This window comes from Pseudophryne corroboree, chromosome 2, assembly GCF_028390025.1.
Source record: "Pseudophryne corroboree isolate aPseCor3 chromosome 2, aPseCor3.hap2, whole genome shotgun sequence".
NCBI lineage: Eukaryota > Metazoa > Chordata > Amphibia > Anura > Myobatrachidae > Pseudophryne > Pseudophryne corroboree.
The window spans coordinates 502,436,261-502,580,439 of NC_086445.1; the positions used below are offsets into that span (position 1 = coordinate 502,436,261).

The following is a 144,179-nucleotide window of genomic DNA, read 5'->3' on the forward strand; positions in this document are numbered from 1 at the left end:
TCAGGAAGCTGTTACTCCCGGCAGCAGTAGCGTCAAGCTGCAATTCAGCCAGCGGCACGATGATCCGGGAGACAGTGGCAGCACAGGGAAGCAGTACCCCCTCCAATCGCAGCACCAACCAGGAGACTGAGGCAGCAACCTACCCCCAGCAGCAGCACCACCCTGATGATAGGTAAGATGCATTTTGGTGTCACAAGAAGGTGGCCGGAGTAGTGGCTGGCTGTGGTCACACCCCGGGGAAAAGTGATAGTGATTTCAGTGTTCCCTTGAGCAGTGATTGGATGTGTAGCTGTATGGAGGCTATGTATGTATAGATGTGAGCGGCAGTGTGCGGATGTATGGGGGCGGCAGTGTGCGGTTGTAAGAGTGCGGCAGTGTGCGGTTGTAAGAGTGCGGTAGTGTGCGGTTGTAAGAGTGCGGCAGTGTGCGGTTGTAAGAGTGCGGCAGTGTGCGGATGGATGTAAGAGTGCGGCAGTGTGCGGATGGATGTATGAGAGCGGCAGTGTACGGCTGTATAACTGCGTCGGTATGCGGCTGTATAACCGCGTCGGTGTGCGGCTGTATGAGAGCAGCAGTGTGCGGATGTATGAGAGCGGGGTTGTACGGCTGTATGAGAGCGGCAGTGTGCGGATGTATGAGAGCGGCAGTGTGCGGATGTATGAGAGCGGCAGTGTGCGGATGTATGAGAGCGGCAGTGTGCGGATGTATGAGAGCGGCAGTGTGCGGATGTATGAGAGCGGCAGTGTGCGGATGTATGAGAGCGGCAGTGTGCGGATGTATGAGAGCGGCAGTGTGCGGCTGTATAACTGCGTTGGTGTGTGGATGTATGAGTGCGGTGGTGTGTGGATGTATGAGAGCGGCAGTGTGCGGATGTGTGAGAGCGGCAGTGTGCGGATGTGTGAGAGCGGCAGTGTGCGGATGTGTGAGAGCGGCAGTGTGCGGATGTGTGAGAGCGGCAGTGTGCGGATGTATGAGAGCGGCAGTGTGCGGACATATGAGAGCGGGGTTGTTCGGATGTATGAGAGCGGCAGTGTATGGATGTATGAGAGCGGCAGTGTACAGTTGTGTGAGAGCGGCAGTGTGCGGATGTATGAGAGCTGGGTTGTACGGATGTATGAGAGCGGCAGTGTGCGGATATATGAGAGCGGCAGTTTACAGCTGTATGAGAGCGGCGGTGTGCGGCTGTATGAGAGCGGCAGTGTGCGGATGTATGAGAGCGGCGGTGTGCGGATGTATGAGAGCGGCGGTGTGCGGATGTATGAGAGCGGCGGTGTGCGGATGTATGAGAGCGGCGGTGTGCGGATGTATGAGAGCGGCGGTGTGTGGATGTATGAGAGCGGCAGTGTATGGATGGCAGCGTCATAGGGAGGGATGTCAGAATGCTGTTATAGGATTCCTAATACAAAATGGAATCCCTATAGTGGGCGGGGCTGACACCATGGCACCACGTTGGGCTTGATGGGCAGGTAGTGCAGCAAGCACACCCAAATTGGCGTCTGACGTCGCCTGCAGTCCACACTGTTGTGAGGAGTCCGAGTTAATTTTGACTGTGTAGTGCACTCACAGAGGACCTACCGCCCGTCCCCTCCTCGCATCTGAGCAGCAGGTCAGGCTCTTATTTTCTTTTTAATCAGGAGAGGCCGAGTGAACTGTGAGCAGGGGGGCAGAGCTACATGGGACCCAGAGGGGCTGCTGTGCTGTCAGAGAGGGAGAGGAAGAGAGAGATGAAGCTACTGCAGATCCCCAGCTGATTGTGAGGTGCCGGGTTGAAGGGTGATGTGATCACCCTTCTCCCTCGCTGCCGCTGGGGACCGCATCTAGGCTTCCTCCATCGAGGGCACGCGGCGCAGCAGTGGGCAGCATGTAATGAGTTTGTCTGACTCATACTGCTGCCTGTTGTGGACACCTCCGTCCGTACGGACTGGTGTACATGCCCAGCACAGAGGTGACAGTGTTGGTGGAAGTGCTGCCCGGCTCTGACCCTGCAGGCCTCCCTGATCTGGCTGCAGCCGCTGCTGCTGCGGCCTGAAACCCCTGCCGGTCCCCTCCATAGACTTCTGCCTGGCCAGCACTGAGGTACTAGGGGTAGCCCAGCTGCGGGAAGGGTATGTCTCTGGCTTTCTCTCCGGCAGGGGAAGGTGACAGCGGGGGAGGAAGCGTTGCCCACCTCAGACACTACAGGCCTCCCCGATCCAGCTGCGGCCACAGCTAATGCTGACAGAACCCCCTGCTGCTATCCTTTGTTGACTGCCGCATGGCCAGTGCTGAAGTACTGGGGGTAAGCCAGCTACGGGAAGAGTGTCTCTGCCTCGGGCTCTCTCTCTGGCTGGGGAAGGAAGGGCTGATTCTCTGGCACAACAGGGAGGGCTGGGCTGCAGGAACACAGCACTGGAAGAAACAGGAGGCCGAACTCATGACCAAAAAGTGAGCAGTGCCGTGATCAGCCCCCTGGTCTTTCCCTCTCTCTGGGTGCAGAGCTGTATTCTATAGAGAGAGCTGGGATGGGAAGAAGGGGAACGGCACCTGACACACACATACACGCGCAACACCTGACACACACACATATACACGTGCGGCACCTGACACACACACACACACACACACGTAGCATCAGACACAATAAAATAAACATGCAGCACCTGACACACACATACACACGCAGCACCTGACACACACACATATACACGCAGCACCTGACACACACACACATATACACATAGCACCTGACACATACATATACACGCAGCACCTGACACATACACGCACACCATTAGACACACTAATATACACACGCAGCACCTGACACACACATACACATGCAGCACCTTACTCACACACACATGTACACGCGCAGCACCTGACGCACACACATGTACACGCGCAGCACCTGACGCACACACATGTACACGCGCAGCACCTGACGCACACTCGTGTACACGCGCAGCACCTGACGCACACTCGTGTACATGCTCAGCACCTGTTGCACACTCGTGTACACGCTCAGCACCTGTTGCACACTCGTGTGCACGCGCAGCACCTGACGCACACTCGTGTACACGCGCAGCACCTGACGCACACACATATACACGTGCGGCACCTGACACACACACACGTAGCATCAGACACAATAAAATAAACATGCAGCACCTGACATATACATATACACATGCGGCACCTGACACACACACACATACACGTAGCACCTGACATACATATACACGCACACCATCAGACACACTAATATACACACGCAGCACCTGACACACACATACACACGCAGCACCTTACTCACACACACATGTACACGCGCAGCACCTGACGCGCACACATGTACACGCGCAGCACCTGATGCACACACATGTACACGCGCAGCACCTGACGCACACACATGTACACGCGCAGCACCTGACGCACACACATGTACACGCGCAGCACCTGACGCACACACATGTACACGCGCAGCACCTGACGCACACACGTGTACACGCGCAGCACCTGACGCACACACGTGTACACGCGCAGCACCTGACGCACACACGTGTACACGCGCAGCACCTGACGCACACTCGTGTACACGCGCAGCACCTGACGCACACTCGTGTACACGCGCAGCACCTGACGCACACTCGTGTACACGCGCAGCACCTGACGCACACTCGTGTGCACGCGCAGCACCTGACGCACACACATATACACGTGCGGCACCTGACACACACACATAGCATCAGACACAATAAAATAAACATGCAGCACCTGACACACACATACACGTGCGGCACCTGACACACACACACGTAGCATCAGACACAATAAGATAAACATGCAGCACCTGACACACATACACACGCAGCACCTGACACACACACATATACACATGCGGCACCTGACACACACACATATACACGCAGCACCTGACACATACATATACACGCACACCATCAGACACACTAATATACACACGCAGCACCTGACACGCATACACACGCAGCACCTGACACACACATACACACGCAGCACCTTACTCACACACACATGTACACGCGCAGCACCTGACGCACACACGTGTACACGCGCAGCACCTGACGCACACTCGTGTACACGCGCAGCACCTGACGCACACTCGTGTACACGCGCAGCACCAGACGCACACTCGTGTACACGCGCAGCACCTGACGCACACTCGTGTACACGCGCAGCACCTGACGCACACTCGTGTACACGCGCAGCACCTGACGCACACTCGTGTACACGCGCAGCACCTGACGCACACTCGTGTACACGCGCAGCACCTGACGCACACTCGTGTACACGCGCAGCACCTGACGCACACTCGTGTACACGCGCAGCACTTGACACACACACATATACACGTGCGGCACCTGACACACACACGTAGCATCAGACACAATAAAATAAACATGCAGCACCTGACACACACATACACGTGCGGCACCTGACACACACACACGTAGCATCAGACACAATAAGATAAACATGCAGCACCTGACACACATATACACACGCAGCACCTGACACACACACATATACACGCAGCACCTGACACATACATATACACGCACACCATCAGACACACTAATATACACACGCAGCACCTGACACACACATACACACGCAGCACCTTACTCACACACACATGTACACGCGCAGCACCTGAAGCAACACACATGTACACGCGCAGCACCTGACGCACACATGTACACGCGCAGCACCTGACGCACACTCATGTACACGCGCAGCACCTGACGCACACTCATGTACACGCGCAGCACCTGACGCACACTCGTGTACACGCGCAGCACCTGACGCACACTCGTGTACACGCTCAGCACCTGACGCACACTCGTGTGCACGCGCAGCACCTGACACACTCGTGTACACGCGCAGCACCTGACGCACACTCGTGTACACGCGCAGCACCTGACACACACTCGTGTACACGCGCAGCACCTGACACACACTCGTGTACACGCGCAGCACCTGACGCACACTCGTGTGCACGCGCAGCACCTGACACACTCGTGTACACGCGCAGCACCTGACGCACACTCGTGTACACGCGCAGCACCTGACGCACTCTCGTGTACACGCGCAGCACCTGACGCACACTCGTGTACACGCGCAGCACCTGACGCACACTCGTGTACACGCGCAGCACCTGACGCACACTCGTGTACACGTGCAGCACCTGACGCACACTCGTGTACACGCGCAGCACCTGACGCACACTCGTGTACACGCGCAGCACCTGACGCACACTCGTGTACACGCGCAGCACCTGACGCACACTCGTGTACACGCGCAGCACCTGACGCACACTCGTGTACACGCGCAGCACCTGACGCACACTCATGTACACGCGCAGCACCTGACGCACACTCATGTACACGCGCAGCACCTGACGCACACTCATGTACACGCGCAGCACCTGACGCACGCAGCACCTGACACAGACATACGTATTCATGCACAGCACCAGACATACACTTGTACACACGCGGAGCACCTGATACACACACATATACACCCGCAACACCTGACACGCACACACACACACACACAGGACCTGACACACACATACACAGGCAGCACCTGACACCACGCACTCACACGTACAAGCAATGCATTTCACGCCTACCTCCAGCCTCAGTCACAGGCTGCTGCCGCCTACCCCCCTCCCTGCATCAGCTGCAAAGGCAGCAAAATATTTTGACCAAAGTCTAAAGGCCCATACACATTAAACAATGTCGATCTGTGAGCGACATCGTCTAATGTTTCCCCCTCCCGGGCCGGCGGCCGACTGTACACACTGAGCGATATGACCGCTCATATCGCTCAGTGACGTCACGCCCCCGCCAGCCCTGCACGAAGGTCGTGGACGACAGTCCACATCCTTCATGCATGCCCTACCGACAGCGACGATCGTTGCCGACCCGCGGGGCCGCGCATTCGTTCGTCGCTGGCAGCATACACACTTAACGATAAAACGAGCAATGTCGCTCAAGGAGGGGGAAAATGAGCGACGTCGCTCATTAAATCGTTAAGTGTGTACGGACTTTAAACAATTCGGTTTGGTAAATAAAATAATTTTGCACAGAATAGTGATGTTATACGAACATTTTCATTAAACATTTAAAAAATCAAATGTTTATTCTTACAGTGAAATTTTACATTTCTGAATAAAAAAAATAAATTTAAAAAAAGCGATGAAATTCCATAGACAAAAAACCTTACGGTTTCACATGTCCCATTAAGGCTTCTTAGACATGATCGAAATTTCAGAAACCTGTTGTAACTCTTCCACTCAAACTCCAAAAAGCAATGAAATTCCGATCATTAAGGCTGACACCTTAATGGACGTGTTCCTTGCGCAATACAGATATGGTATGCCATCACAGCCTGTGGGTAAGTGCAGATTCAGCACTCTCACAGAGTGACATTGCTGTCACTCACACAATGGTGGAGCTGCTAATTCACAGATTTGTGTGCTCATTGGAATACACACATGCAGTCTATGCAACTGAAGGTCTGAGCGGAAGACAAAGCTGCTCGGATGAGGTAAGAGTGTTGTTGGTTGGAGGGAGGAGACAGCATTGTGGATGGGGGAACAAAAGTGTGTGGCTAGAGGGAAGACTAAGCAGCACTAATGGGGGGGACAAAGAAACACGGGATAATTCAGACTGCAGCGATCGCAGTCTGAATTAGTTTGTGGGGTGCGAATGCACAATGGCTGCACTGTGCGTGCGTACCCGGGAGCGCAGCGGGGGGAGGGGAGGGCCTGACATGCTGGGCGGACTAGCCCTGTGCTGGGCGTCACATTGCATGTCAGAGTAAATGATTGTAGATGTGCTAAATTTGGCACATCTACAATCAACTGAGCAGCACTGAGCAGCACAGGGAGAAGGAAACGGTGGTACAGACAAGGCACAGGTGGGGAAAGGCAGATGGTACAGATAAATTAGTACAGACTAGCACAGATGGGAGAACACAGCAGTAGGGATTGGGGAAGACAGAGCAGCATGGGGGTGTAGGGGAAGTAAGTGTAGATGCATAGACCGTAGATGTGGTATTATAGTTTTAGCAATTAACCAAGATGTTTGAGGGAGCTAAATGTGTATTCTAAATGAGATGGATGTATGGAGTTAGAAGGATGTTGTAACAAGGTGGGATTGTTGTGACTGAATGGGATGGTTGTGAGGACTGTGTGGGATGGGAGCACCACATAACTGCTCAGACCTTCAGTTGCATAGACTGCATGTGTGTATTCCAATGAGCACACAAATCTGTGAATTAGCAGCTCCACCATTGTGTGAGTGACAGCAATGTCACTCTGTGAGAGTGCTGAATCTGCACTTACCCACAGGCTGTGATGGCATACCATATCTGTATTGCGCAAGGAACACGTCCATTAAGGTGTCAGCCTTAATGATCGGAATTTCATTGCTTTTTGGAGTTTGAGTGGAAGAGTTACAACAGGTTTCTGAAATTTCGATCATGTCTAAGAAGCCTTAATGGGACATGTGAAACCGTAAGGTTTTTTGTCTATGGAATATATATATATATATATATACCCATAACATTAACTTACATTTTAATAACAACAAAAAGGTAATGCAGCCTGTCTTACTTTTACACTGCTGTTCTGATGGGAGACAGGCTGTGATGAGTGACAGACACACAGAGAATAGGAGGAGACCATGTTCCTCTCTCCTCCGCCAGTTATTACAATAACCTCCAGTCCACATTAGCGGGTCCACTCGCGCGAGGCTCTGCATGTTCGGGATCCCGCCTCCTTCCTCCCCTGCAGCCTGCGCTCCAACCAGTCACGGAGCCGCAGGCTGCAGATTCACTTATCATTGGACAGCAGTGCCGTCATTCGGCTCGGCTGCCCACTAAAAGTCTGCAGCACTGGCGGCGCCGGCGGCTGCTTGATGGGGTGAGCAGGGAGCGCAAGCCGCAAATCGGATCGGTAATAGAGAGCCGATCTGCGGTGGGTGGCGGGGGGCCCTCTTACAGCGTGGGGCCCAGGGGTACTTATCCCCAGAGCCCCCCCCTTAATCCGGCTCTGATTCTCCCTCGTTGGGGTCCACGACCCCCCTGGAGGGAGAATAAAATATTGTGGCGCGCATGGCGCGCCACCGTGCCCATAGCGTGGCGAGCGCAGCGAGCCCGCAAGGGGCTCATTTGCGTTCGCCACACTGTCGGTAAGCCGGCGGTCGGGCTCCCGGCGCCGGTATGCTGGTCGCCGGGAGCCCGACCGCCGGCATATCGTAGTGAACCCCACTTGCAGTGCTGAGAACACACTTGCAATGCTGGAGATGGAGCACACTTGCAGTGCTGAGAGCTCACTTGTAATGCTGAGATGGAGCACACTTGCCATGCTGAGAGCACACTTGTAATGCTGAGACGGAGCACACTTGCAATGCTGAGGACATACAATGCTGAGACGGAGTGCACTTGCAGTGCTGAGAGCACACTTTTAATGCTGAGACGGAGCACACTTGCAGTGCTGAGAGCACACTTGTAATGCTGAGAACACACTTGCGATGCTGGAGATGGAGCACACTTGCAATGCTGAGATGGAGCACACTTGCCATGCTGAGAGCACACTTGTAATGCTGAGACGGAGCACACTTGCAATGCTGAGGACATACAATACTGAGACGGAGTGCACTTGCAGTGCTGAGAGCACACTTTTAATGCTGAGACGGAGCACACTTGCAGTGCTGAGAGCACACTTGTAATGCTGAGAACACACTTGCGATGCTGGAGATGAAGCACACTTGCAATGCTGAGAACACACTTGCGATGCTGGAGATGGAGCACACCCAGGACACTCAGCAAGCCCGGAGGAGTAAGCGCGGCGGCTGCCGCACAGGATTAGTGACACTGTTCTTGCAGGCTATTGCCTCTGCAAGACGGGTGTCGGACTTAGGCGCTTTGTCCTGTCGTCCATCCTTTCTGTTTTTTCACTGTGACCGTGCAGTTCTACAAACTCGTCCTAGTTATTTGCCTAAGGTGGTGTCATCATTTCACCTTAACCAAGAGATTGTGTTCCGGCCTTTATCTCTTCGGACTTGTCAACCAAAGAACGTTCTTTGGATGTGGTAAGGGTTCTCCGTGTCTATGTGGATAGGACTGCCTCTATTAGGCGGTTGGATGCCCTCTTTATCCGGTTTGATTTCCACAAACGTGGCTGGCCTGCAAACAAGCAAACCTTGACCAGATGGATTAGAATGGTGATTGCACATGTTTATGCGCAGGCTGGACTCCCAGCTCCTGCTGCGATTAAGGCCCATTCTACTCGGTCTGTTAGACCTTCTTGGGCGGCCCCCCGTGGCACGTCCACAGAACAATTATGCAAGGCGGCTAAGTGGTCCTCAGTGAACACATGTCTTAGGTTCTATGCCTTTGATACCTTTGCCTCCCAGGATGCTTCCTTTGGGCGCCGGATTCTCACATCTGCTAAGGCGCATCCCCTCTCTTGAGGAACTGCTTTAGGACATCCCCAATGTTTCCCTGTGGAAACCTGTGTACCTGCTGCAGAAAAGTAGAGTTATGGTAGACTTACCTTTGTTAACTCTCTTTCTGTGAAGTACACAGGTTTAACAGGGCACCCACCCTGACGCACCTAGCTTCTTTGGGTTTGTATGGCATTAGCCAATGGTACCTTTTCCTGTCGTGAGAATGTGTTCTTAACTTCTTATGTGACTAACATCTGCCTTCTCTCTTGCCTGCTCCTGCATTGGACTGGTTATCAAAACTGAGCTCTCAGTGCCTGGAGGCGGGGTTATGGAGGAGGCCCCAATGCATCCTAGGACAGCTAAAGCTTTACCTGTCGGTGCCTCTGGATCAAGATCTACTCTGAACCCCGATGTTTTCCTGTGGAACCCTGTGTACTTTGCATAAAGAGAGTTAACAATGGTAAGTCTACCATAACTCTCCTTATTACACAGGCGTTGGGGGGAATGAGTTCCACCACCTCTCTAGGACCACTTAAAGCACAGGATAAGCTAGTCTGAAGAGGTGAGTTATCAGGGAACACTTGAAGGTTTGGATACTAGGGAACAGTCTTATTGTGCATGGTAGGGCATTCCACAGAGTGGGTGCAACCCAAAGAAAGTCCTGCAATCGTGCGTAGGAGCGAGTAATGAGTGTGGATGAGAGACGTACATCCTGTGAAGAGTGGAGAGGTCGGGTAGGGAGATATTTTGAGATAAGCGAAGAGATGTACATTGGTGTAGTTTGGTTAATGGCCTTGTGTGTGAGTAAAAGTATTTTATATTGAATACGGCAGAATACAGGTAATCAACCTACCGCACATGCGTACCACTGAATGTACACAGAGATTGCTATTGTGTATGGTGGTGCTTGCAGTATAGACAGCAGTGCACAACCATGGGCAGGAGCGGATTGGGAACTTTAAGTGGCCCTGGAAAAGATTTTCAAAGTGGCCTCAATCATTTGCAGATGGGGACAACACAAATGTAAGTAGGGTAAAGCTAGCTATTGTCGATAACAACATGTAATGGTGGGCGACTGCCCAATAACATAATATCCTAATAAACCTGTTTTCAAATTAAGTAAGGTGTGCGCATGTGATTTGTAGCTCTGCATGCCCACTACTTTCTACTTTTCTTCTAATTTGTATAAAGAATTGTAATAAGGCACTAATGGGATGGAGCAAATGCAGTTAAATGCCTGTAATTTACACAATATAAAAATAAAGTCCACAGCAATACACACTGGGCCTAATTCCTGTTTGTACGCAATCACTGATGTTCACGCAAGTGAGCAATTATCTGCAGACTGCACATGTGCAGTGATCACACTATGGGGGTCATTCAGAGTTGATCGCTCGCTGCCGATTTTCACAGCGCAGTGATCAGGTAAAAAAAATGGCAAAACTGCGCATGCGTTTGCAACGCAATATACATGTACGAACAGCATCGTTGCTGTGCAATGCTTCTAGCGATTAATCCATTCGCACAGTATTTTAGCTGTGCAAGTGTGTGATCGCATGTGCAGCCGAGCGGTACAAAAAGATTTTGTGCACTTTCTGAGCAGCCCAGGACTTTCTCAGCCGCTGCGATCACTTCAACCTATCCGGGACCGGAATTGACGTCAGACACCTGCCCTGCAAATACTTGGGAACGCCTGCGTTTTTCCAACCACTCCCAGAAAATGGTCAGTTGACACACATAAATGCCTTCTACCAGTCAATCACCTTGCGTTCAACCGTGCGAATGGATTCTTTGCAAAAACCCATCGCAGAGCAACAAACCGCTTTGTACCTGTGCGACGCCCCTGCACATTGCGGTGCATGAACAGTTCTGACCTGATTGCAGCGCTGCAAAAAACGTTAGCGAGCGATCAGGTCTGAATTACCCCCTAAGTTACCAACTGGTGCTGGACTCTTTTTCGTTAAAAAGAAAAGTAGAGGTCTTAGACCCTGTATTGATTACAAGGGTCTGAACGCCATCACAATAAGAGATTGATACCCTTTACTCAGAGCTCTTTGATAGGATAAAAGGAGCAAAGGTCTTTACCAAACTTGACCTTCGCGGAACCTATAACTTACTCAGAATCAGAGCCAGTGACGAATAGAAAACGGCTTTTAACATGCGTGATCGACCTTACTAGTATTTAGTTATGTCTTTCGGTTTAAGTTATGCGCCAGCTGCTTTCCAGAAATACATGAATAACATCTTCTGGGATCTTCTTTACAAATATGACCTGGTCCATCTGAATGATATGGTGATATTTTCCAAGGATATAGCAAATCACTGTGAGATTGTATGCGAGGTCTTCTCCCAAGTACGAGTAAAACAGCGATATTATAAGTTGGAGAAGTGCACATTTGAGCAGCATTTGAGATTGCATTCCTGGGGGTATATTTACAAAGATTCGTGTTTTGACCGTTTTGAAGGGTGTTTGAACTCGCATGGTATCGGGTGCATTTTACTGCAACTTTTTGAATCCTGATACGATCATTCACTAAGCTGCCGAGTTTTGCACAATCGTTTTTTTCCGATGTGATTCGTAATATCAGGCAGTGTTTTACGGGAGTGATGAGTAAAACACTGCCTGACAAAACACAAGGAATCCCGGAATACCTATGTGGACCCCCTACGCTTTTTGTCCCCCGTATTTTTGGAACCAGGACCAGGCGCAGAGCCCAGTGCTGGTTGATGAAATATGGGGGAACCCCTGTAATTTTTTTCCACATATTTTTTCAACCAGGACCGGCTCAAAGAGCCCGAGGCTGGTTATGCTTAGGAGGGGGGACCCCACGCAATTTTTTTTTTCAGTTTTTACACTAAACAGACCCTTTCCCATAGATAACCATGCACAGAACTCACTGATCCGTGCATGGTTATCCAAACTCGCCTGGAAAAAGCAGGTCTATTTTTTGGCTGCTTTTTTTAACGAATCGAAAAAAAACAGACCCGCACTTGAGCACTCAGAGACTAACACCCAAATACGAATGAATAGTGAATGCCCGTATTATATGAAATAACAGCTTACAATCTATAGGGGATGCTGTAGATCTTCTGCCCGGCTGTTCTCTCTGCTTCCCTTGGCTGCAGAGGTTCAGTCCCAGCAATTGACCCGGCCAACATGGCTCCCATAGGGATGCACGCACCACCCTGTCTTAGATTTAAAGATGAATACATGGCAAACAGGATGTCACGTAGGGCACCAAATTTGAAATCATCTCTCTATAAAAGTGTGTCTTTGAGCACTGCTAAGTGCCAGAGTATAGACTACAATACCATACTCCATCGTCCAAGCCTTTGTGCTTTCCAGTGCGTTTTCTCAGACAGATTACATGTTCTGATCCCTGGCTCTCTGTGTTTCATGCCCTGCCTGTTCCCTCTGCCTGTGTTTTGCTTTCCCACCCTGTCCTGTGCCAGTCTGACAACTGAGTTACTACACTCCTCACGGCAAACATTCAGTTCTTGCTCCAGTGAAAATTAACTCCATACGTAGGAACCAAGACACAGGGCCATGACCAGCAATGAGCACAAATTCCTTTGTGGGGGATCCCTGGGTAAAATCCCCAGCATGTTAGACTCCACACATCTGTTCTGGGTATCTGCTTATCCTAAAGTTTGGGTCAGCATGTAGGATTTCCAACCGGGAGTTGCGACAAGTATGATGCGTCTGAATTTTCTAATCTATAACAGGGCCATAATAACTACACGCAAATAATATCAGTTTTCTTTATATATCTCCCTATTCTTGCCCTTATCGGAAAACCTTCATATCAGGACTATATAGGCTATTTCACAAACTCCGGTTTTCACCGGATAGCAAAAAAATGTACAAACTTTGTCTGGCTTTGTGCCATCCGGCAGTGCCTTTCACACACAACAGCTTTGTGCTGTGTGTAATGCTGTGCGCATGTGCATGCGCAGCAACACGGAACAAAAAACCTGTTGTGTGTGAAAGCGCACATTCACACACTCAGCTCACTGCCTTCAAGGATGGCACGGCCCTGACACGGCAGCCGGACTTTTCAGTGGATATTTCCAGCTGCAACCCGGCAACTGTGCCATGACCGTGCTGTCTGAAAGCCCCCATGTGTAGCAATCAGGGGTTAAAGTGGGCCGGAATGGGGTGGAACTGCGTTCAATCAGTTGTATTGGGAGGCAGAACGAGTTCCACCACCTCCAGCCCAACTATTACCTGGCCACATGACTTTGTGCAGAGCCAGGCAGTGCCGCCTATTTGATTAGGCTGAGCATCGTCCCCGCTATCAATGTGCTGTGCCGCGCCTCCCACGTTAATAGAGCTGATGGGCGGGTGGAAGCGCACAGTGTCTCCTTTATTTCGCCTCCACCTGTTCCCCTCGCATTGGCAGCAGGAATGAGTCACGGAAGGCTGTCCCCGCACTTCTGTCTCTCCTGCCGCGTAAAGGGTAGGAGCTGCCGGCGCAATGTACAAGACAAGGACCCATGCAGACCGTGTTAGAGGTTGTCAATAACAAGTGGCGAAATAGGTTGGAAAGACCTGCAAGGGTGAGCCACATAGGGAGAGACAATGTGTGTGGGGTTACATGTGATGGGTGGAGCTGTGTGTGGGATTACATTTGCTGGGGGGGAGCTGTGTGTGAGGGTACATGTGCTGAGGGGAGCTGTGTGAGGGATTAAATGTGCTGGGGTGGGGAGCTGTGTGAGGGATTAAATGTGCTGGGGTGGGGAGCTGTGTGAGAGTTAAAATGTGCTGGGGTGGGGAGCTGTGTGAGGGATTATGTGTGCTGGGATGGGGGAGCTGTGTGAGGGATTAAATGTGCTGGGGTGGGGAGCTGTATGAGGGATTAAATGTGCTGGAGTGGGGAGCTGTGTGAGGGTTAAAATGTGCTGGGGTGGGGAGCTGTGTGAGGGATTATGTGTGCTGGGATGGGGAGCTGTGTGAGGGATTAAATGTGCTGGGGTGGGGAGCTGTGTGAGGGTTAAACTGTGCTGGGGTGGGGAGCTGTGTGAGGGATAAACTGTGCTGGGGTGGGGAGCTGTGTGAGAAATTAAATGTGCTGGGGGTGGGGGAGCTGTGTGAGGAATTAAGTGTGCTGGGATGAGGGAGCTGTGTGAGGGATTAAATGTGCTGGGGTTGGGGCTGCTGTGTGTGGGATTTTGTATAAAATGATCCAAAGCAAAGGAAGCCGTGACAAACGTTCAACAGAAATTCCTGTAATAAGGATTAGTGAGTCAAAAGAACAGTTAGGCACTTTAGTAGCCTAAGCATTTACTCTGGCAACTTTACAGTTTAAATACCCCATGTCACGATCCTGACTGTAGTTCTCGTATTTGGTGACTTACCCCTGCCATCTGTCCTGGATCCTGTGCCGTTTTGCTCACTGAGATAAACAGCTTGTCAGTGACTGTTCACCTGACCCAGAGCTGTCCAATCCTGTGCCAGCTCTGAATCACCTGACACTGCTCACCAATCACCAAGGACTAGGAAGTATAAGTCTGAAGGCTGGAGTTGGAAACGCTGCCAGTTCCTTGTGTCACACACAGCTCTGTGTGAGCTTTGAAGCTGAGCTCCCTAAAGGTAACCCTTGTACTTCAGTTCCTGTAAAAACTCTGTTCCTTTGTTTCCCAGGTTGGATTACATTTGTGTTACCATTGATATCCAGTATTTCCACAAGTCTCAACTTAAAGGCACAGTTGCAGTGTTTCATCTTAAAGGCACAGTACAATATTCCACAGTCTCAACTTAAAGGCACAGTTGCAGTGTTTCATCTTAAAGGCACAGTACAGTATTCCACAGTCTCAACTTAAAGGCACAGTTGCAGTGTTTCATCTTAAAGGCACAGTCGCAGTATTCCACAGTCTCCACTGAAAACCACAGCTGCAGTATTCTACCGTCACAGCCGCAGGGTTCTTCAGTCTCGTACTAGAGTTATAGCCACAGTCATCGTTCTACTTTCAGTTGTGTTTCCAGTTATATCCGGTACCAGCCCGCATTACAGTTGCATCCCAGTCTCACCGGTAACCAGCCCAGTTATCAGTCTCACCAGTAACCAGTCCGTCTTACTATCTTGCCAGTAACCTTGAGTACATAAGCACCTACTCCTGTGACACTATATCCAGTACAGTCTCACCTATACATTCATCATCCTGCTATCAACACCAAGTCCCTGGTGATCCAGTGGTCAGGATACGGCTTCCTCTGCCGAGGCCCGGGTTCGATCCCCGGTCAGGGATTGCTCCTTCTTCTCACTGATTCCTACAGACCAGCCTAATATTCACATAGTCCTCCAGTTGCCCGCACAGACTTCACTAACACCGGGTTCACAAAACCACAGTCATGACAGTAGGAACTGGCCCCATGGACCCGTCCGAAAGTGTTTGTCTGACGCAGGACCTCCTAAGCAATATTGCAGGACGCTTGGAGGGTTTGGAGTCGACTCAGCATCAATTGGCACAGTGTCTGCAGTGGAATTTGTTCTCCAGAAATTCTCTGACTTTCTGCACTAAGACTCCTGACCAACTGCAGATTTTCTACCAGATGTTATTACAGTTACAAGAACTTTTGTCTAGTATTCTTTCTGTGATGCCTGATCTCTTCAGGAATACTACCAACGTTGTTGATCCTGTTTTGTCCCATCCAGTTAATAGAGTCTCTTCCTCTGTGCAAGGAAAAGTTTTTCATCAGAGCTATCCACGGCCCAAGCTCTCTGAAGCTGAACGTCAGCGGCGTAGGGAGCTACATCTCTGTCTTTAATGTGGAAATTTCGGTCATTTTGTTAAAAACTGCATTCTTCGCAAGCCAGGGAATGGTGACAAATCTCGGTATCATAGTGATCATGTCTACAAGTCATCCACAGTAGCCGATCCTGCTACTGCTGACGGGGGTAACAAGAAGGCTACTCTGAAAGAGACTCAAATTTATGACTGGGTTCCAGTGATTAAAAGACCTTATCCCAAGTTGGGTGTCCAGAGAAGAATGTTCAAGCCATTTAGAGTCACAGAGGAGTCCGTGTCTACAGCCCAAGGAGGGGCGTCCGTGTCTACAGCCCAAGGAGGGGCGTCCGTGTCTTCAGCCCAAGGAGGGGCATCCGTGTCTTCAGCCCAAGGAGGGGCGTCCATGTCTTCAGCCCAAGGAGGGGCGTCCGTGTCTTCAGCCCAAGGGGGGGGCGTCCGTGTCTTCAGCCCCAGGAGGGGGTTCAGAGCCTGCAGCCCTAGGAGGGGGTTCAGAGCATGCAGCCCCAGGAAGGGGTTCAGAGCGTGCAGCCCCAGGAGGGGGTTCCGAGTGTGCAGCCCAAGGAGGGTTATCCAGTGTTCAGGCTCTAGTAGGGGCATATGAGTCTTCTACTCAGGAAGGAGTGTCTGATCTGTCAACCCCAGGAGGGGTGCTGGAGATAGCAACCCTGAGAGAGGTGTCTGATTCGTCAACCCCAGGAGGGGTCACCACAGTTTCAGCCCCAAGGGAAGTATCCAGAGTCAAGTTTCCAGATGGGAATCTTTGTGCTACAGATGCAGTTATGAACTCCTGTTTGCCGTCTTCTGAGAGCACCACCATGTTGGCATCCAGCATGGTTCAGGTCCAGGATGGACCATCTGAACACTTGAATTCTACTCACTCCGGTTCCAGCCGGAATCCGTCTCCTCCGGTTTCAGCCGGTCCAGCAATACTCCAGGCCCAGCCTGGTCAGTTCATCCCGGTTCCAGCCGGTCCAGCAATACTCCAGGCCCTGCCTTGTCAGTCCGTCCCGGTTCCAGCCGGTCCAGCAATACCCCAGGCCCAGCCTGGTCAGTCCGTCCCGGTTCCAGCCGGTTCAGCAATACTCCAGGTTCAGCCTGGTCAGTCCGTCCCGGTTCCAGCCGGGTCAGCAATACCCCAGGCCCAGCCTGGTCAGTCCGTCCCGGTTCCAGCCGGTCCAGCAATACTCCAAGCCCAGCCTAGTCAGTCCATCCCGGTTCCAGCCGGTTCAGCAATACTCCAGGCCCAGCCTGGTCAGTCCATCCCGGTTCCAGACGGTTTAGCAATACTCCAGGCCCTGCCTGGTCAGTCCGTCCCAGTTCCAGCCGGTCCAGCAATACTCCAGGCCCTGCCTGGTCAACCCGTCCCGGTTCCAGACGGTCCAGCAATACTCCAGGACCAGCCTGGTCAGTCCGTCCCGGTTCCAGCCGGTCCAGCAATACTCCAGGACCAGCCTGGTCGGTCTCCTTTGGCTCCAGCCAATTCAAGTATCCTCGGATCCAATCCAGTCCTACTCGTCCAGCCAAAGATTTCTCCAGTTTCAGTCTGTTCAAGCTCATCTGGACTCAAACCGATTCCAAGCATTAGTCTGAGTAAAGAACTTTTGTCAGTTGGTCCCAGTAAAGGACTTCCACGATCTAGTTCTAAAATTAGACTTCAATCTGTCTCTGATTCTGTTTCCTTGTCTTCCAGCACTGAGTCCACAGCTTCTGCGGAGAATTCTAATACCTCTTCTCTTCATTGTCAGGATAAATTGGCTGTAACCGCTAAAGTTAAGAAAAATCCCAAGGCTATTAACTTAAAGTCAGAATGTGCTACTGAACTGGATGCAAACCTGAGTACAGCTTACTCAGCTTTGTCCCTAAGCTTTTCTGAGCAACCTAATGTTCCATCTGCTGATTTGGATACAGGACTTCAGGCTAATTTCGCTGAGAAGGATATCGAAGTTTCTTCCTCAATCCAGTCACCAGATTCATTTGCCTCAGTTGCAGACGCGAGTGTCGCAGCTTCAGGGAAAATTACTAGCATCTCCAACCAGAATGAGATTTCAAGTGACTTCCCAGTCTCATTTGAGGATTCCAGCGAGGCAACTTCAGAAAGGATATTTTCTCATCGATGTCGGGATAATTCCGTTGTAGCATCTCAAGTCAAGAAAAATACCAAGGCTATTTGTGTACCTCAGTCTAATGTTGTTTCAGTGGCATCTGTTTTCTTGAGTCCAATTTCATTCTCCACTCAGTCTTCAGAAAATTCAGCCAATACTCCGTTTTCTGACCCATCGCTTTCTGAGCAAGATAATGTCTTGATGAACCAATACATTAGGAATTTCAGGAATGCCAAGAATTGGAAAACAGTACAAAGACAACAGCCTGTTGATTTAAGAGTTGGTTATGTGTCCATTGATTCCACTCCAAGTTCCTTGTGTTGTTCTGAACTTGTTAATGCAGCTTACAAAACGGATGTAGTTACTCCCAAAGAAGACTGGTATCTTCCAATAGACTTGGACTCAGACTCTGAATTTGATCCAGTTTATGATGCTACTCCTTTCCTGGGAGGTCCCGTTCATTCCTGTTATGCTTTAATGCATGAAGAGGTTCCAGAATTGCCAAAAAAACTCTACAGGTCTCTGTATGAAAAGTCCTCGTTATAGAACAAGATTTAATTTAAGCCTCAATGGAGTGCTAGCTTCAAAAGCACAATCCTCTCATACTACTAATCTAGGAAAGGAACCTTCTACAGTTTATTCCTCAGTCCTTTCAGATGAAGGAAATTCCAGTTTTGTCAATGATGGATGGTCTACCTGTTCAGAAGATGAAGATCAGGAAGACTTCTGAAGAATCCTGCTTAAGTTTTGTTTCTCGACCCTCTGGTTTCCACTTTTCTGAATCTTTGTGTACAAGTTATTCATCAAGTTCCTCTAAGACCAAAGATGAGTGTCCGGAGTCCACCCTTGAAGAGGGGGGTACTGTCACGATCCTGACTGTAGTTCTCGTATTTGGTGACTTACCCCTGCCATCTGTCCTGGATCCTGTGCCGTTTTGCTCACTGAGATAAACAGCTTGTCAGCACCATGAGTTTCCTGAGTTCTCTGCCTGGAAGGTAATAGTTAACGAGCTCTACCTGTGATTAATCTTCGGTGTGAGTCTGAATTCAGCAATCTGAAGTTTAGGCCTAAAAGCCAGCATCCTCTGTTTGTTTGCAGAAGTTCAGGCTTCAGTGTTCTCTCGGCCTGCTAGGCCTCGATCCACTTCACAGCCTAGTCTAGAGTACTCACATGACAGTGACTGTTCACCTGACCCAGAGCTGTCCAATCCTGTGCCAGCTCTGAATCACCTGACACTGCTCACCAATCACCAAGGACCAGGAAGTATAAGTCTGAAGGCTGGAGTTGGAAACGCTGCCAGTTCCTCGTGTCACACACACAGCTCTGTGTGAGCTTTGAAGATGAGCTCCCTAAAGGTAACCCTTGTACTTCAGTTCCTGTAAAAACTCTGTTCCTTTGTTTCCCAGGTTGGATTACATTTGTGTTACCATTGATATCCAGTATTTCCACAAGTCTCAACTTAAAGGCACAGTTGCAGTGTTTCATCTTAAAGGCACAGTACAATATTCCACAGTCTCAACTTAAAAGCACAGTTGCAGTGTTTCATCTTAAGGGCACAGTACAGTATTCCACAGTCTGAACTTAAAGGCACAGTTGCAGTGTTTCATCTTAAAGGCACAGTCGCAGTATTCCACAGTCTCAACTGAAAACCACAGCTGCAGTATTCTACCGTCACAGCCGCAGGGTTCTTCAGTCTCATACTAGAGTTATAGCCACAGTCATCGTTCTACTTTCAGTTGCGTTTCCAGTTATATCCGGTACCAGCCCGCATTACAGTTGCATCCCAGTCTCACCGGTAACCAGCCCAGTTATCAGTCTCACCAGTAACCAGTCCGTCTTACTATCTTGCCAGTAACCTTGAGTACATAAGCACCTACTCCTGTGACACTATATCCAGTACAGTCTCACCTATACATTCATCATCCTGCTATCAACACCAAGTCCCTGGTGATCCAGTGGTCAGGATACGGCTTCCTCTGCCGAGGCCCGGGTTCGATCCCCGGTCAGGGATTGCTCCTTCTTCTCACTGATTCCTACAGACCAGCCTAATATTCACATAGTCCTCCAGTTGCCCGCACAGACTTCACTAACACCGGGTTCACAAAACCACAGTCATGACACCCCACTGTGGGATAAATTGATGAAAGTATGTGTATTGGGGGTCTCTTTTGGCTGGGTGCGTCGAGGGACACTCCCCCTGTTGCTCCAGCCTAGATCCGGCTTCCACATAAAAGAAGTCTAACCAGATTCAGAGGTTTTTGGGTTTGTGGTGTCAGCGGGACGTGTAGAAAGAGAAAATATGAAAAGGTATGTGTGGACTGTGTAGAAGGTAATTTGGGTAGAACAATTTATGGAGGTTATGTTGGTGGTTCTGGAATATAAAAAGCTGCCTGAAGATGTGAATTCTCAGAACGCTTAAAGGTTTGGAGACTAGAAGAAAGTCTTGTGAATGGAAGAGTGGGAACTGCATGAAAAATGTCCTGTAACTACAACTGGGAGCAGGTAATGCTTGTGTGAGTTATGCAGATCTTGTGCACAATGGATGGGCGAGTTGGAAGATATTGTGAGATAAGAGAAGAGATGTATGTTGGTGTACTGTAGTTCTGTTCATAGAATTGTGTCAGAAGCATTTTATATGGAAATTGGTAAACAGGCAGCCAAGAAAGGGACTGACAGAGCGGAGCAGCAGAATAATGTTTTCCAAGGTGGGCAAGAAGTGTGTGTGTGTGGGGGGGGGGGGGCTATGGGCATGGCAACTGCTAGGTGGGAAAGAAGGGGAGGGGTTAGTGATGTAACACCCACAACAGTGGCGTAACTAGAAATTTTTCTCCCCCAAGCCAAAAAATTCTTTGGCGCCCCCCCCCCCCCCCGCCGCATAATTGGGAGCAAGAGAAGGATAAATATGCGCGCGCCGAAGGCGCGCGCTGCAAAAAAAGGGGCGTGGTTTTTTGGAATGGGCGTGGTTTCTCATAAAGGGGCGTGGTATTGCAGGAAAAGACTACCTTATACCCCAGTTTTGCAACCTGCACGCCCAGACGTTAGCCACCACAGGAAAGAAAAATAATCCTGATTCATGCCCCTTACATTATTTGTCATTTTTCCTCCTTATAGTAATGCCCAGTATACATTATGCCACATACTGCAATGGCCCTTAGACATTATTCCACACACAATAATGCACATGACACATTATGCCACACACCATAATGCCCCCGACACATTATGCCACACACCGTAATGCCTGTGACACATTATGCCACACACCGTAATGCCTGTGACACATTATGCCACACACCGTAATGCCCCCGACACATTATGACAGGAATCGCAATGCCCGTTATACATTATGCTATACACCGCAATGCCCCTGATACATTATAGCACATACAATGCCTGTGACACATTATGACACACACCGCAATGACCTTGAGACATTATACCACAATGCCCGTGATATAGTATACCATACACCGTAATGCCTGTGACACATACCGCAATGCCCTGCCCGTTATACCCTATGCCACACACCGCAATGCCCGTTATGTATTATGCCACACTGCAATGACCCTGAGACATTATACCACATACCACAATGCCCGTGATATAGTATACCGCACACCGTAATGCCTGACACATTATGACACACACCGCAATGTCCGTGATACATTATGCCACACACTGCAATGACCCTGAGACATTATACCACATATCACAATGCCTGCGATATAGTATACCATACACCGTAATGCCTGTGACACATTATGACACACACCGCAATGTCCGTGATACATTATGCCACACACCATAATGCCCATTACACATTAAGTCCTACAGTAAGGCTTCTAATTACTTTTCAATTACCTTCTCGTTGTCAGGGGTTTCATGCACTGGGTGTCATGCTCGTTGCCAGGTGTTTCATGCACTGGGTGTCATGCTCGTTGTCAGGTGTTTCATGCACTGGGTGTCATGCTCGTTGCTAGGAGGTAGTCCTTGTTGCTAGGGCTGTGCTCCCAGTGCCACATATGACCCCAGTGCCAGATATTCCCCCACGGTGCCAGGTACTCACATGCCCCCGGTGCCAAATATAGCCCCCCCCATGTGCCAGGTACACATATACCCCCCCCCCAGTGCCACATATGCCCCCAGTGCCAGATATTCCCCCCCAGTGCCACATATGCCCCCAGTGCCAGATATTCCCCCCGTGCCAGATATGCCGCCAGTGCCATATATTCCCCCCAGTGCCACATATGCCCCCAGTGCCAGATATTCCCCCAGTGCCAGATATCCCCCCTAGTGCCAGACATCCCCCCCCCCAGTGCCAGACATCCCCCCCCCAGTGCCATATATGCCCCAGTGCCAGACATCCCCCCCCAGTGCCAGATATCCCCCCCAGTGCCAGACATCCCCCCCCAGTGCCATATATGCCCCAGTGCCAGACATCCCCCCCAGTGCCATATATGCCCCAGTGCCAGACACCCCTCCCCCCAGTGCCAGACATCCCCCCCCCCCCGGTGCCAGATATCCCCCCCCCCAGTGCCATATATGCCCCAGTGCCAGATATCCCCCCTAGTGCCAGACATCTCCCCCCCAGTGCCATATATGCCCCAGTGCCAGACATCCCCCCCCCAGTGCCAGATATCCCCCCCAGTGCCAGACATCCCCCCCCCAGTGCCATATATGCCCCAGTGCCAGACATCCCCCCCCCCAGTGCCAGATATCCCCCCCAGTGCCAGACATCCCCCCCCAGTGCCATATATGCCACATCTCCCCCCCCCCAGTGCCATATATGCCCCAGTGCCAGACATCCCCCCCCCAGTGCCAGATATTCCTCCCAGTGCCGCCGTCGCCGCCGCTTATTGGTGGGACACGGAGGGCACAGATCCACTCTCCTGTGTCCCTCCTGCTGCATCATCTCCGGCGGCCGCGGGTCTAATAGGGGGAAGTGCCGTCCGTGAGCCAATTAGAGCTCACGGACGGCACTTCCCCCTATTAGACCCGCGGCCGCCGGAGATGATGCAGGAGGGACACAGGAGAGGCACACGCTGTGCCGTCCGTGTCCCTCCAACAAGCGGCGGCGGGAAGGAGAAAGCAGTCTGACATGCGGGCGCTCGTCCGCATGTCAGTCTGCTGTAATCAGTGGCGCCCCCGCAGCCCCTCGCCCCCAAGCCACCGCGAGGACTGCGGGGGCAGTAGTTACGCCACTGACCCACAAGGGAGGGGCTGGGGGGGTGAGTTCCACCACCTCTCTATGACTACTTTAAGCACTGGTAGCAATACTTTGTTAAAAAAACATACACGGGGGAAAAAAGGCCTCCTTTTCACCGTCTGGTAAAAACCAGAGTGCGTGAAATAGCACTATGGCAGCCTGCCATATGAGTACATGGAAAAATGCTGGGATAAAAATCTATTAGGTAATTACTGAATAAATTAACTAAGAAACCTGTAACAGACCTTTTGGCTTGACATTTCTACAGGCCCTGCACTTTGCTTAAACAATCTCAAGAACACTATTCCAAGGTGGTTGGAATATTTCTATGGGGTCTATTCAATGCATGTCAGATCCTTTCCGACGGAAAGGATCCGACAATGCAGTATTCAATTTGACAATGTCAATCTGACTTTTTTTAAAGTCGGATTGACATTATCGAAAACGGGACTAAAAGCTGTCAGATTTGGCCGCAAATCCATCAAAACACGTGATTCCGCAGCTAATCCGCCGATCCACGTGTTTTCCGACAAGTCGGAATTGCCGACCTGACGGAAAAACGGCAGCCCCATTGATTAGGTTGAATCACGATAAGTCCTAAAAAAGTCAGAAACTGACATCTTTCCGACAAGACGGCAGTTCCGACTATAATTGAATACACACTATTGAATTCATTACTATCCAATAATTCTATTGCATTACCCATTTCCAGCCAAAAACTGAGATTGCACAATGGAGAAAATGCTGCTTTACAACAATTTCTATAGATTACTCCAACTACTGTAAATTAGACTTCTCTCCGCAATCTTAAACAGTATGTGGAATTGTTCATTAATATCTATCACAGAAATTATTTGTAGCTATACTAGATTTGTGATCGGTTTAGCAGATGAGCATTCATACCCATGGGCATTTTAGGGCAGATCTTGTTTGTTGTCTCTGGGATTGCCCTCCAATTGAAAGCTTCTCGATCCATGTTGGGTATTTGCAAATGATTATTTAGTGATTACCTACCCGTAATCCTGAAAGCACAGAAAAATATATACAAAATTTCTACTTGCAGTTTCAGCAGCCACAAACAAAAGTGTGCTCCAAATGTGGATCTAAAACATCTCTCCGCATTTCTCATTTTTTAAGAAAGTAATCAAAAATAATAACAAAAGTAATCATTTATTAAATAAGATTTTACATGGATTAGTTGGATGCATCTCTGCAACAAATAAAATTAAAGGCAAGTAGTTTTAGAGACCTGGCAGAGATTCACTCACACGCCGGATCCTTCTATAAGGAGCAAGTTTAGAGGTGTTTTAGCTGCAGTCTGATATGTCGCTTGTCTCCACCATCAAGACTTTCAAGTGTCTGTAATGTGACAAGCAATGGTATGCTATGAGAAAAGTATTTACAATTAAAAAGTAACATACACACTCTTTTTTTAAAGGCTAAATAACACTGATAGATCATGACAAAAGCATATGTATTTTGGGGTCAATTCAATTATCCAGAATTACTCGCAGGTGTAAGTGCAGTTTTATGTAGCACTTTCTATACTCACAGATTTTTGTTTTTGCATACAAAAATATACAAATGGGGGAGTGGCCTGGCACCGGAGGAGAGCAGTAGCAGCTTGCATCAGCTCCTGCTCTAATACCTCCTAATATACCCTCCTGGTGTGCTATTTTCCTATCCTGCACTCCTATCAGTCTCCTTACCCCTCTCCCTAGCCCCGACTGCAGACAAACTGAACGGGAGCAGTTGCGGACGCTCCCGCAAGTTGAGGCCTACTCACCATCCTGAAGCCGGGGCCTCGATTTTGGCGGCGGCCCGCCGGATCCCCGGATACTTCGTACTGCCGGCAGGTGGGCTCACCCTACCTCCTCCTTGGCGCTACGGCCGTGTTTCCACCCGTAGGGGGCCCTGCATGAGCCGCGGCAGCTGCCTTGCCCCTGCCACCCGGAGGACTGAGCTGAAGCCTGCGTCCCCGTCGCCTCACACTGCCCGGCGGCCATCTTATCTCCGCTGCTGCGGGCTGCACCCGAGGGGCCTGCAACGGAGGGAGACGGGAGATGCACTGTCACTGTTGCGGATCGTTGACGGTGCGGTGAGGAACTCTCCCCCCCAACCCCCTGTGACCTGACTGCCCTCTCCTGCTGCCTGCGGTCCCGCAACGGGAACGCGGTTTGAGGCCCACCATCACTCCTTCAGCCGCAGCCTCAATTTCCCGGCCACCCCCACCGCAGACAACACACTGACATGGAGGACCGGCTGAGCCTGCAGTTTGGCCCACAGACACCCCACCCCAGCCTGGGGATGCTATAATACTGGCCTGCAGCGTCGGCATACCCCTGCCGCCTGGCTGACTGCCTCTCTCCGCTTGGCTCCTGCTTCTGGGGAATTGGTAGAGGTTCCGCATTTCCTACCTGCACGCACCCCTCATTAACTGGGTACTTATGCAAGATACTACGCAGCGACTCCTGCGCTGCTCCGACGCTCCATCTCCGATAAAGGTGTGTTTTATTGCTGGTCTGTTCCCCCATTTACAAGCTCCCGGGTGCCTGCCCCGTGTTCGCTGATGGGATGTGAATGCGGCTGCTCTCCACCGGCCATGCTGTCTGATTATTGGGGGAATGTATCCCCCGCCATCCTTATAAAAATATGGTGTTGCCCTTTTGAGATGGTCCTTTCATTCACCCTCTTCTGAGGGCCAGAGGCAAGAAGAATCAACAGGGAAAATCCGCCCAGTCTACACGTAGTACCCCGTCTCAATCGAATCTCCGCTCCTACTTATCCATACCGCTGGTCCTGGACCCCCCTCCTACTGTGCCTGATACGGGTATTACCCCGCCCACGATGGCTTCCTCTCCCACGACTGGAGATCTCCGGCCCAGATGACCCAATTGCGTGGTGAAATTGGGGAAATTTTGTCTCACGTTCGCTCCCTCCCTTCCAAACAAGACATGCAAGCTCTTGAATGCCGACTTCAGGACTCTATCCAAACCCAGATCTCGTCGGTACAATCCGACATAAAATATCTGGGAACCAGAGTTGTCTCTTTGGAGGAGGAAAGGGACACAGTAGAGGACCAATTGCTCCAGCTTCGGAACACAGTCGCCCAACAGGGATCGGACATGGAACTGATGCAGAATAAATTGGACGACCTGGACAACAGAGGTCGTCGGAACAATATTAGAGTCCGGAGCCTCCCTGAAGAGGTTCCTCCTTCCGGCCTTGTTGACGCCCTGACCAAAATATTTGTCGAAATCCTGGGCCTGGACTCCTCAGACTCGATTGAATTCGACCGGGCTCATAGAGCCCTCAGACCGAAAGGATCAGCTTCTGATCGTCCGAGGGACGTCATCTGCAGCCTCCATTATTTCTCACTGAAAGAGGAGGTTCTTCGCAAGGTACGGGATTTGGAAGGAGTTGACTTCAACGGTACTCGTATCCAGATCTTCCAAGATCTCTCCTGGCGTACGCTCCAACAGCGGAGGTTGTTGAAGCCTTTGACAGAAACGCTACGCAAACACGACCTGAAGTACAGATGGGGTTTTCCATTCTCCTTACAAGTCTCCCATGCTGGTAGGGTCCTCTCTCTCCAATCCCCAGTGGATTTACCTGGATTTTGCACTGCCTTGGGACTGGGGGATATTTCCCTCCCTGATTGGCGAGCTTTTACTCTCCCCTCCCTGGCCTCTGCCAATCCATCCAGAAGAGAGAGGTGGCACAAGGTCCAGAATCCGAAGAGGAAATCCAAAGGCGAAGATCCCCCCCAATCGATGGATGCCACCTGAAGAGAATCCAGCTGGAGGGCCTTGCTAGCCCTTTTCGAGCTCTGATTTTGACAATCTTTTTGTCGGGTTCGCAGATGGACCCCCATATGAGACTCATTTGCTTAGCTTCTCTGTTGATTCTGCCTCGTGACTCTTGATTCATTTTATGTCCCGTCCCCCCCTTTTTCCCCTTTTTTTTTTCTCCCTCTCCTTCCCCTCCCCTCAGTCACCTTAGACGACTTGACACCACCAATGCCCTGTCAAAGTCAGAAAAATATCTCTATGCACACTACCATATTTGCACCTCACACAGGTCCGTGCTGCGCATGCGTACGCTCTCCCGTGCGTGCGCATACTCACAGTCGCGGGCACCCGCAGGCGCACGGTATGCGTATTTACGGTAGAGTTTATGTGATCGTAGCGTGCGACTCAATCGTTACATATTTTCAATAATAATGTATTTTGTAGATCATGGTCCCTTTGATAGATTCTGAAAGTTTAGTTAACATAGCATGTTCCTGAACAGAGAGATCCCTCTTTGTATTGTACGAAGGGTCTAACAGGGGTCATACAGTGGTGTTTGGTACCCATCGGAAGAGTATTTAAATAGCAATATTCCGGTGTTGGTTTGGAGCGGATTAATCGCTCGTGCGAATAGTTATGGACATAAGAAGTTTATGTCCATTTACTATTATTTGTTCTTATTTAGTCATGCGGCGGGAAACTCAGTATCCCACCCACCTGAACAGTTGGAAACAGTCACAACCCACCTGTATGAATCAACCTATGACCTTTTGTTATAATGCGAAGCCGAATTCCTGTGTCCAATGAACAATGAGATTGTAGGGACCATTGAATTGTATTGTGTGTGGGGCATAAATAGGCAGGCCGACCATATCCAGTTCACTCTCTTCAACGGTTCTCATTGCTGATAATCGGGAGCTGGATATCGAGGCGCATGCGATCGTTTCCCCTTGTGCGTAAGTGTTTCTCCGCAACTATATAGATCTTCTTGTTATTGTGGGCCAATCTCTCTCAATTTCTCTCTCTCTCTCTCCTTCTCTTTCTCACTCATTTTCCCTTAAATTGTATTGTATTGTATTTCCTGTGTAGTTATCTGGTTAGGTAGTCTATGTTATATTGTAGTGTATGACTTGTATTGTGTTTAACTCTTTTGCAAGTATAGCATTCATAATATATATATTAGGCGTTGGACCCTGAGCACGGTATCTGTGTGTTTCTTATAGTATTAAGTATTCTCAGAGCGTCGGTGACGCTCAAACAGCTTTTAAGGTAATAAGGTTATACTGTGTTGCATTTACACTCTAACATTACACTAAGGTTTTACTGCACAATACACTGTTTATGGTTTAGATACAAAGGTTTAATATAGTGAGCGTCAGCGCCGCTGGTGATCTCCTCGTGGTCCCGAGCGTCCGCTACGCTATAGCGAATCATTACGTTAGTTAACAGCCAATAACGTGCCTGCCTGTGATCTCTTGGCCGTGAGTGAACGTGACGCTTGAGCGTCTCGATCACGGCAAAGCGATTGTCACGCAACTAACGTACCCTTACGGTACTTCATACGTAGATAGCGTACAGTGTTCTTAGACCTCATAAAGGGTATTATATACGATAAATATTTAGCTTTATCAATTGGCGGCTCGCCCGTCCTTCACATATCTACACTAGGTAATTTCAGCAGACATTATCCAGCAGCAAAGGGCGGGAGATCATATTCCTCGTAGTGCTGTTTGGATAAGCGTCTGCTTCTCTTAGTAAAGGGTGCTGAAGGAATCCGGGAACCGGAGGTAAGAACAAAACAATAGTGTCTTTTTAAAACTGTTTATTTTTCTGTCTTGCGTACACACGCACGCACACATATATATCTGCATTTTCTTTTCATTGGTGTATTTTCGTATGTCACTCTCCTGTTTGCCAGTTCTATAGTTGATAAACGTATAAATTGTGTTACGGTGGATCTTTGCTTTGCGTACACGTGTCTCTAACAAAAGACTGAGACTTGCGTACGCAATCCAAGGGCCGACGCACGCAGCGTATATTACGCAACGGAGCGTACGGGTACGCCCACGTAACTCAAATCACAAGTTTTTTTTTTCTCTCCTCTCAACGCGATAAGTAGCGCCACGCGGTAAATAACGCCAGGCGATAAATCGCGCAAATTTTTTTTTAATTCCAAATTTAAATTAATAGATCCTTCTCCTAATTTGTAAACACATCTGGTCTAAAGAGAAATTTCTGCGCAGAAATAGAAATAGAAACAAAAGTGTACAGGTGGTGAGTGAGTGTGTTGTACACAATTTTACAGGTTGAACCACAAGAAAAGTCGAGTTCTCGTGAGGTACATGCGTGTAAGTGACGTACATGGTGGCTAGGGAGGCATCCCTGGTTAAATATACAATTTGAGCATTAGAGTGTAGCAGACCAGGAGGTCATACTGTAACAGACCAGGAGGTCATAGCAGACCAACAGGTTCAGGTACAGCAGACAAGGAAGTCCGCTATACAGTCCACAGGCACAACACCAAGAAAGGGTTGGTGCAACACCCATATAGGCCATATAAGCTCTGGCTGAAGGAATTCGCAGCCGAAATTTTCGATTCCACTGGTCGCTCAGTACATAAGATTAGTTGCTTGTGTACTAAACGATTGTACCGCACGTAATTGTGTGCATTAGTAAACCTGACCGGTACTATTTGTGTACGAAGGTCATAAACGCTATTTGTACATTCTAACGTGATTTGTGTAACTTTTTTTATTTTAAGGGAAGTTCGCTGCTCACTCAGGAACTATCCAGCAACCAATAGTTACTGGAAAGAGTAAGTGTTCTTCGGAGCACCCTCACAGGTTCCAGTAAATAGAGGTTCAGGTCGCAGGGGCCCTAGGTCGAGTACGCCAGCACCATATCGGTGTGATCAGGTCGTATTGGTCGGCGTGGGCGAGTGAGTGGGGTACTCGGTAAACCGCCACCGTCAGCCTATTTTGGACATTTGGTTTTCGTAAGGGTTGGTTGAATAAAGCAACACCTTCGAACTATGGGGGCCACTTGTTCAGGTAGGGGGCGATCAACCTCGGTTCGGGTTGATTCAGTGAACCGACCAATTGGGTCGGCAAGGTATGTAATGTGTGAGAAATACGGAAGTCACACAGAAGCTTTATGTGATGAATGGGAGAGAATGACAGTACATGACGGGGAGAAATTCCCAAGAGTAGGTAGCTTCAGCACAGAAGTGTTAACGAATTTAAGGAGAAGGATATGTCTCATTAAATCAACAAAGAGACGAATCAAACATTACGATTATTTGCAGTTGTGGCAACAGGAAGGTGACATACAGAGAGGATTGGCTCAGGCGGCGGGATCTGGCTCAATCAGAAAACTGATAGCCACGGCCCCACCGCCACCATACATATCAGGAGAGAAATTGGTTGCGGAGAATGACGCACTAAGGTGTAACACACAAACACTTAGCAACTGTATAAATGTTAAAGATAATGTTAACCAATTAACCAATGCAAGTATTAACCCGTGCAAGTTGTACCCTGTTTTGAACTTTCCTCAGGAGTGTGATCAAGAAGACGAATCGGCAACAATTTCAGCGCTCTCTCTAGCAGCCACCATAGCAGAGACCACAGTAGGCACAGCTCCACCCATGAGATTAGTAACAAAGGCCCCTAGCGGAGGGATAGGTGAGGTCGTATCTACAGGTAAGTACGGCACCATACACTATGCTGAAGCCATTTCACCACAGGCTGTAGAACCCACACAGAGTGATGTTGTTAGAGTTACTCCTGTTAGGGTAATAGCTGTTCCAAATGGGAAAACTGACACATCAGGGGTCACCCCTGTGAGGAACATTGCCATGTATAGCCCATTTTCCAGAATGGAATTAAGGACCATAGTGTCTGAATTCCCTGACCCTAGAAAAGATTTAGTTGCCAGTCAAAAATACATCAGAGACTTAGGTAACACTGTAGAGCCCAACAATAAAGACTGGCAGATATTGCTGAGAGCATGTTTACCCTCCAATGTTGACGCAACTCAATTTTTAGCTGATTGCGGATTAGATCAGGATGTACCTCTTACAGATGTGTACAACAAAGACAATGTAAAAAGAATAAACTTACAGTTAAAAGAGTATTTCCAGGCGGTAGTCAGATGGAACAAGATATTCTCCATTAAACAGAAGGAGTCAGAGACAGCTGCAGAGTATTTTCACAGAGCATTATCAGAAATGGCAAAATACACAGGCATAGAGGACATTAAAACAAACATAAACCATCGAGAAGTAGCAGTATCGGTACTGATGGATGGTTTAAAAGAATCATTAAAAACTAGGGTACAGACCACACAACCATGTTGGCGAGGTCTGTCTGTGGCTACTTTGAGAGAGGCTGCTATTGATCACGATAGGAACATCACCAGACACAGGGAACAACAAAGTGATAAGTTAATGGCCGTAAGTATACAGGCCCTGACCACAAGGTAGCCTTTGTTTGTATCACCAAACCCTGTGGGTAAGTCAAGTGTGGTTACTTGTTATTCTTGTCATAAACAGGGACACATGGCACGAGATTGTAGAGTAAAGAATGTACGAAACTCATACCAACCCCCTAGACAACGACACGACACACGACATTGGGAGCAAGGTCCGCAGAAACGGAGTTATGAGCCACATGCAGGGGAAACAAAAAGATACCCCCCAAACAGAGATTGGCAAACCTCTGGTAGTTCCCAGCTAACTCCCTCACAAGTAGTTGCTGCCAGCGGGATTCAGGGAGGTCACCATACCCAATAGGGGTGTGGCCATACCTGTAATCTGCAGCCAGTAAAATTGATTGCAAGTCTTGGAAGTGATCCAGAAATTGCAATCAATGTAGCTGGTAAATCATTAAACTTTCTTGTAGACACAGGGGCGGCCAAATCAGTGATAAATTCGACAGTGGGCATGAGGACCACTGGTAGGACAATTCCAGCCGTGGGAGTAACAGGAGTAGTCCAGCATTACCCTGTTAGCAAACCAGCAGAGATTACAATAGGGCCTTTACATACCAAGCATTCCTTTTTGCTGGCTGCATCGGCACCGACCAATCTCCTGGGAAGAGACTTACTGTGTAAAATGGGATGCGTCATTTATTGTACTCCTGAAGGTGTATTCTTGGACATACCTGAGAATCACGCTCAGGAAGTACGAGACATGTTAGACTCCCCGTCAAAATTAATGTCGCATACCACTATGACAAATAGGACTCCCTCCCAAGTAGAAGAAATGACATCTCAGATACCAGAGTCACTTTGGACTAAAGATGGACAGGACACTGGATTAATGGCAAACGTAGCTCCGGTAGTTGTACAAGTAAAAGATGGTAGGATAGCTCCAAAAATCCCACAGTACCCTCTGAAGCCAGAGGTGGAGTTAGGAGTTTACCCAGTAATAGAGCGCTTGCTACAACAGGGCATTCTGGTAAGAACGTCCAGCACTGCTAATAGTCCCATCTTCCCTGTGAAAAAGAGTGGGGGGAGGGGTTACCGGCTAGTGCAGGATCTAAGGGGGATTAACAAAATAGTTGAGAGTCAGTTCCCCGTAGTGCCAAATCCAGCTGTCATCCTAATGCAAATCCCTCCCACTGCGAAATTTTTCACTGTTATTGACCTCTGCTCCGCTTTCTTTTCGGTACCTCTGCACCCTGACAGTCAATATTTGTTTGCATTTACATACAGAGGAGTCCAATACACATGGACTCGATTACCACAAGGATTCATAGATAGCCCAAGTATATTTTCTCAGGCTTTGCATGATTGTTTACAGTCTTTCCAACCAGTGAGTGGATCAGTATTAATACAGTACGTGGATGATCTACTACTGTGTTCTGATTCATTGGAGGCATCCCTGAAGGATACGAAACAGCTCCTGTTTCATCTTTCAGACACAGGACACAAGGTTTCCAAAGACAAGTTGCAATTATGCCAGACTAAGGTAAAATATTTGGGACACTGTTTAACACAAGGACTGAGACACCTGACCGCTGATAGAATTCAAGCAATTAGAGACATGACTCTGCCACAAAACCAGCAACAGATCAGAACATTTTTAGGAATGTGTGGGTATTGCCGTAATTGGATCCCAGGGTTTTCCATTTTAGCGTTACCTTTGCAGGAAATGGTCTCCTCAAACAAACCTGATCGGATTTCGCATACAGACGAGTCTGAGGCAGCATTTGAGAGACTTAAACAGTGCCTAACGCAGGCACCAGCATTAGGTATGCCGGACTATGGGAAACCCTTTGAACTATACGGAACAGAAAGTGCTGGTTGCGCGGCAGGCGTACTAACCCAAAAGCACGGTGATGCCAGCAGGCCAGTAGCATATTACAGCGCTCAGCTAGACACGGTAGCGCGATCCCTCCCCACATGCTTGCGAAGCGTTGCTGCGATAGCATTACTAGTAACGAAAAGCGAAGACGTCGTGCTAGGTCACAACCTCACAATTCATACACCACATGCAGTGTCAGCCTTGTTAAATTCTGCCCAAACCAGGCACGTCTCATCAGCGCGGTTTACAAGATGGGAATTGGCACTAATGGCCCCCGTAAACATCACCATAAGGAGATGCAGTGCATTAAATCCTGCAACATATCTCCCAGGTGTGCCTGGACAGGCACAAAGGGTGGAGGATGAGAGTACTGGGGAAGGAGGATTTAATACAAAGAAAGACACTCATGATTGTATGGAATATTTGACCCAAAATTTTACCGCAAGGCCTGACATCAGTGACAACCCACTGGAAGATGCAGAACTTACGTTCTACACGGACGGTAGTTGTCATAGACAGACAGACTCGGGAGACTTGTGTACTGGATACGCAGTCGTAGATGACCAAGGCACCATAGAAGCGGAACCGCTAGGCCCACCTCACTCAGCCCAGGTTGCTGAACTGGTCGCCCTAACCAGAGCATGTGAATTGGCTAAGGGCAAATCAGCCAATATCTACACCGATTCTAGATACGCATTCGGGGTAGTCCATGATTTCGGAGCCCTATGGCGCCTCAGAAATTTCATGACGGCAGCTGGTACACCGGTAGCGCATGCAGCTCACATAAAAAGGCTTCTAACAGCGATACAGGAACCCGACAGAGTGGCTGTTATCAAATGTAAAGCACATACATATAGCCAAGACCCAGTATCGCTTGGTAACAGCCGAGCAGACGAAGCAGCTAAGTTAGCAGCTGCTACCCCCAGACAGACAGACACCACACAACTGATGGTATTTAATACCATCAACACACAGAAGTTGTGTGAGATGCAAAATTTGTGTTCCACACAGGAAAAGGCAGTCTGGAGGGCAAAGGGATATGGCCAGGAGTCCTCAGGACTCTGGACGGATGGACAAGGTAAACCGGTGGCCCCCAGAGCATACCTTCCATGTTTGGCTGAGGCAGCTCACGGGCTGACTCATCTAGGCAAGGAAGGGATGTGCAAGTTGGTAAGAGCATATTGGTGCGCCCCAGGATTCTCCTCTCATGCGAGTAAAAGAGCCATGTCATGCCTTACCTGTTTGAGAAAGAATATTGGAAAGGCAATACCTACAGAACCATCCCATATCCCACCTGCCGGCGGCCCTTTCCAGGTAATACAGATTGACTTCATTCAATTACCCCCTTGTCGAAATTTGAAATATGTACTTGTTTGTATAGATGTTTTCTCAAATTGGGTCGAAGCATTTCCGGCGGCCACAAATACCGCTATGTTTACTGCTAAGAAAATTGTGCAGGAATTTGTATGTAGATATGGTATCCCTAGAATTATCGAAAGTGATAGGGGTACCCATTTTACAGGTGATGTCTTTCAAGGAATGTGTAAATTGATGGGAATTGATAGCAAGCTGCATACTCCATACCGTCCACAGGCGAGTGCGAAAGTGGAAAGAGTGAACAGCACTATTAAAAATAAACTGAGTAGAGTGATGGCAGAGACAGGATTGACATGGCCAGAAGCTTTACCCATTGTACTGTACAGCATCAGAACCACTCCCAGGTCCCCTCTTAATCTGTCTCCCTTTGAAATCTTGTTTGGTCGACAACCGCATGTTATGATTAACCCTCAGGATGATTTGAAGTGTAACAATGAAGTGACTGTAAAATACTTGATTAACATGAGTAAACAGTTAAGGAATCAAAATGATAATCTGAAGTTAGTGATTCCTGATTTACCAGATAGTAATTGTCATGACATTGAACCTGGGGATTATGTAATGATACGGAATTTTCTACGCTCAGGTTGCCTTATTGACAGATGGGAAGGACCATACCAGGTCTTATTGACTAGCACTACAGCATTGAAGGTTGCTGAGAGAGAGACTTGGGTTCATTCGTCCCACTGTAAGAAGGTTGCTGATCCAGAGAGGTCCCGCGATAAGGAACAGACGGTAGAGGTTGTATCACTGGAGTGTCTGTTCCAGGAAGATTGAGGCGGCACCTGAGCATCGAGAACCACAAGATCAAAAGCAGTTGTCGATCCCCTGTTCCCTTTTATTGTTTTTCTCCAACTTCCCATCCCATCTCCCTCAATTATTTTTTTTCCCCCTCTCATTCTTCTTCGTCTCCTCCTATAAGATGGACTTGCCCCAAGAGACTGTGATCCGGATTTTCCTGTTGACCATGATGTTGACCAGAGCAGTCTGTTCCGGCGAGAGTACCATGGAGGTCGAGAGAGGTTCTGGAATGGGTTCTGATGATAAAGATGGAGGCGTAGTTTTCCAAGAACAACTTAACCAACAAGTAAAGGCGAGTATCAGAAAACGATCCGATAGCATTGACCATAGAAGGAATTGTGAAGGATTGTTAGCTGAAGAAAACTGTATCTGTAGGCTCTGTAACAATGTCATTGAGGATGGGTGCATTAAGAAATGCCAATCCAGTTTTAATATCCATATGGACCGGCATCCATTGAGTGACTATCACTCCTTAGTGGGTAATGTGTTAAACAAAACGGATTGTTGGGTATGCTCTCAAGTACCTCAGGGTCATAGCAAATCAGGGCTAGTACCATTTCCTTTAACGATAGAGGAGGTACTTGAGTTAAATGGTGGGAGACCGGTGGACCGGAGGTTTAATATCTCCAGCCCTCCTAGTTTGAAGCTCCACCAATACCATGTGGATAGGTCCCTATTATGTTTCAACATCTCCAATCCCCGAAAGCCGGGAAATTGGGAAGTGTCATGGAGTAACCACACCATGACCTTTTCGCATAGAGCAGATAGAATGCCTACAGATACAGAGCTTGTACGCTACATAGCCAGTAGAGGAAAATCTTTCCGGTATAGGTATACCTTAGGAAATAGGATTACTAAAGTTGGAGAGGTATCACCAGGATACTGTGCACATATCGTACAACCTGATACGTGTACTAAGCAGATGGAAGATTTAGGGTTAGGAGATTTCACATGGAAGGTGTGTAATATGGTTATGTCCTACTCCGTCCCATATGTTCTCCCCGATGATGCATATTTCATATGCGGGAGAAAGGCGTACAAGTGGCTTGCCCCAAACTCTGAAGGATTGGGTTATATTGGAAAAGTACTGCCTGAAGTAATGACTGTATCACATGACAAAATGAAAGACATACACCGTGGTGCCCAAGCTCCTTATACTCACACCCATTACGAGCACGTTGTTAAAAGGCACCTGATAGAGAAGACAGAGCATCCGGCCTCTGATCTGATAAGTGAATCCACCGGGATTCAATTCTTAATCGCGTTAGATTTCACCCGCACCGCTAGAGGAGTGCTGAATTATAAATACATTTCTGCGCTCGCCAATTTGTTAGATAATATCACTGAAATGTATGATGACACGTTTAGGTATACTGGAAGAGAACTTCAGGCTTACAAAACAGAACTGGTACAGCATAGAATGGTTCTCAATTACCTCACAGCAGTGACAGGCGGATATTGTGTCACACTGGCAACACAATACGGCGTGAAATGTTGCACATATATTACGAATAGCACCGAGGATCCGGTCGAGGTCATAGACCAAAAGATGGACGATATTCTCCAATTGAAGTGGGAATTTCGCAGGAGACACAATCTCACTCTTGCTGCTGTAGGTAATGAGCTGACTGGTTGGGTGTCATGGTTGAACCCGCGAAATTGGTTTTCTGGTTTAGGAGACTGGGCTCAAGGAGTCATAATGGATGTTGGGAAGTTTCTCCTATGTATCTTAGGTGTTGTCATATCGATTGGATTGATATTTAGATGCGGTCAGGCTTTAATGAAGTGCAATCATCGTACTAGGGTAATGAGTTTAAGGAGTGAGGAAACTGTAATTAACCTGGACTTGATTTATGACCCAAATGTAGAAACAATGATGTGATGAAAATGCGATTTCTACGGTCCGTTTCTTTCACCTGTTTTTCCGTTTCCTCCAAGGTAACAAGACCCACTTGGACGAGGAATTTGATGAGCCGATATACAGACAACAGAGGGATTAAAGAAGAAGTTTGACAACCTGATACACAGATTTTTGATGAACTATGCCATGGATCCCCAGTTTCCCTAGAAATTTTAAAATTACGCTAGCCCAACACTTTTGTAAATCTATGGACATTGACAGCTTTTGCTCGCACCTTATGGGCAAAAGCACAAAGAAGACTGCATTCAACAGACACCAAACAAGACCTCAATCGACGACTGTACATTTACCTGACATAGAATACCACCGCATTTACCGTAATTATGTCTTTTCTTCATTTCTACAACCCTCAGGTAATGACACACATAGTCGATAGGGAATACAGGCACAGATATCAGCAATCACATATCTCCCCCATTCATGTATCATCAACTAAAATGTGCTCCCCCATTTTGTTACAACCAAAGCCGAAAAGAGCTCGGTAAAGTTTGACAGCCCATCCACAGACCCGTACCACGGGATAAGAAGGAATTCACATGTATACTTCGCAATACCTCGAAGCTTGATTTAAAACACGTACGGCACGATGATACATGACCCCCAAGCACGGATTCATACACACATGCTTCTGCTATCTCACTAGGTCATACCCTTTTCCTACCATCTCCTCTCCTCCCTTACCCAACCATGTAAATGTATTAACCCCTAACATATATTTTTCTCTTTTTGAAATGTTTTCAGGAAGTGGCAGTTATTGTTGACTGCCAAAGGGTGGACTGTCAAAGTCAGAAAAATATCTCTATGCACACTACCATATTTGCACCTCACACAGGTCCGTGCTGCGCATGCGTACGCTCTCCCGTGCGTGCGCATACTCACAGTCGCGGGCACCCGCAGGCGCACGGTATGCGTATTTACGGTAGAGTTTATGTGATCATAGCGTGCGACTCAATCGTTACATATTTTCAATAATAATGTATTTTGTAGATCATGGTCCCTTTGATAGATTCTGAAAGTTTAGTTAACATAGCATGTTCCTGAACAGAGAGATCCCTCTTTGTATTGTACGAAGGGTCTAACAGGGGTCATACAGTGGTGTTTGGTACCCATCGGAAGAGTATTTAAATAGCAATATTCCGGTGTTGGTTTGGAGCGGATTAATCGCTCGTGCGAATAGTTATGGACATAAGAAGTTTATGTCCATTTACTATTATTTGTTCTTATTTAGTCATGCGGCGGGAAACTCAGTATCCCACCCACCTGAACAGTTGGAAACAGTCACAACCCACCTGTATGAATCAACCTATGACCTTTTGTTATAATGCGAAGCCGAATTCCTGTGTCCAATGAACAATGAGATTGTAGGGACCATTGAATTGTATTGTGTGTGGGGCATAAATAGGCAGGCCGACCATATCCAGTTCACTCTCTTCAACGGTTCTCATTGCTGATAATCGGGAGCTGGATATCGAGGCGCATGCGATCGTTTCCCCTTGTGCGTAAGTGTTTCTCCGCAACTATATAGATCTTCTTGTTATTGTGGGCCAATCTCTCTCAATTTCTCTCTCTCTCTCTCTCCTTCTCTTTCTCACTCATTTTCCCTTAAATTGTATTGTATTGTATTTCCTGTGTAGTTATCTGGTTAGGTAGTCTATGTTATATTGTAGTGTATGACTTGTATTGTGTTTAACTCTTTTGCAAGTATAGCATTCATAATATATATATTAGGCGTTGGACCCTGAGCACGGTATCTGTGTGTTTCTTATAGTATTAAGTATTCTCAGAGCGTCGGTGACGCTCAAACAGCTTTTAAGGTAATAAGGTTATACTGTGTTGCATTTACACTCTAACATTACACTAAGGTTTTACTGCACAATACACTGTTTATGGTTTAGATACAAAGGTTTAATATAGTGAGCGTCAGCGCCGCTGGTGATCTCCTCGTGGTCCCGAGCGTCCGCTACGCTATAGCGAATCATTACGTTAGTTAACAGCCAATAACGTGCCTGCCTGTGATCTCTTGGCCGTGAGTGAACGTGACGCTTGAGCGTCTCGATCACGGCAAAGCGATTGTCACGCAACTAGCGTACCCTTACGGTACTTCATACGTAGATAGCGTACAGTGTTCTTAGACCTCATAAAGGGTATTATATACGATAAATATTTAGCTTTATCAGCCCTGTATCTCATATTTGTACCATGGCGTAGCTGTCAAGTACAACTCTGCATTAAGACCCCGTTCCTTATTCTTACGTGTGCACTTAACGCAGTTGTGGTCCTCATTTATGCCCCTTGAAACCCCCTCTCTTCCCCCTCCCCCCCCCCTTTTTTTTTCTCTCTCCCTCTCTCTCCCTGTATCCCCTGAAAGGACCCTTACCATTATTGCCGTTATTAACATTAGTATTACTGTTATTGTTATTGTTCATGCATTGCTCAACCAACACCGGTTATCTTCATTGCTTATGTTCCACTTGAAATTATTGTTTTTAGGATGGCGGGGTTGCGGCCCCCTACTGTACCCCCTACCGCTATGGTTTTCCCGAGACAGGGACACCCTTACGGTCCCTCTCCTGTCCGGCTGCGGTATCTTACTGTCCGACCTACTCTGGTACGTCGCTTCTTTTCTTTCTTGTTCCTGGACATTCCTCTTTCTTCTTTTATCTCTTTTGTACTATCCTTCCTTTTTTCCCTCTCTTCATCTGGTCCACAGCCTGAAAACTTTGAGGCCCCTTATTTCCCCGACACATGGCTTCTTCACTTAGGATACTCTCCATAAACGCCAGGGGCTTAAATGTCCCTGAGAAGAGGTCTGGCACTCTCCGCTCGTTTTATGCGGAGAGGGCTGATATTGCCCTTGTGCAGGAGACTCATTTCCGACACTCCCCCTCTGCACCTCATATCAGGAATAGGTTCTTTCCCACCTCGTATTATTGTAATTACTCCCACTCTAAGTCTAAGGGGGTGGCCATCCTTTTTGCTAAACATTTACCTATCACCAACGTGGTGGTCCACAGGTTGGAGGAGGGGAGATGCCTCTTATTTATATGCTCTATTTTTAATACGACTTTTACAATTGTTAACATATATGCCCCTAACCAGGGTCAACCTGCCTTCCTCGAGGCTGTTCTGGGCAGGGTCGACGCGTTGAAACAGGGGATCCTGATTGTGGGAGGTGACTTCAACTGGGCCCTCGACCACACCCTAGACACCTCCTCCAAGGACACATTAGTGCATCACCGCTCATCCGGGAGGGTGCGGCGCCTCCTTCACCTCCATCAGCTGTCCGACGTCTGGCGCATATTCCACCCATCCGACCGGGATTACACATATTATTCAGTTCCCCATCGCTCATACTCTAGACTGGATTATATTCTTCTTGACCACAGGCACTTACCCCTGGCCTGCGATGCCTCCATAGGCCAGACAACATGGTCTGATCACGCTCCGGTCAGACTGGACATTGTCATCGGTCCTTCTCCTGCCCAGCGACACTCGTGGCGTTTTAACGAGTCCCTATTACACGACCCGTACTGTAAAGCCCAACTCGAGGATGCCATTGATATGTATATTGAGTGTAACGCCAATCCTAAAATTTCTGACTTGACGATCTGGGAGGCTCATAAATGTGTAATCCGGGGACAGTGCATTCAATTGGGCTCCTACCTAAAGAAACAACGTTTGGGCCAAATTGAGGGACTTTTGCGGCAAATTGAAAACCTGGAAACTACCCATAAGGCCACTCTCTCCCCTGACACTTATGTAGATCTGGTCGCTGCCCGTTCGTCCCTGAATAAATAAATAAATAAGTGAAATTCTCCTTTCGGAAGTGTCGTAATCGGTATTACCGATGGGGCAACAAGCCGGGTAAAATGCTTGCCCGGGCTTTACGTAATCAGAGGGCGCTCTCGTTCATCCCTTCCATAAAAGACACACATGGGCACTCTCTCCATGACACGGATAAAATTGCGGAGACGTTCTGTTCGTACTACACCTCCCTATACAATCTCCCCTCTTCCGATTCGATTGGCGACAGGTCACGCGACGTAGACGCTTACCTTACGAAGATTGGCTTCCCTAAACTCTCCGAGGATGCCGGGGAGGAGTTGGAGAGACCCTTTACTTCCCTAGAACTTGATAAAGCTATTAAATCCACTCCTTCTGGGAAGAGTCCTGGCCCTGATGGTTTCACCATCAATTACTATAAAGCCTTTAGGGATAAACTGTTCCCTCTACTTTTAGACGCGTTCAATATAGTCTCCGATACTAATCCCTTTTCTAAGCAGTCTCTTGAGGCCCATATTGCGGTCATCCCTAAGGACGGCAAGGACCCCTCCCTGTGCCCCAGCTACCGGCCTATATCCCTTCTCAATGTTGACGTCAAACTCTTCACCAAACTCCTAGGTAATAGGCTCAAGTCCCTCCTACCCTCCCTTATACACAGTGACCAAGTGGGGTTTGTCCCTGGCCGTGAGGCGAAGGACAACACGTCTAAGATCATTGCTCTTATACACTACGTCTCCCTACAAGATTCCCCGGCAATCCTACTATCCACTGATGCTGAAAAAGCGTTCGACAGAATTGACTGGGGCTTTATGGCTGGGGTGCTGAGGCACATGGGACTGGGTCCGACCTGCTCACACCGCGTCCTGGCCCTTTACACCTCCCCTTTGGCTAGAATCATGATTAACGGTTCCTTATCCGGATCGTTTAATATTAACAATGGAACTAGGCAGGGCTGCCCTCTGTCCCCCATGATTTTCATTCTCTGTATGGAGGCCCTAGCTAAGGCGATCAGGCTGAATCCAAATATTTCTCGGATCAGGCTCCAGGACACTGAATATAAGCTTGCCCTCTTCGCCGACGACTTACTGGCTACAATCACGAACCCTATAGTTTCCCTGCCTAACCTAATGGTCGAGTTCGGGCTCTTTGGCGAGCTCTCTAACTTTAAAATAAATTACTCTAAATCAGTGGCCCTGAATCTTACTGCCCTGCCTACCATGGTATCCGGTCTTAAAGCGGCACTTCCCTTTACCTGGCACACCTCTCAACTAAAATACTTAGGGACTACCATTACCAGGGATCTTTCACGTCTTTTCGATGCCAACTTCACTCCTCTCCTAACTAAGCTTCGTGTGGATCTCCAGTCCTGGACTTCCAAGTCTTTCTCTTGGCTAGGCAGAATGGGTATTCTCAAGATGAATTCCCTCCCTAAAATCTTATATCTATTGCAGACCCTGCCGATCAAAATCCCTTCCACTTGGTTTAAAGAGGTTCAACAGCTATTTAGAGAATTCATCTGGGGAGGTAAGAGGCCCCGCTTGAAATTCTCTACGATGGTTAGGCAGAGAGACAAAGGTGGCCTTCGCCTGCCAGACATACAAGGTTACTACCGAGCATGCCACCTCCAAAGGATTCTATGGTGGTCTAGAGCTGCCCCGTCAAAACAGTGGGTGCAGGTCGAGAGCCAGGCGCTCCCTTTGCCTATTACCGTTGTTCCGTGGTTGCACAACCTCCCTGCCATTTCCCATCCCACGGTGGGCCCTACTTTGGCGTGTTGGAAGGCGATTAGAAAATCCCCCTCTTTTTCCTCGCCGACTTCCTCCTACATGTCTTTTCTATTTAATGAAAGATTTCTCCCTGGTACGGACGTGCGGGCCTTCCAGCATTGGTTTGATTTGGGACTCTGTAGGGTCGGGCAACTGATGGACGGGGGTGGGGTTATCTCCTTTTCGGATTTACAGGAGAAATAGCACTTACCGCCCAGAGATTTTTGGCGCTATCTGCAAGTTCGCCATTTCTAGGTATCCCAGGGGTTACCTGGAGAGAGGCCCTCAACCCTTACACCGTTCGAACGCCTCTGCGACGGCCCGTCCCCCCCACTCCACTCTATCTCCTTGATATACAACCTTCTACTGACAGACTCCAGCTCATCCCTCCCATTCTTTACTGAGACGTGGGACAAAAATCTCGGCCGGGAGCTTGGGGGAGACGTATGGAAGAAAATATTCAAACTGGCTCATGCTTGCTCCCCTAGTACACTGGTAGTGGAGACCCAGTACAAATTGATCTCTATACCAGATGCCCTGACATTCTTTCTAAAATGGGTCTTGGTCTCCCAGACACCTGTTGGCGCTGCTCTTCTGGCCCAGGGAACCCGCTCCATATATGGTGATCGTGCCCCTTGCTCCAGCCTTACTGGCAGGAGATACTCTCGCTTTCTGCTGAAATTACGGGGGAAGCGGTACCGACAGATCCTCTGTTTTGGCTTTTTCACTACTCGTCCAGACCCGTCTCGAGCTATAAACATTCCCTCTTATGCCATCTTAACAATGCCGCCAAAGCGGTGATTCCTGTCCGTTGGCGATCCTCCTCTCCTCCAACTGTTAGAGATTGGTTGACTAGAGTAGACCTTTATATGGACTTAGATGATATAATGACGTCCGCTGAGGGGAGCTATTCATCCTTCAGGGATACGTGGGCTCGATGGCTACTTTTCAAAGATTCCCCGACCTTCAGGTTCACCCTTGCTTCCAGTTCTTCCATGTCCTCTTAGATGCTTCTTCACCTCAACGTACTGCTTTCCATTCTGTGGTGAGCGGGAGACTTGCGCTTTGGACCAGGTGATTCTGATTCCGACTCTGATGCTAGTTCTTACCCTTTTCCCCTTCCTCTTCTTCTCTGCCTCTCTCTGTTTCTTTCCATTTTTCTTCTTCTTTATCTTGTTTTTTGCTTTGGGCTAATACGGTTAACATGATGTGTTTGCTATCGAACTATATCTGTCCATGTGCTGTGCTGTTATAAAACATTCATGCATGCTTTTCTGTTAACGGCCATGGGAGTCAAACAGGCCTCCAGTTGTATTGCAACACTACTCTCTATCATGACTGTCTGTATGTTAACCGTTTGTTATTGCCATTGTTTTTCAATAAACACATTTTGCACAAAAATGCACAAATCTGGGGAACGGAGTTCTACTGCTGTTACAGCAGCAATACCTCCCCACTTTCATGGGGAGGTGAGTTAATTGAATCAACACCAATTCTGATAATTGGGATACGTAGAATATACTTTGTTGTTTGGAATCAGGCAAAACAGAGGGTTTTATAAATATTTAGTTAATTTCTTTGTCTACAGTTAAAAAGTGCCATATTATTCAAATATGCTACTAAAATAGATACATATTTAAAAAAAAAATTCTAAGGTTACTTTTAGTACAGAAATACAGTGTTTTTTTTTGTCCCTAAATAACATTGCTATGTGATTGAATCATAGAGCCTCATTATACTACTTCCACAATGAGCCTCTGACCTGGAATACTGCCGGGGCAACCTAAGTCGCGGCATGGTGTGAAAGGGTCCACCTGTGTTGTGTGTCCCATGTCTTCAGGTCGAGCCAGGGACAGACCTGGATACAATGCGGTCCAAAAGGTATAACCCCATTGAACGAACGACGATATATCTGTAGTGCATCAGCAGGTGTGTACGCCCGATATGTCTGTGAATTATATTGTACACAGACATATCAGGCTGGCCCTGCAGCACAGTTAATCCCGATATATCTTGCATGTATGGCTGTATGCGGGTGACCACCGACCACCCGTACCCTAGCTGCCGGGACTGAGATCACAGCTGGGCATGCAAATTTAAATGTCCACCCATTTGTGACGTAAGGACAGAAACATTAACTGGCTGACCGGTAAGTGTGTATGCTTACCAAATCAGCCGATCCGTCGGCACAGTGTGTGTGTACCCAGCCTAAACTTTCTGGTATTGTGCATTCCAGGGACGTGCAGTCAGGGGAGGCAGGGGAGGCAGTGCCTCCCCTGTCATAATGATTAAGATAATACAAAGAAGATGCATATGACACATATTCTGTGCCATATGTATCTTCTTAATATTATTCTTATCGTTGCTGTTTTGTATATGTGTTTGGGAGGCACCGATCGTGGTGCCTCCCGTTGTCACTGGGGAAAGTATGGGGAGCGGGGGGTGGGCACGGGCGGGGACTAGCCATGGGCTGTAAAAGCCCATTGAAAATATATGGGAAAGCGGCACCATTAGTGGTGCCGCTTTCCATCAGGGACGTGCTTTCAACCTATGAAAGCACGTCCCTGTCAGTGAGGCCACAGTGATTGGCCAGCGGATCCGTCACTGGATCCGCTGTCAATCACTGTGTGGGCGACGCTGGCGGAGGTGTGGGTGGCTGGATGCGGTGATGGTGCGGGCGGCAAGATGCGGCAGTGGAGCGGGCGTCGGCGGTGTGGGTTGCGGCAGCGGTGCGGCGGCGGAAATTACCTTTATCCTGCAGAGTTTGGCAGCGGAGCGGTTCCAGTTTCAAAAATGGCGCCTCAGTGTCATTTTTTAAATTCAAGATGGCCGCCGCGAGCCAATCACGGCTCGCTGCGTCATCGCCCCGCCCCCTCCGGCTGACTTATATAAGTCAGCGCGAGGCGGAGGAGAGTCAGTCCGACGGCGGAGGAGGAGCTGTGAAGAGCTCCTGAAGAATGAAGACGACGGAAGTCCTGGCTGGGCGGCGGCTATGCAAAAGAGCTTAGCAGCCGCCGCCCACCAGGTGAAGACGCTGGAAGCCCTGGGGAGGTGGCGCCCCCCCAGGTGAAGACGCCGGAAGCCCTGGGAAGGCGGCGGCCACGCAAAAGAGCTTAAAGGCCGCCGCCCCCAGGTGAAGACCCAGTTTAATAAAGCTTATTTTCAAGACTTGTGTGGTGTTTTTATTTTAATATTTTCTTTACAGGTGGACTACAGGTGCCAGCGGGCACTTTATGTCCGGGCATGCTGGCACTTGTGGTTCTCCAAGTGCCAGCATGCTGGGGCAGGCTTGCTGGGACCTGTAGGCTACCTGTAAAGAACAATATTACTATTCTTTGCAGGTGGACTACAGGTGCCAGCAGGCCCTTTGTGTCCGGGCATGCTGGCACTTGTGGTTCTCCAAGTGCCAGCATGCTGGGGCAGGCTTACTGGGACTTGTAGGCCACCTGTAAAGAACACTATTAACACACAATGAACCCCGCACCCACCGCCACCAGGGGTGCGGGGCATAGCACTTTTTTGGGGTTCCCATTTTCCGAGGAATTCCAACCCTGGGCTGACTGGCTGGGGGGCAGATTAATGTTATGGCAGGGGGACCCCACACTGAGTGTCTCCCCTGCTGTGGCATTACTCCCCCTGGCTGGTTCTGCCTAGTGCTGGTTTTACTGGTGTGTTGGGGAACCACACTTTTTTTTTTTTTTTCAGGGGGGGGGGGGAGGGCTTGTTAGCTGCCAGTGCCTCCCCAACCAGTGACCTCACCGCACGTCACTGGTGCATTCACCTTTTTTTTAAAACCATTATTGTTTTATTACTAGATTTGTTTAAGATTATAAAGCTCTGCAGAATGTTGGAGCTATATAAAGAAATTGTTACCCAAACCACAAGCATGCTCTATATTGTTTAGTAGTATTGGTTAGAAATCATGTTTTGTCATCAACATACTTTTAGTAGCCTTACACAGCTGGGAACCATGCTTTACACTGGCTCAGCTTATAGTTTCCTTTTATTTCACCATATGTAATGTACAGTGGGACTACTCTTAGCTATATTAACGCTTTGCTTCTAGGTATTTTTTTACTGCATAGGATTGAATGGGATTTAGCACAGTAGCTGAATTTTCATGTGTACAATAACTGACCCTCTAATATGACCTGCCCCACTAGGTACAAAATGCTCTGTTTCTGGACTTCCCTCTTAATTTATGATTTCCATCACCTGTGTTGAACTAGTTAAATGATAAGAAAGCTGTTTCTTCACGGGTGATGGCAATAATAAATGAAGAGGGAAGTCCAGAAACAAGAGCATTTTGTACCTAGTGGGGCGGGTCATGTTGGAGGGTATGCAATAATATGCAACAACTGTAAAGAGCCATGGAAAATGGTAGCGCTATATAAATAAATGGTAATAATATTAATGTTGAAGCAAAGAAAATTTTTCTTTAAAGTAATCCACAATTGTTTTCTCTTAACCTTGCAACCAAAGGTAGCTCCCACCTAATATCACACATGAACCTGAGAAAGAATAGATCACATTTTAACAGAAATAATCCGCTTCACACAAAATAGTAAACACATTATTTTTTATTATTTTTTGTTGTATTTAAGAAACTTTGCTCGCAGATGTGTCTTGTGTAAGAAACAACCTGCAACAGACTAGAAAATAGAATTTACAGTTTTGGACAGGAGTATATAATTTTTTTTGCACTTTGAAAAAAAAATGGACGTCCATCGCCGTCCGAGAGACGCTCTCTCTCTCTCTATGGAGATCCCCCTCCCTAACACCCGCCTGTGTGCCATGGCACCAGCTGCTGCCTCCCCCACTCCTGCCCTGGTAGTCGGTGCGCATGCGTCGGGGCGTGGGGCTGCGCGCGGCACACACACACTCACAGCTGATGACGGGCGGTGACGTCACGGCGGCGGCGGGGAGACAGCAGCTCGGAGCGGTGAGGAACATAAACAATAAGAAGAAGCGCGGGCGGCGGAGGCAGCAGATCCCGGTGAGACGCGTTACTCCCTCCCGGCGCATTGATCCACAGAGCAACACTGGTAGTAGTGCTATAGTGGCGGCTGTGCGCGTCTCCGGGACACGGCAACAAAGGAGGGGGTGATGGAGGGTCCCTTTACCCTGCGGGTCAGCGTCTCCTCCGATCAGGGCGGCAGGAAGTACATGGAGGATGTCACCCAGATCCTGGTGGAGCCGGAGCCCGGCGAGGGCGAATCACTCTGGGAGGAAGACGAGGAAGAAGCGGTGCTCCCCGCTCGTACTTCCGCCCAGGGCCGGGGTACCCCGGTTGGAGCGGGGGCTAAGAGCGGCCAGTCAGTGGGCTTCTTTGCCGTGTTTGACGGGCACGGAGGGCGAGAGGCCGCTCATTTCGCCAGGGACCGCTTATGGGGTTTCATCAGGAAGCAGAGGGGGTTCATGTCCCGGGAACCGGAGGAGGTCTGCGCCGCCATACGGAAGGGCTTCGTAGCCTGTCACCATGCCATGTGGAAAAAGCTACGTGAGTATTCTGGGCCTGAGAGGGTGTCCCCAGTATCACCCTCCTGTCATTTTGTCAGATGCATCTGTGACAGGGGGTCCTCTGTACACATCACACTGAGGAGAGAGGTGCATAGTGCCTCCCCCATGTATTATGTGTCCCACTCTGTGACAGGGGGTCCTCTCTACACATCACATACCTCCCAACATGACCCTCTCCAGGAGGGATAGAATGCCCTGCTTCTGGACTTTTTCCTTAATGTATGATTGCCAGCACCTGTGCTGAAACTCCTTTCTTATCCATTATCCTGTTCAGAACAGGTGCTGGCAATCACAAGTTAAGAGAAAAATTCAGGAGCAGAGCATTGTGTCCCTCCTGGAGAGGGTAATGTTGGGAGGTATGCATCATACTGAAGACAGAGGTGCATAGTGCCTCTCCTATCTGTGTCCCATTCCTCTGTGACAGGGGTCCTCTATACACATCATACTGCATAGTGCCTCCCCCTCTCCTGTCTATTATGTGTCTAATAACTCTGAGGAGGAGCAAAATGCCTCCTACCTATTGTGTCCCATACATCTGTGATGGGATTGTCTGGAAACCTCATATTGCTGTTAGAGGTGCACAGTGCCTCCCACCTCCTATCTGTTTCATATCGCTTTAACAGGGTGTTTGTCCATACACCGCATATTGCTGAGAGATACACAGCGCCTCCCCCTTCTTTAATTTTTTTGCCTCTGACTTGTTCCCCTGCACACCCCAGCTTGCTAAAAGGGTGCCCAGTGCCTCTGCATTATGTACCTTATTCTGTCACAGGGGCTTCTCTGCACACCTCATATAGCCGAAAAGGTGTACAGTTCATCTCCTCCACCTTTCCTGTCTCATTATGTGTTCTGTGCTTTTTCCAGGAGGGCTCCTCTGCGCTCTCTCTCTCTCACACACACACTCACACACTCACACTCTGCACAGTGTGTGCCCCCTATTATGTGTTCTGTCACGGACACAGGAGGCTCCTCAGCAGCTCATATTAATGAGATGTTTGTTACATTATTATCCCAATTTTGGGAGGTAAGCAGATGCTGCTACTGCATCCAGTACAGTTTAGTTTGGACGAGGGGCAGCTGGTTATAGCAACATGAACGTTGTGTATGAACAATTACTTTATTCTGGCTGCATGTGTTATTGTTTGCCAAGAGCTGAACCGTTCCTCATTGTGCTATGAAAATACAACGTCCAGATTCAGGAGGGCGGGAATTACTATTGGCAAACTCATTAGTATGCTGAAAAACAATCTGCCAATACTTCACTCAAGCCTTTAATTTGAAATTGTAAGATTGACTGTTCATCTTACTGCTGTTTTCTACTTTGCAGTAGTGTTATAACTCGGTATTTGCGATTCTTCAGCTGGGAAGATGTGATAGCATGGGAAGGATAAATGATATGTTTAAAAACAAACAAACCTGTTTGTTGTTCTGAGCAGGGAGAGTAGTTGAATGCAAATGTCAGATTCCAGAAATACGTGTTGCTATGAATAACTTGCTAATAGGATTTGTCTAGGTTTTGGTTTATTCCTTGAAATGCATCACATGTAGAAAGATCTTGAAGAAGAATGACATTATTCCATTTTAGAAGCAGGTTTAATATCTTGTTATTGTTGGTCTGCTATCAAATTCCCACTATATAACCCACTATGGGGGTCATTCCGGCCTGTTCGCTCGCAGCGGTTCTTTGCTGCGGTGCGAACGGGTACGTAATGCGCGGCATGCGCATTGCGCACGCGCGTTGCCCGGCGACAGCGCTAGCAACGAAGAAAGCGTCGCAGCGGCGACCGCAAGAAGATGGACAGCAAGAGGGCATTCCTGGGTGTCGCCTTACCGTTTCCTGCCGTTTTCGGGGAGTGGTAAGTAAAACGCAGGCGTGTCCAGGAGGGCTGAGGTGTGACGTCAAAGCCGGCCCATTCAACGCTGAGATCGTCGCACAGGGTAAGTATGTCCAGGGCTGGTCTTGTTTTACACACAACTTTTTTAGCTAGGCAGGGCTGCACAAGCGTTCGCAGCCCTGCTAAGCTAAAATACACTCCCCCCATAGGCGGGGATTAGTTGATCGCACCAGCAGCAAAAAGTTGCTGGCTGCGATCAACTCGGAATGACCACCTATAAGTGGTGACCATTTCAATAGACTATGGGGCAAATTAAATTGGCTGTACTGTAAACCCGCACTGCTAATTTGCATTGACTCCGTGTTAAGTGCCCCTAGCTATGGAGTTACCCACATGGTAGTAACCCAGAAGGTGCCCTTTTCCTTGCAGCAAAAATGTGTGTTAAGGGCACCTATTGGATCTTACTGCGCAGGGTAGCTGCAGTTATTGAATAGCTCCAGGCAGAGCAATAGCCATGTGGTAAACATTGCAGTTAATTGAATTTGCCCCTATGATTTAATCTACAGTCTATCAAGCCATAGTAGCAGTGCACATAGGTGTAAATGTACTATAGTGGCACTTATCGTGCTGCGATAGCTCTTTCTGCTGGCAGTAGTACCGATAAGATGTGTTTAACATTTTTGCCTGACGGGTGAAAACTCCCCCAGTGGCTATCCCTGTCAGCGCCGCAGTGCGTCAGCTTAGCGCTGATGTGCTGTGTGTTACCTTCTGGCCAGCTCCAGTGTGCATGCGTAAAATCTCACAACCATCACAAGATCTCCCATGCACAGCTCAGACCTCGGCAGCCAGCCAATATGAAAACACGGCAAATGTGCTCCTATCATTTTTTCTCTGACGTCCTAGTGGATGCTGGGAACTCTGTAAGGACCATGGGGAATAGCGGCTCCGCAGGAGACAGGGCACATCTAAAGAAAGCTTTAGGATCACCTGGTGTGCACTGGCTCCTCCCCCTATGACCCTCCTCCAAGCCTCAGTTAGATTTCTGTGCCCGACGAGAAGGGTGCACACTAGGGGCTCTCCTGAGCTCTTTGTGAAAGTTTTAGTTTAGGTTTATTATTTTCAGTGAGACCTGCTGGCAACAGGCTCACTGCATCGAGGGACTAAGGGGAGAAGAAGCGAACTCACCTGCGTGCAGAGTGGATTGGGCTTCTTAGGCTACTGGACATTAGCTCCAGAGGGACGATCACAGGTTCAGCCTGGATGGGTCACCGGAGCCGCGCCGCCGGCCCCCTTACAGAGCCAGAAGAGCGAAGAGGTCCGGAAAAATCGTCGGCAGAAGACTTTCCTGTCTTCAGATAAAGGTAGGCGCACAGCACCGCAGCTGTGCGCCATTGCTCTCAGCACACTTCACACTCCGGTCACTGAGGGTGCAGGGCGCTGGGGGGGCAGCGCCCTGAGACGCAATAAATCGTTAGAAAACCTTTTATGGCTAAAATAAATGCATCACATATAACTCCTGGGCTATATGGATGCATTTAACCCCTGCCAAAACATACAAGAAAACGGATGATAAGGACGCCGAGAAAGGGGCGGAGCCTATCTCCTCAGCACACTGGCGCCATTTTCCCTCACAGCTCAGTTGGAGGGAAGCTCCCTGGCTCTCCCCTGCAGTCACTACACTACAGAAAGGGGTTAAAAAAGAGAGGGGGGCACAAATTAGGCGCAGTATAAACAATACAGCAGCTATAAAGGGAAAAACACTTATATAAGGTTATCCCTGTATATATATATAGCGCTCTGGTGTGTGCTGGCAAACTCTCCCTCTGTCTCCCCAAAGGGCTAGTGGGGTCCTGTCCTCTATCAGAGCATTCCCTGTGTGTGTGCTGTGTGTCGGTACGTTTGTGTCGACATGTATGAGGAGAAAAATGATGAGGAGACGGAGTAGAGTGTCTGTAATAGTGTTGTCACCCCCTGGGGGGTCGACACCTGAGTGGATGTACTGTGGAAATTGCGTGACAGTGTCAGCTTTGTATAAAAGACAGTGGTTGACATGAGACAGCCGGCTACTCAGCTTGTGCATGTCCAGACGTCTCATATAGGGGCTCTAAAGCGCCCGTTACCTCAGATACAGACGCCGACACGGATACTGACTCCTGTGTCGACGGTGAAGAGACCACCGTGATTTCCAAATAGGGCCACACATTGCATGATTGAGGCAATGAAAAAAGTTTACACTTTTCTGATAATATGAATACCACCAAAAAAAAGGGGTATTATGTTGGTGAGGAAAAACTTCCTGTAGTTTTCCTGAATCTGAGAAATAAAATGCGTGGGTTTCCCCCCGATAACAATTGATAATTTCTAAAAAGTTATTGGCAGTATACCTTTTCCCGCCAGAGGTTAGGGTGCGTTGGGAAACACCCCCTAGGGGGGATAAGGCGCTCACACGCTTGTAAGAACAAGGGCTCTACCCTCTCTTGAGATGGCCGCCCTTAAGGATCCTGCTGATAGAAAGCAGGAGGGTATCCTAAAATGTATTTACACACATACTGGTGTTATACTGCGACCAGCAATCGCCTCAGCCTGGATGTGCAGTGCTGGGTTGGCGTGGTCGGATTCCCTGACTGGAAATATGATATCCTAGATAAGGACAGTATATTATTGCCTATAGAGCAATTAAAAGATGCATTTCTATATATGCATGATGCACAGCGGAATATTTGCCGACTGGCATCAAGTATAAGTGCGTTGTCCAATTATACCAGTAAAGTGGTCAGGTGATGCGGATTCCAAACGGCATTTGGAAGTATTGCCTTAAAAGAGGGGATATACCCCAGGTCGCCTCTCAAAATATGACGCCGTATTATCAGGCGCAGGCCTGGTTGGCAAGCGGACAAAAGGGTTCCTCTTTTCTGCTCGTGACAGAGGGAGAGGAAAATGGCTGCAGAGATCAGCCAGTTCCAAGGAACAGAAACTCTTTTCCGCCTCTGCCAAGCCCTCAGTATGACGCTAGGGCTTTACAAGTTCAGGCACGGTGGGGTCCCGTTCTCAATGAATTTCAGTGCGCAGTGGGCTCACTCGCAAGTAGACCCCTGGATCCTTCTGGTAATATTTCAGGGGTACAAATTGGAATTCGAGACGTATCCCCCTCGCCGTTTCCAAAGGTCTGTTTTACCGACGTCTCCCGCTGACAGGGAGGCAGTTTTGGAAACCATTCACAAGCTGTATTCCCAGCAGGTGATAATCAAGGTACCCCTCCTGCAACAGGGAACGGGGTATTATTCCACACTAGTGTGGTACCGAAGCCAGACGGCTCGGGGAGACCGATTTTAAAATCTAAAATCTAAAATCTTTGAACACTTGCATACAGAGGTTCAAATTCAAAATTGAGTCACTCAGAGCAGTGATTGCAAACCTGGAAGAAGGGGACTACATGATGTCTCGGGACATCAAGGATGCTTACCTTCATGTCAAAATTTACCCTTCTCACCAAGGGTATTTCAGGTTATGGTACAGAACTGTCACTATCAGTTCGGACGCTGCCGTAGGGATGGTCCACGGCACCCCGGGTCTTTACTGAAGTAATGACCGTAATGATGATATTCCTTCGAAGGAAGGGAATTTTAGTTATCCGTTACTTGGACGATTCCCTGATAAGGGTAAGATCCAGGAAACAGTTGGAGATCGGTGTAACACTATATCAGGTAGTGTTGCGGCAGCACGATTGGATTCTCAATATTCCAAAATCGCAGCTGGTTCCGACGACTTGTCTTCTGTTCCTAGGGATGATCCTGGACACAGTCCAGAAAGAAGGTGTTTCTCCCGGAGGAGAAAGCCAGGGAGTTATCCGAGCTAGTCGGGAACCTCCTAAAACCGAACCAAGTCTCCGTGCATCAATGCACAAGGGTTCTGGGTAAAAATGGTGGCTTCCTACGAAGCAATCCCATTCGGCAGATTCCACGCAAGACTTTCCAGTGGAACCTACTGGACAAATGGTCCGGGTCGCATCTTCAGATGCTTCAGCGGATAACCCTGTCACCGGGGACAAGGGTATCCCTCCTGTGGTGGTTGCAGAGTGCTCATCTTCTAGAGGGCCGCAGATTCGGCATTCGGGACTGGGTCCTGGTGGCCACGGATGCCAGCCTGCGAGGCTGGGGAGCAGTCACACAGGGAAGGAATTTCCAGGGCTTATGGTCAAGCCTGGAGACATCTCTTCATATAAACATTCTGGAACTAAGGGCCATTTACAATGCCCTAAGTCAAGCGAAACCCCTGCTTCAGGGTCAGGCGGTATTGATCCAATCTGACAACATCACGTCAGTCGCCCACGTAAACAGACAGGGCGGCACGGGAAGCAGGGGGGCAATGGCAGAAGCTGCAAGGATTCTTCGCTGGGCGGAAAATCATGTGATAGCACTGTCAGCAGTGTTCATTCCGGGAGTGGACAACTGGGAAGCAGACTTCCTCAGCAGACACGACCTTCACCCGGGAGAGTGGGGACTTCACCCAGAAGTCTTCCACCTGATTGTAAACCGTTGGGAAAAACCAAAGGTGGACATAATGGCGTCCCGTCTAAACAAAAAACTAGACAGATATTGCGCCAGGTCAGGGGACCCTCAGGCAATAGCGGTGGACGCTCTGGTAACACCGTGGGTGTACCAGTCAGTGTATGTGTTCCCTCCTCTGCCTCTCATACCAAAAGTACTGAGAATCATAAGAAGGAGAGGAGTAAGAACTATACTCGTGGTTCCGGATTGGCCAAGAAGGACTTGGTATCCGGAACTTCAAGAGATGCTCACGGACGAACCGTGGCCTCTACCTCTAAGAAAGGACCTGCTCCAGCAGGGGCCTTGTCTGTTCCAAGACTTACCGCGGCTGCGTTTGACGGCTTGGCGGTTGAACGCCGGATCCTGAAGGAAAAAGGCATTCCAGATGAAGTCATCCCTACCCTGGTCAAGGCCAGGAAGGACGTAACCGCAAAACATTATCACCGCATTTGGCGAAAATATGTTGCGTGGTGGGAGGCCAAGAAGGCCCCTACAGAGGAATTTCAACTGGGTCGTTTCCTCCATTTCCTGCAAACAGGACTGTCTATGGGCCTAAAATTAGGGCCCATTAAGGTTCAAATTTCGGCCCTGTCGATTTTCTTCCAAAAGGAACTGGCTTCAGTGCCTGAAGTTCAGACATTTGTAAAAGGGGTACTGCATATACAGCCTCCTTTTGTGCCTCCAGTGGCACCTTGGGATCTCAATGTTGTGTTGAGTTTCCTAAAGTCACATTGGTTTGAACCACTCACCACTGTGGACTTAAAATATCTCACATGGAAGGTGACGATGCTGTTAGCCCTGGCTTCAGCCAGGCGTGTGTCAGAACTGGCGGCTTTATCATATAAAAGCCCTTATTTAATATTTCATTCTGACAGGGCAGAATTGAGGACTTGTCCTCAATTTCTACCTAAGGTGGTTTCTGCATTTCACATGAAGCAACCTATTGTGGTACCTGCGGCTACTAAGGACTTGGAGGATTCCAAGTTGCTTGACGTGGTCAGGGCCCTGAAAATATGTTTCCAGGACGGCTGGAGTCAGAAAATCTGACTCGCTGTTTATCCTGTATGCACCCAACAAACTGGGTGCTCCTGCTTCTAAGCAGACGATTGCTCGTTGGATTTGTAGTACAATTCAGCTTGCACATTCTGTGGCAGGCCTGCCACAGCCAAAAATCTTAAAATGCCCACTCCACAAGGAAGGTGGGCTCATCTTGGGCAGCTGCCCGAGGGGTCTCGGCTTTACAACTTTGCCGAGCAGTTACTTGGTCAGGAGCAAATACGTTTGTAAACTTCTACAAATTTGATACCCTGGCTGAGGAGGACCTGGAGTTCTCTCATTCGGTGCTGCAGAGTTATCCGCACTCTCCCGCCCGTTTGGGAGCTTTGGTATAATCCCCATGGTCCTTACGGAGTACCCAGCATCCACTAGGACGTCAGAGAAAATAAGAATTTACTTACCGATAATTCTATTTCTCGTAGTCCGTAGTGGATGCTGGGCGCCCATCCCAAGTGCGGATTGTCTGCAATACTGGTACATAATTATTGTTACCAAAAAATTTGGGTTATTGTTGTAGTGAGCCATCTTTTATAGAGGCTTCTCTATTATCATGCTGTTAACTGGGTTCAGATCACAAGTTGTACAGTGTGATTGGTGTGGCTGGTATGAGTCTTACCCGGGATTCAAAATCCTTCCTTATTGTGTACGCTCGTCCGGGCACTGTATCCTAACTGAGGCTTGGAGGAGGGTCATAGGGGGAGGAGCCAGTGCACACCAGGTGATCCTAAAGCTTTCTTTAGATGTGCCCTGTCTCCTGCGGAGCCGCTATTCCCCATGGTCCTTACGGAGTTCCCAGCATCCACTACGGACTACGAGAAATAGAATTATCGGTAAGTAAATTCTTATTTTAATACGTCGGGATGATTTTCCATAGCCATAAAATAGTATGGTGATGGCGAAATAGCATAATATGGCTACTAATGACATGTCAGTTTTTTTGGTGATTTTCTGTGAAAAGCTCAAAAATTAGTATAAATATGTGGATATGTATATTTGCGTGTTATATAGACGGCAAATTTGTTTTTTGGTTTTTTTACCCGCTATACACAGGTTTAGTTATATGCGCCTAAACCCAGTCTTATTGGGTGCCTCAAGTGCAATAATTAATGGTTGCCTGGAACAACTGAATTACTCCATTAATTATCACAACTATTAAAACAATTGAATCGCCCCATTAAAACAAAACGAAAAATCACATTTACAACTCTCATGTTTTCTGAACAGGTCATGTTTCGAGGATTTCTGTCTGTGGAAGAAGGTGGCATAATTATGGACTCTGCAAAATAGATTAACTCACCTGTGATTAAGGAAAACCACAAAAACATGTTTGTGGACTGGAGTTGAGTGCCTAATCTAGAGCAGTATTTCCTAACCTCTGTCTTAAAGGCACACTAAGGGGTATATTTGCTAAAGTGCGGGTTTATAAAAATGGATCTTTTGCCCATAGTAACCAATCAGATTCTATGTAACTTATTTAGCACCTTCTAGAGGATAATAGCTGGAATCTAGTTGCTATGGGCAACATTTCCATTTCTATAAATCCGCTCTTTAGTAAATATATCCCTAACAGTCCAGTTGAGTTAATTAGTACCTCCAGTTATTTTGATTTAACCATATGTGCTGAAGAATGGATATCCTTAAAACTTGGATTGTTAGGAGGCAATTCAATTGTTATGTGGGAATTGTTATGTTTAGCTCCTGGGCTGTGCATGGGGGATTTTGAATTGTCATATTGCCCACTATTTTTCACAAGAATGTACGGGATTAGCTGTGTTAAGAAATACACCTGCAGCGCACCATGGGGGTCATTCCAACCTGATCTCTCACTACAGTTTAGCGCAGCGATTAGGTTGGAATTGTGCCGGCGCATGCCGGACGGCCGAAGGCCGTCGTTCAGTAGCGATCGCCTCTGCCTGATTGACAGGCAGAGGCGGTCGCAGGGCGGGAGGGGGCTGGACGGCGGCGGCAAGCCGCCGTTTAGGGGGCGCAGTCCGGCCAATGCAGGTGTGGCCGGACCGTTGGGGAAGGCGGGTCGCAGCGGCTGCGTGATGTGACACGCAGCTGCTGCGGCCAGTGGCAGCGATGATCAACTCCCGGCCAGCCGCAGGAGCTGCGCTGGCCGGGAGTTACTCCACAAATACAAAACCATCGCCACTGTGCGATGTTATTGTATTTGGGGGGGGCGGACTGACATGCGGGGCGGACTAACCCTGTGCTGGGCATGTACCCCCCCCTGCATGTCGGGGAAGATGATCGTAGCTGTGCTAAATTTAGCACAGTAACGATCAACTCGGAATGACCCCCCCCCCCCCCCCCCCATGTACTTACAACCAACCCTGAAGCCCTACATAAGACTTCCTCTAGGGCTAACCCCCCACACCCTCTAGTGCAGTGATGGCTAACCTTGACACTCCAGCTGTTGTTGAACTACACATCCCAGCATGCCCTGCTACAGTTTTGCTATTTGGCCATGCTAAAACTGTTGCAGGGCATGCTGGTATGTGTAGTTCAACAGCTGGAGTGTCGAGGTTAGCCATCACTGCTCTAGTGCCTCTAGTTTAGTGTATTGTGTACATATTATTATTTTTAAAAAGGAAATGGCAGGGTTTAAAATAAGTAGGACAAAATCTGGATTGAACTGAGGTACCAGGGAAAAGTGTAGGTGAGGGGAGTTACCTAGATTAATTGAAGTAGGAGAACCAAAAATGGAAAAAGGAAATATTCTAGGAGCAAGTGGGAAGAAGATTTGGAAAATTGATCAGAATGAGTAAACCTCATAACTTCTACATGGTGACTGTTTTGGTTTGTGTTTTACATCTCCAATTATTTCAGCCCTTGATAGAGGCTATGTTTTGTTCTAGTGTGCTTTACAGTATTACACAATCTACTTCCTACACTGACTGCCAGGATTCTTGCCGGGACATGTCCATGTGAGCAATGTTAAACAGGTTTCTGAAGTCACAAGTGTACTAGGAGTGCCTTGCATCATTACACAGCTGTCATGAATTTTGCTTAGCTGTCATTTTATGGTGCTGTCTATGGCATAATATGTTTATTGGGTCAGTTAACTTAAATATGCCTCTGATAGTGCTAGAAATAAATTTGATCTACTTTACCTATAAATGATAGTTCAGTACTGGAATGTACAAGTCAGGGAACTTAGTCATAAAGAATTAGCTGACATTTAAAATAATTTTATAATGTTTATAATGAGATTTACGTATGGGCTTGTTTATGTGAGCCTTTTTCGTTGTATTAATCCTTGTTAAATTATTTGGTGTCGTTTTTCTTTTGTCCATTTGTAACTTGTTCGCCATTCATTATTGGTGTGCATTTTGTGTTTGTTTTATATTTGTAAAATAAAGACATAAATGATGCCAGTAGAAGTATGGTGGAAACAGTGTCAATTAAAAATCTGCAAATGTATTACAGGTTGAGTATCCCTTATCCAAAATGCTTGGGACCAGAGGTATTTTGGATATCTGATTTTTCCGTATTTTGGAATAATTGCATACCGTAATAAGATATCATGGTGATGGGACCTAAGTCTAAGCACAATATGCATTTATGTTACATATACACCTTATACACACAGCCTGAAGGTCATTTTATCCAATATTTTTTATAACATTGTACATTAAACAAAGTGTGTCTACATTCACACAATTCATTTGTTTCTTATACACCTTATACACACAGCCTGAAGGTCATTTAATACAATATTTTTAATAACTTTGTGTATTAAACAAAGTTTGTGTACATTGAGTCATCAAAAAACAAAGGTTTCACTATCTCACTCTCACTCAAAAAAGTCCGTATTTCGGAATATTCCGTATTTCGGAATATTTGGATATGGGATACTCAACCTGTAATGTGTTGTATTTGTTAAACAAAGGCAACACATTAATTTAAACAACTTCATAAACATGAGTTAACCCCTTCAATGCTGGGGGTTTGTTTAGTTCTGAGCCAACAAACATTTTTATTTTTGCGATATTAATTAGCTGTTAACCATTCTCTCTTTAGCTGAATGGCCAAAAACCATGACTGGGCTGCCTAGTACCTCGGGAACTACAGCTAGTGTTGTTATTGTCCGTGGGAATAAGCTATATGTGGCCCATGTGGGAGACTCCGGTGTTGTATTTGGATTGCAGAACAGTCCCAAGGAAACTGTGAAGGCCATAGAGGTGACACAAGACCACAAACCAGAACTCCCCAGGGAAAGGGAGAGGATTGAAGGACTTGGTGGCAGGTAATATACTTTAAGAATTTCTTCTCCCAGTCCAGTTACAATTCTACATTTATAAAATTGCGTACTTCATTAAGTAGATCTTAAAGGGACTGATCTTTTGTCCAACATTTGAATTTACATGTTAATTTTGATTGGTGTTAAACCAGGTGTGGACAAAATCATTGTCATCATGTCCATTGTCAAATGGAACCAGCAATACAGTTCGTGGGTGCAATTGATACATACAGTATGTGATAACCTAGGGATGGTTAAATCTGCCATTGTATCATTTTACACAGATGTCACTGACAGAAAATGGGCAGTATGCTAATGGGGCAGTGTACATACTCTGCAAAGACAAAAAAATAATTTTGGGTACATTTCCAAATATAGTACTGATTTTCTTTTGGTAATAAGTGATTACCCCAAAACTGTCATGTTTTCTGCATTGTTTTTAGTGTGATAAATAAATCTGGTGTAAATAGAGTGGTGTGGAAAAGACCTCGTTTGACGCACAATGGCCCTGTGAGGAGAAGTACAGTGATTGATCAGATTCCATTTCTGGCAGTGGCGCGTGCACTTGGTAAGTGTTTTGAAGTATTTCACTTAAAATAAAACTAGAATTTTAGGGGTCTATGGGGAGATGTATTATAGCAGCACAATATGTGCAGTTATAACGCTTACTGATTACACAATCCAAGGTGGCCTTCTCATCTATACTTTTATTTTTTTTGTGCTAAACATAAATGATTTGGCTTCAGCAGCTGTATGTTAGACAGTTGAAAATGCTTCTTGGTCGTGTTGTCCAAAGTCCAGCAAGGCAGCTACAATTGAGTAGCAGAATTTCCAATGCTATAAAAAGGCTCATGGAATAGTTACCTACAATGGTGTCTATTCAATGCATGTCGGATCCTTTCAGTATTCAATTTGCGACCAAATCTGAATCTGTTTGGCTATTCTCGACCATGTTAATCCAACTTTTTTTTTTTTAAGTCGCATTGACATTGTCAAACGGGGCTAAAAGCTGTCTGATTTGGCCGTGGATCCAAATCCAACAAGTCGAAATTGCTGACCTGTCGAAAGAAATGGCAGCCCAATTGAGTTGGTTGAAACACTGTTCGACCTAAAAAAGTCGGAAACTGCTGTTTCTCTGACGTCCTAGTGGATGCTGGGGACTCCGTAAGGACCATGGGGAATAGCGGCTCCACAGGAGACTGGGCACAGCTAAGAGAGATTTAGGACTACCTGGTGTGCACTGGCTCCTCCCACCATGACCCTCCTCCAGACTTCAGTAAGAATCCTGTGCCCGGCTGAGCTGGATGCACACTAGGGGCTCTCCTGAGCTCCTAGAGAGAAAGTATATTTTAGGTTTTTTATTTTACAGTGAGATCTGCTGGCAACAGACTCACTGCAGCGAGGGACTAAGGGGAGAAGAAGCGAACCTACCTAACTGGTGGTAGCTTGGGCTTCTTAGGTTACTGGACACCATTAGCTCCAGAGGGATCGACCGCATGGAACCGGCCATTGATGTTCGGTCCCGGAGCCGCGCCGCCGGCCCCCTTACAGAGCCAGAAGCAAGAAGAATCCGGAAAATCGGCGGCAGAAGACATCAGTCTTCACCAAGGTAGCGCACAGCACTGCAGCTGTGCGCCATTGCTCCTCATACACACTTCACACTCCGGTCACTGAGGGTGCAGGGCGCTGGGGAAGGGCGCCCTGAGAAGCAATAAATACTCCTTGGCTGGCAAATATATCACAATATATAGCCCCAGAGGCTATATATGTGATAAATACCCCTGCCAGAATCCATAAAAAAGCGGGAGAAAAGTCCGCCGAAAAAGGGGCGGTGCTATCTCCCTCAGCACACTGGCGCCATTTCTCCCTCACAGCTCCGCTGGAAGGAAGCTCCCTGGCTCTCCCCTGCAGTCTACACTACAGAAAAGGGTAAAAAAGAGATGGGGAGCACTAAATTTAGGCGCAATATACATATAGCAGCTATAAGGGGATATAATTTAGTTAATCCCTGATTTATATAGCGCTCTGGTGTGTACTGGCATACTCTCTCTCTGTCTCCCCAAAGGGCTTTGTGGGGTCCTGTCTTCTGTCAGAGCATTCCCTGTGTGTGTGCGGTGTGTCGGTACGGCTGTGTCGACATGTTTGATGAGGAGACTTATGTGGAGGAGGAGCAGGTGCCTATAAATGTGTTGTCACCCCCTGCGGGGCAGACACCGGAGTGGATGGACTTGTGGAAGGAATTACGCGAAAGTGTCGACTCCTTACATAAAAAATTTGACGACATGCCAAATGCGGGGCAGCCGGCTTCTCAGCCCGTGCCTGCCCAGACGTCTCAAAAGTCATCAGGGGCTCTAAAACGCCCGCTACCTCAGATGGCAGACACAGATGTCGACACGGATACTGATACCAGTGTCGACGACGAAGAGACTAATGTAATGTCCAATAGGGCCACTCGGTATATGATTGAGGCAATGAAAAATGTTTTACACATTTCTGAGGTGACCCCAGGTACCACAAAAAAGGGTATTATGTTTGGGGAGAAAAAACTACCAGTAGTTTTTCCCCCTTCTGAAGAATTGAATGAAGTGTGTGAACTAGCGTGGGCTTCCCCCGATAAAAAATTGGTAATTTCAAAAAAATTACTAATGGCGTACCCTTTCCCGCCAGAGGATAGGTCACGTTGGGAAACACCCCCTAGGGTGGATAAAGCAATTACGCGCTTATCAAAAAAGGTGGCACTGCCGTCCCAGGATACGGCCGCCCTAAAGGAACCTGCTGACAGAAAGCAGGAGGCTCTCCAGAAAGCTATATATACACACACTGGTATTATACTGAGACCAGCTATTGCCTCAGCATGGATGTGCAGTGCTGCAGCTGCATGGTCAGACTCCCTGTCAGAAAACATTGACACCCTAGACAGGGACACTATATTGCTAAACGTAGAGCATACTAAAGACGCTGTCTTTTACATAAGAGATGCACAGAGGGATATTTGCCGGCTGTCATCAAAAATAAGTGCACTGTCCATTTGTGCCAGGAGAGGGTTATGGACCCGGCAGTGGACAGGTGATGCAGATTCTAAAAGGCACATGGAAGTTTTGCCTTATAAGGGTGAGGAGTTGTTCGGGGATGGTCTCTCAGACCTAGTTTCCACAGCAACAGCTGGGAAGTCAGCATTTTTGCCACATGTCCCCTCACAACCAAAGAGAGCACCGTATTATCAGGTGCAGTCCTTTCGCCCCCAAAAGAGCAGACGGGGTAGAGGCGCGTCCTTTCTGCCCAGAGGCAGAGGTAGGGGAAAAAAGCTGCAGCATACAGCCACTTCCCAGGAACAAAAGTCCTCCCCCGCTTCTTCTGCTAAGTCCGCCGCATGACACTGGGGCTCAGCAGGCGGAGCCAGGTACGGTGGGGGGCCGTCTCAAAAACTTCAGCAATCAGTGTGCTCGCTCACAGGTAGATCCCTGGATCCCTCAAGTGGTATCTCAGGGGTACAGGCTGGAATTCGAGACATCCCCCCCCCCCACCCCCCGCCGTTTCCTCAAATCTGCCTTACCAAGACTCCTTCGGAAAGGGAGGCTGTGTTAGAGGCAATTCACAAGCTGTATTCCCAGCAGGTGATAGTCAAGGTGCCCCTACTTCAACAAGGACGGGGTTACTATTCCACAATGTTTGTGGTACTGAAACCGGACGGTTCGTGAGACCCATTTTAAATTTGAAATCCTTGAACACATATTTAAGAAAATTAAAGTTCAAGATGGAATCGCTCAGGGCGGTTATTGCAAGCCTGGAAGAGGGAGATTACATGGTATCTCTGGACATCAAGGATGCTTACCTGCATGTCCCCATTTACCATCCTCACCAGGAGTACCTCAGATTTGTGGTACAGGATTGTCATTACCAATTCCAGACGTTGCCGTTCGGCCTGTCCACGGCACCGAGGGTATTGTGGCCGAAATGATGATACTCCTTCGAAAAAAGGGAGTTTTAATTATCCCATACTTGGACGATCTCCTGATAAGGGCGAGGTCCAGAGAGCAGTTGTTGGTCGGCGTAGCATTATCTCAGGAGGTGCTACACCAGCACGGTTGGATTCTGAATATTCCAAAGTCTCAGCTGGTTCCGGCGACACGTCTACTGTTCCTGGGGATGATTCTGGACACAGTCCAGAAAAAAGTGTTTCTCCCAGAGGAGAAAGCCAAGGAGCTGTCATCTCTAGCGAGAGGCCTCCTGAAACTAAAACAGGTGTCGGTGCATCATTGCACGCGAGTCCTGGGAAAGATGGTAGCTTCCTACGAAGCGATTCCATTCGGCAGGTTCCATGCCAGAACCTTTCAGTGGGACCTGTTGGACCAATGGTCCGGATCGCATCTTCAAATGCATCGGTTGATAACCCGGTCTCCAAGGACCACGGTGTCTCTGCTGTGGTGGCTGCAGAGTGCTCATCTCAGAGAGGTCCGCAGATTCGGCATACAGGACTGGGTCCTGGTGACCATGGATGCCAGCCTTCGGGGCTGGGGTGCAGTCACACGGGGAAGAAACTTCCAAGGACTTTGGTCAAGTCAGGAGACTTCCCTACACATAAATGTTCTGGAACTGAGGGCCATTTACAATGCCCTAAGTCAAGCAAAGCCCCTGCTTCAAAACCAGCCGGTTCTGATCCAGTCAGACAACATCACGGCAGTCGCCCATGTAAATCGACAGGGCGGCACAAGAAGCAGGACGGCGATGGCAGAAGCTACATGGATTCTCCGATGGGCGGAAAATCACGTGTTAGCACTGTCAGCAGTGTTCATTCCGGGAGTGGACAACTGGGAAGCAGACTTCCTCAGCAGGCACGACCTCCACCCGGGAGAGTGGGGACTTCATCCAGAAGTCTTACAACTGATTGTAAACTGTTGGGAAAAGCCACAGGTGGACATGATGGCGTCCCGCTTAAACAAAAAGCTAGAAAAATATTGCGCCAGGTCAAGAGACCCTCAGGCGATAGCTGTGGACGCTCTAGTGACACCGTGGGTGTACCGGTCGGTTTATGTGTTCCCTCCTCTTCCTCTCATACCCAAGGTACTGAGGATAATAAAGAAAAGAGGAGTAAGAACTATTCTCATTGTTCCAGATTGGCCAAGAAGGTCTTGGTACCCGGAACTTCAAGAATTAATCTCAGAGGACCCATGGCCTCTGCCGCTCAGACAGGACCTGCTGCTGCAGGGGCCCTGTCTGTTCCAAGACTTACCGCGGCTGCGTTTAACGGCATGGCGGTTGAACACCGGATCCTAAAAGAAAAGGGTATTCCGGAGGAAGTCATTCCTACGCTTATTAAAGCTAGAAAAGATGTAACCGTACAACATTATCACCGCATATGGCGAAAATATGTTGCGTGGTGTGAGGCCAGGAAGGCCCCAACGGAGGAATTCCAGCTAGGTCGATTTCTGCACTTCCTACAGTCAGGAGTGACTATGGGCCTAAAATTGGGTTCCATTAAGGTCCAGATTTCGGCTCTGTCGATTTTCTTCCAAAAAGAACTGGCTTCACTGCCTGAAGTTCAGACATTTGTCAAGGGAGTGCTGCATATTCAGCCTCCTTTTGTGCCTCCAGTGGCACCGTGGGACCTCAACGTGGTGTTGGGTTTCCTAAAGTCACATTGGTTTGAGCCACTCAAAACCGTGGATTTAAAATATCTCACGTGGAAAGTGGTCATGCTTTTGGCCTTGGCTTCGGCAAGGCGTGTGTCAGAATTGGCAGCTTTGTCATGTAAAAGCCCCTATTTGATTTTCCATATGGATAGGGCAGAATTGAGGACTCGTCCCCAGTTTCTTCCTAAGGTGGTATCAGCTTTTCACTTGAACCAACCTATCGTGGTGCCTGCGGCTACTAGGGACTTGGAGGACTCCAAGTTACTGGACGTAGTCAGGGCCTTGAAAATTTATGTTTCCAGGACGGCTGGAGTCGGGAAGACTGACTCGCTATTTATCCTGTATGCACCAAACAAGATGGGTGCTCCTGCTTCAAAGCAGACTATTGCTCGCTGGATTTGTAGCACAATTCAGCTTGCGCATTCTGTGGCTGGCCTGCCGCAGCTTAAATCTGTAAAAGCCCATTCCACGAGGAAAGTGGGCTCTTCTTGGGCGGCTGCCCGAGGGGTCTCGGCTTTACAACTTTGCCGAGCTGCTACTTGGTCAGGGGCAAACACGTTTGCAAAATTCTACAAATTTGATACCCTGGCTGAGGAGGACCTTGAGTTCTCTCATTCGGTGCTGCAGAGTCATCCGCACTCTCCCGCCCGTTTGGGAGCTTTGGTATAATCCCCATGGTCCTTACGGAGTCCCCAGCATCCACTAGGACGTCAGAGAAAATAAGATTTTACTCACCGGTAAATCTATTTCTCGTAGTCCGTAGTGGATGCTGGGCGCCCGTCCCAAGTGCGGACTGTCTGCAATACTTGTATATAGTTATTGTTAACTACAAGGGTTATTGTTGAGCCATCTTTTGAGAGGCTCTGTTGTGTTCATACTGTTAACTGGGTATATTATCACGAGTTATACGGTGTGATTGGTGTGGCTGGTATGAGTCTTACCCGGGATTCAAAATCCTTCCTTATTGTGTCAGCTCTTCCGGGCACAGTATCCTTACTGAAGTCTGGAGGAGGGTCATGGTGGGAGGAGCCAGTGCACACTAGGTAGTCCTAAATCTTTCTTAGCTGTGCCCAGTCTCCTGCGGAGCCGCTATTCCCCATGGTCCTTACGGAGTCCCCAGCATCCACTACGGACTACGAGAAATAGATTTACCGGTGAGTAAAATCTTATTTTTTCTGATAAGACGGCAATTCCGACTTGAATTGAATACACCCCATTATCTTGCTCTACTATCCCACAATAGGCACAACACCAATGAAGTCATTGTGTTCCTTTCACAGTATCTCTTCCCACTTTCCAGTACTTCACCCACAACATTGATTTCCATCCCAACCTTTAATCCTGGGCTCTCCGATGTTGATCACAGACCACAAAATGTCTTTAGGTGCAAATAGACCAACTAATCCACTAGAGAAATATATATAAAAAAATGGATTAATTTGAGTTAGTGGCAGGTGTTGAGAGAAAGCTTTCTGATAAAATAATCTATATAAATTTAAGGGGCAGACTAGATGGGCCAAGTGGTTCTTATCTGTCGTCAAAATCTATGTTTCTATGTAAATACGACAAAACCTTTGCTTATAACAAATGGATATTTGAGTCAAGTAACAAACCAAAATAATTTTATTTAAAACCTAAAAACATGACCAATAAACACTACATAAAGATCATTACAGAAATATATAGTCCTATATTATGTCAAAGAAATTAATATAAAGTACACTTCTATAAACAGTGTTGTAGAATATAATTTAAATACAGTAATTAAAGTGATTACCAATGGGATCCTCCCTTTTTAAAGGATGATCTTTTTGTTCACAGTAGTCTTTTGATAAACCACATCAATTTAGATGGACAGATGTCGTATGTATGTGTGTGTATATGTATATGTGTGTGTGTGTGTGTGTGTGTGTGTATGTATATATATATATATATATATATATATATATATATATATATATATATATATATATATATATATATATATATATATATATATATATATATATATATATATATATGTTTTATGGAGGTTTTCAGCTTCCAACTGCATAGAAGTCCATCTGTACAAAGTAACGTAGCAATGTGTAAGGCTACAGATTCTGGCAAGCACCTGTTCAAAGCTGGCAATTAGTGATATTATAGGTAATACTGGTATTAAAATTCACACAAGCCACCTCCACAATGATATTGTACAGCTTTCATGGCATAAATAGATTCTCTTCTGCAGTCCTAACTTGTTTCAGCACACCCCGTAAATGTTTAAAAGGTGGGTAAAAAGCAGAATTTCTTTGATAAAACATAGGACTGTATTTTTATAAGGATTTTTATGCAGTATTTATTAGCAATGTTGTATCCCTTTGTTATTACAAGTGCAGGTTCTATCGTTTTTTTTAATCTTGTATGATGGACTAGGTTAAGTCCTTTCTGTGTCTGCCGGCTGCATTCTTCTGAAAGAGGGGTTGTACAGTTGTGCTCATAAGTTTACATACCCTAGCAGAATTTGTGATTTTCTGTCCATTTGTCTGAGAATATGAATGATAACTCACAAACTTTTCTTTCACTCATGGTTAGTGGTTGGGTGAAGCCATTTATTGTCAAACAACTGTGTTTACTCTTTTTAAATCATAATGACAACAGAAACTACCCAAATGACCCTGATCAAAAGTTTACATACCCTGGAGATTTTGGCCTGATAACATGCACACAAGTTGACACAAACTGGTTTGAATGGCTACTAAAGGTAACCATCCTCACCTGTGATATGTTTGCTTGTAATCCGTGTGTGTGTATAAAAGGTCAGTGAGTTTCTGGACTCCTGAAAGACCCTCGCATCTTTCATTCAGTGCTGCACTGACGTGTCTGGATTCTGAGTCATGGGGAAAGCAAAAGAATTGTCAAAGGATCTGCGGGAAAAGGTAATTGAACTGTATAAAACAGGAAAGGGATATAAAAAGATATCCAAGCAATTGAGAATGCCAATCAGCAGTGTTCAAACTCTAATTAAGAAGTGGAAAATGAGGGATTCTGTGGAAACCAAATTACGGTCAGGTAGACCAACAAAAATTTCAGCCACAACTGCCAGGAAAATTGTTCGGGATGCAAAGAAAAATCCACAAATAACTTCAGCTGAAATACAGGACTCTCTGAAAAAAAGTGGTGTGGTTGTTTCAAGATGCACAATAAGGAGGCATTTGAAAAAAATGGGCTGTATGGTCGAGTCGCCAGAAGAAAGCCATTACTACGCAAATGCCACAAAGCATCTTGCTTACAATACTCCAAAACAGCACAGAGACGAGCCTCAAAACTTCTGGAACAAAGTCATTTGGAGTGATGAGACCAAAATTGAACTTTTTGGCCACAACCATAAATGTTACATTTGGAGAGGAGTCAACAAGGCCTATGATGAAAGGTACACCATTCCTACTGTGAAACACGGAGGTGGAGCGATGATGTTTTGGGGATGTGTGAGCTACAAAGTCACTGGAAACTTGGTCAAAATTGATGGCAAGATGAATGCAGCGTGTTATCAGAAAATACTGGAGGAAAATTTGCACTCATCAGCCCGGAAGCTGCGCATGGGACGTACTTGGACGTTCCAACATGACAATGATCCAAAACACAAGGCCAAGTTGACCTGTCATTGGCTACAGCAGAATAAAGTGAAGGTTCTGGAGTGGCCATCTCCGTCTCCTGACCTCAATATCATTGAGCAACTCTGGGGAGATCTCAAACGTGCAGTTCATGCAAGACAGCCCAAGAATTTACAGGAACTGGAGGCTTATTGCCAAGAAGAATGGGCAGCTTTACCATCTGAGAAAATAAAGAGCCTCATCCACAACTACCACAAAAGACTTCAAGCTGTCATTGATGTTAAAGGGGGCAATACACGGTATTAAGAAGTGGGGTATGTAAACTTTTGATCAGGGTCATTTGGGTAGTTTCTGTTGTCATTATGATTTAAAAAGAGTAAACACAGTTGTTTGACAATAAATGGCTTCACCCAACCACTGACCATGAGTGAAAGAAAAGTTTGTGAATTATCATTCATATTCTCTGACAAATGGCCAGAAAGTCACAAATTCTGCTAGGGTATGTAAACTTATGAGCACAACTGTATCTCCTCTGATACTTCTGGGTACATACACAGTTGGCACATTGTTAGGAATGGGAATTATACGCAAATCCCTGGGTCCTTCCCGGTGGGAAATAGTTTGTCACACACTTATCCGCACAAACAGTCTCGGTCTTGCATACCCAATACAAGGTATGACTTGGTGGTACAGGTGTCCCAGTGTTCTCAGCAAATTGTTCCCTTGTACTGCTGAGGCTTGCTGTCCTTGTGGACTAGCTCCTCTGGATCCCTGACATATCTGGTGGTGTTGCCTGAAATCCAGTTATTTTGGCAGGCAGTTATTGCTCTGTCCAGGAAAATCTTGGGTGATGGGGTGTCCACTGATACAAGCTTTTGGATTCTCAATATCACTAGTTACCCAATCTTCGAATTATAGTAAGTCTCTTAAGGCATTTTAATAATTTGACTGTGACCCCCTGTTAAGTGGAAATTCCTGTCTGCAGGACATCACTCTGGCCACCTCTGAGTGTGCTGCAGAATTTAATGGCACCTGGTTCACTTGGCTGAAGGTCAGAGACTGCTTCCTACTGAAATAGTATAAACTCTGTTGTCGGAGCTCCCTTGTGTACCCCTCCTCCAACACCTGGGTCAGTGTTTTGTTTTTTTTTTCTAAATCTTGACATGCTTGTTATGCTGAGACATGTGTTGTCCTGCATTATTGGTCTTTCAGTAAAGAGAGCTTGCAAATTTAGCTGCCCTGCAGTAGTCTTCTGCATGCCTGTGTATTGCCGATTATGGAAAATAAATAAATAATTCTGTGGATACTATATTAGGGTTGGGGCAAGTGAATTCTATTGAATTGCCCATCCGTTGTGTATTTCTTCTCCCTCCACTGGGGGGCACAAACTCTGGCTTAATGTCTCCTTTCTCAAATGTTGAGACCTCAACTGTGCAGAGAAATAACTATCACTGTGGTCTAGCAGCACTACTAAAGGCAGTTAAATATAAACTTTTAGGCCGTTGTTCTGAGCAGATCCCGAGGTTCTAACCACCGGTATTAATACTTCCTACTTAAGCCCATCTGCCATAGAACAACAATGGTTATTTGCTCTCTTCCGACCTCCGTGATCTTCAGCCTGTTTCCCCAGTCTTGAAAGAGGTACAGGTTTCTATACAACCCTTTTTCTGATTTGGAGGCCAGACAGCTCACCTGGGTATCTAGAATACCAGTTGCCAATCGGGAGCAGGTGGTAGTCGTTTTATTACAGTTGCTGCTCGCATTCCCTGTCTTGTTAGACTTCCATCCTCCCTACCTCACAGATTTTCCTTGGGATCCAGCGGATTGGCAACTGGATAGTTTTCTCAGGAGGTGCAATTGCACAACCAACGCTTGCGTCTGCTTGGATAGCTAGGCTAGTGGCTGCAGGGCTGATGCACTAGGAAGGCCTCAGTTCTGGTACACACAGAAAGGGTTCTTTTGTCTTAGTGTTGTACAGGCTGGATGCACTGGTTAGAGACCCGCCCTATTCCTGCACACCACTGCTCTGAGTTCTTGACTGTGCAGACATTGTAAAATGCGGGGGTACCATGCCTGTGATCAGGTATGGGGATTTTTTTCTGGACTTCCAAGTGATCTTTAGAGCTTTTGATCTAGCTAGCCTACTCCTAGCTCTGCTATTCCTCCAGCGTCGTCCGGCCCAGCTACAATCTGACATCATGACCGTGTGGAACTCGACATCAGTGTGGAACTCGCAGTCACGGTGCTATGTAGGAGGTCCGTTGCTTCCTCGGTTGGGTGGAGCATAATCTTCTGGCATTAGCTTTTCGTCTACTAGATATTGCTGGAGCTTGCCGGTCATCGATAGAATGGTGTCTCAACACAAACACAGGCTGCTGAGACAATGTTCCTGTGCCTGAAAGCTTCAAGCTCTCAATGTGGGTGCTCTAGCGGTACAGAGGAAGTTACTCGCTTATATGCATCTTTCCTCTGGTCTCAGAGATTGTGTGGGTCATTCGCAGGTTGAAATTGGAGTGATGCACGACGATCCTCCTGGCTTCGAAAAAGGCCATTGTAGCCCGTGGTGTTCAGATCTGCAACGCCTTTCCACCGATGCTACTCTGCCTTTGCAGCTGTATCTTCTGTTTCAGGGCTCGTGTTTCCATCCAGAACTTGCTCATCTCGCTTTGACGTGGTGGCTTTTGAAATATCTGTCCTGAGAGCAAAGGGGTTTTGCCAGAAAAGTCATCCATACTATGCTTAGTGCTTGAAAGCCTTCTACGGCTGGAACTGGCGGACATATTTGTCATAGTGTTCGGACAGAGACTTCAATACCTGGTCATTCTGATTCTCAAGTCCTTTCCTTTCAAAAGGCAGGTCTGGATTTGGGCCTCAGACTTTCTTCCTTTTAAAGGTTCAGGTCTGGGATCTGTCTGTCCTCTTTCAGTGGCAGATTGCACCTTACTGGATGTACAAGCGTGTTTTTCAGGGGATCCTCTGGTGGCTCCATGCAGGGACGTGCGTTGAGGCGATCCTTCCTGTCCTACTGCAATATAAGCCAGAGTATTAACTATGTAGATTATCTGAAAAATACAAAGAATATATTTCTATAACGTCCTAAGTGGATGCTGGGGACTCCGTAAGGACCATGGGGATTAGCGGCTCCGCAGGAGACTGGGCACAACTAAAGAAAGCTTTAGGACTACCTGGTGTGCACTGGCTCCTCCCACTAAGACCCTCCTCCAGACCTCAGTTAGATTCTTGTGCCCGACTGAGCTGGATGCACATTAGGGGCTCTCCTGAGCTCCTAGAAAGAAAGTATATTTAGGTTTTTTATTTTACAGTGAGATCTGCTGGCAACAGACTCACTGCAGCGAGGGACTAAGGGGAGAAGAAGCGAACCTACCTAACAGGTGGTAGTTTGGGCTTCTTAGGCTACTGGACACCATTAGCTCCAGAGGGATCGACCGCAGGACCCGACCTTTGTGTTCGTTCCCGGAGCCGCGCCGCCGTCCCCCTTACAGAGCCAGAAGCATGAAGAGTCCGGAAAATCGGCGGCAGAAGACTTCGGTCTTCACCAAGGTAGCGCACAGCACTGCAGCTGTGCGCCATTGCTCCTCATGTACACCTCACACTCCGGTCACTGATGGGTGCAGGGCGCTGGGGGGGGGGCCCCCTGAGGGCAATATATGACACCTTGGCTGGCAAATCTACATCATATATAGTCCTAGAGGCTATATAGATGTAAAATTACCCCTGCCAGTATTCCAGAAAAAGCGGGAGAAAGTCAGTTGGAAAAGGGGCGGGGCTTCTCCCTCAGCACACTGGCGCCATTTTCTCTTCACAGTGCAGCTGGAAGACAGCTCCCCAGGCTCTCCCCTGTAGTTTTCAGGCTCAAAGGGTTAAAAAGAGAGGGGGGGGGGGGGGCACTAAATTTAGGCGCAATATATGTATACAAGCAGCTATTTGGGGAAAAATCACTCAGTTATAGTGTTAATCCCTGCATTATATAGCGCTCTGGTGTGTGCTGGCATAGTCTCTCTCTGTCTCCCCAAAGGACTTTGTGGGGTCCTGTCCTCAGTCAGAGCATTCCCTGTGTGTATGCGGTGTGTCTGTACGGCTGTGTCGACATGTTGGATGAGGAAGGTTACGTGGAGGCGGAGCAGAGGCCGATAAATGGGATGTTGCCCCCTGTGGGGCCGACACCAGAGTGGATGGATAGGTGGAAGGTATTAACCGACAGTGTCAACTCCTTACATAAAAGGCTGGATGACGTAACAGCTGTGGGACAGCCGGCTTCTGAGCCCGCGCCTGCCCTGGCGTCTCAAAGGCCATCAGGGGCTCAAAAAAACGCCCGTTACCTCAGATGGCAGACACAGATGTCGACACGGAGTCTGACTCCAGTGTCGACGAGGTTGAGACATATACACAATCCACTAGGAACATCCATTACATGATCTCGGCAATGAAAAATGTGTTACGCATTTTCTGACATGAACCCAAGTACCACATAAAAGGGGTTTTATTTTTGGGGAGAAAAAGCAGCCAGTGTTTTGTTCCCCCATCAGATGAATGAATGAAGTGGGTAAAGAAGCGTGGTTTCCCCCGATAAGAAACTGGTAATTTCTAAAAAGTTACTGATGGCGTACCCTTTCCCGCCAGAGGATAGGTCACGTTGGGAGATATCCCTTAGGGTGGATAAGGCGCTCACACGTTTGTCAAAAGGTGGCACTGCCGTCTTAGGATACGGCCACCTTGAAGGAACCTGCTGATAAAAAGCAGGAGGCGATCCTGAAGTCTGTATTTACACACTCAGGTTATATACTGAAACCTGCAATTGCCTCAGCATAAATAGTGCTGCTGCAGCGTGGTCTGATACCCTGTCAGATAATATTAATACGCTAAGACAGGGATAATATTTTGCTAACATTGAGCATATTTAAGGCGTTGTCTTATATATAAAGGATGCACAGAGGGATATTTGCCGGCTGGCATCCAGAATTAATGCAATGTCCATTCTGCCAGGAGGGTATTAGAAACCCGGCAGTGGACAGGTGATGCTGCATTTAAAAGGCACATGGAGATTCTGCCTTATAAGGGTGAGGAATTGTTTGTGGATGGTCTCTGGGACCTCGTATCCACAGCAACAGCTGGGAAGAAAATTTTTTACCTCGGGTTTCCTCACAAAAGCCTAAGAAAGCACCGTATTTTCAGGTACAGTCCTTTCGGCTTCAGAAAAGCAAGCGGGTCAAAGGCGCTTCCTTTCTGCACAGAGACAAGGGAAGAAGGAAAAAGCTGCACCAGTCAGCCAGTTCCCAGGATCAAATATCTTCCCTCGCTTCCTCTGAGTCCACCGCATGACGCTGGGGCTCCACAGGTGGAGACTGGTGCGGTGGGGGCGCGTCTCGGGAACTGCAGGGACCAGTGGGCTTGCCCACAGGTGGATCCCTAGGTTCTGCAAGTAGTATCACAGGGATACAGGCTGGAGTTCGAGACGACTCCCCCTCGCCGTTGCCTCACATCAGCCTTGCCTGCTGCCCTCGGAGAAAGGTAGTACTGGCGGCAATTCACAAACTGTACTTCCAGCAGGTGAAATCAAGGTACCCCTCCTTCAACAAGGCCGGGGTTACTATTCCAAAATGTTGTGGTACCGAAACCAGACGGTTCGGTGAGACCCATTCTAAAATTGAAATCCTTGAACACTTATATACGAAGGTTCAAGTTCAAAATGGAATCGCTCAGGGCGATTATCGCAAGCCTGGAAAATTTCAGGGTATCACTGGACATCAAGGATACTTACCTGCATGTCCCTATTTACCCTCTTCACCAGGTGTACCTCAAATTTGTGGTACAGGATTGTCATTACCAATTCCAGACGTTGCCGTTGGTCTGTCCCCGGCACCGAGGGTATTTACCAAGGTAATGGCCGAAGTACTTATCCCGTACTTGGACGATCTCCTTATAAAGGCGAGGTCCAGGGAGCAGTTGTTCGTCGGAGTAGCACTATCTCGGGAAGTGCTACAACAGCACGGCTGGAGTCTGAATATTCCAAAGTCGCAGCTGGTTCCTATGACGCGTCTACTGTTCCTGGGTATGGTTCTGGACACAGAACAGGATAAAAAGGGTTTCTCCCGGAGGAGTAGTCCAAGGAGTTGGCGTCTCTAGACGGAGACCTCCTAATACAAATACAGGTATCGGTGCTTCAATGCACGAGAGCCTTGGGAAAGATGGTAGCTTCTTACGAAGAATTTCCATTCGCCAAGTCCCATGCAAGGATCTTCCAGTGGGATCTGTTGGACAAGTGGTCCGGGTCGCATCCTCAGATGCATCGGCGGATAACCCTGTCTCCAAGGGCCAGGGTGTCGCTGTTGTGGTGGCTGCAGAGTGCTCATCTTCTAGGGGGCCGCAGATTCGGCATACAGGACTGGGTCCTGGTGACCACGGATGCCAGCCTTCAAGGCTGGGGGGCAGTCACACAGGGAAGAAACTTCCAAGGCCTATGCAAAAGTCAGGAGACTTCCCTACACATAAATGTTCTGGAACTATGGGCCATTTACAATGCCCTAAGTCAGGCTAGACCCCTGCTTCAACACCGGCCGGTGCTGATCCAGTCAGACAACATCACGGCGGTCGCTCATGTAAACCGACAGGGCGGCACAAGAAGCAGGATGGCGATGGCAGAAGCCACAAGGATTCTCCGATGGGCGGAAAATTATGTGTTAGCACTGTCAGCAGTGTTCATTCCCGGAGTGGACATCTGAGAAGCAGACTTTCTCAGCAGACACGACCTCCACCCGGGAGAGTGGGGACTTCATCCAGAAGTCTTCCAAATGATTGTACACCGTGGGGAAAGGCCACAGGTGGACAGGATGGCGTCCCGCCTCAACAAAAAGCTACAAAGATATTGCGCCAGGTCAAGGGACCCTCAGGCGATAGCTGTGGACGCTCTGGTAACACCGTGGGTGTACCAGTCGGTGTATGTGTTCCCTTCTCTGCCTCTCATACCCAGGGTAATGAGAATAATAAGAAGGAGAGGAGTAAGAACTATTCTCATTGTTCCGGGTGGCCAAGAAGAGCTTTGTACCCAGAACTCCAAGAAATGATCTCAGAGGACCCATGGCCTCTGCCGCTCAGACAGGACCTGCTGCAGCAGGGGGCCTGTCTGTTCCAAGACGTACCGCGGCTGCGTTTGACGGCATGGCGGTTGAACGCCGGATCCTGAAGGAAAAAGGCATTCCGGAGGAAGTTATCCCTATGCTATTTAAAGCTAGGAAAGAAGTGAACGCAAACCATTATCACCGCATATGGCGGAAATATGTTGCGTGCTGTGAGGCCAGTAAGGCCCCAAAGGAGGAATTTCAGCTAGGTCGATTTCTGCACTTCCTACAATTCAGAGGTGACTATGGGCCTAAAATTGGGTTCCATTAAGGTCCAGATTTCGGCTCTATCGATTTTCTTCCAAAATAGAACTGGCTTCACTGCCTGAAGTTCAGACTTTTGTTAAGGGAGTGCTGCATAGTCAGCCCCCGTTTGTGCCTCCAGTGGGATCTCAACTTAGTGTTGGATTTCCTGAAGTCGCATTGAGTTGAGCCACTTAAATCCGTGGAGCTACAATACCTCACGTGAAAAGTGGTCATGCTGTGGGCCTTGGCGTTGGCCAGGCGTGTATCAGAATTGGCGGCTTTGTCAAAAGCTCTTATCTGTATTTCTCTATCGTCCTAGTGGATGCTGGGGTTCCTGAAAGGACCATGGGGAATAGCGGCTCCGCAGGAGACAGGGCACAAAAAGTAAAGCTTTAGGATCAGGTGGTGTGCACTGGCTCCTCCCCCTATGACCCTCCTCCAAGCCAGTTAGATTTTGTGCCCGGCCGAGAAGGGTGCAATCTAGGTGGCTCTCCTAAAGAGCTGCTTAGGAAAGTTTAGCTTAGGTTTTTTATTTTACAGTGAGTCCTGCTGGCAACAGGATCACTGCAACGAGGGACTTAGGGGAGAAGAAGTGAACTCACCTGCGTGCAGGATGGATTGGCTTCTTGGCTACTGGACATCAGCTCCAGAGGGACGATCACAGGTACAGCCTGGATGGTCACCGGAGCCTTGCCGCCGGCCCCCTTGCAGATGCTGAAGTAAGAAGAGGTCCAGAATCGGCGGCAGAAGACTCCTCAGTCTTCTAAAGGTAGCGCACAGCACTGCAGCTGTGCGCCATTTTCCTCTCAGCACACTTCACACGGCAGTCACTGAGGGTGCAGGGCGCTGGGAGGGGGGCGCCCTGGGAGGCAAATGAATACCTAGTTTGGCTAAAAATACCTCACATATAGCCTCCGGAGGCTATATGGAGATATTTAACCCCTGCCAGAATCCGTTAAGAGCGGGAGACGAGGCCGCCGAAAAAGGGGCGGGGCCTATCTCCTCAGCACACAGCGCCATTTTCCCTCACAGAAAGGCTGGAGGGAAGGCTCCCAGGCTCTCCCCTGCACTGCACTACAGAAACAGGGTTAAAACAGAGAGGGGGGGCACTAATTTGGCGATATGCTTATATATATATTAAGATGCTATAAGGGAAAACACTTATATAAGGTTGTCCCTATATAATTATAGCGTTTTTGGTGTGTGCTGGCAAACTCTCCCTCTGTCTCTCCAAAGGGCTAGTGGGTCCTGTCCTCTATCAGAGCATTCCCTGTGTGTGTGCTGTGTGTCGGTACGTGTGTGTCGACAGGTAGGAGGACGATGTTGGTGAGGAGGCGGAGCAATTGCCTGTAATGGTGATGTCACTCTCTAGGGAGTCGACACCGGAATGGATGGCTTATTTAGGAAATTACGTGATAATGTCAACACGCTGCAAGGTCGGTTGACGACATGAGACGGCCGACAAACAATTAGTACGGTCCAGACGTCTCAAAAACACCGTCAAGGGTTTTAAAACGCCCGTTTACTTTAGTCGGTCGACACAGACACAGACAGGGACACTGAATCCAGTGTCGACGGTGAATAAACAAACGTATTCCTTATTAGGGCCACACGTTAAAGGCAATGAAGGAGGTGTTACGTATTTCTGATACTACAAGTACCACAAAAGAGGGTATTATGTGGGATGTGAAAAAACTACCATAGTTTTTCCTGAATCAGATAAATTAAATAAAGTGTGTGATGATGCGTGGGTTCCCCCCGATAGAAAATTATGGGCGGTATACCCTTTCCCGCCAGAAGTTAGGGCGCGTTGGGAAACACCACTTAAGGTGGATAAGGCGCTCACACGCTTATCAAAACAAGTGGCGGTACCGTCTATAGATAGGGCCGTCCTCAAGGACCAGCTGACAAGGCTGGAAAATATAATAAAAAGTATATACACACATACTGGTGTTATACTGCGGCCAGCGATCGCCTCAGCCTGGATGTGCAGAGCTAGGGTGGCTTGGTCGGATTCCCTGACTAAAAATATTGATACCCTTGACAGGGACAGTATTTTATTGACTATAGAGCATTTCTATATATGCGAGATGCACAGAGGGATATTTGCACTCTGGCATCATGAATAAACGCGATGTCCATAACTGCCAGAAGATGTTATGGACACGACAGTGGTCAGGTGATGCAGATTCCAAACGGCACAGTATGGCCGTATAAAGGAAGAGGACTTGTTTGGGGTCGGTCCATCGGACCTGGTGGTCACGGCAACTGCTGGAAAATCCACCGTTTTTTACCCTAAGTCACATCTCTGCAGAAAAAGACACCGTCTTTTCAGCCTCAGTCCTCTCGTCCCTATAAGATCATATCTGCCCAGGGATAGAGGAAAGGGAAGAAGACTGCAACAGGCAGCCTATTCCCAGGAACAGAAGCGTTCCACCGCGTCTGACAAGTTCTCAGCATGGCGCTGAGACCGTACAGGACCCCTGGATCCTACAAGTAGTATCCCGGGGGTACAGATGGGAATGTCGAGACGTTTCCCCTTCGCAGGCTCCTGAAGTCTGCTTTACCAAGTCTCCCTCCGACAAGGAGGTAGTATGGGAAAAAATTCACAAGCTGTGGTCCCAGCAGGTGACAATTAAATTACCCCTCCTACTACAGAAAAGGGGTATTATTCCACACTATATTGTGGTACTGAAGCCAGAAGGCTAGGTGAGACTTATTCTAAAAAAAAAAAAAATTTTTTTGAACACTTACAAAGGTTCAAATTAAGATGAAGTCACTCAGAGCAGTGATAACGAACCAGGAAGAAGGGGACTATATAGTGTCCCGGGACATCAGGGATGCTTACCTCTATGTCCCAAATTTGCCCTTCTCACTAAGGGTACCTCAGGTTCGTGGTGCAGAACTGTCACTATCAGTTTCAGACGCTGCCGTTTGGATTGTCCACGGCACCCCGGGGTCTTTACCAAGGTAATGGCCGAATTGATGATTCTTCTTCGAAGAAAAGGCGTCTTAATTATCCCTTACTTGGACGATCTCCTGATAGGGGCATAGTCCAGGGAACAGTTGGAGGTCGGAGTAGCACTATCTCGGATACTGCTACAATCAGCACCGGTGGATTCTAAATATTCCAAAATCGCAGCTGATCCCGACGACACGTCTGCTGTGCCTAGGGATGATTCTGGACACAGTCCAGAAAAAGGTGTTTCTCCCGGAAGAGAAAGCCAGGGAGTTATCCGAGCAAGTCAGGAACCTCCTAAAAACAGTGCATCATTGCACAAGGGTCCTGGTAAAAATGGTGGCTTCCTACGAAGCAATTCCATTCGGCAGATTTCACGTAAGAACTTTTCAGTGGGATCTGCTGGACAAATGGTCCGGATCGCATCTTCAGATGCATCAGCGGATAACCCAATATCCAAGGACAAGGGTGTCTCTCCTGTGGTGGTTATAGAGTGCTCATCTTCTAGAGGGCCGCAGATTCGGCATTCAGGATTGGATGCTGGTAACCACGGAGCCCAGCCTGAGAGGCTGGGGAGCAGTCACACAAGGGAAAAATTTCCAGGGAGTGTGATCAAGTATGGAGACTTTTCTCCACATAAATATACTGGAGCTAAGGGTAAATTTATAATGCTCTAAGCTTAGCAAGACCTCTGCTTCAAGGTCAGCCGGTATTGATCCAGTGGGAAAAACATCACGGCAGTCGCCCACGTAAACAGACAGGGCGACACAAGAAGCAGGAGGGCAATGGCAGAAACTGCAAGGACTTTTCGCTGGGCGGAAAATCATGTGATAACACTGTCAGCAGTTTTTCATCCCGGGAATGGAAACTGGGAAGCAGACTTCCTCAGCACGACCTCCACCCGGGAGAGTGGAAACTTCATTGAGAAGTTTTTTCCACATGATTGTAAACCGTTGGGAAATACCAAAGGTGGACATGATGGCGTCCCGTCTGAACAAAAAACGGGACAGGTATTGCGCCAGGTCAAGGGACCCTCAGGCAATAGATGTGGACGTTCTGGTAACACCGTGGGTGTACCAGTCGGTGTATGTGTTCCCTCCTCTGCTTCTCATACCTAAGGTGCTGAGAATTATAAGACGTAGAGGAGTAAGAACTATACTCATGGCTCCGGATTGGCCAAGAAGGACTTGGTACCCGGAACTTCAAGAGATGCTTACAGAGGTCTTATGGCCTCTGCCGCTAAGAAGGGACTTGCTTCAGCAAGTACCATGTCTGTTCCAAGACTTACCGCAGCTGCGTTTGTCGGCATGGCGATGGAAAGCCGGATCCTAAGGGAAAAAAGGCATTCCGGAAGAGGTCATTCCTACCCTGGTCAAAGCCAGAAAGGAGTTGACCGCACAACATTATCACCACGTGTGGCGAAAATTTGTTGCGTGGTGTGAGGCCAGGAAGGCCCCACAAAGAAATTTCAACTCGGTCGTTTCCTGCATTTCCTGCAAACAGGAGTGTCTATGGGCCTCAAATTGGGGTCCATTAAGGTTCAAATTCGGCCCTGTAAATTTTCTTCCAGAAAGAATTGGCTTCAGTTCCTGAAGTCCAGAAGTTTGTCAAGGGAGTATTGCATATACAAACCCCTTTTTTGTGCCTCCAGTGGCACTGTGGGATCTCAACGTAGTTCTGGGATTTCTCAAATCACATTGGTTTAAAACCAGTCAAATATGTGGATTTGCAGCATCTCACATAAAAAGTGACCATGCTCTTGGCCCTGGCCTGGACCAGGCGAGTGTCAAATTGGTGGTTTTTTTTCAAAAAAGCCCATATCTGTTTGTCCATTCGGACAGGGCAGAGCTGTGGACTCGTCCCCAGTTCTCTCCCTAAGGTGGTGTCAGTGTTTCACCTGAACCAGCTTATTGTGGTGCCTTGCACCTACTAGGGACTTGGAGGACTCCAAGTTGCTAGAAGTTGTCAGGGCCCTGAAAATATATTCCAGGACAGCTGGAGTCAGAAAATCTGACTCGCTGTTTATACTGTATGCACCCAACAAGTTGGGTGCGCCTGCTTCTAAGCAGTCGATTGCTCGTTGGATTTGTAACACAATTCAACTTGCACATTCTGAGGCAGGCCTGCCACAGTCTAAATCGGTTAAGGCCCATTCCACAAGGAAGGTGGGCTCATCTTGGGCGGCTGCCCGAGAGGTCTCGGCATTACAACTCTGCCGAGCAGCTACGTGGTCAGGGGAGAACACGTTTGTAAAATTCTACAAATTTGATATCCTGGCAAAAGAGGACCTGGAGTTCTCTCATTTGGTGCTGCAGAGTCATCCGCACTCTCCCGCCCGTTTGGGAGCTTTGGTATAATCCCCATGGTCCTTTCAGGAACCCCAGCATCCACTAGGACGATAGAGAAAATAAGAATTTACTTACCGATAATTCTATTTCTCGGAGTCCGTAGTGGATGCTGGGCGCCCATCCCAAGTGCGGATTATCTGCAATACTTGTACATAGTTACAAAAATCGGGTTATTATTGTTGTGAGCCATCTTTTCAGAGGCTCCGCTGTTATCGTACTGTTAACTGGGTTTAGATCACAAGTTGTACGGTGTGATTGGTGTGGCTGGTATGAGTCTTACCCGGGATTCAAAATTCCTCCCTTATTGTGTACGCTCGTCCGGGCACAGTACCTAACTGGCTTGGAGGAGGGTCATAGGGGGAGGAGCCAGTGCACACCACCTGATCCTAAAGCTTTACTTTTTGTGCCCTGTCTCCTGCGGAGCCGCTATTCCCCATGGTCCTTTCAGGAACCCCAGCATCCACTACGGACTCCGAGAAATAGAATTATCGGTAAGTAAATTCTTATTTTTATATGGATAAGGCGGAACTGAGGACTCGTTCATAATTCCTTCCTAAGGTGGTAGCAGTTTTTCATGTGAACCAACCTATTGTGGTGCCTGCGGCTACTTGGGACTTGGAGGATTCCAAGTTTCTGGACGTAGTCAGGGCCCTGAAAAGTATATGTTTCCAGGACGGCTGGAGTCAGGAAAACTGACTCGCTATTTATCCTGTATGCACCCAACAAGCTGGGTGCTCCTGCTTCTAAGCAGACTATTGCTCGCTGGATCTGTAGCACGATTCAACTTGCACATTCTGCGGCTGGACTGCCGCACCCTAAATCTGTGAAAGCCCATTCCATGAGGAAAGTGGGCTCTTCTTGGGCGGCTGCCCGAGGGGTCTCGGCTTTACAAATTTGCCGAGCTGTTACTTGATCGGGTTCAAACACTCTTGCAAGAGTCTACAAGTTTGATACCCTGGCTGAGGAGGACCTAGAGTTTGCTCATTCGGTGCTGCAGAGTCATCCGCACTCTCCCGCCCTTTTGGGAGCTTTGGTATAATCCCCATGGTCCTTACGGAGTCCCCAGCATCCACTTAGGACGTTAGAGAAAATAAGATTTTACTCACCGGTAAATCTATTTCTCGTAGTCCGTAGTGGATGCTGGGCGCCCATCCCAAGTGCGGATTGTCTGCAATACTTGTATATAGTTATTGCCTAACTAAAGGGTTATTGTTGAGCCATCTGTTGAGAGGCTCAGTTGTTATCATACTGTTAACTGGGTATAGTATCACGAGTTATATGGTGTGATTGGTGTGGCTGGTATGAGTCTTACCCGGGATTCAAAATCCTTCCTTATTGTGTCAGCTCTTCCGGGCACAGTATCCTAACGGAGGTCTGGAGGAGGGTCTTAGTGGGAGGAGCCAGTGCACACCAGGTAGTCCTAAAGCTTTCTTTAGTTGTGCCCAGTCTCCTACGGAGCCGCTAATCCCCATGGTCCTTACGGAGTCCCCAGCATCCACTACGGACTACGAGAAATAGATTTACCGGTGAGTAAAATCTTATTTTTATAATCTAATAATTTTCATAGACATAACTCTGTAGTAAAAAGCATGACAGGTGAGGCAGTGAGTCACTTGCCTACGTTTTCCGCACATTTCTGATCAAAACTCACCAAATTTCCAGTATATACTGCTGCACCTTTATATAATGCCCACATAGTATTAATACCCGTGGGCTCATATTTTGTTTGTAAATTTACAATGGTACTAGCCAGTGCCTCCTGAGCCATTTACCTCACCCCATGTCCCTGGCTCTATGGAACCTGACTTTTTGTTCTTTGAGCATTGCATTCTGCTCCCTTTTGAGCCTTTGGGTACGGTGGACATTTGTTGGCTTATATTGAGACCGTCTTCTTACTTGTTATTGCATCAGCAGTAAGTGTCCGACTTCAGTGCCTTGTTCTATCGATCCCTCCCCCCCCCCCCCCTCTCCCCCCCTTCCCTCCTTTTTGATCTTCTATTTAGATTGGGCTGTTCTTAGGACTCACTTGTGTTACTTACCCAAGGTGGTGTCTAGGCCTCACATCTTCCAGGATATTGTGGTACAGTCTTTCAGTGATCCAAGCTCTTTGCTGGAGGAAGCCTGTCTGGCTGTACTGAGGACTCTCTGGATTTATGTGGGCAGGACAGAGGTGTCTGCAAGTTGGATTCTTTGTCCTGTATGATTTTCACAAGCATGGTTGGCTGACCTCAAAACCAGCTTTATCCAGGTTGCTCCATTTTGACAATCTGCTGTGCCAATTCTGCGGCGGTGGATCTTCCTTCCCCTGCCGTGGTGACTGCTCATTCACACATTGTGGGAGTTTCTTGGGCAGCTCAACGTGGCGCTTCTGCCTTTAGTAGTGCTGCTAGACTACTATGACCGGTATTTCTCTGCACAGTCACAACATCTGTTTCTTTTTTTTTCCTTTTTTTCTTTTTGGCCCTTTATGGAGTCAAAGAGAAGTATTTAACCAGGTAAGAACATAAATCTCCTCCTTTTTCTTATGTTTTTTTCCTGAAGAAGAAGAAAAACAAATGTAGTTTTTATTCTGTATTTTATGGTGTAGTTACTGCTTTAGACATTGACCATAAATTTGAATTAGTCCTTGGGACCCCTGCAAGTGCCACGGCACACAGTTTGAGAATCAGTGGGTTAAATCCTGATGTAGCCTACGCTAGAAAGATCATACTTATTAATTTTTGAGAATTTTATTGTTCTTGTAAGTGGGCATAAGAGGAAACATTCACTGAAAGGAGTTGTCCTTTTACTGTTTTAGAAGCACTTGTGTATTGTACACACAAGTGCCACTCTGAATTACCAGCATTGTGTTATTTTAAGTAGATGAGAAATGATTGCAGTAATTATGTAAGGTTTGCTTTTGAGGCCTGTGTTAATTGGCCCTTAGTTGTCAGCCGAACTAATGGAGAACATTCAATTGATAGAGGCTAACCATGAAGCATATAAACACAAGGGCAGCATATTTATTTCTTCATCTTTGGCAAAGTAATTATTATGGTCCATGGTTACAAAACGCTTGTTTATTTAAAGGTATTTTTGTTTTTTTCCAGATAATACATGAAGCGAAGAGCTGTATAAAATGCACACTATTCATGTTAAGGGGTTATATCAAACGGTGAAACGAGGGGAGAAGTTGCTGATGGCAACTGACCAGCTTTGAAGTAGCATTTATCAAGTACATTCTATAAAATTATAGGTGGAAGCTTAGTGGTTTAGCAACTTCTCCACTCTTCACTGCTTGATACATCAACCCCTAAATTGACACCTAGCGCTGTATTCCATAACTGTTGGAAGCTGCCGTCTTGTCAGAAAGACGGCAGTTTCCGACAGAAATAGTTCGGAAGGGGTTCCAACCTATTCAATAGGGGCTGACTTTTTTTTTTTTTCCCCCGACAAGTCTGGAATTCCTGACTTGTCGGAGAACAAGTGGATCGGCGGAATAGCCGCCGATCCACATACTTCTGTCGGAAATGGAGCCAAATCTGACAGGTTTTGGCCTCCTTTCTGACAAACTCAATCCGACTTGAAAACAAGTCTGATTGAGATGAGGAGGCAAGCAGTGCTGTGGGCTGTGGGGGGAGCAGAGATCGCACGCTGCTGCAGACATGTCCCCCCGCGGCCCGCAAGCGCCTCCACCAGCCGCCCCACCCCGCTGCAGCTTCGGCCGCCGATCTCTGCTCCCCGCTTACCCTCGCCGCCGTCCCACTCCTGGCCGCTGCTGTCAGCGCAGCCGCTGACCGCAGCCGGAAGGACAGGACCCTGTGTACGGCCAGATCCAAAGTCTGATTTGGCCGTCCATTGAATAGGGGTTGTCGTATCCATTCTGACAACTGCATGTCGGAATGGATCCGACTTATTGAATATACCCCCTAGTGTACCATTAATTAAAAAAAAACAAAAAAAAACCCACATAAAGGTAGCAGTGTACACACCCAAGAGTGTGCCAACAGGAAATGGACAGCCATAGTGTATCTGAGATTGATGCTTTCTTTTAAGAGTTTATTACTGCAGTATAATAATAATATTCATTCTAAGTCTAGATCAGGAATAGGCAACCTGTAGCAAAGGGAACTACACTTCCCAACGTTTTCTACCACAGTTATTCAGTTAGAGAATGCTAAAACATGTGGCATTTGTAGTTCCACAGCTGCTGGAGTGCCACACTTGCCTACCCCCGGTCTAGATTAAATTGATTGACAGCAGAAAGGGGGAAGCGACAGTGGCATTATCTTGCAGGCAATAAAATCCAGCGTTTAGGGGAGTGGACAGCAAGGATTAGAAGGTGTGATTGGGAAGGACTGCTTTCTCAAGTTTGTGACTTGCTTTGCTCCGTTTATTTGGCATTTAAGATTAGCGTTTTAGTCTGTGCATATAATTTTAATTTTTCATGTTTTTCATCTATTTTATTGCAAATCAAGTGTTTATTTTATAATGTGTAAATGGAAAATACTGTTGCTGTCTATAGAAATTAGCCTTGACATGGACTGTGTGTTTTATAGAAAAAAAGATTTACTTTGTGAATTTTCATAGCAAAGCAAAACTTCTTCTAGAAAAGGATTGGTTGTTATTTTTCAGGTGACCTGTGGAGTTATGACTTCTACAGTGGAGAGTTTGTGGTCTCTCCAGAGCCTGATACGAGTGTACACACAATTGATCCTCAGAAGCACAAGTTTATCATCATTGGCAGCGATGGCCTTTGGAACATGGTATCTGCACAAGATGCTGTCTCATTGTGTCAGGAGCAGGAGAAGGCTAATGTGTCTGTGAGTACATGGCTGTTGCTGAGTGTTCTCTCACCCCTGTTCTGAGACCATTTTCAGATGTTTGTGCTCTTTCCATTCCAACACTATCACTGTTTTTTTTAAATTCATTTGGTTTTATGCAGTTACCCACACAAATTTTCTGGGTTTTATTTTTTGTGGTTTTTGTAAGAAGACCATGTATTTTCAAAAAATGCCATTCGTTCTTTTGCTCATATGTACACCTCAAATAAAATGTAATAAAAATGAGCAAAAGTGATTTTGTATCTTTTTTTATTTTATTATTATTTTATTTATTTATTTTTGTATTGAGATTTCAAAAGTATCCCAAAAATGAAAGTTCACTTATTTATTTTTTACAAAATTTGCTAAGCATGAATGCGCAGTAACAGCATTTCTGTATTTGCCTGCGACAGGAAGTCCCCATTTGATGTGCGAAAGGGGCAAGCTCTTTGACGAAAAGTGCTTGAAAAAAACTCTCTCAAGGTGGTAGCACTCTTAATAGGTCAGCGGATCAGTGAAATATAAAACTTTTTTTTTATTGTTTATATTAAAATCCTTTAAAAAAGGCATGCATCACACAAACATGAATGGAACTAGGGTTCCACAAAAGGCGAAATATTAAGACAATACAATACATATAAGTAAAATACACATAGTTAAAAAGCACACAGATTCGTTAGTTATGGCAATAAATGCTTCAAGATATTCCTCGTGTGAGTCTGGTATCCATAAATTAGGACTGTTTTTTTAAAGAAGAGATAGACAGGACCACTTAGACACTTTCGGAATTCTGTTGTCCCCCATGTGCTTAGCAGGAGCTGCTACGGGTATGTCTGCTAACTGCGCATAGTGGACAACCCCAGCACACAGGTTCCATATGTTACATAGGGGTATATTCAATTGAAGTTGAAAGCTGCCGTCTGTCAGAAAGACGTCAGTTTTCGACCTTTTTAGGTCAGAAGGGGTTCCGACCTATTCAGTATACTCCAAAATTATCCGACAGGTTTTGGCCCCTTTCCGACCATCGCAATCAGACTTTAAAAAAAGTTGGATTGAGATGAGAGAGAGGAGGAGATGGGGGAGAGTAGCGGCTACTGCATATGCAGGAGGATGTGGCACAGCCACCGCTCACGGCAGCGTCCACCCGGCTCCAGCAAGCGAGGTCTCGCTTGCTGAAGCCGGGTGGATGCTGCTGTGAGGTCTGGCGGCGGGGTGTAGTAGGGTATGCCAGCGGCCGGGCTCCCGGCGGCCAGCATACTGGCGCCGGAATCCCGACCGCCGGCATACCAACAGCTGGGCGAGCGCAAATGAGCCCCTTGCGGGCTCGCTGCACTTGTCACACGCCACGCTATCCTCCCTCCAGGGGGGTCGTGGACCCCCAAGAGGGAAAAAGTGTCGGTATGCCGGCTGTCGGGATTCCGGCGCCGGTATACTGTGCGTCGGGATCCCGACAGCAAACTGAAGACCACCCCTGGCGGCGGTGCCACATCCTCCTACAACGCTGCTGTAGCGCTGCTTTCCCCTCCCGCCGTCGTCTCCTCTCTGCTCCCTCCTCTCAATTCAACTTTTTTTTTTAAAATTCGAATTGAGATGGCCATTTCAATAGCCCTGGTCGAATCCATTCAGACAAATGCATGTCGGAATGGTTCTGACTTCAATTGAATATACCCCATAGACTACTTGTGCTGTAGTTGAACATTTTTCTGGTATTCATTTAAATTTTGTGTTGGTTCTATAAGGACGAGTTGATGCATTATGTGGACCATGAGACATATCTTTGCAACCATGATCAAGGTGGATATGTTTAAATTGAGTTAGTATGATATTTTCATTAGATTGTCCCATGTAAATGATAACTCATGGTACTTATCTCTGAGTTTATGCACAATATGAGAGTGCACAGATAATCTCTCTTATTAAGGATAAGCCAATTCTCTATATTTTTACTGATCTTCCAGCCAAATCACTTTTTGTGAGTTACATCTTTTATATGTGTGATTATTAGAAGGACCATGGGTGAAAGTAGCTGAACACTGTTACCATATGGTATGAGGGAATAATCATTGTCTTTGTGGAGATTAATGCATTTATACCTGCATGATTAATGTTGAAGACAGACTGATTTCAGTGACAGTCCGTGATGTGCACATAATATTGTGGTAATTTTGTTATCCTTTTTTTGCTTATGTGATCAATCTAAATGTACTACATCGTACTAATAACTGATACTGTTGTTTAGAAATGGTGGGAAAAAATCCAGAAATATTGACTGCTATTGTGTACAACATGATATTGAAGGCAAAATCTGTGTCAAATATAGCTGTTTAATGTGCCTATGAGCCAATAACTAATGCTAGAGAATTTGACAGCAATTTCTGAGACGATCAAATCCCATTTTCTCTAGGATCCATAAGGGATATTGGGGACACATTAGTACGATGGGTATAGATTTAGGTCCAAAGGAGCCAGTGCACTTTAAATTTCTTCCACTGGGTGTGCTGGCTCCTACTCTCTATGCCCCCTCCCACAGGCAGTTTAGGAAAAAGTGTCCTCAGGAGAGGTTGCACACTGTGCTAGCTCCAGAGTTTTTCTCTTACGTCCTAGAGGATGCTGGGGACTCCGTAAGGACCATGGGGATAGACGGGCTCCGCAGGAGACATGGGCACTTTAAGAAAGACTTTAGGTATGGGTGTGCACTGGCTCCTACCTCTATGCCCCTCCTCCAGACCTCAGTTTGATACTGTGCCCAGAGGAGACTGGGTGCATTACAGGGAGCTCTCCTGAGTTTCCTGTCGGAAAGTATTTTAGTTAGGTTTTTTATTTTCAGGGAGCCTGCTGGCAACAGACTCCCTGCATCGAGGGGCTGAGGAGAGAGAAACAGACCTACTTCTGTGAGTTTCAAGGCTCTGTTTCTTAGGCTACTGGACACCATTAGCTCCAGAGGGATTGGTACGCAGGTCTCACCCTCGCCGTCCGTCCCAGAGCCGCGCCGCCGTCCTCCTCGCAGGGCCGGAAGATAGAAGCGGGGTGAGTATGAGAAGAAAAGACTTCAGAGGCGGCAGAAGACTTCTTGATCTTCACAGAGGTAACGCCATTGCTCCCATACACCTCACACACGACTTTCACTGTAAGGGCGCAGGGGGGGGGGCGCCCTGGGCAGCATATAAACCTCTCCTTTGGCAAAAATACATATATACATGTACAGCTGGGCACTGTACATGTATATAAAGAGCCCCCGCCAGTTTTTTAAGATTATTGAGTGGGACAGAAGCCCGCCGCCGAGGGGGCTGGGCTTCTCCCTCAGCACTCGCCAGCGCCATTTTCTCCACAGCACAGCGCTGAGAGGAAGCTCCCCGGACTCTCCCCTGCTTACTCACGGTGACCGAGGGTTTTCAAGAGGGATGGGGGGGGGGCACATAATTGGCGCATATACATATGAAAGGCGCTACTGGGTAAACATTTTGTGTTTCTTCCTGGGTCATATAGCGCAGGGGTGTGTGCTGGCATACTCTCTCTCTGTCTCTCCAAAGGGCCTGGTGGGGAAACGGTCTTCAGATAAGAGTTTCCCTGTGTGTGTGTGTGGTGTGTCGACATGTCCGAGGTAGAAGGCTCGCCTAGGGAGGAGGGGGAGCGTATGAATGTGAGGTCTCCGTCGGCAGTGCCGACACCTGACTGGATGGATATGTTGAATGTTTTAAGTGCTAATGTAAATTTATTGCACAAAAGATTAGACAAAGCTGAAGCTAGGGAACAGTCAGGGAGTCAACCCATGTCTGTCCCTATGTCGCCGGGACCTTCGGGGTCTCAAAGCGCCCACTATCCCAAATAGGAGACACAGATACCGACACGGATTCTGACTCCAGTGTCGACTACGATGATGCAAAGTTACAGCCAGAAGTGGCTAAATGTATTCGTTATATGATTATTGCAATAAAAGAGGTTTTGCATATCACAGAGGAACCCCCTGTCCCTGACACGAGGGTACACATGTATAAGGGAAAGAAACCTGAGGTAACTTTTCCCTCCTCACATGAGTTGAACGAATTATGTGAAAAAGCTTGGGAATCTCCAGACAAAAAACTGCAGATTCCCAAAAGGATTCTTATGGCGTATCCTTTCCCGCCAACGGACAGGATACGGTGGGAATCCTCCCCTAGGGTAGACAAAGCATTGACACGCTTATCAAAAAAGATAGCGCTGCCATCCCAAGATACGGCTACCCTCAAGGATCCTGCTGACCGCAAGCAGGAGGTTACCTTGAAGTCCATTTACACACATTCTGGTACATTACTGAGACCGGCAATTGCGTCGGCCTGGGTTTGTAGCGCTGTAGCAGTATGGACAGATTCCTTATCAGCGGAAATTGAGACCCTAGATAAAGATACCATTTTATTGACCCTAGGGCATATAAAAGATGCTGTCTTATATATGAGAGATGCTCAAAGAGACATTAGTCTACTGGGTTCCAAAATAATCGATATGTCTATTTCTGCTAGGCGAGTCTTATGGACCCGGCAGTGGACAGGTGATGCCGACTCAAAGAGGCATATGGAGGTTTTGCCTTACAAGGGTGAGGAAATGTTTGGGGAAGGTCTCTCGGACCTCGTCTCCACAGCTACGGCAGGTAAAATCGAATTTTTTGCCTTATGTTCCCTCACAGCCTAAGAAAGCGCCACATCAAATGCAGTCCTTTCGGTCAAATAAAAGCAAAAGAGTACGTGGATCGTCCTTTCTTGCCAGAGGTAAGGGCAGAGGAAAAAAGCTGCACAACACAGCTAGTTCCCAGGAACAGAAGTCCTCCCCGGCCTCTGCAAAATCTACCGCATGACGCTGGGGCTCCACTGAGGGAGTCCGCCCCAGTGGGGGCACGTCTTCGACTTTTCAGCCACATCTGGGTTCACTCACAGGTGGATCCCTGGGCAATGGAAATTGTTTCTCAGGGATACAAGCTGGAATTCGAAGAGGTGCCTCCTCGCCGGTTTTTCAAATCTGCTCTACCGACTTCTCCCCTAGAAAGGGAGATATGGTTAAATGCTATTCACAAATTGTATCTTCAACAAGTGGTGGTCGAGGTTCCCCTGCTTCAAAGAGGGAAGGGATACTACACAACTCTGTTTGTAGTCCCGAAACCGGACTGTTCGGTCAGACCCATTTTGAATTTAAAATCCCTGAACCTATACTTAAAACGGTTCAAGTTCAAGATGGAATCGCTCAGAGCGGTCATCGCCAGCCTGGAAGGGGGGGATTATATGGTATTTCTGGACATAAAGGATGCATACCTTCATGTTCCCATTTATCCACCTCACCAGGCGTACCTGAGATTTGCGGTACATGATTGTCATTACCAATTTCAGACGTTGCCGTTTGGGCTTTCCATGGCCCCGAGGATTTTCGCCAAGGTAATGGCGGAAATGATGGTGCTCCTGCGCAAGCAGGGTGTCACAATTATCCCATACTTGGACTATCTCCTCATAAAAGCGAGATCACGAGAGAAGTTACTGAACAGTGTGTCAATTTCACTGTAAGTGTTATAGCAACACGGCTGGATTCTCAATATCCCGAAGTCGCAGCTGGTTCCTACGACTCGTCTGACCACCTTGGGCATGATTCTGGACACAGACCAGAAAAGGGTTTTTCTTCCGATAGAAAAAGCTCAAGAACTCATGACTCTAGTCAAGAACCTATTGAAGCTAAAACAAGTGTCAGTACATCATTGCACTCAAGTCCTGGGAAAGATGGTGGCAACATACGAAGCCATTCCCTTTGGCAGGTTTCATGCAAGGACTTTCCAATGGGACCTATTGGACAAGTGGTCCGGGTCACATCTACAAATTCATCAGCTGATCACCCTGTCCCCCAGAGACGGGGTATCTCTCCTGTGGTGGCTGCAGAGTGCTCACCTTTTAGAAGGCCGCAGGTTCGGCATTCAGGACTGGATCCTGGTGACCACGGACGCGAGCCTCAGAGGGTGTGGAGCAGTCACACAGGGAAGACACTTCCAAGGACTTTGGACAAGTCAAGAGACTTGTCTTCACATCAACATCCTGGAACTGAGGGCCATATACAACGATACGTCAAGCGGAGAACTTACTTCGCGACCAACCAGTTCTGATCCAGTCAGACAACATCACCGCAGTGGCTCATGTAAACCGCCAAGGCGGCACAAGGAGCAGAGTGGCAATGGCGGAAGCCACCAGGATTCTTCGCTGGGCGGAAAATCATGTAAGCGCACTGTCAGCAGTGTTCATTCTGGGAGTGGACAACTGGGAAGCAGACTTCCTCAGCAGACACGACCTGCATCCAGGAGAGTGGGGACTTCATCAAGAAGTCTTCGCACAGATTGCAAGACAGTGGGGACTGCCCCATATAGACATGATGGCGTCCCGCCTCAACAAAAAGCCACAGAGGTATTGCGCCAGATCAAAAGACCCTCAGGCGGTAGCAGTAGATGTCCTAGTGACACCGTGGGTGTTCCAGTCGGTCTATGTGTTTCCTTCTCTTCCTCTCATACCCAAGGTGTTGAGAATAATAAGAAAAAGAGGAGTGAGAACAGTTCTCATTGTTCCAGATTGGCCAAGAAGGGCCTGGTATCCGGATCTGCTGGAAATGCTCACGGGAGATCCGTGGCCTCTTCCTCTGCGACAGGACCTGTTGCAACTGGGGCCCTGTCTGTTCCAAGACTTACCGCGGCTGCGTTTGACGGCATGGCGGTTGAACGCCGGATCCTAGCGGAAAAGGGCATTCCGGATGAGGTCATTTCTACTCTGATAAAGGCTAGGAAAGACGTGACTGCGAAACATTATCACCGGATATGGTGAAAATATGTTTCTTGGTGTGAGGCCAGGAATGCTCCTACGGAAGAATTCCATCTGGGCCGTTTCCTTCACTTCCTACAGACTGGAGTGAATTTGGGCCTAAAATTAGGCTCCATTAAGGTTCAGATTTCGGCCTTATCCATTTTCTTTCAAAAAGAATTGGCTTCTCTCCCAGAAGTACAGACTTTTGTGAAGGGAGTGCTGCATATTCAGCCTCCTTTTATACCTCCGGTGGCGCCTTGGGACCTTAACGTGGTGTTGAGTTTTTTTCAGTCGCACTGGTTTGAACCACTTCAAACAGTGGAGTTAAAATATCTCACTTGGAAGGTGGTCATGTTATTAGCCTTGGCTTCGGCTAGGCGAGTGTCGGAATTGGCGGCTTTGTCTCATAAAAGCCCCTATCTGGTTTTCCATATGGATAGGGCGGAATTGCGGACCCGTCCTCAGTTCTTGCCTAAGGTGGTGTCATCTTTTCATATGAACCAACCTATTGTGGTGCCTGTGGCTACGCGAGACTTTGAGGATTCCGAGTCTCTTGATGTAGTCAGGGCTTTGAAAATTTACGTGGCCAGAATGACTAGTCAGAAAAACAGAAGCGCGGTTTATCCTATATGCAGCCAACAAGGCTGGCGCCCCTGCTTCAAAGCAGACTATTGCTCGCTGGATCTGTAACACGATTCAGCAGGCGCATTCTACGACTGGATTGCCGTTACCAAAATCGGTCAAGGCCCATTCCACTAGGAAGGTAGGCTCGTCTTGGGCGGCTACCCGAGGGGTCTCGGCACTACAACTGTTCCGAGCTGCTACTTGGTCGGGTTCAAACACCTTTGCAAAGTTCTATAAGTTTGATACCCTGGCTGAGGAGGATCTCCTGTTTGCTCAATCGGTGCTGGAGAGTCATCCGCACTCTCCCGCCCGTTTGGGAGCTTTGGTATAATCCCCATGGTCCTTACGGAGTCCCCAGCATCCTCTAGGACGTAAGAGAAAATAAGATTTTAAACCTACCGGTAAATCTTTTTCTCGTAGTCCATAGAGGATGCTGGGCGCCCGTCCCAAGTGCTGACGACTACTGCGAGACTTGTATATAGTTTTGCTTACATAAGGGTTATGTTATAGTTTCATCAGTTTTGGACTGATGCTAAGTTGTGTTTTCATACTGTTAACTGTTTAATGGATACACAAGTTATATGGTGTGATTGGTGTGGCTGGTATGAATCTTGCCCTTGGATTAACAAAAATCCTTTCCTCGTACTGTCCGTCTCCTCTGGGCACAGTTTCTCTAACCTGAGGTCTGTAGGAGGGGCGTAGAGGGAAGAGCCAGTGCACACCCATACCTAAAGTCTTTCTTAAAGTGCCCATGTCTCCTGCGGAGCCTGTCTATCCCCATGGTCCTTACGGAGTCCCCAGCATCCTCTACGGACTACGAGAAAAAGATTTACCTGTAGGTTTAAAATCTTATTTTTCTCTGACGTCCTAGTAGATGCTGGGACTCCGTCAGGACCATGGGGAATAGCGGCTCCGCAGGAGACAGGGCACAAAATTTAAAAGTTTGACCACTAGGTGGTGTGTACTGGCTCCTCCCCCTATGACCCTCCTCCAAGCCTCAGTTAGGTTTTTGTGCCCGTCCGAGCAGGGTGCAATCTAGGTGGCTCTCCTAAAGAGCTGTTTAGAAAAAGTTTGTTAGGTTTTTTATTTTCAGTGAGTCCTGCTGGCAACAGGCTCACTGCAACGAGGGACTTAGGGGAGAAGAAGTGAACTCACCTGCGTGCAGGATGGATTTGCTTCTTAGGCTACTGGACACTAGCTCCAGAGGGACGATCACAGGTACAGCCTGGATGGGTCACCGGAGCCGCGCCGCCGACCCCCTTGCAGATGCCGAATAGAGAAGAGGTCCAGAAACCGGCGGCAGAAGACGTCTCAGTCTTCATGAGGTAGCGCACAGCACTGCAGCTGTGCGCCATTGCTCTCCGCACACTTCACACCAGCGGTCACTGAGGGTGCAGGGCGCTGGGGGGGGGCGCCCTGGGCAGCAATGTAATATACCTATTCTGGCTAAAATATATCTCATATAGCCCCTGGGGCTATATGGATGTATTTAACCCCTGCCAGGTTCCAAAAAAACCGTGAGAAGAAGCCCGCCGAAAAGGGGGCGGGGCCTATTCTCCTCAGCACACAGCGCCATTTTCCTGCCCAGCTCCGCTGCGAGGAAGGCTCCCAGGACTCTCCCCTGCACTGCACTACAGAAACAGGGTAAAAAAAGAGAGGGGGGGCACTTATTGGCGATATTTATAATATTTGAGCTGCTATAAAGGGAACACACTTATTAAGGTTGTCCCTATATATATTTATAGCGCTTGGGTGTGTGCTGGCAAACTCTCCCTCTGTCTCCCCAAAGGGCTAGTGGGGTCCTGTCTTCTATCAGAGCATTCCCTGTGTGTCTGCTGTGTGTCGGTACGTGTGTGTCGACATGTATGAGGACGATGTTGGCGTGGAGGCGGAGCAATTGCCTGTAATGGTGATGTCACCCCCTAGGGAGTCGACACCAGAATGGATGGCTTTGTTTATGGAATTACGGGATAGTGTCAGCACGCTACAAAAGTCGGTTGACGACATGAGACAGCCGGCAAACCAGTTAGTACCTGTCCAGGCGTCTCAGACACCGTCAGGGGCTGTAAAACGCCCTTTACCTCAGTCGGTCGACACAGACCCAGACACTGACACTGAATCCAGTGTCGACGGTGAAGAAACAAACGTATTTTCCAGTAGGGCCACACGTTATATGATCACGGCAATGAAGGAGGCTTTGCATATCTCTGATACTGCAAGTACCACAAAAAGGGGTATTATGTGGGGTGTGAAAAAACTACTGATAGTTTTTCCTGAATCAGAGGAACTGAATGAAGTGTGTGATGAAGCGTGGGTTACCCCAGATAGAAAACTGCTAATTTCAAAGAAGTTATTGGCGTTATACCCTTTCCCGCCAGAGATTAGGGCGCGCTGGGAAACGCCTCCTAGGGTGGATAAGGCGCTCACACGCTTATCAAAGCAAGTGGCGTTACCGTCTCCTGATACGGCCGCCCTCAAGGATCCAGCTGATAGGAGGCTGGAGAATACATTAAAAAGTATATACACACATACGGGTGTTATACTGAGACCAGCAATCGCCTCAGCCTGGATGTGCAGTGCTGGTGTGGCTTGGTCGGAGTCACTGTCTGAAAATATTGATACCCTGGATAGGGACAGTATTTTACTGACTATAGAGCAGTTAAAGGATGCATTTCTTTATATGCGAGATGCACAGAGAGATATTTGCACTCTGGCATCAAGAGTAAGTGCGATGTCCATATCTGCCAGAAGAAGTTTATGGACGCGCCAGTGGTCAGGTGATGCGGATTCCAAACGACATATGGAAGTATTGCCGTATAAGGGGGAGGAATTATTTGGGGTCGGTCTATGGGATCTGGTGGCCACGGCAACGGCCGGAAAATCCACCTTTTTACCCCAGGTCACCTCCCAGCAGAAAAAGCCGCAGGCTTTTCAGCCGCAGTCCTTTCGTTCCTATAAGAACAAACGAGCAAAAGGACATTCCTATTTGCCCCGAGGCAAAGGAAAGGGTAAGAGACTGCAACAAGCAGCTCCTTCCCAGGAGCAGAAGCCCTCCCCGGCTTCTACAAAGGCGTCAGCATGACGCTGGGACCTTACAAGCAGACTCAGGGGCGGTGGGGGGTCGCCTCAAACATTTCTAAATTCTAAATCTAAAATCTCTGAACCTGTACATACAAAAATTCAAGTTCAAGATGGAGTCACTCAGAGCAGTGATAGCGAATCTGGAAGAAGGGGATTTTATGGTGTCCTTTGACATCAAGGATGCTTACCTTCATGTTCCAATTTGTCCTTCACACCAAGGGTACCTCAGGTTCGTGGTCCAAAACTGTCATTATCAGTTTCAGACGCTGCCGTTTGGATTGTCCACGGCACCCCGGGTCTTTACCAAGGTAATGGCCGAAATGATGATCCTTCTTCGAAGAGAAGGCGTCTTAATTATCCCTTACTTGGACGATCTCCTGATAAGGGCAAGATCCAGAGAACAGCTGGAGGTCGGAGTAGCACTAACCCAAGTAGTGCTCCAACAACACGGGTGGATTCTGAATTTTCCAAAATCCCAACTGATCCCGACGACACGTCTGTTGTTCCTAGGGATGATTCTGGACACTGTTCAGAAAAAGGTATTTCTTCCGGAGGAGAAAGCCAGGGAGTTATCCGATCTAGTCAGGAACCTCCTAAAACCAGGAAAAGTATCTGTGCATCAATGCACAAGAGTCCTGGGAAAAATGGTAGCTTCTTACGAAGCGATTCCATTCGGCAGATTCCATGCACGAACTTTTCAGTGGGATCTGCTGGACAAATGGTCCGGATCGCATCTGCAGATGCATCAGCGGATAAAATTGTCCACAAGGACAAGAGTGTCTCTGCTATGGTGGTTGCAGAGTGCTCATCTGTTAGAGGGCCGCAGATTCGGCATACAGAACTGGGTCCTAGTGACCACGGATGCCAGCCTGAGAGGCTGGGGAGCGGTCACACAGGGAAGAAACTTCCAGGGCGTGTGGTCAAGCCTGGAGACGTCTCTTCACATAAATATACTGGAGCTAAGAGCAATCTACAATGCTCTAAGCCTGGCAAAACCTCTGCTTCAGGGTCAGCCGGTGTTGATTCAGTCGGACAACATCACGGCAGTCGCCCACGTAAACAGACAGGGCGGCACAAGAAGCAGGAGGGCATGTTCATCCCGGGAGTGGACAACTGGGAAGCAGACTTCCTCAGCAGACACGATCTGCACCCGGGAGAGTGGGGACTTCATCCAGAAGTCTTCCACATGATTGTGGTCCATTGGGAAAGACCAATGGTGGACATGATGGCGTCCCGCCTCAACAAAAAACTGGACAGGTATTGCGCCAGGTCAAGAGACCCTCAGGCAATAGCTGTAGACGCTCTGGTAACACCATGGGTGTACCAGTCAGTGTATGTGTTTCCTCCTCTGCCTCTCATACCAAAAGTACTGAGAATTATACGGCAAAGGGGAGTAAGAACGATACTCGTGGCTCCGGATTGGCCAAGAAGAACTTGGTACCCGGAACTTCAGGAGATGCTCACGGAAGATCCGTGGCCTCTACCTCTAAGACGGGACCTGCTTCAGCAGGGACCGTGTCTATTCCAAGACTTACCGCGGCTGCGTTTGACGGCATGGCGGTTGAACGCCGAATCCTAAGGGAAAAAGGGCATTCCGGAAGAGGTCATCCCTACCCTGGTAAAAGCCAGGAAGGAGGTGACTGCACAACATTATCACCGCATTTGGAGAAAATATGTTGCGTGGTGTGAGGCCAGGAAGGCCCCGACGGAGGAATTTCAACTGGGTCGATTCCTACATTTCCTGCAAACAGGATTGTCTATGGGCCTCAAATTAGGGTCCATTAAGGTTCAAATTTCGGCCCTGTCGATTTTCTTCCAGAAAAAATTGGCTTCAGTTCCTGAAGTCCAGACTTTTGTAAAAGGAGTACTACATATACAGCCCCCGGTTGTGCCCCCAGTGGCACCGTGGGATCTAAATGTAGTTTTGGATATATCTTACATGGAAAGTAACCATGCTACTGGCCCTGGCTTTAGCCAGGAGAGTGTCAGAATTGGCGGCTTTATCGTATAAAAGCCCATATCTGATTTTCCATTCGGACAGGGCAGAACTGCGGACGCGTCCTCACTTTCTGCCTAAGGTGGTTTCAGCGTTTCACCTGAACCAGCCTATTGTGGTGCCTGCGGCTACTAGCGATTTGGAGGATTCCAAGTTGCTGGACGTTGTCAGAGCATTGAAAATATATATTTCAAGGACGGCTGGAGTCAGAAAATCTGACTCGCTGTTTATACTGTATGCACCCAACAAGCTGGGTGCTCCTGCTTCTAAGCAGACGTTTGCTCGTTGGATTTGTAGCACAATTCAACTTGCACATTCTGTGGCAGGCCTGCCACAGCCTAAATCTGTCAAGGCCCATTCCACAAGGAAGGTGGGCTCATCTTGGGCGGCTGCCCGAGGGGTCTCGGCATTACAACTCTGCCGAGCAGCTACGTGGTCAGGGGAGAACACGTTTGTAAAATTCTACAAATTTGATACCCTGGCTAAGGAGGACCTGGAGTTCTCTCATTCGGTGCTGCAGAGTCATCCGCACTCTCCCGCCCGTTTGGGAGCTTTGGTATAATCCCCATGGTCCTGACGGAGTCCCAGCATCCACTAGGACGTCAGAGAAAATAAGATTTTACTTACCGATAAATCTATTTCTCGTAGTCCGTAGTGGATGCTGGGCGCCCATCCCAAGTGCGGATTGTCTGCCATACTTGTACATAGTTATTGTTACAAAAAAATCGGGTTGTTATTGTTGTGAGCCGTCTGTTCAGAGGCTCCTACGTTTGTCATACTGTTAACTGGGTTCAAATCACAAGTTGTACGGTGTGATTGGTGTGGCTGGTATGAGTCTTACCCGGGATTCAAAATCCTTCCTTATTGTGTACGCTCGTCCGGGCACAGTATCCTAACTGAGGCTTGGAGGAGGGTCATAGGGGGAGGAGCCAGTACACACCACCTAGTGGTCAAACTTTTAAATTTTGTGCCCTGTCTCCTGCGGAGCCGCTATTCCCCATGGTCCTGACGGAGTCCCAGCATCCACTACGGACTACGAGAAATAGATTTATCGGTAAGTAAAATTTTATTTTTTCTAAATTTTATTTTAAACTTTTTCGTTTATTTCGGTATGCTGTTTGGGCAACAGCATACCTGTGCCGTGGGAGTTAGGGGACGATCACAGGCCTCGCGAGGTGCAGAGCCGCTTCCCCGCTGCAGGACCACCGTCCTGAGGGGTTGTTTGTGCAGCGGGACACTGCACCTTGGCTGTCGCAACTGCAGCACGCCGCACACCCCTAACACTGGCTGAAGGTGAACGTCTGTGCCGAGTACACACTGGGGTCCCCGCTAGGCGGGTCCCCCGGTTCTAGGTGCGGCAGAAGCACGGGTGAGTCATACGGGTCCCTTCTGGGGGGGATCCTCTATAGCCCCTGCGTGAGACTGGCTAGCGATGGCTGTACTAAACATTTTGGTGCCTTCCTCTGCATAAGCAGCAGCAGCCTCACTCAGCTCCTCCAAACTGTCACACGCTGGATTACTGGTACAGGGTTGATTAGGGGGAGAGCCGCTAATTGTGCACAGATATTATTATTCATCTGAGGGAATTGCATTGTATAAGCAGTTCTCACTGTTATGTAATAATGCTGACAGCCTCACTGGGGCTCTGCAGCGTTGGGTGTGCTGGGTCCTCTCTTCCTCTGCGTCTCCTCTCACATGCAATAGGGCAGACTAACATTGTAATCAGTCTGTGTTGTATGTGTATTGCGTTTTCATTATGGTAAAACAAAAGTTATGCAGTATATGTAATACCAGCTTCTCCCCTCTTTCATCTGGTTCCATATCATGTGAGCAGTTTACTCGGTCCTCACAAAATGCTGAGGACAATCAGGGGGAGATTCACGATCCCACCTGGCTGGGGGCTATCAAAACTATGATGTCTGATATGTCCTCTCAGCTCACTGCAAATGCCAACAAAACACAGGAACTGCAAAAAGCAGTAGCAGATCCAGTTGCCAGGGCTGATGTTCCCCATTCTCCCCCCCCCCTCTACTGCAGGTCCACATAAACGTGCTTTACCTGCACTTCTATCAGATACTGGTGATGATATACAGGATGATGGGGATGATGTAGATCCCATAAGTGGGGATTCCATTCCTACACAGGGTATTGAACACCTTATTTTCTCTAACGTCCCAAGTGGATGCTGGGGACTCCGTAAGGACCATGGGGAATAGCGGCTCCGCTGGAGACTGGGCACATCTAAAGAAAGCTTTAGGACTAACTGGTGTGCACTGGCTCCTCCCCCCTATGACCCTCCTCCAAGCCTCAGTTAGATTTCTGTGCCCGACGAGAAGGGTGCACACTAGGGGCTCTCCTGAGCTTCTTAGTGAAAGTTTTAGTTTAGGTTTGTTATTTTCAGTGAGACCTGCTGGCAACAGGCTCACTGCATCGAGGGACTAAGGGGAGAAGAAGCGAACTCGCCTGCGTGCAGAGTGGATTGGGCTTCTTGGCTACTGGACATTAGCTCCAGAGGGACGATCACAGGTTCAGCCTGGATGGGTCCTGGAGCCGCGCCGCCGGCCCCCTTACAGAGCCAGAAGAGCGAAGAGGTCCGGAAAAATCGGCGGCAGAAGACGTTCCTGTCTTCAATAAGGTAGCGCACAGCACTGCAGCTGTGCGCCATTGCTCTCAGCACACTTCATACTCCGGTCACTGAGGGTGCAGGGCGCTGGGGGGGGCGCCCTGAGATGCAATAAAACACGATAAAAATACCTTACATGGCAAAAAATGCATCACATATAGCTCCTGGGCTATATGGATGCATTTAACCCCTGCCAGAATATACAGAAAAACGGGTGATAAGGCTGCCGAAAAGGGGGCGGAGCCTATCTCCTCAGCACACTGGCGCCATTTCCCCTCACAGCTCAGTTGGAGGGAAGCTCCCTGGCTCTTCCCTGCACTACAGAAAGGGTTAAATAAAAAGAGAGGGGGGCACTAATTAGGCGCAGTATTAAAACATACAGCAGCTATAAGGGGAAAAACACTTATATAAGGTTATCCCTGTATATATATATATATAGCGCTCTGGTGTGTGCTGGCATACTCTCCCTCTGTCTCCCCAAAGGGCTAGTGGGGTCCTGTCCTCTATCAGAGCATTCCCTGTGTGTGTGCTGTGTGTCGGTACGTTTGTGTCGACATGTATGAGGAGAAAAATGATGTGGAGACGGAGCAGAGTGTCTGTAACAGTGATGTCACCACCTAGGGGGTCGACACCTGAGTGGATGTACTGTTGAAAATTACGTGACAGTGTCAGCTCTGTATAAAAAAAAAAAACAAAAAAAAAAACAGTGGTTGACATGAGACAGCCGGCTACTCAGCTTGTGCCTGTCCAGACGTCTCATAGGCCGTCAGGGGCTCTAAAGCGCCCGTTACCTCAGATGGCAGATACAGACACCGACACGGATACTGACTCCTGTGTCGACGGTGAAGAGACAACCGTGATTTCCAGTAGGGCCACACGTTACATGATTGAGACAAGGAAAAATGTTTTATACATTTCTGATAATACGAGTACCACCAAAAAAAGGGGTATTATGGTGAGGGAAAAACTACCTGTAGTTTTCCTGAATCTGAAAAATAAAATGAGGTGTGTGATGATATGTATACCCTTTCCCGCCAGAGGTTAGGGTGCGTTGGGAATCACCCCCTAGGGGGGATAAGGCGCTCACACGCTTGTAAGAACAAGGGCTCTACCTTCTCATGAGATGGCCGCCCTTAAGGATCTTGCTGATAGAAAGCAGGAGGGTATCCAAAAATGTATTCACACACATACTGGTGTTATACTGCGACCAGCAATCGCCTCAGCCTGGAGGTGCAGTGCTGGGTTGGCATGGTCGGATTCCCTGACTGGAAATATTGATATCCTAGATAAGGATAGTATATTATTGCCTATAGAGCATTTAAAAGATGCATTTCTATATATGCATGATGCACAGCGGAATATTTGCCGACTGGCATCAAGTATAAGTGCGTTGTCCAATTCTACCAGTAAAATGGTCAGGTGATGCGGATTCCAAACGGCATTTGGAAGTATTGCCTTTAAAAGGGGACATTTGGGGTCGGTCTTTTAGACCTGGTGGCCACGGCAACAACTGGGAAATCCACGTTTGTACCCCAGGTCGCCTCTCAAAATAAGACGCCGTATTATCAGGCGCAGTCCTTTGTTGGCAAGCTGACAAAAGGTTCCTCTTTTCTGCTCGTGACAGAGGGAGAGGAAAAAGGCGGAAGAGATTACCCAGTTCCCAGGAACAGAAATCCTTTCCCGCCTCTGCAAAAGCCCTCAGTATGACGCTAGGGCCTTACAAACTCAGGCACGGTGGGGGCCCGTTCTCAATGAATTTCAGTGCGCAGTGGGCTCACTCGCAAGTAGACCCCTGGATCCTTCAGGTAATATCTCAAGGGTACATATTGAAATTCGAGACGTCTCCCCCTCGCCGTTTCCAAGAGTCGGCTTTACCGACGTCTCCCTCTGACAGGGAGGCAGTTTTGGAAGCCATTCACCCAGCAGGTGATAATCAAGGTACCCCTCCTGCAACAGGGAACGGGGTATTATTCCACACTATTGTGGTACCGAAGCCAGACGGCCCGGTGAAACCGATTCTAAATCTAAAATCTTTGAACACTTACATACAGAGGTTCAAATTCAAGATTGAGTCACTCAGAGCAGTGATTGCGAACCTGGAAGAAGGGGACTACATGATGTCTTGGGACATCAAGGATGCTTACCTTCATGTAAAAGTTTACCCTTCTCACCAAGGGTACCTCAGGTTATGGTACAGAACTGTCACTATCCGTTCAGACGCTGCCGTAGGGATGGTCCACGGCACCCCGGGTCTTTACCAAGGTAATGGCCGAAATGATATCCCTTCGAAGGAAGGGAATTTTAGTTATCCCTTACTTGGACGATTCCCTGATAAGGGTAAGATCCAGGGAACAGTTGGAAGTCGGTGTAGCACTATCTCAGGTAGTGTTGCGGCAGCACGATTGGATTCTCAATATTCCAAAATCGCAGCTGGTTCCGACGACTTGTCTTCTGTTTCCTAGGGATGTTCCTGGACACAGTCCAGAAAAAAGGTGTTTCTCCCGGAAGAGAAAACCAGGGAGTTATCCGAGCTAGTCAGGAACCTCCTAAAACCGAACCAAGTCTCAGTGCATCAATGCACAAGGGTTCTGGGTAAAAATGGTGGCTTCCTACGAAGCAATCCCATTCGTTAGATTCCACGCAAGAACTTTCCAGTGGAACCTACTGGACAAATGGTCCGGGTCGCATTTTCAGATGCATCAGCGGATAACCCTGTCACCAAGGACAAGGGTATCCATCATGTGGTGGTTGCAGAGTGCTCATCTTCTAGAGGGCCGCAGATTTGGCATTCAGGACTGGGTCCTGGTGACCACGGATGCCAGCCTGCGAGGCTGGGGAGCAGTCACACAGGGAAGGAATTTCCAGGGCTTAGGGTCAAGCCTGGATACATCACTTCACATAAATATCCTGAAGCTAAGGGCCATTTACAATGCTCTAAGCTTAGCAAGACCTCTGCTTCAAGGTCAGCCGGTGTTGATCCAGTCGGACAACATCATGGCAGTCACCCACGTAAACAGACAGGGTGGCACAAGAAGCAGGAGGGCAATGGCAGAAGCTGCAGGGATTCTTCGCTGGGCGGAAAATCATGTGATAGCACTGTCAACAGTATTCATTCCGGGAGTGGACAACTGGGAAGCAGACTTCCTCAGCACGACCTCCACCCGGGAGAGTGGGGACTTAACCCAGAAGTCGTCCACATGATTAAAAAACTCGACAGGTATTGCGCCAGGTCAAGAGACCCTCAGGCAATAGTTGTAGACGCTCTGGTAACACCGTGGGTGTACCAGTCAGTGTATGTGTTCCCTCCTCTGCCTCTCATACCCAAGGTACTGAGATTGATAAGATGGAGAGGAGAAAGCACTATATTCGTGGCTCCGGATTGGCCAAGAAGGACTTGGTAACCGGAACTTCAAGAGATGCTCACGGAGGATCCGTGGCCTCTACCTCTAAGAAGGGACCTGCTCCAGCAAGGACCCTGTCTGTTCCAAGACTTACTGCGGCTGCGTTGACGGCATGGCGGTTGAACGCCGGATCCTGAAGGAAAAAAGGCTTTCCGGATGAAGTCATCCCTATCCTGATCAAAGCCAGGAAGGTTGTAACCGCAAAAACATTATCACGGCAATTGGCGAAAATATGTTGCGTGGTGCGAGGCCAGTAAGGCCCGACGGAGGAAATTCAACTGGGTCGATTCCTACATTTCCTGCAAACAGGAGTGTCTATGGGCCTGAAATTGGGGTCCATTAAGGTTCAAATTTGCGGCCCTGTCAATTTTCTTCCAAAAAGAACTAGCTTCAGTCCCTGAAGTTCAGACGTTTGTAAAAGGGGTACTGCATATACAGCCTCCTTTTGTGCCTCCAGTGGCACTTTGGGATCTCAATGTAGTTTTGGGTTCCAAAAGTCACATTGGTTTGAACCACTTAAATCTGTGGAGTTAAAATATCTCACATGGAAAGTGGTCATGCTGTTGGCCCTGGCCCGGGCCAGGCGCGTGTCAGAATTGGCGGCTTTATCCTGAAAAAGCCCTTATCTGATTTTCCATTCGGACGGGGCGGAATTGAGGACTCGTCCTCAGTTTCTCCCCAAGGTGGTTTCAGCGTCTCACCTGAACCAACCTATTGGTGGTGCCTGCGGCTACTAGGGACTTGGAGGCCTCCAAGTTGCTAGACGTTGTCAGTGCCCTGAAAATATATGTTTCCAGAACGGCTGGAGTCAGGAAATCTGACTCGCTGTTTATCCTGTGTGCACCCAACAAGCTGGGTGCTCCTGCTTCTAAGCAGACTATTGCTCGTTGGATTTGTAGTACAATTCAGCTTGCACATTCTGTGGCAGGCCTGCCACAACCAAAAATCTGTAAATGCCCACTCCACAAGGAAGGTGGGCTCATCTTGGGCGGCTGCCCGAGGGGTCTCGGCTTTACAACTTTGCCGAGCAGCTACTTGGTCAGGAGCAAATACGTTTGTAAAATTCTACAAAATTAATATCCTGGCTGAGGAGGACCTGGAGTTCTCTCATTTGGTGCTGCAGAGTCCTCCGCACTCTCCCGCCCGTTTGGGAGCTTTGGTATAATCCCCATGGTCCTTACGGAGTCCCCAGCATCCACTTAGGACGTTAGAGAAAATAAGAATTTACTTACCGATAATTCTATTTCTCATAGTCCGTAGTGGATGCTGGGCGCCCATCCCAAGTGCGGATTGTCTGCAATACTTGTACATAGTTATTGTTACAAAAATCGGGTTATTATTGTTGTGAGCCATCTTTCAGAGGCTCCTCTGTTATCATACTGTTAACTGGGTTCAGATCACAGGTTATACGGTGTGATTGGTGTGGCTGGTATGAGTCTTACCCGGGATTCAAAATCCTTCCTTATTGTGTACGCTCGTCCGGGCACAGTATCCTAACTGAGGCTTGGAGGAGGGTCATAGGGGGAGGAGCCAGTGCACACCAGTTAGTCCTAAAGCTTTCTTTAGATGTGCCCAGTCTCCTGCGGAGCCGCTATTCCCCATGGTCCTTACGGAGTCCCCAGCATCCACTACGGACTATGAGAAATAGAATTATCGGTAAGTAAATTCTTATTTTAGCTATAATGGATGTGCTAAAGCTTTCCCTAGAAGATGCTGCAAATCTGCAGTCGTTTTTCCTCCCTCAAGGCAAACTGACTCACATTTCCTGATTCTAAAGAATTAGATGATTTATTTAAGGTAGCCTGAAAGAATCCAGATAAGGAATATCGGGTGTCAAAACGGGTTTTGCATACATTTCCCAAGTTCTGGGAAGAATCTCCGGCTGTAGACGTCTCGGTCTCTCGCCTCTCTTAAGAAGGCGGTACTCCTGGCTCTGGGCTCCTTTACGGTAAAGGACCTGGGGGATAGGAAAATTTGAGGCCACACCAAAATCTATCTACATTGCTGCAAGTGTATCTTAGACCAGTCATTGCAGGTTGCTGGATGACGCATGCAATTCACTCCTGGGCTACTCATTCGGGTGACATGAACCTAGTTACTACGGTGACTTTCCTAAAACACATTCAGGACCTTGCAAGAGTCCTCTGTGACTCCCTAAAAGAGTGGCAATATTAATGCTAGGACCACTGCTATGGCTGTGTCAGCACCCAGAGATATATTGTTGCTTCAGTGGATTGCAGATGCTGACTCCAAGCGCAATGTGGAATCTCTTCCCTATGAAGTGAATGCCTCTTTGGAGTTGAATTGGACGCATGGATTTCCAAAGCTACTGCTGGGAAATCCGCGTTTCTTCCCTCGGGGGCTTCGCCTGGTAGACGTACCTACCCGGGACCATCTACTCAGTCCTTTCGGTCCACCAGATTTCGATCTAGGGCCAGAGGTGCATCTAATGCAGCTAGAGGCACCAGGGGTAAACATAAGAAACCAGCCATTGCCGGCCCTCAAGAACAGAGCACTGGTTCGGCTTCCGCAAAAACCTCAGCATGACTGTGCCCGCCTACCCCAGGAGGATCTCGAGGTTGGAGCCCGGATACGTCACTTCAGCCACATCTGGGAAAGTTCCTGCCAGGACGACTGGGTAAGGGACCTTATTTCTCAGGGTTGCAAGCTAGAGTTCGACACTGCTCCTCCCCAACGATTTTTCAAATCAAGCTTAGCAGCTTTGGAAAATATGCGTGTTGCGCTACTACAGGCCATCACAAAGTTGGTCCCGTCCCAAGTCATTGTTCCAGTACCCCTGCTACAGCACGGTTACTACTCCCAGTTTGTTCTTTGTGCCAAAACCAGACGGGTCTGTGAGGCCCATTTTGAATCTGAAGTCCTTGAATCCTTACCTAAAGGTTTTCAAATTCAAGATGGAATCTTTGAGAGCATTGATCGCAGGCCTGGAATATCAGGAATTTCTAGTGTCCCTGGATATCAAGGACGCCTACCTCCACATCCCAATTTGGCCTCCTCATCAGGCCTATCTGAGATTCGCCCTGCTGAACGATCACTACCAGTTCCAGTCGTTGCCCTTCGGCCTGTCTACAGCTCCGAGGGTGTTCACGAAGGTGATGGCGGAAATGATGTTCCAGCTCAGAGTCAAGGCGGTGGTCCCTTACCTGGACGATCTCATGGTAAAAGTGAGTTCCAGGGAGCTCCTACTGCTCCATATAGATCGCACTATACACCTTCTGTTACACCACGGGTGGATCCTCATTCTACAGAAGTCCCACCTGGAGGCATCTCAGCAGCTCCTGTTTCTGGGAATGCTATTGGATACTGTAGTGCAGAAAGTGTTCCTCCCAGAGGACAAAGTGAGAACTCTCCAGGAAATGGTGCGCATGGTTCTCCGTCCGACTCGAGTTTCCATTCATCTTTTGCATGAGATTGTTTGGAAAGATGGTAGCCTCGTACGAGGCCATCCAGTATAGACTGTTCCATGCCAGACCTTTTCAACTGGACATCCTGCACAAGTGGTCCGGTTCCCATCTTCAGCTGCACCGGATGATTCAACTGTCACCCCGGGCCAGAATTTCACTCCTGTGGTGGCTGCAGTCTTCCAATCTCCAGGAAGGTCGATGCTTCGGAATTCAGGATTGGTTTCTCCTCACGACGGATGCGAGTCTGAGAGGATGGGGGGGCTGTCACCCAAGGGGTGCAGTTCCAAGGCAGGTGGTCTGCCCAAGAGGCCCTACTTCCGATCAACATCCTGGAACTTTGGGCTATCTACAATGCCCTGTTTCAGGCCTCCCTTCTGCTCCTGGATCAAGCAATCCAGGTACAGTCTGACAACGCCACGGCTGTAGCGTACATCAATCGACCAGGAGGGACAAAAAGCAGGGCCTGCATGCGAGAAGTATCAAGAATACTCCTCTGGGCGGAAAGAAATGCACTAGCAATCTTCTTCATTCCGGGAATGGACAACTTGGAAGCGGACTTCCTGAGTCGCCACAATCTCTACCCAGGGGAGTGGGGCCTACATCCTCAAGTGTTTCAACAGTTTATCGACTGGTGGGGTTGCCCCCAGATCGTCATGATAGTGTCTCGCCTCAACAAGAAACTTCGCTCCTATTGCTCGCGAACCAGAGACCCTCAGGCATGCGCAGTGAATGCACTAACGTCGTCTTGGCCTTACCAGCTGGTCTACATATTTCCTCCGATTCCATTTTTCCCTAAGGTGCTCAAGAGGATCCGGCATCAAGGTGTACAAGCAATTCTGCTTGCCCCGGAGAGCGTGGTACGCGGATCTTCTGGACATGTCCGTCGAAGACCCTTGGCCTCTACCACTCAGAAGAGATCTTCTTCAACAAGGACCGTTCGTCTACCCGGACTTACGGCGGATTCTTTTGACGGCATGGAAGTTGAGCGGAACATTCTAGCTCACAAGGGACTTTCCAAAAAGGTAATTGCCACTATGGTGCAAGCCAGAAAACCTGTGATATCAAAACACTATCTTAATATCTGGTGGAGATACGTCTCCTGTGGCGAGGAACGCACATATCCATCCGCCGATTTTCATAATTTCTTTGTTTCTTGCAGGCTGGAGTGGATCAAGGCTTACGTCTGGGATCCATTAAGGTTCAAATTTCGGCTCTTTCAATCTTCTTCCAAAAGAAGTTGGCTATACTGCCTGACGTTCAGACCTTCTTGCAAGGAGTGCTTCACATCCAACCTCCGGTTGTGCCGCCAACGGCTACTTGGGATTTGGATGTGTAATTACGATTCCTACAGTCCTCCTGGTTTGAACCTCTGATGACAGAAGACAAGTACCTCACGTGGAAGACGGTGATGTTACTGGCCCTTGCTTCTGCTAGACGTGTCTCAGAATTAGGGGCCTTTATCGTAGAAAAGTCCATATTTGGTCTTTTACAATGACAGAGCGGAGCTTTGGACTAGACAGCATTTCCTGCCGAAGGTTGTTTCCGCGTTTCATCTGAATCAACCTATTAGGGTTCCGTCCTGTTCTGACGCTTCTGCTCCTCCGCAGGCACTGGATGCTGTGCGTGCCTTGAAGATCCATGTCAAGCGTACAGCTCTGATCAGAAAGACCGATTCCTTGTTCGTGCTCTATGATGCACAGAAAGAGGGTTGCCCTACTTCAAAGCAGTCCATTGTTCGTTGGATTCGACTTACTATCCAACAGGCCTATGTGTTGGAAGCCTTACCTGTTCCTAAGTCTCTAAAGGCTCACTTTACTAGATCAGTGGGCTCTTCCTGGGCGGCTGACCGTGGAGTCTCGGCCTTGCAACTATGCCAAGCCGCTACCTGGTCGGGGAGAACACCTTTTGTGAAGTTCTGCAAGTTTCATACCATGACCAAAGAGGATACCCAGTTTGGGCAGGCGGTGCTGCAGATGTCTCCGCACGTTCCCTCCCGTTCTGGAAGCTTTGGGACATCCCTATCGTACTAATGTGTCCCCTATATCCCTTACGGATGCTAGAGAAAATAGGATTTTAAATACCTACCGGTAAATCCTTTTCTCGTAGTCCATAAGGGATATTGGGTGCCCGCCTCTGTGCGGTGACTTTCTGAAGGTTCTGTGTTAGGTGTTACCTGTTCAGCCGTTGCTCTTTATGTTGCCAGATGTTGCTGGCCCAGTTATGTTATGGTGTGCTTGTGTATAAATCTCACCACACTTCTCGTCATGTTCCTTCCTTCTCTAAAGTATGTAATTTCTCCTTCAGACACTGTTTTTACCTATAACTGCCCGTGGAAGGGGGCATAGAGGGAAGGAGCCAGCACACCCAGTGGAAGAAATTTTAAAGTGCACTGGCTCTTTTGGACCCCGTCTATACCCATCGTACGAATGTGTCCCCAATATCCCTTATGGACTACGAGAAAAGAATTTACCGGTAGGTATTTAAAAGCAGAATTCCGAAAGTGTCTAAGAGGTCCTGTCTATTTCTTCTTTAGACAGTCCTAATTTATGGATACCAGACTCGCACGAGGAATATCTTGAAGCATTTATTGTCGTAAATAACTAACCTGTGTGCTTTTTAACTGTGTATTTTACTTGTATGTATTGTATTAATATTTTGTTGTACCACCTTGAGTCTTTTTCAAGCACTTTTCTTCAAAGAGCTTGCATTGTAATATTACTCTGTGGGAGCACCACCACTTATCAGATTTTAATGTATCTCACTAATAACTTAAGTGGAACCATTTACTCAATATACTAGTATGTGTAAGAAAAATAAGAACATGTAAGTGACTAGTGACTCTTAGACCAGTGCAGTGGAATAACTTCTCCAGTCCCCATTTGCTGTCTCGACTGGTGTGGGGACGAAGTCACTATATAATAAGTATATGCTATTCGTCACTCTGAATAGAGTATTAAGGTTAATCTAGGAAAAGAGCCTGATTTGTCCTATGCAGAGAAGGTGTTATTAAACTTTGATTAAAACTTTTGTCAAGTGGACCTATCCCGTACATTTTGTGGGTTGAATCAGTAGATTACTTGTCCAGTGACCTCACAGACACTCTGCCTATTTAATGTTGTAGAGGTACTTGCTTTAATTTCATTCATTCTACAAAATGGATGTCCCTGCTGCATTATTGCATACAGTAAACTATCCCCTGTGCTGTCCATTTTTCTAAAGTCTGTTTTTTTTATCCTTTTATTTCAGGAAGAGTATGGCCAATCTTCAGCAAAAGTCCTTGTGAGTCGTGCACTGACACAGTGGCGACAGCGTATGCTTCGAGCAGACAACACTAGTGTCATTGTTATCTGTATCTCCTCTCCATCAGAAAAACAGAGGTCTTGTGCTAATGAAGAACTGTTTGTTAACTTGTCTGATGGTCCACGCTACAGCAGCCGGGATATGTACCTCATGTCCACTTCACCATGCTCCACACCACCAATCAAGGTAGACAACATGCAGGATAATCTTTATGCTCTTACCTTGTAGGATTATCGTTTTACCTTTCAAAGAAGTCTGTTTTGCAGCTGTTGCCTTTTACACACTGGCAATTGCTTACATATTAATGGAGCTTTTTAGTGGTTTGTTTCATTAAAGACCTAAATGTACAGACAGAAAATGAGGACTAGCTTATTTTACATTCTCCTTGGTATGGAAGGGTCTTTTCAATGGACCAGATCAAATGTATGCAAGTGTACCTTTTTTAAATAAAATGTGAATGTCTTACATTTCACCACCTGAGATACTGTCCTACCTCCTTCACACAATATTACAAAAAACAAGTGCCTTATTGAACATGGGTTGTGTGTTGTTGTTTTTTTATACATATTTTTATTTTTTTTACTACTCTAAAATCTTGGTGGTGGTGAAACATCCAGTAAAAACACAAGTGCTAGGAGTGATGTGAAATTGGGATGGCGTTTAAACGTAAACAGAACTCTAAATCAAGCATTTAACCGCCCTCCCCCTTACAAAAAATGTACAATGTTAAGCTACCATATGTGTGGACGGGATGTGGTCAGGATCCCAGCGGTCAGAATACCAACCACAGAATGCCGCCACAGCTATTCCCACTCCTGGTTGTCCACGACATGCATGGAGTGGGAATAGAACCTGTGGCGAGCCACCGAGCACCCAAGGAGCTTTCTTGCGCTCACCCCCCTGCCGGCATTCTGGTGGTTGGGATCACCATCGGTATTCCGAGCGATGGGATCCCGTACCCAACCCGTGTGCTCAATTTAGCTGCCACTATAATTATGGTTGTTCATTGCTGCGTAGTTTGTTTTTAACCCGAGTGACCATGCCAGGTATTGTGTGTCCTCTGTAATGTCCTCTATTAATGGCTGAGTTTTAAAAAGGTAATTTTGTACAAAAGTTCACTGCTGTGGTTTGAAACCATAGACACTAAAGATGACACACAATTCTTTTTCTTCTTTTTCTTTTTCTTCTTTTTCCCCCCTTTCTATACTGTATACACAAGGCTACTATTATTCCACAAATAATGTTGATGCAGTTTATGGTGATTGAATGTCTGTAAGATCATTGAACAGACTTCTAATTCCCTTGTCCACTTAGCCTATTAAGTAGACCTATTTTTAATATCTCAAATGAATAAATTTGCTTAAAAGTCTGTTTAATCATGCATTGGTAAACCTAATATTTAAGTGTGGTTGGTTTTTGTGTTTTTTTTTAAATAAAAATTTAAATGAAATAGTCAATTGCAGGGAGACGCTGCATTTAAAATGGTGTAGTCTCACTAGGGTTTTTTCACCTTTTTTAGATGTTAAATAGAAAACTGTCCTTTTAATGTGTGGAAAATATATTTGCACCAATACATAGAACAAAATAATTCCCTTTATTAGTTGACCTCAAATTGAGTTTGGACCCATTGAAATACTAATCAACTGGCGTATATTTATTTTCTTGTACTATGTGTTAGGGCGATCCTTTAAGCGCAATATGCCTGTGCGAGATCTTATATAAATGCATATATTCACACAATTGTTCTAGCATTCTCTTCTGAAAACTACAACCTAGTTTTATTTTACCAAAAGCCAAGACCACATATTAAAACTGTCTTCCCATAATTATGCAGCTAGCATCATTCCCAACCTCGGTCCTCAAGGAACACTAACAGTCCAGATTTATAGTGATATCCATGCTTCAGCACAGGTGTCTTAATTAGTACCTCAGTTATTCTGATTTAACAATCTGTGCTGAAGCCTGGATATCACTAAAACCTGCACTGTTAGTGTGCCATGAGGACAGAGGTTGGGAATGCCTGTGCTAAGGTCTTATGAATGATTTTGAAAATATTCAGTCACAGACAGATCATAACAGCATATGTCAGGGCATAACGCACAGTATGATATTGCTTTACATTCTGTGGCTTTTAATTATTCTTTATTTTATTTTAGCTTTTGGAGGATGATCCATGGTGGAGACTTACTCTTTCTGACCCTCTCCCAACCCTTGTCCGTCGAAATGCCTTTTCTGATAGTTGTAGTAAATGGGGCTGTGAGTCAAGCAAATCAAAGGCCCATGTTTCATCTACACTACGAGGGGATTCGGGCAAGTCTGAAGAGAAGAGTAATGTTTCCCAGTGGGCCACTGGCTCCTCCAGCATCTCCCCTATATGTCTCTTTCCTGGGACCTCTTCACATGTTGGAACAAGAAGTTCAAAAATAACAGCTACTAATACTCTTAAAACTGAAATGGAAAAACTAGCGTCTTTAAAACGAACCTTGGAGGAGTCTAACAGTGGACCTGCAGTGAAAAAGTTAAGAAAGAACTTTACCAGAACTGAGGGGGTGCAGCCAGTAGTCCCCTCTACCACTCCGAGGAGGAGGAGCACCGACAGAGTGATCATGAGACGCAGCCTTAGAGGCCAGAAGAAACTTGGACATCCTTTATTACACCAGCCCAGAAAGAGTATATGTGTTTGCTGAACGCTCTCTTGGTCTGACTTGTATGTTTGTTACTGTATTCATTTTTCTCATCTCCAAGAAAGCTAATGGAGTAAACTACTCCTTTTTTTTTTTTTTTTATAACTTCTATCCTCATTTCCAGCACTTCACATTCTGGAATATTCCTGTCCCAAACTGAACATTTTGCACAATAAGTTATCAAGTATTTTACTTTCACTTGCAGGCTTATATGGACATCCAAACCTATAGATAGGTTTCAGTTATTTATACCTAATATTTGTCACTTATGTATTTAATTTAGGCATTTTAGGTTCACCAGGCCTGACTTGGTTTCAGACAATTTAGCAAAAGCTGTACATACATCAACAACTATTGTTGCAATTTATGGTATAACATTGTAATTTTATTTTTCAACCATTATGTTAATTATATCTGAATTTTCTTCCAGGAGTGAATTAGAGTTCCTTTTTAAACTGGTAATTATGGTGAATGGATTTTCTTAGGCAAATTTTAACTAACCCATTGTACACAAGTGATTTGGGAGTAGTTATTTGCTTAAATCTAGTGTACCTTTTGTAATGACTTACATGTGAGATTTTAAATATTATGATCTTTTTATATTTAGAAAGAAGAGGGGGAAATGTCTTAACCATTTACTCTTCCACCCTTAAAATGGTATGAATTTCTCTTTCTAGTGTAACAATAAATATTGACAAGTGTGTAATTATCCCATCTAGAACAATACATAAAATGGGACTCGGCTGGAAAAAAACAGGTTGGGGACAAGCGGAAAACAATAAATTATTTTCATTTGGATTAATGCATTTGTGTGTGGGGATCCTTATCCAAGTTACCAGGTGCTAATTGCTATTGCTATCCAGCCTATGCCTTGTTGCAACTGGTAAAATATGTACTAATCTCATAGGAATTTTAGGATAAGCCCTCAGTGACCATACAAACCTTTGTAGCCTATGGGGTGTATTCAATAGCTGTCGGAAAGACGGCCGTTTCCCACAGGTTTAGGTCGGAAGGGGTTCCGACCTATTCAATGCAGGCTGATTTTATTTTTTTATTTTTTTTACGACAACTTGGGAATTGTCAGATTAGCCGCCGATCCACGTGTTCCATGGCCAAATCCAACAGGTTTTGGCCCCTGTTCTGACGATATCAAATCCGACTTTTTTTTAAAGTCGGATTGACATTGTCGGAACAGGGGAGATGAGACGGGGGAGCGGGGACAGGTGAGTAATGGCAGCCTCCCAGCAGCAGGGACGGACACCGCCGGCTCAGCATACCCGGAGGATACAGCAGCGGCGTCTCTGCCTCCCCAGCAGCACTTCAGTGGCAGCAGCAAGGATGGACACAGCCGGCTTAGCAGACCCGGCTGCTGGAGGACACAGCAGCGGCATCTCTGCCTCCCCAGGTACTGACAGTTGTCGGGGGCGGCCAAATCAGACAGTCTGATTTGGTCGCCCCATTGAATAGTGACCTGTCGGGTGCTTTCCGTTGGAAAGGACCCGACAGGTATTGAATACACCCCTATGTGGGACAATTTTATTAAAATTTAAATCTGTAAGTATTCATATATAGGCATGTTTCCACCCAAAGAAATTATGGACAGAAGGAGCTTGAAAGTTTAAAACTGAAATAGTTAAAGGTTTGTCACTGCCCTCGAAGATTTAATTTTAAGTATTTAATACCACATACCCACTAGTAACTAAAGCTACATTTAATAGATTTGAGAGTACCTGATGATTTTAGAGTCGAGTTTATCACCAACTGACCACAAAAGCTAATAGCCCTACACACTGGGCGATATTTAAGTATGATATGAAGAATATCGTTCAGAAACGAATGATATGTAGTTCATATCGTTTAGTGTGGCGGCACCGTCGAATGATGCGTGTCCCCAAGGTTGTTCATCGTTGGTTTTTCATCGTTAAACAGCAAGCCAATTTGGACGATATCGTTCAACGTTCATATCGATCATCGTCCAAATGGCTGTGTAGGGCCTATTAGACACATTACAAATTGGCTGGAAACCTAGTCTTTGTTAATCGGTCTATCTTGTCAGATGTCAGCGTGCAAGCAGATTTAGTGACATAAAAGATTTTCTCTAGGTTACCATCTTTTATAGATCAGTTCATAGAAACACATTAAACAATTTTACCACGCACTTTTAACAGTTCATGAGAATGACTGACTTTATTTTTGACCCGTTTTACATTTTGACCATTTAGCTTTTGTAGCAGGGACATTTGACAACAGATATATAACCTCTATTTTCATAAATGTACACAAAACTATTTCAGTATACAAGAAGTCACCAGAGTTTTTTTAAATCGTCCACTATATAGAGGTCTTGCCTTTTATAAAACGTACAGTTCCTTTATGCAGAAATGTAGTTTATTTGATCTACTTTTGGTCTGCAAATGGTTGGTACTTTGCCTGGTTAAATAGTATAATAATTAAATTGTCATTTTGTAGTATTTTTAAATTATTTTAATTTTTTTATGGTTTTGCTGAAAATATCTATGAAAAAGCTTGCATGTGTACTCATAATTCTTTAATATATGATCAATTTTTCCCCACTGTCAGAATAACTTGTGTATTCAACCTTCAAAAATTCCAAACTGAATTTTAGTTTACTTTTACCTGATATGCAGGAGGTGGTAAAATATTATTTTATGACTTTATATGTATATTATATCCACATTTAATAAAATTGTGCAAATACCTAATTTTTCCCTTGAATTTATTACTTCACTAAAATGTTGTCATTGTAGTTGGAAAGGTGAACTTTAATAGTATAATGGGCATTCTAATTACTGATTCACTATGAACTTTCTTGCATAAGTAGAATGACCACCGCTTCATACACACACACACTATTTCATTAAAGCTTGAATTAGACATTTTAAATCTCTGATGCAGGTGATTTATATATAAAGATAAATACTTTTCTCTTACGTCCTAGAGGATGCTGGGGACTCCGTAAGGACCATGGGGTATAGACGGGCTCTGCAGGAGACATGGGCACTCTAAAGACTTTAGATGGGTGTGCACTGGCTCCTCCCTCTATGCCCCTCCTCCAGACCTCAGTTGGATCCTGTGCCCAGTGGAGACTGGATGCACTGCAGGGGAGCTCTACTGTGTTTCTCTGAAAATACTTTTTGTTAGATTTTTTATTTTCAGGGAGCACTGCTGGCAACAGGCTCCCTGCATCATGGGACTGAGGGGAGAGAAGCAGATCTACTTAACTGATAGGCTCTGCTTCTTAAGCTACTGGACACCATTAGCTCCAGAGGGTCGGGACACAGGTGTCGTCCTCGCTGTTCGTCCCGGAGCCGCGCCGCCGTCCTCACAGAGCCGGAAGATGGAACCCGGTGAGTATAAGAAGAAAGAAGACTTCACAGGCGGCAGAAGACTTCAGGTCTTCACTGAGGTACTGCGCAGCGTTAACGCTGCGCGCCATTGCTCCCACACACACACACACACAGAAGGCACTGTACGGGTGCAGGGCGCAGGGGGGCGCCCTGGGCAGCAATATTCACCTCAAGGGACACTGGCTAGTATATTAGATACTGCGGAGGCAGTATATTGAAAACCCCCCGCCAGTATAAAGAATTTGAGCGGGACCGAAGCCCGCAGTTGAGGGGGCGGAGCTTGATCCTCCAGCACTAACCAGCGCCATTTTTCTCCACAGCAAGCTGCAGAGAAGCTGCTTCCCGGACTCTCCCCTGCTGAGTAGTGGCGCAGTGAGTGTATTATTTATTCTATAAAAGAGCGCTGTACAGTCTGGGATTTTATTCCAGTGTCCAGTGGCGCTGGGTGTGTGCTGGCATACTCTCTCTGTCTCTCCAAAGGGCCTTATTGGGGGGGCTGTCCCCATAATTGTATATCCCAGTGTGTGTGGGAGTGTCAGTACGTGTGTGTCGACATGTCTGAAGCGGAAGGCTCGTCTGAGGAGGTAGAGCAGATGATTGTGGTGTCGGCGACGCCGACACCTGATTGGTTGGTTGGATATGTGGAATGTTTTAAATGCAAATGTGTCTTTATTACATAAGATTTGACAAAGCAGAGTCCAGAGAAAAAGCAGGGAGTCAATCCATGGCTTTGACTGTGTCACAAGGCCCTTCGGGCTCACATAAACGTCCCCTGTCCCAGGTAGCAGACACTGATACCAACACGGATTCTGACTCCAGTGTCGACTACGATGATGCGAAGTTACACCCAAGGGTGGCCAAAAGTATTCATTATATGATGATTGCAATAAAAGATGTTTTGCTTATCAGAGGACCCCTCGGTGCCTGACACGAGGGTATGCATGTTTAAGGAGAAGAAACCTGAGGTAACCTTTCCCCCATCTCATGAGCTGAACGCTTTATTTGAAAAAGCTTGGGAAACTCCGGACAAGAAACTGCAGATTCACAAGAGAATTCTTATGGCGTATCCTTTCCCCGCACAGGACAGGTTACGGTGGGAATCCTCGCCCAGGGTGGACAAGGCTTTGACGCGCTTGTCCAAAAAGGTGTCTCTACCGTCTCCAGACACGGCAGCCCTCAAGGATTCTCCTAATCGCAGACAGGAGACTCAATTTATACACATACGGGTGCCTTGCTCAGACCGGCAGTAGCGTCGGCATGGGTATGTAGCGCAATAGCAGCATGGGCAGATAACTTGTCATCTGACATTGACACCCTAGATAAGGATAGCATTTTATTGACCTTGGGTCATATTAAAGACGCAGCGTTATATATGAGAGACGCTGCAAGAGACGTTGGGCTGTTGGGTTCAAGAGCCAATGCCATTGCAATTTCTGCTAGGGGAGCCTTGTGGACCCGCCAATGGACGGGTGATGCCGATTCAAAGAGACATATGGAAACTTTACCTTACAAGGGTGAGGTTTTATTTGGGGAGGGCCTCGCGGACCTGGTTTCCACAGCTACTGCGGGTTAATCTTTTTTGCCTTATGTTCCCCCACAGCAAAAGAAAACACCTCAATATCAGATACAGAACTTTCGGTCGCATAAGTCCAGAAGAGGTTGGGGCTCGTCCTTCCTCGCCAGAGGTAAGGGTAGAGGGAAAAGAATGCCTGCTACGGCTAGTTTCCAGAAACAGAAGTCCTCCCCGGCTTCTACAAAATCCACCGCATGACGCTGGGGCTCCACTGCGGGAGTCCGCGCCGGTGGGGGCACGTCTTCGACTCTTCAGCCAGGTCTGGGTTCTGTCAGATTTGGATCCTTGGGCGATAGAAATTGTATCCCAAGGCTACAAACTGGAATTCGAAGAAGTGCCTCCTCGCCGATTTTTCAAGTCTGCTTTGCCAGCTTCTCCCCCAGAGAGGGAAATAGTTTTAGCTGCAATACAAAAGCTGTGTCGACAGCAGGTAATTATCAAGGTTCCCCTAATACAACAGGGGAAAGGGTACTATTCAACCCTATTTGTGGTCCCGAAACCGGATGGCTCGGTCAGACCCATTCTGAATCTAAAATCCCTAAACCTGTATCTAAAGAGGTTCAAATTCAAGATCGAATTGATGGCAGTGATCTCCAGCCTGGAAGGGGGGGATTTTATGGTATCACTAGACATAAAGGATGCATACCTTCATGTCCCCATTTATCCTCCTCATCAGGCGTACCTGAGATTCGCTGTACAGGACTGTCATTACCAGTTTCAGATGTTGCCGTTTGGGCTGTCCACGGCCCCGAGGATTTTCACCAAGGTAATGGCGGAAATGATGGTGCTCCTACGCAGGCAAGGAGTCACAATTATCCCATACTTGGACGATCTCCTGATAAAAGCGAGATCGAGAGATCAGTTGCTGAAAAGCGTGTCACTCTCCCTGAGAGTGCTGCAGCAACACGGCTGGATCTTAAATCTGCCAAAGTCGCAGTTGATTCCAACGACTCTGCTATCATTTTTAGTCATGTTTCTGGACACGGAAAAGAAGAGCGTTTTTCTCCCAACGGAAAAAGCCCAGGAACTCCAGAGCATGGTCAGAGACATGTTAAAGCCAAAAAGAGTGTCAGTTCATCAATGCACTCGAGTACTGGGAAAGATGGTGGCGGCCTACGAGGCCATCCCCTTCGGCAGGTTCCATGCGAGGACATTTCAGTGGGACCTTCTGGACAAGTGGTCGGGGTCCCATCTACAAATACATCAGAAAATAAGCCTGTCCCCCAGGGCCAGGGTGTCCCTCCTGTGGTGGCTGCAGAGTGCTCACCTTCTAGAGGGTCGCAGGTTCGGCATTCAAGACTGGGTTCTGGTAACCACGGACGCGAGCCTCCGAGGATGGGGAGCAGTCACACAAGGAAGACATTTTCAGGGACTGTGGTCGAGCCAGAAGGCTTGTCTACACATCAACGTGCTGGAATTAAGGGCCATATGCAACGGCCTACGACAACTCTGACAACGTCACAGCAGTGGCTCATGTAAACCGCCAAGGCGGGACAAGGAGCAGAATGGCAATGGCGGTAGCCACCAGGATTCTTCGCTGGGCGGAAAATCACGTAAGCGCGCTGTCAGCAGTCTTCATTCCGGGAGTGGACAACTGGGAAGCAGACTTCCTCAGCAGACACTATCTCCATCCAGGAGAGTGGGGTCTTCATCAAGAAGTTTTTGCAGAGAGATAACAAGTCGTTGGGGGCTTCCTCGAATAGACATGATGGCGTCACGCCTCAACAAGAAACTTGGGAGTTATTGTTCCAGGTCAAGGGACCCTCAGGCTGTAGCAGTAGACGCCCTGGTGACACCGTGTGTGTTTCCGTCGGTCTATGTCTTCCCTCCTCTTCCACTCACCTCAAATACTGAGAATCATAAGACGAAAAAGAGTCCAGACAATACTATTTGTTCCGGATTGGCCTCGAAGGGCCTGGTATTCAGATCTTCAGGAAATGCTCACAGAAGATCCGTGGCCTCTTCCTCCCAGGGAAGACCTGTTGCAGCAGGGGCCCTGCGTGTTCCATGACTTACCGCGGTTACGTTTGGCGGTTGAACGCCAAATCCTAGCTAGGAAAGGTATTCCGAGGGAAGTCATCCCTACTCTGATAAAAGCTAGGAAGGAGGTGACGGCGAAACATTATCACCGTATCTGGAGGAAATATGTATCTTGGTGTGAAGCCAAGAATGCTCCTACGGAAGATTTCCACCTGGGCCGTTTTCTCCACTTTCTACAGACAGGAGTGGATATATGCCTAAAGTTAGGCTCCATTAAGGTGCAGATTTTGGCCCTGTCAATATTCTTTCAGAAGGAATTGGCTTCTCTCCCAGAAGTCCAGACTTTTGTAAAGGGAGTGCTGCACATCCAGCCTCCTTTTGTACCCCCAGTGGCGCCATGGGACCTTAACGTGGTGTTACAGTTCCTTAAGTCACACTGGTTTGAACCTCTTCAAACAGTTGAGTTAAAATTTCTCACTTGGAAAGTGGTCATATTGTTAGCCTTGTTAGCCTTGGCATCTGCGAGGCGGGTGTCCGAATTGGCGGCTTTCTCTCACAAAAGCTCCTATCTGATTTTCCATGTGGATAGAGCAGAGCTGAGGACTCATCCTCAATTTCTGCCTAAGGTGGTTTCATATGAACCAACCTATTGTGGTGCCTGTGGCTACGGGTGACTTGGAGGATTCCAAGTCCCTTGATGTAGTCGGGGCCTTAAAAGTTTATGTAGCCAGGACGGCTCGGGTTAGGAAAACAGAGGCACTGTTTGTCCTGTATGCAGCCAACAAGGTTGGCGCCCCTGCTTCTAAGCAGACTATTGCCCGCTAGATCTGTAACACGATTCAGCAGGCTCATTCTACGGCTGGATTGCCGTTACCGAAATCGGTGAAGGCCCATTCTACCAGAAAGGTGGGCTCATCCTGGGCGGCTGCCCGAGGGGTCTCGGCATTACAGCTTTGCCGAGCTGCTACTTGGTCAGGATCAAACACCTTTGCGAAGTTCTACAGGTTTGATACCCTGGCTGAGGAGGACCTCTTGTTTGGTCAATCGGTGCTGCAGAGTCATCCGCACTCTCCCGCCCGTTCTAGAGCTTTGGTATAAACCCCATGGTTCTTGAAGCTTCCCCAGCATCCTCTAGGACGTATGAGAAAATAGGATTTTAATACCTACCGGTAAATCCTTTTCTCCTAGTCCGTAGAGGATGCTGGGCGCCCGTCCCAGTGCGGGCTGTATCTGCAGTTTTTTGCTTATGGTTATACTCAGGTTGAGTTCTGTCAGTCTGTGACTGATGTTGGTCATGCCGTTGCATGCGTTGTTGTTAAATGCCATGTTGTACGGCGTGTTTCAGGTGTGAGCTGGTATGTATCTCACCTTAGTTTAAAAACGTTAAATAGACATTTCGAGGAAAAGGATTTTTCGCCCTGGGCACAGTTCTTATAACTGGAGTCTGGAGGAGGGGCATAGAGGGAGGAGCCAGTTCACACCCCCTTTAAAGTCTTAAAGTGCCCATGTCTCCTGCGGATCCAGTCTATACCTCATGGTTCTTGAAGCTTCCCCTGCATCCTCTACGGACTAGGAGAAAAGGATTTACCGGTAGGTATTAAAATCCTATTTTCTCGTACGTCCTAGAGGATGCTGGGGTCCACTTCAGTACCATGGGCTATAGATGGTTCCGCAGGAGCCATGGGCACTTTAAGACTTTTCAAGGGTGTGAACTGGCTCCTCCCTCTATGCCCCTCCTCCAGACCTCAGTTTAAATAATGTGCCCAGGCAGACTGGATGCACTCCAGGGGAGCTCTACTGAGTTTCTCTGAAAGACTTTGTTAGGTTTTTTTATTTTCAGGTAGGACTTAGAGGTCAGAAGTAGGAACCAACTTCCTGAATAGTTTCATGGCTCTGCTTCTGGCTGACAGGACACCATTAGCTCCTGAAGGGAACTGAACGCTAGCTGCGGCTATGTGCTCACTCCCACAGCCTGCCGTCACCCCCCTTACAGAGCCAGAAGTCAGAAGACAGGTGAGTGTAAGAAGAAATCTTCAGACATCATGACGGCTAAAAGCTACTGTGCAGCGGGCGGGAACGCTGCGCGCTGGTCTATCCACACATACACAGGCGCCCTGGGCAGCATGAAACTGGCAAAAATAGAGGGCATAAGATGCCGAGGCACAGCCCTACCCTCAGACGAGGGTGATCAGTTAGTCACAAGCAACTTTACAAAACCCACAGATTGTAATTCTTTTATCAATTTTGACAGTAACCACCATTCCAACTGGCTAAAAAGTATACCCAAAACCCAGTTTAGAAGATTAAGGAGGAACTGTACGAATGTAAGCACTTATGATTCACAGGCAGATATTATGGAAAGCCAATTTCTCAACAAAGGGTATAATTCCTCAATCGTTAAACAGGCACGTTGTAATATACGTGATTTGAAACGTTCAGCTACATTAAGCAATACCAAAAAAACTTTGATCCCTGTTACTAACCAAGGAGTCGCATTTGTAACCAAATATAACTCTCAACATAAACAACTAGAGAATATAATCAAGAAGTACTGGTATATCTTAATGAAAGATCCATTACTATCTGGAAGTATCATGGATCGTCCCAGGTTTATTTATCGAAAAGCTAAAAGTTTGAGAGATATTCTTGTGAAAAGTGCATTACCAATTGAGAGAATGAGAACCAGAATTACATCAAAAGGGTTTTTCCGTTGTGGCTTCTGTTCTATGTGTAAAAGTTGCAATATAGAAAGAAAAATAACAGAATATATATCCAATCAAAGATTTTATAACTTGTTCTACAAAAAATGTCATATACCTATTGGAATGCCATTGTGGTTTGCAATATATTGGTAGAACAGGAAGGCACCTGAAAGAACGTCTATCTGAACACACAAGGAATATAAAAAAAGGCTATGAGCTACATAGTGTCTCTAATCACTTTAAAAACGTGCATAACTGTAACCTGAAAGGGTTAAAAAGTTTTATGGGTATTAAAATTGTTAAGCATAATTGGAGAACACGAAATTCAGAAAAAATTCTAGCACAAATAGAAATGAAAGCAATACATCAATTAAAAACCCTATCACCAAGCGGTTTAAACTTGGAGTTTGAGGTTAAATGGTTCTTATAACTATTATGTATACCAAGCTTGCCCATGTATTATGTTATGCTTAAAGTTTTCTTTCTTTCTTATCTTTTATGTCCTTTGAATTATTGCAACTAACACCATGTGCTCTATGTGGAATATGGAAACCGTTTATATGGACATTGGGACTATACAGGATCACAGCTTCCGTAAAAGACGGCAATATGAAGATCGGGACCTTTATGCACATCTAATGTCTCTAATGTCTCTAAAGTTGTGATATCCATGTTTTGTCCACATTATTTACAAAACCGTATCAGTAAGTTTTTCTCACTTTCTGGCATCCATTATTTGATCACTTTAGTTATGAACATCACAGTGTTCATAGCGCTTTATATGAGCGCGTGCTATAAACAATGCACGTTATATCCGTCCTTTACGGCATAGCAGGATTGTCTGCATAGCAGACATACGATCTATTGGTAGATCGCTTTATAACAGCTATAATAGATCTACCATAGACTTTACATCTTCACCACAGGTTTTCCTGAAGGAGAGAAAAACAATTCTGAAAATAATAAGTTGAGACACAGCGAGCATATTATTGTATGTATACGGATAGTTACGGATATAGATATTTATTTTCTACGATTGATGTAAGAAAGTCATAAATCTGCTCTTTGTCATAAATAATATTTTATTCTGTACAAACGAAAAGTAACAATGTATGTATATATGTATCACACTGTTGAAATCTGAAGGCCGTTTATATTCGGCTACCTTATTTGTAACATCTGTGTATAATGGTTATATGGATGATTGGAGGAAACATAGCATGTGACTTTTTAAATCTGAATATATCTGGGTTAACCAGACTGGCTAAATCACTTCTTGAGGAAGGGGAGGGAATCCCTGAAACGCGTTGAAGTTACTGCCAATACTTTTAATTGACTGTTGTTTTTATCGGATGAATAAAATCGTGGACATTCACCAGAAAAACCAGTGTTTTGTTTCCTGCCGTCTGCATCGTGAGAGATACAAAAGATACCTTTATGTGCACGCGAGACAGGATAACAATGTAAGTGATATTCCAAAAGTCCAGCATGTTTTAAGTGACCAGACACCTGACACCCACCGAGTGAAAGATACCTTTATAGGAACTCGAGACAGAACTATAAAGTGAGTGTCTTTCTGATAAGCGGGGAAACAGTTGAATGGTGTTCTGGATGAGGAGATTCTTACTTCAAGTTCCTGTTTTAAAGTTTTAATACTTTATAATAGCGCTAGTCTGTAACCATCTTTTTGTTTTACATGTATTCGTTTTGTTGGGTTTTATGAGGGAAAATCCCATGAGTTACAGACCAGCAGCATAAAGCTTGGTAGCGCAGGGCTGCAAACATACTTTGTTTTCTCCACAGCCCTACCCTCGCCAGTATAAATATTGGTATCAAAAACTCTGAGGAGAAATGCGCCATTGCGGGGGCGGGGCTTCCTCCTCAGTCAGCCAGCACCCTGCTCACCACCATTTTCTCTCCCTCCAGGCTGCAGAGAAGAACGCTGGTCCTCCTCCACTGCTGAACCAAGTATCAGGGTGAAAAACAGGGGGGGCACAGTGAATTTGGTGCTATATATTATTGTGAATAACATTATAAAAGCGCTACAGGTCTGTGGGCATTTTGTGTTTCACAATCAAGTTATTACTGGCGCTGGGTTGTGAACTGGCAAATCCTATCTGTGTCCTTCTGACAGATTTTACTGTGGGTCTGTCCCCTATAAGTCCCGGATTGTCTGTGGTGTGGTTGTGCACATGTGTGACATGTCTGAGGCAGGGAGCTCTTCCCCTGAGGGAGCCATTTTAGGGACACAGAGTTGTAATGTGGTGGCACTGCTGGCACACCACAAGCCTGAATGGGTGAAAGAATTACATGATAGTGTGAATCATATCAGTAAGAGATTAGATATGTCTGAGTCTCATGCAGAAAGCTGGAGAAAACCAGTGGAAGATGTGATTTTTCATAGTTCTTCCTCTTCATCCACAGGCGACCCCACTGGGTCATAAGAGACCATTTGCACAAATAGTACATACTGATACCGACACGGACTCTGATCCCTGTGTCGACGATAGTGATTCCAGGGGGATAGATCCTAAATTGGCAAAAAGCATTCAATATATGATTGTTGCTATAAAGGAAGTTTTGGAAGTTATGGAAATCCCTCCTGTACCTCAGGAGAAGGCTTATTTTTATAAAGAAAGGAAAATTAATGTAACTTTCCCGCCTTCTCATGAGCTGAATGCTCTATTTGAGGGAGTTTGGGTAAACCCTGAAAATAAATTTCAGATTCCCAAAAGGATTCAGGTTGCTTATCCTTTCCCGGCAGAGGACAGGAAAAGATTGGAGTCCCCCTCGGTATTAGACCGTGTCCTGTCAAGGTTAACTAAAAAGGTGATTCTCCCTGCACCTGGGACGGCTTCACTGAAGGAGCCGCAGACCGCAAGTTGGAGAGTATGTTAAAACCTATTTATGTGGCCAATGGTACGTTACTCAGGCCCACCATTGCTTGCGCGTGGGTGAGTAGGGCTATCGAAAAATGGTCAGATAACTTGTCATCGGAAATTGACACGATAGATAGAGACGAGATACTCCTAACGTTATGTCATATAAAAGACGCTGCTGCATACATGCTAGAAGCCATGAAAAATATTGGACTCTTAGGTTCAAAAGCCGCTACCATGGCAGTATCAGCTCGGAGGGCATTGTGAATTCGCCAGTGGAATGCTGATGCAGATTCCAAAAGAAATAGGGAGGCTCTCCCGTATAAAGGTGAGGCCTTGTTTGGAGATGGGCTGGATGCGTTAGTCTCTGCGACTACCGCAGGTAAGTTGACATTCTTGCCTTATGCTCCTGCACCGGCGAAAAAGACATCACTCTCACATGCAGTCCTTTCGGCCCAACAAATACAAAAAGGCCAAAGGTTCCCCCTTCTTTGCAGGTAAAGGAAGGGGAAGAGGAAAGAAATCTGCAGCGTCTCCAGGATCGCAGGAGCAGAAATTAACCCCTGCTTCTGCCAAATCTGCAGCATGACACTGGGGCTCCCTTGCAGGAGTCCGCTCGGGTGGGAGCACGTCTGAAACTTTTCAGTCCGCTCTGGCTTCAATCTGGCCTGGACCCATGGGTCTTACAAATAGTGTCCCAAGGATACAAACTGGAGTTTCAAGATGTCCCCCCATGCCGATTTTTCAAATCAACCTTGCCAGCTTCTCTTCCAGACAGAGAAGTAGTAACAGCTGCAATTCAAAAATTATGTCAGGATCATGTCATTGTCCTGGTACCCTTGTCTCAGCAGGGAGAAGGTTTTTATTCAAGCCTTTTTGTAGTACCGAAGCTGGACGGCTCGGTCAGACCAATTTTAAACCTGAAAAATCTGAATCTCTACCTCCAAAAGGTTCAAGTTCAAGATGGAATCTCTGAGGGCATTGATTTCCATTCTGGAGGAAGGGGACTTTATGGTGTCGGTAGACATAAAAGATGTTTACTTGCATGTTCCCATTTATCCTCCTCACCAAGCTTATCTGAGAGTCGCAATACAGGATTGCCATTACCAGTTCCAGACGTTGCCGTTCGGGCTCTCCACGGCACGAGGGTATTCACCAAGGTGACGGCAGAGATGATGGTCCTCCTTCGACAACAAGGAGTCAATATACTTCCTTACCTGGACGATCTCCTGATAAAAGCGAGATCCAGGGAACGGTTGGTGCAGAACATTGCACTCTCCCTGTCAGTACTCCAACAACACGGTTGGATCATGAATTTTCCGAAGTCACAATTGGAACCGACTACAAGATTGTCCTTTCTGGGGATGATACTGGACACAGAAGTACAAAGAGTATTTCTTCCAGTAGAAAAGGCTCTGGAAATACAGAGAATGGTCTAACAGATTTTGAAGCCAACAAGAGTGTCAATACATCAATGCATTCGGTTGTTGGGGAAGATGGTGGCGGCCTACGAGGCCATAAAGTTTTGGCCGATTCCATGCCAGAGTATTCCAGTGGGACCTGTTGGACAAGTGGTCCGGATCCCACATACACATGCACCGGAAGATAATCCTGTCCTCCAAAGCCAGGATTTAGCTCCTGTGGTTGCTACACCGTTCTCACCTAATAGAGGGACGCAAGTTTGGAATTCACGACTGGGTCCTAGTAACCACAGATGCAAGTCTCCGAGGCTGGGGAGCAGTCACAGAGGGAGAAAGCTTCCAAGGAAAATGGTCAAGTCAGGAAACCTGCCTTCACATAAACGTTCTGGAATTGAGAGCCATTTACAACGGCCTTCTACAAGCGGTACATCTTCTTCAAGATCAACCCGTACAGATCCAGTAGGACAATGTAACAGCAGTCGCATACATAAACCGTCAGGGCGGAACGAAAAGCAGAGTGGCAATGGCAGAGGTGACAGATCCTCCTCTGGGCAGAAAGGCATGCGAAAGCTCTGTCAGCAATTTTCATTCCGGCAGTGGACTGCTGAGGAAGCAGACTTCCTCAGCAGACACGATCTCCATCCAGGAGAATGGGGCCTCCACCAAGAAGTCTTCACAGAGGTGACAAGTCTTTGGGGGAGTTCCTCAAGTAGACATGATGGCATCTCGTCTCAACAAGAAGCTTCAGAGATATTGTTCCAGGTTGAGAGACCCTCAAGCAATAGCAGTGGATGCACTGGTGACCCAGTGGGTGTTTCGGTCGGTATATGTCTTCCTTCCACTTCCACTTCCACTGATACCAAAAGTTTTCAAAATCATAAGAAGAACAAGGGTTCGAGCAATCCTCATTGCCCCAGACTGGCCAAGGAGGGCTTGGTATCCAGATCTTCAGTAGTTGCTTATAGAAGATCCTCAGCCTCTTCCTCCTCGCGAGGACCTGCTGCAGCAGGGATCGTGTGTGTATCAAGACTTACCGCGGCTACGTTTGACGGAAGGGCTGTGGAGCGCCGGATCCTAGCCAAAAGGATATTCCCAAGGAAGTTATCCCCACTCTTATTCAGGCAAGGAAAGGAGTAACGTCTAAACATTACCACCGTATTTGGAGAAAATATGTGTCTTGGTGTGAATCCAAGAAGGCTCCTACGGAGGAGTTTCAGTTGGGACTTTTTCTCCATTTTCTGCAGGCTGGTGTGGATACGGGCCTAAGATTGGGTTCAATCAAGGTCCAGATTTCGGCCTTATCAGTTTTCTTTCAAAAACAATTGGCCTCTCTTCCAGAAGTTCAGACATTCGTGAAAGGGGTGCTGCACATCCAGCCTCCATTTGTGCCTCCAGTGGCACCATGGGACCTTAATGTAGTGTTGCAGTTCCTTCAATCGGATTGGTTTGAACCTCTGAAGGAGATAGAATTGAAGTTTCTCACTTGGAAATTGGTGATGCTTTTGGCATTGGCATCCGCAAGGCGGGTGTCTGAGTTGGGGGCGTTGTCTCATAAGAGCCCTTACCTGATCTTCCATGAAGATAGGGCAGAGTTGAGAACTCGGCAACAATTTCTTCCAAAGGTGGTTTTGTCTTTTCATATGAACCAACCTATTGTGGTTCCAGTGGCTACTGACACTTTTACTTAGTCAAAGTCTCTTGATGTGGTTAGAGCTTTGAAAATTTATGTCACAAGAACAGCTCGGATAAGGAAAACAGAGGCTCTGTTTGTCCTGTATGCTCCCAACAAGATTGGGTGTCCTGCTTCTAAGCAGACTATTGTGCGATGGATCAGAGGGACGATTCAGCATGCTCATTCCACGGCAGGATTGCCGATACCGAAGTTGGTAAATGCCCATCCTACAAGAAAGGTGGGCTCATCCTGGGCAGCTGCCCGGGGGGTCTCTGCTTTACAACTTTGCCGAGCAGCTACTTGGTCAGGGGCAGACACGTTTACTAAATTTTATAAGTATGACACCTTGGCCGATGAGGACCTCAAGTTTGGTCAATCGGTGCTGCAGGGTGATCCGCAATCTCCCGCCCGTACTGGAGCTTTGGTATAACCCCATGGTACTGAAGTGGACCCCAGCATCCTCTAGGACGTATGAGAAAATAGGATTTTAATACCTACCGGTTAATCCTTTTCTCCTAGTCCGTAGAGGATGCTGGGCACCCGACCCAGTGCGTACTTTACCTGCAGTTGTTATTTTGTAGTTCCACTAATGTTGTGTTACGATTATTTCAGCATGTTGCTGCAATTGTTCATGCCTGTTGGCGTGTGTTATGTTGAATGCCATGTTGTGCGGCATGGTTGAGGTGTGAGCTGGTATGAATCTCACTGCTAAATTAAAAGTAAATCCTTTCCTCGAAATGTCAGTCTCCCTGGGCACAGTTCCTATACTGAGGTCTGGAGGGGGGGCATAGAGGGAGGAGCCAGTTCACACCCTTGAAAAGTCTAAGTGCCCTTGGCTCCTGCTGAACCGTCTATACCCCATGGTACTGAAGTGGACCCCAGCATCCTCTACAGACTAGGAGAAAAGGATTTACCGGTAGGTATTAAAATAATTTTTTCTGTTATAATCACCTAAGTGAAGCGCTGTGGGTGTGATGGGTTCCAAGCTCTGTGTTTCTCCGCAGGTACTTGTTGGGGAAACTGTGACATTTTCCTGTGTGTGTGTGTGTGTTTTTTCACATAGCCATGTCCCGGGATTCTGTCTCTTATGATGCGGAGGACATTTCTTCTCCTGAGGAATCCATTCCATGTTCCCAAGATTGTAATGTCTTGTCCCAGATCCCTTTTAATGAGCCAGAATGGCTGACTTCTATTAAGGGAATGATCTCTCAGATATCTGCTAGGGTAGCTCATACTGAGACTGAAACTCAGGTTTTAAAGAGTTCTATGGCTGTTTGATCAGGTTCTGCTCCTATTTCTTCTAAATCCTCTACCATATGCCCACAGAAACGTGCACTTGCCCAGATTATGCAAGATTGCACGGATACCGACTCTGACACGGTAGATGGTGATGGGGATGTGCTGAGGGGGGCGGCATCTCTGGCAAAGGGGGTGCAGCTCATGATTGAGGCCATGAGAGATGTGTTAAACATTGCTGACACACAACCTAAGCAAGTTGAGGGGGCTTTCTTCACAGACAATAAGAAAGTCTCGCTAACCTTCCCTGCGTCAAAAGAATGAAATGCTTAATTTGAAAAATCCTGGGAAACCCCGGAGAAAAAAAATCCAGGTTTCTGGTTGCTTTTCCCTTCCCTGAGGAGGATAGGAAAAAATGGGAAAACCCACCCATAGTTGACGCATCTGTCTCCAGACTGTCAAAGAAGGTGGTTTTACCTGTCCCTGGGTCTACTGCGTTAAAAAAACAGCTGATTGTAAAATGTACACTACACTCAAATCATACCTCCCAACTTTTCATTTTTCCAAGGAGGGACACACGCTCCGACAAATGGGTGTGGCCTAAAAAAAGGTGGTGTGGCTTCGTGGGAGGATCAGCGATCGCGAGCCATGCCCCCATTTTCGTCACTGAGGGGGCATGCCCAGCGCTCTGTGAGCCACTGGCATGCCCCCTCTCCCTCTGACTCCAGTGAATAGACGCTGTGCGCATGCGCACAGCGTCTATTCACCGCTGCTCTGCTAAGCAGGGCAGCGATGACAGGATCCTCCCGACTGCCCCTCCCCACCGCGGGACATTGCGGCCCGCGGGTCGGACAGCGGGACAGTCCCCCAGAAACGGGACTGTCCCACGAAAATCGGGACAGTTGGGAGGTATGCTCAAATCCATATACTCTGCTTCAGGGGTGGCATTAAGGCCTACTATTGCCTGTGCATGGATTTCTAAAGCTACTATAAAGTGGTCAGACACGTTACTAGAGGACTTCGATACAATGGATAGAAATTACATTGAACTGTTTTTACGTAACATACAGGATTCTACGGGGTTCATGGTGGAATCCATGAAGGATCTGGGTACGCTGAATGTGCGGATTTCTTTCATGTCGGTCTCAGCTCGCAGGGGACTCTGGCTACGCCAATGGTCTGCAGACACGGAATCCAGGAGAAGTGTGGAGAACCTACCCTACACAGGTCAGGCTCTATTTGAGGAAGCGTTGGATGCGTGGATTTACACCGCAACCTCGGGTAAGTCACCCTTTCTTCCCTCAGCTACGCCTTCTACGAGGAAACCCTTTTCTTCATCTGCATCGCAGTCCTTTTGGACAGCTAAAACAAAAAAGTCCAAGCCCCCTACCACCTTTAATAGAGGTGGGCATGCAAAATCCAAATAAACTGCACCTGCGGGCTCCCAGGACCAGAAGCCTGTGTCTGGTACCTCAAAATCCTCAGCATTACTGTGGTCCGCACAGCCTGGAAGAAGGATTGGTGGGTGTGACACTCAGACGTTTCAGCCACGTCTGGGTGTCGTCCGGCCTGGATCCCTGGGTACAAGATATTGTGTCCCAGGGGTACAGACTGGAATTTCAAGAACGTCCGCCTCACCGATTCTTCAAATCAGGCTTGCCAGCGTTGCTCACAGACAGGGCTATCCTACAGGAAGCCATCCAAAAATTGGAAAAGTCACAGGTCATTATCCCAGTTCCACCTCATATGCAAAACAAGGGTTACTATTCAAACCTGTTCATGGTACCGAAACCGGATGGTTCGGTCAGACCGATTTTGAACTTGAAATCGTTAAACCCTTACCTGAGGGAGTTCAAATTCAAAATGGAATCTCTGAGAACGGTGATCTCAGGGCTGGAGGAGGGAGAGTTTCTGGTGTCCTTGGACATCAAGGATGCATACCTCCACATTCCGATTTAGTCGCCACATCAGGCTTATCTCAGATTTGCACTGTTAGACAGTCACTATCCGTTCCAGGCACTGCCATTCAGTCTCTCCACGGCACCGAGGGTGTTCACCAAGGTGATGGCAGATGATGGTTCTTCGCAGACAGGGAGTGAACATAATTCCATATCTGGACGATCTGCTGATAAAGGCATCGTCCAGGAAGAAGTTGTTGCAGTCCATTGCTCTCACGACTCATATGCTCAGGGAACATGCTTGGATCCTGAATCTTCCAAAGTCACATTTGGAGCCGACGAGCAGATTGTCTTTCCTGGGGATGATCCTCGACATGGAAGTGCAGAGGGTATTTCTACAGGTGGAGAAAGCGTTGGTGAAACAAACAATGGTCCGGGATGTCCTGAAGCCGGCCCGGGTATCGGTTCATCAGTGCATTCTCCTTCTGGGGAAGATGGTTGCTGCCTACGAGGCTTTTCAGTACGGAAGATTTCATGCACGGTCCTTTCAACTGGATCTCCTAGACAAGTGGTCGGGATCTCACCTACACGTAAACCAGAGGATATGTCTGTCGAGGAAAGCAAGGATTTCACTCCTCTGGTGGCTGCAAATGCCTCACCTTCTGGAGGGCCGCAGGTTCGGGATTCAGGACTGGATCCTTCTAACCACGGATGCAAGCCTCAGGTGTTGGGGAGCAGTCACTCAGGGGGGAAACCTTCCAAGGAAGGTGGTCAAGTCTGGAATCCATTCTTCCAATAAACATTCTAGAACTACGAGCCATATACAACGGTCTCCTTGAAGCGGCGCACCTTCTGCGACATCAGGCCATTCAAGTACAGTCGGACAATGTAACGACGGTGGCCTACATAAACCGACAGGGAGGGACAAAGAGCAGAGCTGCTATGTCAGAGGCAACAAGAATCCTTCTCTGGGCAAAAAACCATGCAGTGGCGTTGTCAGCAATATTCCTTCCAGGAGTGGACAACTGGGAAACGGACTTCCTCAGCAGGCGCGATCTCCATCCAGGAGAATGGGGCCTCCATCCGGAGGTGTTCACAGACATGACCAGTCGTTGGGGCGTGCCTCAAATAGACATGATGGCCTCACGTCTCAACAAGAAATTTTGGAGGGACTGTTCCAGGTCGAGATACCCACATGCAGTGGCTGTGGATGCCCTGGTAACTCCGTGGGTGTTCAGGTCAGTGTATGTGTTCCCTCCACTTCCACTTATTCCAAGAATTCTTAAACTCATAAAGAGAACAAGGGTTCAGGCAATTCTGATTGCTCCGGACTGGCCAAGCCGAGCTTGGTACCCGGATCTTCTGGATTTACTGATGGAGAATCCAAGGTCCCTTCCTCTTCGCGAGGATCTTCTGCAACAGGGGCCGTTCGCTTATCAAGACTTACTGTGGCTACGTTTGACGGCATTGAGGTTGAACGCCAGGTCTTAGCCCGGAAGAGTATTCCAAGCAAGTTTATTCCTACCCTGATACAGGCTAGGAAAGAAGTAACGTCTAAACATTATCATCGCATTTGGAAAAAATGTGTGTCTTGGTGTGAATCCAAGAAGTTTCCTACGGTGGAGTTTCAACTTGGACGGTTTCTCCTCTTCCTGCAAACAGGTGTGGATATGGGCCTGCAGTTTCGGCTTTATCCATTTAAATCCAGAAACAATTGGCTACCCTCCCTGATGTTCAGACTTTTCTGAAAGGTGCTCTGCACATCCAACCTACCTTTGTGGCGCCGACGGCACCCTGGGATCTTAACGTGGTGTTGCATTTCCTGCAATCGGATTGGTTTGAGCCTCTACAGGAGGCTGAGGTCAAGTTTCTCACGTGGAAAGCTGTCACTTTGTTGGCCTTAGCTTCTGCTCAACGTGTGTCGGAATTGGGGGCTTTGTCCTGTAAAAGCCCCTACTTAATCTTCCATGAAGATAGAGCTGAGCTCAGGACGCGTCAGCAGTTCCTTCCAAAGGTTGTGTCGGTTTTTCATATCAATCAACCTATTGTGGTGCCAGTAGCTACTGACTCCTCAATTGCAGCAAAGTCCTTGGATGTTGTGAGGGCTTTGAAGGTCTATGTGAAGAGGACTGCTCGTCACAGAAAATTGGACTGTTTGTCCTGTATAATCCCAAAAAGACTTGGGTGTCCTGCTTCTAAGCAGACGATCTATTGCTGGATCAGGTGCACTATCCAGCATGCATATTCTACGGCAGGATTGTCGTGTCCAAAATCTGTTAAGACCCACTCTACTTGTAAGGTGGGTTCTACCTGGGCGGCTGCCCGGGGTGTCTTGGCTTTGCAGCTTTGCTGAGCGGCTACTTGGTCTGGGTCGAACACGTTTGCAAAGTTTTACAAGTTCGATCATTTGGCCTCTGATGACCTGCAGGAACCTCCGCGCTCTTCCTCCCTTTCTGGGAGCTTTGGTACATTCCCCCCCCCCCCTTCCCCATGGTACTAATGTGGACCCCAGCATCCTCTAGGACGTTAGAGAAAATAGGATTTTAATTACCTACCGGTGAATCCTTTTCTCGTAGTCCGTAGAGGATGCTGGACGCCCGCCCAGCGCTTCGTGTTCCTGCAGTGGTTACTTAGTTCAGTACTGCCTAGTTCTTGGTTAAGTACTGTTTTGTTACTTTGTTAAGTACTCTTGTTTAGCCGTTGCTGAGTTTTCAAGCTGGTTAGCTTGGTTTGCCTTGTATGTGTGAGCTAGTGTGAATCTCGCCACTATCTGTGTAAATGAAATCCTTCTCTCAAAGTTGTGCGACTACTCGGGCACAGTTTCTAGACTGAGTCTGGTAGGAGGGGCATAGAGGGAGGAGCCAGCCCACACTCTCAAACGCTTAAAGTGCCAATGGCTCCTAGTGGACCTGTCTATACCCCATGGCAGTGGCAAACGCAGGATTTGCATTGGGGGGTTGGGACTGAGGTGACCCAGTATATGCTGGGTCCGTAAAACTAGTGTGTGTGTGGGTGTGTGTATATATGTATGTATATATGTGTATGTATATATATATGTATGTATATATATTTCTCTGACGTCCTAGTGGATGCTGGGAACTCCGTAAGGACCATGGGGAATAGCGGCTCTGCAGGAGACTGGGCACAAAAGTAAAGCTTTAGGACTACCTGGTGTGCACTGGCTCCTCCCCCTATGACCCTCCTCCAAGCCTCAGTTAGATTTTTGTGCCCGAACGAGAAGGGTGCACACTAGGGGCTCTCCTGAGCTGCTTAGTGAAAAGTTTAGTTTTAGGTTTTTTATTTTCAGTGAGACCTGCTGGCAACAGGCTCACTGCATCGAGGGACTAAGGGGAGAAGAAGCGAACTCACCTGCGTGCAGAGTGGATTGGGCTTCTTAGGCTACTGGACACCATTAGCTCCAGAGGGATCGAACACAGGCCCAGCCATGGAGTCCGGTCCCAGAGCCGCGCCGCCGGCCCCCTTACAGAGCCAGAAGCAAGAAGAGGTCCGGAAAATCGGCGGCAGAAGACATCCTGTCTTCACCAAGGTAGCGCACAGCACTGCAGCTGTGCGCCATTGCTCTTCAGCACACTTCACACTCCGGTCACTGAGGGTGCAGGGCGCTAGGGGGGGGCGCCCTGAGCAGCAATAAAAAACACCTTGGCTGGCGAAAATACATCACATATAGCCCCCAGGGCTATATGGATGAATTTTAACCCCTGCCAGATTACACTGAAAAGCGGGAGAAAAGGCCGCCGAGAAGGGGGCGGAGCCTATCTCCTCAGCACACTGGCGCCATTTTTCCTCACAGCTCCGTTGGAGGGAAGCTCCCTGGCTCTCCCCTGCAGTCACTACACTACAGAAAGGGTTAAAAAAGAGAGGGGGGCACTAATTAGGCGCAGTATTAACAATACAGCAGCTATAAGGGGAAAAACACTTATATAAGGTTATCCCTGTATATATATATATATATATAGCGCTCTGGTGTGTGCTGGCAAACTCTCCCTCTGTCTCCCCAAAGGGCTAGTGGGGTCCTGTCCTCTATCAGAGCATTCCCTGTGTGTGTGCTGTGTGTCGGTACGTTTGTGTCGACATGTATGAGGAGGAAAATGATGTGGAGGCGGAGCAAATTGCCTGTAATAGTGATGTCACCCCCTAGGGGGTCGACACCTAAGTGGATGAACTGTTGGAAGGAATTACGTGACAGTGTCAGCTCTTTATAAAAGACAGTTGTTGACATGAGACAGCCGGCTACTCAGCTTGTGCCTGTCCAGACGTCTCATAGGCCGTCAGGGGCTCTAAAGCGCCCGTTACCTCAGATGGCAGATACAGACGCCGACACGGATACTGACTCCAGTGTCGACGGTGAAGAGACAAATGTGACTTCCAGTAGGGCCACACGTTACATGATTGAGGCAATGAAAAATGTTTTACACATTTCTGATAATACGAGTACCACCAATACGGGTATTATGTTCGGTGAGGAAAAACTACCTGTAGTTTTCCTGAATCTGAGAAATTAAATGAGGTGTGTGATGAAGCGTGGGTTTCCCCCGATAAAAACGGATAATTTCTAAAAAGTTATTGGCATTATATCCTTTCCCGCCAGAGGTTAGGGTGCGTTGGGAAACACCCCCTAGGGTGGATAAAGCGCTCACACGCTTGTCAAAACAAGGGCTCTACCCTCTCCTGAGATGGCCGCCCTTAAGGATCCTGCTGATAGAAAGCAGGAGGGTATCCTAAAATGTATTTACACACATACTGGTGTTATACTGCGACCAGCAATCGCCTCAGCCTGGATGTGCAGTGCTGGGTTGGCGTGGTCGGATTCCCTGACTGAAAATATTGATACCCTAGATAGGGACAGTATATTATTGCCTATAGAGCATTTAAAAGATGCATTTCTATATATGCGTGATGCACAGCGGGATATTTGCCGACAGGCATCAAGAGTAAGTGCGCTGTCCATTTCTGCCAGAAGAGGGTTATGGACGCGGCAGTGGTCAGGTGATGCGGATTCCAAACGGCATATGGAAGTATTGCCTTATAAAAGGGAGGAGTTATGTGGGGTCGGTCTTTCAGACCTGGTGGCCACGGCAACAGCTGGGAAATCCACGTTTTTACCCCAGGTCGCCTCTCAACATAAGAAGACGCCGTATTATCAGGCGCAGTCCTTTCGTTCCCATAAGGGCAAGCGGGCAAAAGGTTCCTCATTTCTGCCCCGTGAGAGAGGGAGAGGAAAAAGGCTGCAGAAATCAGCCAGTTCCCAGGAACAGAAGTCCTCTCCCGCCTCTGCCAAGCCCTCAGCATTACGCTGGGGCTTTACAAGCGGACTTAGGCACGGTGGGGGCCCGTCTCAAGAATTTCAGCGCGCAGTGGGCTCACTCGCAAGTAGATCCCTGGATCCTTCAGGTGGTATCTCAGGGGTACAAATTGGAATTCGAGACGTCTCCCCCTCGCCGTTTCCTAAAGTCGGCTTTACCGACGTCTCCCTCCGACAGGGGGGCAGTTTTGGAAGCCATTCACAAGCTGTATTCCCAGCAGGTGATAATCAAGGTACCCCTCCTGCAACAGGGAAAGGGGTATTATTCCACACTGTTGTGGTACCGAAGCCGGACGGCTCGGTGAGACCGATTTTTAAATCTAAAATCTTTGAACACTTACATACAGAGGTTCAAATTCAAGATGGAGTCACTCAGAGCAGTGATTGCGAACCTGGAAGAAGGGGACTACATGGTGTCTCTGGACATCAAGGATGCTTACCTTCATGTCCCAATTTACCCTTATCACCAAGGGTACCTCAGGTTTGTGGTACAGAACTGTCACTATCAGTTTCAGACGCTGCCGTTTGGATGGTCCACGGCACCCCGGGTCTTTACCAAGGTAATGGCCGAAATGATGATACTCCTTCGAAGGAAGGGAGTTTTTAGTTATCCCTTACTTGGACGATCTCCTGATAAGGGTAAGATCCAGGGAACAGTTGGAGGTCGGTGTAGCACTATCTCAGGTAGTGTTGCGGCAGCACGGTTGGATTCTCAATATTCCAAAATCGCAGCTGGTTCCGACGACTCGTCTTCTGTTCCTAGGGATGATCCTGGACACAGTCCAGAAAAAGGTGTTTCTCCCGGAGGAGAAAGCCAGGGAGTTATCCGAGCTAGTCAGGAACCTCCTAAAACCGAGCCAAGTCTCAGTGCATCAATGCACAAGGGTTCTGGGAAAAATAGTGGCTTCCTATGAAGCAATCCCATTCGTCAGATTCCACGCAAGAACTTTACAGTGGGACCTGCTGGACAAATGGTCCGGGTCGCATCTTCTGATGCATCAGCGGATAACCCTGTCACCAAGGACAAGGGTGTCCCTCCTGTGGTGGTTGCAGAGTGCTCATCTTCTAGAGGGCCGCAGATTCGGCATTCAGGACTGGGTCCTGGTGACCACGGATGCCAGCCTGCGAGGCTGGGGAGCAGTCACACAGGGAAGGAATTTCCAGGGCTTATGGTCAAGCCTGGAGACATCACTTCACATAAATATCCTGGAGCTAAGGGCCATTTACAATGCTCTAAGCTTAGCAAGACCTCTGCTTCAAGGTCAGCCGGTGTTGATCCAGTCGGACAACATGACGGCAGTCACCCATGTAAACAGACAGGGTGGCACAAGAAGCAGGAATTCCGGGAGTGGACAACTGGGAAGCAGACTTCCTCAGCAGACACGACCTCCACCCGGGAGAGTGGGGACTTCACCCAGAAGTCTTCCACATGATTATAAACCGTTGGGAAAAACCAAAGGTGGACATGATGGCGTCCCGCCTCAACAAAAAACTCGACAGGTATTGCGCCAGGTCAAGGGACCCTCAGGCAATAGCTGTAGACGCTCTGGTAACACCGTGGGTGTACCAGTCAGTGTATGTGTTCCCTACTCTGCCTCTCATACCCAAGGTACTGAGAATTATAAGATGGAGAGGAGTAAGCACTATATTCGTGGCTCCGGATTGGCCAAGAAGGACTTGGTACCCGGAACTTCAAGAGATGCTCACGGAGGATCCGTGGCCTCTACCTCTAAGAAGGGACCTGCTCCAGCAAGGACCCTGTCTGTTCCAAGACTTACCGCGGCTGCGTTTGACGGCATGGCGGTTGAACGCCGGATCCTGAAGGAAAAAGGCATTCCGGATGAAGTCATCCCTATCCTGATCAAAGCCAGGAAGGATGTAACCGCAAAACATTATCACCGCATTTGGCGAAAATATGTTGCGTGGTGCGAGGCCAGTAAGGCCCGACGGAGGAATTTCAACTGGGTCGATTCCTACATTTCCTGCAAACAGGAGTGTCTATGGGCCTGAAATTGGGGTCCATTAAGGTTCAAATTTCGGCCCTGTCAATTTTCTTCCAGAAAGAACTAGCTTCAGTCCCTGAAGTTCATATACAGCCTCCTTTTGTGCCTCCAGTGGCACCTTGGGATCTCAATGTAGGTTTTGGGTTCCAAAAATCACATTGGTTTGAACCACTTAAATCTGTGGAGTTAAAATATCTCATATGGAAAGTGGTCATGCTGTTGGCCTTGGCCAGGCGCGTGTCAGAATTGGCGGCTTTATCCTGTAAAAGCCCTTATCTGATTTTCCATTCGGACAGGGCGGAATTGAGGACTCGTCCTCAGTTTCTCCCTAAGGTGGTTTCAGCGTTTCACCTGAACCAACCTATTGTGGTGCCTGCGGCTACTAGGGACTTGGAGGACTCCAAGTTGCTAGACGTGGTCAGGGCCCTGAAAATATATGTTTCCAGGACGGCTGGAGTCAGAAAATCTGACTCGCTGTTTATCCTGTATGCACCCAACAAGCTGGGTGCTCCTGCTTCTAAGCAGACTATTGCTCGTTGGATTTGTAGTACAATTCAGCTTGCACATTCTGTGGCAGGCCTGCCACAGCCAAAAATCTGTAAATGCCCACTCCACAAGGAAGGTGGGCTCATCTTGGGCGGCTGCCCGAGGGGTCTCGGCTTTACAACTTTGCCGAGCAGCTACTTGGTCAGGAGCAAATACGTTTGCAAAATTCTACAAATTTGATACCCTGGCTGAGGAGGACCTGGAGTTCTCTCATTCGGTGCTGCAGAGTCATCCGCACTCTCCCGCCCGTTTGGGAGCTTTGGTATAATCCCCATGGTCCTTACGGAGTTCCCAGCATCCACTAGGACGTCAGAGAAAATAAGAATTTACTTAAAGATAATTCTATTTCTCGTAGTCCGTAGTGGATGCTGGGCGCCCATCCCAAGTGCGGATTGTCTGCAATACTTGTACATAGTTATTGTTAACTAAAATCGGGTTATTGTTGTTGTGAGCCATCTATCCAGAGGCTCCTCTGTTATCATGCTGTTAACTGGGTTCAGATCACAGGTTGTACGGTGTGATTGGTGTGGCTGGTATGAGTCTTACCCGGGATTCATAAATCCTTCCTTATTGTGTACGCTCGTCCGGGCACAGTATCCTAACTGAGGCTTGGAGGAGGGTCATAGGGGGAGGAGCCAGTGCACACCAGGTAGTCCTAAAGCTTTACTTTTGTGCCCAGTCTCCTGCGGAGCCGCTATTCCCCATGGTCCTTACGGAGTTCCCAGCATCCACTACGGACTACGAGAAATAGAATTATCGGTAAGTAAATTCTTATTATATATATATATATACACACCTAAATATATATATATATATATATATATATACACATATACACATAGCATATTAAACATGTACTGTATGTGTATGTATATGTATGTATGTATATATATATATACATGTATTTATATCATATGTGTGCGTGTTTATATGTATGTATATACATGTGTATATATGTATGCACAAATTGCACATGGATATATATGTACTATAATTAAAATAAAGTAAACTTTTATTAAGCACTTACAAGTGCCACCCGGAAGAAAGCAGGCTGCAGAGGACGCTAGACAGCCATTAATACTCATGCAGCAAAAAAAAAAAAAAATATTTTTTTTTTTGGGTGGAGGGGGGTTTCTGGGTGCTCGGAAACCCCCCCTGGGTGGCGCCACTGCATGGTACTAATGTGGACCCCAGCATCCTCTACGGACTACAAGAAAAGGATTTACTGGTAGGTAATTAAAATCCTATTTTTAGACAGTCTAGCTGCCTTCAATTTCCTCAGGAAATACATACGCTGTGGCGCCTTCTTAACCATCAATATATATATATACATTATAATCCACAATCCGGCACTCCCATGTAAGCACAAAATTACCTGCCAGGGTGCCCTCCACAGGGCCAGCAAACCCCATACAATGTACAAACAGCAGAGGCGGCACTTCCGGGCTTAATACTTGGTGAAGAACAAAGTGCTTTACTTCAACCTTTCAGGGTACTCCATCCTCCAACCCATCCCCCCGTCATCATGACACACAGCAAAAACAGTGCATATAAATACAAACTTACAGGTCTCTAGCAGCCTACCAGCGTGTGATCCCGGTAATCGCGGCTCGCTTCCGGTTCCGGCCGTGACATCACACCGGAAGTGACGCCTGCCGGGTCATTGTACCTCCGCTTCTCAGGTCTCCATGGTGATGCAGCAGTGCATGCACACCAGGAGAACCTGTAAATACACATATGTAATAAATAATAAAGCAGTGCCACATATCAATATGGATAAAAACTAAATACATACTAAATATGTAAACAATAAAATCTATAGTGTACATAACAATCGAATATAAAATATATAAAAAACAATCATATGCACACTGATTATGTTTTATAAACAGGGCTATAGCCATCTAGTGGTCAAATTCCATATAAACGTGTCAGTCATCATAACCTATGTGTCCCTAAATAGTGCATCTATTCAAACAAAGAATATTCCAAATATATACAAATGATTATATATGAAAACAGTTATTCTGTAAGGATTACAGAGTGTGTGAATACATAAATACTACCTGTATGTTAGGTGAACATTAAAACACATTAAAAGTTGACCAAATGCAAGAAAAAAAAATTACTACTAAATCCGGCAGGGATAAAAAGGATTAAAATAAATTGCCATTAAATATCAAAAAATGAATCTATAAAAGATTTACAGAAAGCAACTAAAATTCAGAGCTTCATTAAGTGTGGGCTCACGGTGTTCAGCAAATTAATCCACTTGCATTCTAACTGAAGCAACCTCTTGTCCCTGTCTCCCCTGTCACATTCAAGATGCTTGGAATCCATCAGAAGGGCATTGAGTAGCAGTTTCATCTATTCAGAATCAGACATTTAATTTTTCTATTCATTTATTGGATTTAGCTCTATCTCATAATTACTTTCTTTTTGA

The 144,179-nt window shown here is 47.4% G+C and overlaps 1 protein-coding gene across 1 annotated transcript; it reads left to right on the plus strand.

The window, feature by feature from the left end:
- Positions 1 to 48,092: 48,092 nt before the first annotated feature.
- On the plus strand, positions 48,093 to 115,937 carry PPM1D (protein phosphatase, Mg2+/Mn2+ dependent 1D). Its single transcript, XM_063954014.1, has 6 exons — positions 48,093 to 48,786; positions 60,271 to 60,496; positions 60,934 to 61,058; positions 87,017 to 87,204; positions 112,398 to 112,637; positions 114,608 to 115,937. Exons 1-6 carry the CDS (start codon positions 48,393 to 48,395, stop codon positions 115,136 to 115,138), a joined length of 1,704 nt encoding a protein of 567 aa, XP_063810084.1. The 5' UTR covers positions 48,093 to 48,392; the 3' UTR covers positions 115,139 to 115,937.
- Positions 115,938 to 144,179: the final 28,242 nt, after the last annotated feature.

What these genes read in the sequence shown, in the direction of transcription:
- PPM1D (XM_063954014.1), top strand. Translation starts at nt 48,393, where the DNA reads ATGGAGGGTCCCTTTACCCTGCGGGTCAGCGTCTCCTCCGATCAGGGC. An exon ending in TGCCATGTGGAAAAAGCTAC is followed by an intron (nt 48,787 to 60,270) that starts GTGAGTATTCTG and finishes TTCTCTCTTTAG; the next exon opens with CTGAATGGCCAAAAACCATG. An exon ending in AGGAGAAGGCTAATGTGTCT is followed by an intron (nt 87,205 to 112,397) that starts GTGAGTACATGG and finishes CTTTTATTTCAG; the next exon opens with GAAGAGTATGGCCAATCTTC.